At 43.9% G+C, this 144,179-nt stretch overlaps 1 long non-coding RNA gene and 1 pseudogene across 1 annotated transcript; both read right to left on the bottom strand.

Moving 5' to 3' along the window:
• Positions 1-55,586: 55,586 nt before the first annotated feature.
• On the bottom strand, positions 55,587-62,438 carry LOC134728534 (uncharacterized). Its single transcript, XR_010109033.1, has 2 exons — positions 57,006-62,438; positions 55,587-56,381 (listed from the first exon to the last, which is right to left on the bottom strand). It is a non-coding gene; the product is annotated as an uncharacterized LOC134728534 (long non-coding RNA).
• A 9,261-nt stretch (positions 62,439-71,699) lies between these two features.
• Positions 71,700-134,574, bottom strand: LOC117978835 (uncharacterized; annotated as a pseudogene).
• Between the last annotated feature and the right edge of the window lie 9,605 nt (positions 134,575-144,179).

Here is a 144,179-nt window from a genome sequence, read left to right as displayed (position 1 = left end):
AATACAGACACAATATTCTGTTTTATATATGTGTATATATCTTGCAAAATTATTGTGATGATGAAAAACGAAATGTAATACACACTGAATAATGCATAGTAGATGGGAAGCACTAAATAAATGGCTATGTAAGCAGTGATTCCTCTCTTTGTTATCTTCATTATTACAATTTCTACATAGGTTTTATTTCAGGGATTTTTATAATAATGACTTTGCTTATTTTATAAAAATACTTCATGCCAAAGAGTACAAAGAAAACAAAATAAATCACCCCAAATTTTCAGAAACAACCAATGTTAACTGTTGGTGGTATTCATTTGGGTGATTTTTTTTTTGTTTCTTCTTTGCACTTTTTGGTATTTTTCAAGTTTAAAAGGAATAAGCACATACAATTATTATAATAGCTGTAAAATAGTTATATGTGTTTCAAATTTCATACTCCAAAAAGTTTGGATATAGATGTAAGATACATAACTATATGTATAGTGAGAGAGAGAGCTAGCAGAATAGATAAAAAATAATTTTATGATAAAAGAATACTATATCAGCTTTTTTAATTGGAAGTATTAAATTTATCTATGTGACTGCATTATTTCCTAAAAGGTCACATTTTTTTAAAAAATTTAAAAAACATTAGAAGATTGCATCATTATAATTTATTTCTTAAATTTTAATTACATGTATATCTATGAATAATTTATGCATAAACACATATATGTAATGTCAAATCCTAAGAAAATATATACACATTAGGGAATTATCACAAAACAAACACCTCCACAACTACCACTCAGAATAACTTTTTTTTTGCAAAATAGATTACTACTCCTTGATTTGTCTTCAAAGATACCCACTATTTGGAGTTTACTTTTCTTAATGTTTTGATATGTATATACCCACTCTGTGGTAGGCCAATAATGCCTCTGAAAGGCATGTCCAAGTCTTAATCCATGGAGCCTGACTTTATTTGAAGTAGGGCATTTGTAGATGTATTTAAGATATTTGAGGCCGGGCACAGTGGCTCATGTCTGTAATCCCAGCACTTTGAAAGGCCGAGGCAGGTGGATTCACCTGAGGTCAGGAGTTCGAGACCAGCCTGGTCAACATGGTGAAAAGCCCGTATCTGCCAAAAATACAAAAGTTAGCTGGGTGTGGTGGTGGTGGCACCTGTAATCCCAGCTACTCAAGAGCCTGAGGCAGGGAGAATCACTTCAACACAGGAGGCAGAGGTTGCAGTAAGCCAAGATCGCACCATTGCGCTCCAGCCTGGGTGGCAGAGCAAGACTCTGTCTCAAAAAAAAAAAAAAAAAAAAAAAGAAGAAGAAGAAAGAAAAAAGAAATTTGAGAGGAGATCATCCTGGGTTATCTGAGTGAGCCCTAAATGCCATCACAAATGTCCTTGTAAAAAGGAGACAGAGGGAGCAGAAGGCAATGGGACAATAGAAACGGAGAAGTTTGAAGATGCTGTGATGCTGGCTTTGAAAATAGAGGAAGGCCCACAGGATGGAAGAGGCCATGAATGGATTATCTTTGGAGTCTCCATTGAGAATATAGCCCTTCTGCCATCTTGACTTTAGGTCAGTGAAACAAATGTTGTACTTCTGGTCTCTCTAACTGAGAGAGAATGAATTTATCTTGTTTAAAATCACTAAGTTTGTGATAAGTTGTTACAACAGCCCCAGGAAACAAATACACACTCATTTATTTTCTTTTACTGCTTAACGTTATGCATTGTGAGTTTGACCTATGTTGTTACATGTAGTTCTAATTTGTTCATTTTCATTGCTGAATAATATTCAATATGCAATTTTAAAAATTCATCTTTTTTAAACAAATAATGCTGCTATGTACATCCTTGCTTGTATCTTGTGGTATAAATATGTAAGCGGGTAGCTGCATTCATTTACCTTTTCTCCAACAGTCTATGAGAATTTCCCTTGTTCTGTATCTTCATTTGTAATCGTTATTGTTAGTCTTTTAATGTTAGACAAACTAGTATGTGTAGAATGGTATGTCATTACAGTTTTAATTTAAATTTCTCTAACAAATAATGAGCCATTTTCATCAGGATTGAGCCTTGGGTGAAGCAAGAGAGGCATCTAGGGTACACAATTTAAGGATGTGTTTATTCCCTTTCTTTTCTGTCCTTGTTTGTGATGAATTATTTCTACTTTATCAAACAAAATTATAATAGGTATACAATTGATTTTTGCTTTTTGTGCATTTGTTATAAATCCAGTCACCTTACCACACTGGCTTTTATTTCTAATTGTTTGTAGATAATTTTTGATATTTGTACATAGCCATGCCATCTCCAAAATAGCATTTACTTTCCTTTTCAATATTTACAAATTTAACTTCTTTTAATTGCCTTATCCCACTAGCTGGGGCCACTATAAACCTTTTATACTTGTTTTGATGTCTATAGAAACTGTAGTGATGTCCTCTCCTTTATTAATTTCTCACACTGGTAATTTCTGGTCTTTCTTTCTGTCTCACTGTTTATCTTTCTGTCACTCTCTTCCCCTCTTTCTCCGTGTGTATGTATGTGTGTGTATGTGTGTGTGTGTCTGTATAAAAGAATTTAAATATACGGAGAGTCCTTGACTTAATGATGGTTTGACTTACAATTTTTTGACTTTACAATACTTCAAAACAATCACAATTTCAAAATAATGTACCATATTCAATACACTACATGAGAGATTCAACACTTTCTGATAAAGTAGGCTTTCTGTTAGATAATTTTGCCCAACTGTAGGCTAATGTTAGTGCACTGAGCATGTTTAAGGTAGATTAGGCTGAGCGATGATGTTTGGCAGGTTGGGTATACTAAATGCATTTTCTACTTATGATATTTTCAATTATATTGGGCTTATCAGGATGTAACCCTATCATAAGTTGAGGAACACCTGTACTATAATTATGCAATTATAAAGAGGTTCATTATTTTTTTCCAGGCAAAACTTTTTTTTGTTGTTGATTTTTCTCTTATATGTCTGTTGTATTAGTCAGTTTTCAAATTACTATAAAGATACTACCTGAGACTGGGTAATTTATAAATAAAAATGATTTACTTGATTCACAGTTCTGCATGGCTGGGGAGGCCTCAGGAAACATACAATCATGACAAAAGGTAAAGGAGAAGCAATGCACATCTTACATGGCAGCAGGAGAGAGAGCAGGAAAAACTGCCACTTTTTTTTTTTAAGACAGAGTCTTGCTGTGTAGCCCATACTGGAGTGCAGTGGTGTGATCTCGGCTCACTGCAACCTCCACCTCCCAGGTTCAAGTGATTCCCCTGTCTCAACCTCCTGAGTAGCTGAGATTACAGATGTGTGCCACTATACCCAGCTAATTTTTTTGTATTTTTAGTAGTGATGGGGTTTTGCCATGTTGGCCAGTGGGTTCTGAACTCCTGATCTGAAGTGATCCACCCACCTCAGCCTCCCTAAGTGCTGGGATTACAGGTGTGATCCATTGCACTGGACAAATCTGCCACTTTAAAAACCATCAGATCTCATGACAACTCCCTCACTATCACGGGATAGCATGGAGGAAACCACCCCCATGATCCAATTACCTCCCACCAAGTCCCTCCTTCAACACGCGGAGATTACAACTAAAGATGAGATTTGGGCAGGGAAAGAGTGCCAAACCACATCATCCTCATTTTTTTCAATAATTTCTTCATCATATCTCGTCATGTATTTATTTACATGTATTTTTAAATTGAGTACTAGGCATTATGTATGAAAAACTGAGAGTAATTTGAGGCCCTGGAAATGTTAACATTCTCTAGAGAGGAATTACATTTGCTCTTTGCAGTAAGCTAGGACACTAGCAGGTTACTTTAATGCATCCATAAGTGTACAGATAATCAGACACTAGGTTTATGTCCCTGAGTGGGCTGGTCTTTATCGAGTGTAGTCCTTGCCTCCAACTCAAAGCCTGGAGGGTACTGTGCTCCAATTCTCCCCACCACATTCCCTTGCACTCTCACAGTTACATGCATTTCACTGCCAAAAGTATTCCTTAGTTTTGCAATCTATTCTTTAACTTCCTAGAATCAGTAAAAATCTTGAGCTGAAAAGTGATGCTCAATGCCAAGCTCATCTCTTGGATCTGGGCTTTGCAATTTTCCATGGCTTTGTTAACACTTAGTGTCTCAAAGAAAATTTTGTTGTTGTGTTCCATGGGAGAGTTGATATCAATTACAAATCTGCAGTTACTGGTAGAAGTTCCTGTGGTTTCTATTTTACCTTCAGATTTTACTTTTAGACTGCTCCAGTCTACATCTTTTTATAAGAGGTTATGTGAGGACAGTTTTTTTTAATTCTCTTCTGCAACCTCTGGAGTTTTGTAACTTGCATTATTCTTGTTTTACTAAAATTTATGCCTTTATTTCTATAGTCTGCAAGAAGTTTTCTTTAGTTGCTTAATCTATGTGCTGTATTTATAGGACTTATTGTTCATTTCATAAAATGTCTCTTTTTACTTTCTCCTTATTTTGGCTCATTCTTTGGCTAGATTTTTGGGGTGATGTTATCTGAGTTCTCTTATGTCTATTTGTTGCTTAAATGACCCTTCAGGTTTTACATAATTTTTTCAGCCATCCTTTTATTTTCTTAAGAATGTCCTGGTAACATGTTTCCTCTATAAATCTACATCCAAATCCTTCCTTAATTTAAGGAATCACTACATGATAGTGAATGTTTAATTCTCTTTTATTCCAATTTGAGTTATCAATGTCATTGCCAATTATTCTTTTTCAAGATATCATTGCCTGCACTCTTCACATGTTATCTTGTTTATAATGACTTGAATCATTTTCATTTATTAACATACATAGCTACACTCCCCCCAGAGGAATAGGAAACTCACATATGCAAAAAAAAATCCATGGGAACACCCACAACACAATTTATCCATCATCCAGTATTACTGAGTAAAGGCTCTTGGAATAAGAGTTTTCAACACAAATAGAATATGAAAAACTATAATATGCATACAAAATGTGAGAGGACTTGGACATTTAAAAAACGACTTCTAGTTAAAAACTAATGTGTAGACTAACTAGCAGAAAAGATATAGGTGGAATTGATGAACATAAAATTATTAAATAAAAACAAAAAATAGGAGTACATGATAAATATTTTCAATGTATGATATCTGAAAACGCTAATACAATACACTTTTGACAATTTCCAAGAAAAGTAGAAAGAAAGAAGAAAATTTTTAAAATAGATAAAGATACTACACCTACAGATATGAAGAAATTTTAAAACCTCAAGCTGTAGTCATTAAATATGATTATTATCTGAATTATAAATGCATGCACTCTTTGACTCACCCTTTGACTCTATTGTTACCATCTCTAGCAGATGCTCAGTGGTCTGATAGGATCAGTAACAACACAGCACCATTGCCAAGCCACATGGAAGCATGAAGCAAAAGAAAACCTCAGTAATATTTTGTCTTTATTTAAAATGTTAATATGTTGTTCATCATGTATTTCCTGCATTAATTTTGATTTAATAAAATATTACATTATCATTTACCTTGATTACTGAGTTTATTTGACATCCATTTAGGTTCCTCACCTGAGGCAGAAAGGGCTTCACGTTCTTCACTCTGAGTCAGGACCTGCACAAGACCTAAAAATTTTACATTTATGTCCACTTAGGCAGTTGAGGTCTTGCCTTCTAAATTTCTCTATAGCTCACCATGAAGAAATGGTGTTGATGTAGGGAGAGGGCTACACTCTCGTAGTGCTAGTTCCAGGAAGATGCCCATGTGCCCCTGATGGCACTACGGAGTTTAGCAATTTCTGCCTTCACTGCTTATTTTACTTTTTCTCTTCCTCAGTTTGTTTCTATTCCAGAGAGCCAGGTCATGGACACTAGAACTAGACAAATAAGGATTGAAAACCCACTTATGTAACCTTGAATGAGTTATTTTACTTGTCTGAGTCTCAATTTTCTTATATATTAAGTGAGGATAATTTTTAATTTATAAGATTCTTGTATAAATAAATATGTACAGAAAGTCCATCATACACCTAGTCCACAGCATGGACTTAATAAATCTCATTTATCTTTTCAACTCTATTTCTGCTTCCCATTCTTCAACTTACTACTACAAAGCTAATCCATAGCTAGTATATAGTAGAAACTGAAAAAAATTGAAATGCATTTCTTTTATTGCTATAATCACAAATATGTTACATAGACCTACCTCAATGCTAGAGTTCATCCATTGAGTTGGTTCAGTTATGTTTAACATTAGTTTAATATTTCAAACGTAACAAAAATAGTTTATTAGTTACTTATAATATGTGGAGGAAAGTAATCAATAGGCTTCTTAGAAACACTCTGATTCCTGATCTAAACCCCATTCTTCAGTGAAATTGTTTTGATAATGTATACAATTTCAGAAATTTATATTTTTGCTTCTAAAATCTCAACATATTTAGTTAAAAGAAATAAAAATAACTTTAACTGACTTTATAATATATAAAGTTTATTTTAAACCTTTGCCTTTAAATGAAAAAAAAATGTTATTAGAGGTTTTATACTTTTCTGTATGTAACATCAGGCTAATTTTCACTAGACTGTAAATATTCTAATATGGACAGGCAAATCAGTACTGAATATACAATATATTTTCTTTTCTATGGATTGTTCCTAAATTACATCAGTTTAGAACAAACACGCTTAATTAAAGCCAATAAATTCAGGTGTTCTATGATTGTTATACTTTTTTGTTTTCAATGAAAAATAGCCAGATCTGTTCACTGGGGCTTGTTGTAATTATGGATTTTAATGTGAATAAGCTATTATTTGATGTTCCACCAAGAAAATGTTTTTACATTTTAAAGAGCTTTAAGATTTGTTATTTGAGTTAGTGTCCTTTGAATAATGGCTGAGAGAGCAGTTTTTTTTTCAATTACACAAGTATTTCTTCATCTATTTAGAGGCTCTGAGGTCAGACTAGATTAAAAATGCACACACGCATTTGTCTGAAGTAATAGTGGAAAATTACCTCCTTGGTGACTGCAGTGTGCAAGTTTGTGTGTGGTTTGGTTTCTAATCTTTCATTTCTTTCCAACATGAAAAAATAACCTTCCTCAGGCAAGAAAAAAACATTGTATTTGGGGAGTTGCCTTTGATCAAAGAAAGGGGTCATAGCTCTTTCCTGAAAATGGTGACAAGAATGAAAAATGGAAAGAAAGATCTATTTAACTAGAAGTAATGATTTTGGGGGAGGAATAGGGAGAGTATATGTGAGGAAACGAGGAAGGAAACTGAGAGTAACAGTCACTGATGCCAGTTTGTGAAAGGGATGAGGCTGACCAACGTGCCTTGAGGCCATATCAGAAAATTTTAGTTTTCATATAAAATATTTATATTTCCATCTTTTTTTCCTATATTATGAGGGCAATCAAAAGAAGAATTTTGGCTTTGTACAGAATTTTCCTACATATTGATGAAGTAAAAATGCCAAGTATATTCACATTTTCAAGGTTTTACTGAGAATAAAGTTTATACCTAGAAATGATTTTAATACAAGCAATGGGCTATCCTAGGAAAACAAAACGGAGAGAGATGGTCTAACAGGAATGATGTAGCAGAATTAACATAAATGCTGCTATGCTTTGGTTCTGTGTCCCCACCCATTATCACGTGTTGAGGGAAGGAAGTGATAGGATTATGGGGGGGGGTGGTTTCTCCCATGCTGTTCTCGTGACAGCGAGTCTCACGAAATCTTTTGGTTTTAAAAGAGGCAGTTTTTTCCTGTGCTCCTACTTCCCTCTCTTCTGCCACCTTGTGAAGAAGGTGCCTGCTTCCTCTTCACCTTCCGCCATGATTGTCAGCTTCCTGAGGCCACCCCAGACATGCAGAACTGTGAGTCAATTAAACCTCTTTCCATTATAAACTACCCAGTCTCAGGCAGTTCTTGACAGCAGTGCAAAAACGGACTCATACAAATAGAAAAGATATTATCAATTTCATCCTCCCCAGAACTTTCATGTTTTCACTAGATTTATGAGATATATTTTTCAATCTCCTTGAAAATCAACACAAGCCCTTCGTTATCCAGTCTCATTATAAAATAAAGTATTTGTTTTATATTGGCACCATGACAATTTCAACTAAATTAATGGCTTCAGCAACATAAATTATTATCTCACACTTCTGCAGGTCTGAAGTCTCAGTGGGCTCAACCAGCTCCCCTGTTCAACATCCGGCAAGGTCCAAACGAAGGTGACAATCAACATGGATCTTATTGGGAAGCTCTGGTAAAAGTACATTTCCAGATTTATTAAGGTTGTTGTCAGAATTTAGTTCTTTGCAGTTGTATCACCATTCCCAGTATCTTATACAGTTGTACGTCATTGTTTTCTTGCATGTGTCAACTGGTGGTTGCTGGTGTCAGCTCCTAGTAACCTGTCTCCAGTCTTCCTATGTGAGCCTCTACATCGCAAAACCAGCAATGACGCCTCCGAAACTTCTCAGGCAGAATCTTTCTAATTTCTCCCTCTGCCAAGCCTCTCTTTCTCCAGCTGAAGTATGTTCTCTGCTTTTGAAGGTTTATATGATTAGATTGGGTTCACCTGGATACTTAAAGATGCTTGCCCTATCTTAAGGTTGGTAAACTTAGTTACAGCTGCAAAGTCCATTTTGCCATATTCACAGATTCCAGGAATGAGGATGTGGACATCTTTGGGAGGCTACTGTGCATACCGCAAATACTAATCTCACAATAATCTGTTTATATCCTATTTTTGGCCATTACTTCACTGAAATTCATACTCTGCATTTTGTTAAGTATTCACTCTCTGAGCTGAAGCACAGTAATACAGAAAAACCTAGATGATTCAAAATGAAAAACATTGATAGAGTAAAAAGAATATCAGAAATCATTGGTTTTTGAGACTAATGTGCGAAAATTTACTTTTCCATATTTTTTGATAGTATTTTTCCTTGTTTTTAATTTTGGTGAACTTTAGATAAGATGAAATGCACAATTTTTAAGTCATTATTCAATGACTTTTGATAAAAATACATGATTCAGCCACCCAAAGCCCATAGAACATTGACATTACCCCAGAAATTTCTCATGCCACTTAACAATAAATTCCCGTCACCCTCCAGCCATTATTCTTGTTTCTATCACTACAGATTGATCTTGCCCTTTCTGAAACTTTATATGGATGTGATCATACAATAAATACTTTTGGTGTCTTTTTTGGTAGTACTTTTGAGTAATTTTCAATTATTTGACTATATCACAGCTTTTACAACCCATTTTCCAATTTTGCGGGCCTTTGAGTTCTCTTCAGTTTGGGGTTATCAAGAATAATTATACTGTTATCTTTATTTCTGTTAGGCTTGACAATATTTCATAATCATGTATTCTTTGAATAATTTGCAATTTATTTAAGCAGTCTTATTGATTTTTAGGTAAATATATTTTTGTATTTAAATTTTAGGGTACATGTGCACAACGTGCAGGTTTGTTAAATATGTATACATGTGCCATGTTGGTGTGCTGCGCCCATTAACTCATCATTTGCATTAGGTATACCTCCTAATGCTATCCCTCCCCCCTCCCCCCACCCCACGACAAGCCCTGGTGTGTGATGTTCCCATTCCTGTGTCCAAGTGTTCTCATTGTTCAATTCCCACCTATGAGTGAGAACATATGGTGTTTGGGTTTTTGTCCTTGTGATAGTTGGCTGAGAATGATGGTTTACAGCTTCATCCATGTCCCTACAAAGGACATGAACTTATCATTTTTTATGGCTGCATAGTATTCCATGGTGTATATGTGCCACATTTTCTTAATCCAGTCTATCATTATTGGACATTAGGCTTGGTTCCAAGTCTTTGCTATTGTGAATAGTGCCACAATAAACATACGTGTGCGTGTGTCTTTATAGCAGCATGATTTATAATCCTTTGGGTATATACCCAGTAATGGGATGGCTGGGTCAAATGGTATTTCTAGTTCTAGATCCCTGAGGAATCGCCACACTGACTTCCACAATGGTTGAACTAGTTTACAGTTCCACCAAGAGTGTGAAAGTGTTCCTATTTCTCCATATCCTCTCCAGCACCTGTTGTTGCATGACTTCTTAATGATCACCACTCTAACTGGTGTGAGATGGTATCTCATTGTAGTTTTGATTTAAATTTCTCTGATGGCCAGTGATGATGAGCATTTTTTCATGTGTCTTTTGGCTGCATAAATGTCTTCTTTTGAGAAGTTCAGTTCATATCCTTTGTCCATTTGTTGATGGGGTTGTTAGTTTTTTTTCCTTGTAAATTTGTTTGAGTTCTTTGTAGATTCTGGATATAAGCCCTTTGTCAGATGAGTAGATTCCAAATTTTTTTTCCCATTCTGTAGGTTGCCTGTTCACTCTGATGGTGGTTTATTTTGCTGTGCAGAAGCTCTTTTGTTCAATTAGATCCCATTTGTCAATTTTGGATTTTGTTGCCATTGCTTTTGGTGTTTTAGACATGAAGTCCTTGCCCATGCCTATGTCCTGAATGGTATTGCCTAGGTTTTCTTCTAGGGTTTTTATGGTTTTAGTCTAACATTTAAGTCTTCAATCCATCTTGAATTAATTTTTGTATAAGGTGTAAGGAAGGGATCCAGTTTCAGCTTTCTACATATGGCTAGCCAGTTTTCCCAGCAGCATTTATTAAATAGGGAATCCTTTCCCCATTTCTTGTTTTTGTCAGATTTGTCAAATATCAGATAGTTGTAGATGTGTGTCATTATTTCTGAGGGCTCTGTTCTGTTCCATTGATCTATATCTCTGTTTTTGTACCAGTACCATGCTGTTTTGGTTACTGTAGCCTTGTAGTACAGTTTGAAGTCAGGTAGCGTGATGCCTCCAGCTTTGTTCTTTTGGCTTAGGATTGACTTGGCAATGTGGGCTCTTTTTTGGTTCCATATGAACTTTAAAATAGTTTTTTCCAATTCTGTGAAGAAAGTCCTTGGTAGCATGATGGGGATGGCATTGAATCTATGAATTACCTTGGGCAGTATGGCCATTTTCATGATATTGATTCTTCTTATCCATGAGCATGGAATGTTCTTCCATTTGTTTGTATCCTCTTTTATTTCATTGAGCAGTGGTTTATAGTTCTCCTTGAAGGGTCCTTCACATCCCTTGTAAGTTGGATTCATAGGTATTTTATTTTCTTTGAAGCAATTGTGAATGGGAGTTCACTCATGATTTTGCTCTCTGACTGTTATTGGTGTATAAGAATGCTTGTGATTTTTGCACATTGATTTTGTATCCTGAGACTTTGCTGAAGTTGCTTATCAGCTTAAGGAGATTTTGGGCTGAGATGATGGGGTTTTCTAGATATACAATCATGTTATCTGCAAACAGGGACAATTTGACTTTCTCTTTTCCTAATTGAATACACTTTATTTCCTTCGCCTGCCTGATTGCCCTGGCCAGAACTTCCAAGACTATGTTGAAAAGGAGTGGTGATAGAGGGCATCCCTGTCTTGTGCCAGTTTTCAAAGGGAATGCTTCCAGTGTTTGCCCATTCAATATGATATTGGGTGTGGGTTTGTCATAAATAGCTCTTATTATTTTGAGATATGTACCATTAATACCTAATTTATTAAGAGTTTTTAGCATGAAGGGCTGTTGATTTTTAGGTAAATATTTTTTAAGATTACCTGCCCACAAACATAAACTCCCTATTGATCCCTGCTTGTATTTTGATGGGCATATGCACATATACACTCAGAGTTGAATGTGGCTACTTTAAATGACTTCTGCCATTCTCATAAAATAATTAGCAGATTATCCAGTTTATAAACTTGATGACATTGCTATATAAGATACTGGAAAACAAATTCCATTATATAATATTTGCAGAGATAAGTTTTTGGAATTGATAAGCCACTTTTCCAGGATTTTTTATGCTAGATACAGTTGTTTGGGTAAGGACATTCTTATAGATACCTGGCTTCATAACTGATACAAGCAATTTATCATAACATACCCACAGTTAATTTTTTCTTCACTTTTGCCCTACAATGGGTGCTCTTAAATTCCTCTGTAATATCTTTAAAGGTACAGAAATAAGAAATGGAGAGAAAAATAAGCCTGAGAAGACTTTGGGCTCCAAAAATCTTTTCTCTTGGTAACCATAGCAGCTCGTGACTCAATAAAGTGATAAAAAGACTTCATGTTTTGGGGTTAAAAAACTTGTATATGTTAGTTTTTCTGACAAAGAAAATTAGATACGACAATTACTAAATCGGGATATTAAAACTATCATCTCAGGATAAGAACAATTACGTATTTTCCTGTTGAAACTTTAGATCCTTTGTTGCTGTCATTGTCCCTTAAGGAAAACCTATCTGTTCTTGTGCCCCAGTAGCACTCCACATCTTTGGTAGATGTGAGTTTATATTTTTTATCACTACTCTTGTGCTTGAAGAGCATGCTTTAACATTCCTTGTAGTGCTTTTCTGGTGGTAATAAACTCTTTCACCTATTATTTTAACCTTATTAAAGTGTTACTTTTGCCTTTTGAAGATTATTTTCACTGGATATATCATTCTGAAATGACTTATTATTTCTTCTCTATACTTTAAATAATTTTTAGATTTTCATTTAGCTTATATTTGTTCTGATGAGAAGTCAGAAGTATTTTTTATCATTATTCCCTTTTCTATTACATGCCTTTTCTCCCACCTACAATTATGAATTTTAATTGTATGACTGTGTTGATATTCTACATCTCTCCACTGCCTTTCTTATTTTCCTCTAAATCCTTGGACATATTTTAATACCAGCTTAAAAATGCTTGTTTTTATTCTTAACAACATCCTGGCTATCTAAGTTCTGTTTCTATTGCTTATTTTTCTCCTAATTTTCTCATAGGTTTCTGCTATTTTTGCATGTTTAATAATTGTTTTTGTTTCATATTTGACATTTTTCATACTATATTATTTAGATTCTAGACTTCTGTCTTTGGTAGAAGTGTGTTGAATTTTATTTTGAGCAGACAGTTAATTTACTGGCACATTAGTTTGATCCAGTTGGTGCTTATTTTTAAGTTTTTAAGGCTGATTTAAGAGTATTTCTTCTGCTAGGAGTAGATGAGCCCTACTTTGGAAGCTGACTTTCCTGAGTTATTATTTAAACACTGGGAGATGCTCAGTGAGTCTTTTCACTTTGCTTGAAACTCTAATGGCTTTCAACATTGATGAACCAGTGAAAGCCTCATTCCGCTCATGGCCCCTTAGAAACTGTTCTCTGTGTGGCCTTGTGAAATCTTACTCTGTACATGCATAATATGTTGTTCACTCAAAAAATTCAAGAAGACTCATTTGTAGATTTTTAGATCTCTTTCTCAGTTCGACTCTTTCTTCTCTGGAATGTTCTTCATAAATTCCAGCCACCTCAGCTGCATCCTATAATCAGTTTCTCCATTCAGAAAAATTGCTGTGATCTATTTGGGCTCCTCTTTCCTTTCCTGCAGTTTGGAAGTATCCCTATATAAAAGGCCAGCTTTAAATGTGGAGTTGACTTCAAGGATCATGACTCTATGCTGTGTGTTGTACAATGCTTTAAAATGGGCACATGGTACATTTTGTCAAGTTTTATAGTTGTTTACAGCAGAAGATTCAGTCTGAAATCCATTATTTTATTATGGCCAGAACCAGAAGTCAAGCACTCTGTTTTTTAAAAAGCACATATTGTGTACCTGCTACGTTCCATGTACCATACCAGGTGTGTTCAAATACATAGTCAAGTCAGCTTTTACTATTTGTTGTTCCCCATGAAGGGCTTACATTTTATTTATTTTTTTTTTCAGAGAAAGGGCTTAGGCAGATTTTTATTCAATATCTATGCATTTGCTCATGCTGACTATTTCTGGTATATTTTTACATACTTCCTAAATACTGTTTGTCTTGCAAGATTTATGGCACTTCTTTTTTGCATGTTTTTCTAATTCATCTCCAAAATCAACCTTTCTCAACTTCATTTGTTCATAAGATACTTTTAAATTCACCTCTGTTATAGCATTTACCCTGCTGAATTATAGCTATCTCTGTATGTGTCATAAAAACCCAGCAAAATTTTAGGCTGCAACTGCCACTTCCTCTCTTTGTGACTCAGCTTGTCACAGTTACAAGTGCACGTATTAGGCCATTTCTAAGAGTTCATTGTACTGAATACATGCTACCTAATTTAACTCACATAATAACCTTGTGAGGTATATAGTATAATTATCATTATGTTTAATAAATGAATTGAGTCTCATATAAGTTATTTATTCTAGTTTACTAATGTCAGTGATAGAACTGAATTCTGAGTTCAAGCTCCGTGTTTGCAACTCCAAATCTACTGATCATCACTATACCACATTTATCATGCATTGCCTTCACTCTTGTTAGCCTGACAAATAGGAAAATAATAAAATAATCCTTAAATATCAGTACTATCTCATACAATTTCATATAACTCACACAATTTTAATCACAATTGAAAAGGTCTATACAGCTTAATTAGTCTAACTCCCCATTCAATGGCCGTATTTTCTCTACGGTATTCCTGACCATAAGACTTTGTTTTGACCCTGCTGTTTGTGTCCCCCATCCCTTAAAGCAATCCATGTATGATAGTAATTATTAATTCCTTAGAGTAGTTTACATATGCCATCCTAAAACTTGTATTCACCATTTCTTTCTCCATCCTTAATGGCTGTATAAAATTTTTCCCCTTGGTCATTCATTGGCAAGCCCTCAGATATTTGAAAACAACTAATGTTGCCTTAAGTCCTCTTTTTTTCAAGGTAAGCATCTTTAGTTGCTTTTCTTTGCTCTTCTTCTTAGATTGGTTTCTACTGTTTACATCAAATATTTTCTGTTTGTGGACAAGATTTTAAGAAATGTAAAACTATGAAACATACTGTCCTGTATGATCATACTAATCTGTGGGTTATTATAATCTTAGGTGTTATTACAAAGCTTTTACTTTCCCTTTCCAAGATGAACAACACAGCAAGATGAATAAAGAAAATTTTCCCTCTAGTAAGTAGAAGAGTTAGATAACTATGATTTCCAGATGAAAACCTAGGGCCAGAGCCTTCTTGTAGGATATTAGACTTCCTTTTCAAGACGTGGCCCCCTATAAAATATTTTTAAATTATCTGCCCTCTTCCTTCAATTCTGTCACTCTGTTATGTCCTTTGAAAAGAGACAGTGAAGGAGTTATATTTGTAAATATGCCCCATATTTTTTCTGATCACTAGAATGCAGAGGTGAACATGAATTTTATGAGTCTGTAGAGTTAGGGAGTACATATTTTAAGTAATTAATTCTACAATATTAAAAATAGCTCTCACCATAAATCAACAGCTGAATGGTGGGAGCTGGACATAATGGAGAAAAAATGGACTAAAGAGATTATGAATAGGTATTTTAGAGAATCCATATTTTAATTGGGTGAATTAAGTAAACTCTTGGATGGATTAAAAGGTTAGATTCTGGTTGGATGTGGTTTTCCCTAATGTTCCAGAAATATGTCAACTCCCGATTTACAACAAAGGCCCAAATTCACAAAAGGAGAAAGACACCTCCTTCCCTACCTAGTAGAAGAAACTAATATTGCCATCAGACCATCCATATGCCATTATTATTTTATATTACTCAGATTATAATAGGCAGTGAACTTTCAATAATATATCACCTGATCTTTCGTTGTTTATATCAGAAACCGGTAATCTTTCTCTGATAAAGAGTATCAGCCCATGAGCCAATATACCTGACAAATGTGTAAAGGCATGAGCAGTGCCCAGGTGTCCCTGAGAAGTCTATCTCTGCCACTACTTTCTCAGGGCCGTGGAGGGTACATATCTCATGCAAGCACACACTTGCACTCACGTGTGTGCATGTTTACCCTCTGGATTAGCCCAATTCTCCATTCAACTTTAGTTTTGCCTCATATTTTGGGAGTTCAGATTAGAAAACTGATCTAATCCACCCACATTTCTGACATCTCTAAGCTTATATGGTATCAATGACTTCATGATCCTTTAGATTTATTTTTAATATCTGAGTATTTACTTTCAAGGGTTAATTAACCTTGGTGAAATCTTAAAATCTTCAGCTAAAGATATACTACATGACAGGCATACAACTTTGGAACTGCTTTGTTATGAACCTACACAAGGTAAATCGGCAGTGGTCACATATTAAAGTAGCTGCTTGAACAAACCTTAATGGCACAGCTTCCATCTCAGGACTTATTAAGATCCAGTGGTTGCTTAAAGATAAACTAGTTTGTTTGCTATAATTTGTTGAGGAAATCACCATACAATATGCCATTAGGGTGCACATATTTCTTATAAGATACCTGTGGTAAAGCTCTTCCTGTCAACCTAAACTGGAGAACGTACTGAAATTAGCTTCATCATGAAAGTTTAGATGCAGCTGAAAATTCAGAGACAATTGCTTTATCTTAAAAGCTATTTTCACTTTTCCATTGCCACATTTAAAAGTTAAGGTTTATAGAAAAATATTCTCAAGTGATTATGGAACAAGTGCAGGAAAATAGAAGCATAAAAATATGTATTTCAAGGCATCAGTTCTAATTCTGCTTCTAAAAATAGTCAGTGTGCAAAGCTGCAGTTGCTGGGGTATTGCTTCAATGAAGCTGCATAGTCACCATCAACTACATTTTCAGGATCCACAATCTTCATATATATACTTTATTTTTTAATATTATAGAAGAAGACAGTGTAATAATTTGGTGGGAGCTTCCTCCTATGTATGATATAGGAAGGTAGACATATTAGCATCTGCCCATGCTATGATGATCACAGGAACAATCTTGCAGCTGACAATGCCAAGAAATTACTGTCCTTGAATAACGTCAAGCTTTAAATTTTTGACCACTGAAATTTCAGTAACAAATATTGCAATCAAAATTGAATTTCATAAAACTTTGGATTCATTTTACAATAGTAATATTCAGTTTCAGGTGAATAATGACATTGATACTCAGCCTTTCAGTGTTCAGCCAAATATTTATTTGGTGCGTCTCTACTTTATATATATTTGCAGATTTTAAAATATTTTTTCTGCTGTGTATCATCATAACTGATACATATACACAAACATACAAAATCTTATGAAAGGCAAATGCAAACATATACACAAAGAACATATTATAGGAAAATGTGAAAAAAGAAAACATTCAAAGCAGAGATCATTACATAAGATGACAAAACTCAAACTAAACATATCTTCACTGTTATATGTAATGAAATAAAATTAATAATTAAAGCAAAAGACTTATATTGGACAAGAAAAAATGTGTTGATAATTCTGTTAGCTCCACCCAAATCCTTTATCTGACTTTCAGTTCTCTGTTCTGTGCTCCAGGAGGTGAACTCCCAAGACTTTATCATTCAGGTTCCTCTGCCAGCTAGCTCCTAGTTGAATTGGATTAAAGTAAGGCACTGGCAGTGGGTCAGATGGCAGAAAGAGAGAGAGAGAAATCCTGATATCTATACCCTGCTTTCTTCCTAATTCTGCATGAATGTAGTTTCTACAAGATAACTCTTCTCCACAGCACCAGATCTTTCTAGGCTTCAATAATGCAAATTATATACCTTGTCCCTTCAGGTCTAGGGATGGTAACAGCGTTTCACTGTTCCTGGTGTCTGAGTATTACAGCAACCTTTGCTGGGGTTTTAAATCCTGCTCTAACTGAGGTAAGTAGTCCATTCACCAAAGTCTCTATTGTGGACTATTGAAGCAGATTTCTTTTTCTTTTATTTCTTTCTTTTTTAATAATAGTGATGGGGTCTCCCTATGTTGCCCAGGATGGTCTTGAACTCCTAGGCTCACGTGATCTCCCACCTTGGCCTCCCAAAATGCTGGGATTAGAGGTGTGAGCCACCATACCAAGCCTGAAGCAGATTTCTGTTTTATACAAGGGTCCTAATTAATGTAGAAGCTATTACAAAATGGGGTATGTAAGAATATCTCTTTCTTAGGGAATAACCTTGTACTGCCTACCACACAGAAAGAGCAGAGTGACTGAGAGGCTTCTCTGGATTTTGGAACTAACATGACTACAGTTGTGTGTATTCAAACCTATTACAGGCTAACTCACAAGTCTACCCATTTAGAAAAAAGAGCTCTTTGCAGCAGGTTCAGTCTGTGATGTAGGCTCCTCTGCTGCGTGGGTATTTTGACTCAGTAGATCTAAGTAACTGGCTTAGAGTAATGCTGTTTGATGCTTCTAAGTAACCCCAAGAAGACAATCATAGTTCACCTAACTAATAATTTTGGAACAAAACTATGTCCCCTTCTGCCAAATATTTTTATCTATTTAAGAAGTCTGGCTTGTCACCATGTAACTATGTGATTTGAAGGGTTCACAATCAACTGGGTGCTATCCAAGTTATCAAATCTTAAAATTGTGCTTGAAAATTAACAGGTTATTATAAAATGGAATTGATATGGGTGACATTAAGGCTGAACAGGAAGGGGAGTCACAAGTATATTGAATGAGCAGGTGGTTCAGACCTTTATTAGCTATTCCTGCTTAGTTACCAAATTTTCCTCAACTCTCATTCATATTCACCAGGGGAATCCCCTAAAGAGAAGGTGCTCAACAATCAGGTAGATTAGGTGTCTGATCTTTCCTGTGGATGTCTATCAAGCTTTCTCCCAGTGATACTGGTGCTTACTTAGTGGAACCATGCAAAAAGTAATCATAGTTGCATGGATGGTTAATATGCATGAACTCAACACAATGGACTACCGTTTAGCAACCCTGATCTGTCTACTATCACTGAGTGTCCAACTTGTCAATACCAAGGGCCAATGTGTTCCTGATATGGCACCATTTCATAGGGACACCGACCAGGCACCTGGTGCCAGGGTGATTACATTGAATCCTTTATATTGTGGAGTAAGCAATCATTTGTCCACATAAAACCAAATACACATTCTAGAAATGGGTTTCTCTTCTCTGCCATCAATGCTTCTACCAGTGTCACCATATGTCACCTTATAGAATGCCTTATTCATTGCCATAACATCCCATACTACATTGCCTTTGACAAGGAAACTCATTTTATAGGAAAACAATTGTTACAAAAGATCCATGCCCATGAAATTCATGTTTCCCCACATGTCCCATCACCAGTAAGCAGCTGGCCTGATAGAATGATGGAACAGCTTCCTAAAGGCTCAGTTTCAATGCCAGGTGTGACACAATATTGTTTGAAATTGTGGTGCTGGCCTAACAGATTAAACTATTAGCCAATACATAAGCCATATTTCCAAAAGCCAGAATATGTAGAATCAGGAACTTAGAAGTAGAATTATTTTACCTAATATTCTATTTACAGAATTTTATTTCCCTTCCTGGAAACTTGTATTTAGTAGCCTTGGAGGTTCTCTTTTCCAAGGAAGGAACATTTCTTTCAAGAAATATAGCTATGTTTCCATTAAATTTGGACCTGAAATTGCACCCTTGCTATTTTTAGCTCCTAATGCCATTGACCTAACTGGCAATAAAGAGTTTAACTATAATGAATGGATTGATTAATTCTGATTAACAGAGGAAAATTAGGCAAATAGGCCTAGTTGGAATCCAGGAGATCTGCTGTGGAGCCTTTTAGCACTTATACGTCCCATAAAGAGCCATCAAATAAAGACAGTTTCACTAGGGACTTTGATCCTATGAAATGAAGATTTGGGTCATCTCATGAGACAATAATTCCTGTACTACAGAAGTAGTAAAGTTTGCTTGAAAATGGAATGGATAATAGAAAAAGGAAATTATGATGATAAAATTTAGGCTCATGACCAAAAGTGAAAACAGTAGTAGCTAATTTACATATTTATGTTAACTGAATATTTCTTTCCCCTCACTCTCCTTGCTATCTCATATAAAGAGTACCGATAGTAGGTGACATTAACATTTATAATCCTGTTGGGAATAAGACTGAATTGCTGACACCCTCCCACTGTGGTTTCCCTGTACTGGAGATCCAATTTTCTTAATCTAAGCAAGAGGCAAGAATGAATGCGAAGTCGGAGTAATGTTCTGGTAAGTTTTTATTGACTTCATGGATTTATTTTCTTCCCTTGTCTAACTTGCTCTGTGCTCATGGATGCAGAGCCATGCAGTCAACATCATTCAGATTCCTTTGTTGCCTGAATTTCAGCAGAAGGCACTCAGTGGGAGGCTCCTCTAGGGTTCAAGTTAGGTGGAGAGGAGAATGGGTTATTTCTTCCCCGATTCCCTCTGCTTTGGTTCTGTGCTTCTGCCAGGGGTTGAATCTCTCCATAACTAGAACTCCTGCTATGCGACCTTTCCTTGCAGCTCCAGAACTCACTTAGCTCTGGTAATGCTATCATTCCTCTTGTCCCTTTATGGCTTCCTGTGGTTGATGTGTTTGTTCCTCTGCATCTCTCTTTCTCTCTTATTTTTTTAACCCTAGCTACATCTCCGTAAACAGACTCTTTAGGTTCTTGACAGTGGAGAGGGATCATGATTGCTTCCAGGATTACATTCAGTAACAAAGCCAATGATTTATTGCATACAAGCAACAACTCTAATAAAAATTAACTCAAAAGCTTGAAAGTGAAGCTTTGGGCAAAAGAATTACAGGCAAATGGAAATTAAAAAAAAAACAAAGATCACAATATTTAGAACAAATAGGTTTTATTCATGTTGGTAAAAAATATGAAGGAGGACAAAGGCACTTTGTATCAATAAAACGTCACTATAAATAAGTAACTGTCATAAATATGTATTAAATATGTATGCAAAATTCAGAAAGCAAAAACTTCAGAAGCATTTTTTAAAATACAATTTATAATACTATTTTTTCAGCTGATGGAAGATCAAGTGAAAAAACATAAGTGAGATTTAGGAGGACATAAGCAATTAATGGAGGATAACTAATATGTGTATATTTATTCAAATACTCATGGAATAATAGTCAAAGTGGACAAAGTATTGGGCCTCGATGAAAACCTTAGCATATTCCAAAAAGTAAAAATAATGTATAATTTAGTCCATGATGACAATGTAATAAAATGGGAAATTATTTCTGGGAAGTGATATTGCCTGCAATTGTTAATTTCTACATTTTGAAAAATAATTATTCTGTTATTTTGTTCAGTAAACATTGTACTTTATTATAGGTAAAATATCAAAATACTCAAATATATACAAAAAGTTCATAATATATAATTTTAAAAATACCATACAAATATCAAACTTAGAAGAAGCAAAAACAATTGTAGCTGTGCTAATAGCCCTCAATGAGTTCAGAATTTTATAATTAGATATTAAAAGGAGGGTAAGAAGTACATGTATAGTAACTGGACAGTGCACAGCCACAAGTTGGGTATAGCCCTATAAATTGTCTATTTTAAAGTATACATATATAGTAATTTGCTATTCAGAAACGTTGAATCATTTAAACATAATTTTATTATTAAAGAAACAGTATATGTGCATCAGAGAATAGTTTTTAAATGCAGAGGAGCAAAATGTGTTGAAATAGTCCTATAAACAAGAAAGCACCATTGTTAGTATCTTTGCCTCTAGCCTTACATATTATTTTTCATCAAATATACACTTTGTAACCTCTTTTTCAGTCAATAATTTTCACATTTTTATTTTCATGCATTTTCATTATATATAATGTCCATGCTGTATTTAGATGTCTTTAATTAATTAAACATTTTTCTTTAGGGCTGATTTCTTTAAACCAGTCTCAGCGCAGTCCCGCTCATTATATCTAATTGTCCACCCCTTAATTTCTTTTTAAATCTAGAATTACCTCCCTTTTAAAATGGTACTGACTTGTTGAAGGAAAGAGGCCAGTTGACCTACAAAATGGCATACCTTGAGGCTTTGCTTGATTGTTTTCTGTGTCTAAATTTACATCTAATGCCTTAATGGCTGCCAGTTAAACACGCTTGACTAGAATAAATCACAGGTGAAATTTTGTACCTCATGTTGTACTACATCAGAAAATTTGTAATGTCAGGTTGACCCACAGTTGAGACAGTAAAAGTGATCATTGGTTTGTGTGATATCTGATATCTGATACTGATGTCGTCCTTCAGTTAGATTGCCCCTTTTGCAAGTATGGGATGCTATGAAGGTCTACTTCCCTATAAGCTTTCACTTAATGAATTTTAGCAGCAATGTTTCTCTTTCATAAGCTTCCACTGAAATATAATATAATTGAATTGTGCAAATCATAATTGTATAGCTCAAGGAATTAGTTCAGAGTGAACACACCCATGAAACTATCAACCTGGGTCAAGAAACACTCAAAGGACACATAGGAGGCTCCTCATGCCCCAAACACATTATTTCCCTCTCCCTTCTCCCAAAATGTAACCACTCTCCTGATGTCAAATGGCAAAGAATAATTTACCCCCTATAAATAGACTAATACAGAATGTTTTTGTATTTGTTCCTCTTGTTCAAATTCATGATCAAGATTCGCAGATGTTATTGTGTGTATCTTTATCATATTCATTTTGATAGATGTAAAGTAGTACAATCTATTCATACAGCACTATTTATTCTTTCCTGTCTTGCTAGTCATTGCTTTCCTTCTGTGGCTAAATAATCAATTTGTGAACATAGTTATAAGTTTCTATTACTGCATATGTGCATACAATTCTGTTGAATGCATACCCACAAATGAAATTCTTGGATCATACAGGACGCATGTGTTCAAATGTTGTAGATAATATGAAATTTGTTTCCAAAATGGTTGTTCGAAATTCATCCTGATAGCATAAGAGATTTCCAGTTGCTTCAAAACCACATCAACACTTTAAATTATTTTCTATCTTTTAACTTTTCCGGTGAATGTATAGTATTTCTCCCGATGGACTTAATTATTATTTAAGGACATGTGAGGTTGGATGTCTTTTAAAACGTTTATTAGATATTTGTATAATCTCTTTTGTAAACTGCTTTTTCAAAATATCGCCCATATTCCTATTGGGTGGCCTCTCTTCTTATTGTTCAAATTTTTATGTATTCTGCATATAAGCCATTTGTCAATTATGTAAACCACAAATAATCTAGTTTCACTTGCTTTTGCTCTCTTATTGGTGCCTTTTTAGAGAAGAAAACACTTTTTAATTTTAATACAGTTGAAATCATTAATGTTTTTCATATCCTGCTTAAGAAACTTTTGCCTTTCCAGGCCCTGAAGATATTATTTTTTATCTTATAAAATTATTGCTTTTCCATTCCTGTTTAGATCTATGTGAATGAAATGGTTTTGTGAATGAAGTGAGGTAAAAATCTAGATTCCTTTTTCCATACCGATACAAGATTCTATACTGTTATATTGGTCTATCTATGCTTGTGATATTTACCTTTCTTCATTACTATGGTTTATATTATAGCCTTGATATCTGGGACTGTAAGTACTTTGTTCTTTTTTGAGATGTTAGCTGTTCTTGGCTTTTTGCATTGTCATCTAAATTCTAGAAGTCACATGTCAATTTTTGAAGATAAAGAAGCCTCTTGGAACTATGATTGATATTGTAATCAACAGATGAATTTAGGAAAATGGACATCTTTATAAATTTAAGTTTTCAATTTATGAACACATTCTATCTCTTGATTTATTTAGGTTTCATTCAATGTTACCCAATAAAGTTATATAGTTCTGTAGAGATTTTGCATATATTTAATTAAATTTATCTCAAGTATTTGATGTTTTGATGCTGTTCAAAGGGGTATCTTTTTTTATATTTTAATCTTCTATTTATTGTGTAAAGAAATACACATTTTAAAATATTGATCTTATATCAGAAACCACACAAAACTGTGATATTAATTCTAATAATTAAGTAGAAAATTATCTTGGACATTTCATAAACTCAAATGTATAGTGTGAAAATGTGAGTGGCATTTTACCTTTCTGGTCTTTATTCTTTACTCCTTGCCATCTTGCACTGGCTATGAATGGATTAGAATAAAGTGGGATGGAGTAATGATAATAAGTAAAATAGCCTCATATTTTATCTTGCAGACAAAATGTTTAACATTTCACATTATGAAGGATTTTGCTGCAGATTTTTTTCTTTTTTGAAGATTATGTTTATCAATTAAAATGCTACAGTTTGCTGAGGTTTTCAATTCTAAAAAATACTATTATCAGAGATTTTAGACAATCATCTGATTTTTCTTTTTATTCAGTAGTAGATTGCACTAATAGACTTTTAAATGTTTTTGGCAAATTTGAGAAGAAGGAGGATAACATTTCAAACATGAAATTTGCAAGAAAAGTATAAGAAACCACAAAGTATTTTACTGAGATTTTCAGATTCACCAGTTGTTTATGTTTTGCGCCATTTATTTATGATTTTCCTCCTCTCTCATTCTTCTCTTTTTTTAATTATTTAAGACTAATATGTCAAATTTGCCCTTCTACCCTGTTAGGGTTTCGCTGTGTCCCCACCCAAATCTCATCTTGAATTCCCACATGTGTGGGAGGGACCCAGTAAGAGGTAATTGAATCATGGGGGCACATCTTTCCCATGCGATTCTCATGATAGCAAAGAAGTCTCAAAAGATCTGATGATTTTATACAGGGGAATTTCCCTGCACAAGCTCTCTTCTCTTGTCTGCCACCATGCTAGACACGGCTTTCACCTTCTGCTGTGATTGTGAGGCTTCCCTAGCCACATGAAACTGTGAGTCTATTAAACCTCTTTTCTTTTGTAAATTGCCCAGTCTTGGGTTTATCTTTATCAGCAGCATGAAAATGGACTAATACATACCCCCAAATGAATCAATTTGACTTTCTAAAAAAGGACATCTCCCTATAACCAAAGTATAATTATCAAAATCAAAAAAGTTTACTCAATGATTTTTTAACGTTAAAACATCCTTACATTTCTGGAATTAAAGGAAGTTTGTTAGTCTACATTAAACTTTTAAAATATGCTACTGAATTTGTTTAAAAAATATTTACATAATATTTTTACTTCAATTTGTATATGAAGCCTGGATTGTGTTTTTCTTTCATGTACTGCCCTGTAAGATTTCTTATCAAGATAATGTGGCCATCATAAAATGTGTTGAAAGGGTTTCTGCAATTACAGAAACTAAGTGTTACAGAACTCTAAGTGTTATAAAAGAATTACTATTCCATTATTAAGTCTTTAGAAGAATTTTCAGGCAAATCCTGGCATGGACTATTCCAAAATTGAATATGTTAAATATTTAATTTCATTAATGTAAATCAGATTACTCATATTTTGTTTTTTTCCAGTGTCTGCTTTAGTAAGTAGTATTTTTCTTAGAATTTGTCCATTTTTTTCTAAATTTTCAAATCGTTGCCAACATTTGTTCATAATATCCTTAAATAAATTTTTAAAAATCACATGTATTGATGTATAATTTACATTCATTAGAATTTACTCTTCTTAGACATCCAGTTTGATGATTATTGATAAATTACATTCATTAGAATTTACCCTTCTTAGATATACAGTTTGATCATTATTGATTAATGTATATAATCATATAACTACCACTGCAATCAATATACAGAATACTCCCATCACCCCCATAAATTCCCTCAATTTCCTTTGTATTAAGTCTCCAACCCCTACTTATATACCCTGGCAACCACTGATCTGATTTGTCTCTATACTTTTGCCTTTACCAGAATATCACATAAATGGAGTGAAACAGTGTATTGCCTTTCATGTCTTTTGCAAAATTATGTTCTTTCATGGATTTTAAGTTTCTTCTTTTTAAATTGCTAATATTAACCTACTATCTCTATATAGAAAACTTTGTTTATCACTAGCTGATTGATGTACATTTGAGTTGTTTCTAGGTTTAAGGTATTGTGAATAATTTACATAGAGGGATTTACATGAACTTCCCTTGCTCCCTTTTTTGGGGGTAAATTCTTAAGAGAGGACTTTCTGGGTTGTATGTAAGAGAATGTTTAAAATGATAAGAAACTTCCAAACTGTTTTCCAAAGTTGCTGTATCATTTTGCATCCCCTCTAGCAAATTGAGAGTTTTGTGGTCCACATCCTCACTATCACTTGATACTTTCAGTTGTCTATAATTTTTAAATTTTAGCCAATTTAGTCATATGTGTAGGGGCATCTCATTGTGGATTTAATTTACATTTTTCTAGTGAATAGTAATGTTGGTCATTTCATATGCTTACTGCCCATTTGCATATCTTCTTTGGTGAAGTGTTTGCTCAAATGTTTCCCTACTTTAAAATTTTAAAAATTTAAAATTATTTTATATTCTGCTAATATTTTACAACTGAAGTTCACAAAACACTGAAAGGGTTAATTCAGACACACTGGCAGAAACTGCAGTCTCTGATAATCTATATATATTACTTACCAATAATTGGTACAGAGCTGTGATTAATGATTAAAAAGCCTGAGAAAGAACTAGGACAAAGCACTTCTGAGCCTTTAGGTAACTTATTTTCTTGGACTGGATTTGCCAAAACAAAATTGATCTTTGGCTATATGTTTTTGGTCATATTTCAAAGAATAATATCTTTAGGAGATAATTCCAAATATCCAGAAAAATGCTTATCTCGAAGTCTACTTCTGAAACTTTAAACTTGACCCAACCTCCCATATATCTTTTCCAGGCAATTACTTTGACTTTCTCTAATTCATTCTCTAGTCAGAATCTTAACCTTTATTTTTTTTTCTTTTCCCCAGCTTTCTTGAACTAATAGTATCTATGAAACATATTCTTGGAAAGCAAAGCAAACAAAGAAACACACAGTTAACCAAAAGTTAACAATTTGATGAACAATATCATGGCAAAAGTTAGAATACCATCCCAGTAGTATGCCTCTGTTGTTTGTTTGCAGATCTAATGAAATCATAACATACGACTCTCAGAAAACAACAAGGTAAAGATGGCTTCTTAAAGATGTCCTAGACTTAACAGCAATAAGGTTCTAGGTAGGAGACTGGGTCCAATTGCTTTTTAACTTTTAATCCCATAAGATTTTATCTTTATTAGAAGGAATCATATTTTTTAAATGGTAGTTAAAAACAGGTAAGAAATGAGCGATTATTACACAACAGTGCACTCTATTGTATGTGATAAACGACTCTCTCTCTTTTGAACTTAACAGTCTGAATTAAAATACGACTATTTCATTAATCAATATGATATTTAAATCACCAAATTAAAAATGATCACTGTGTGTTAAAATTGTCTCTGATGACACTTCACTATGCAGAACATGGTAATTACTTTGAGAAATCAGCTATTCCAAGGTAATTGGGCAGTTACAATATTTTATCAGGTAAATTACCTGTCACCATCAACATTCATCACAGACTCTTTTGTATTTTATTACAGATTGACATTTACTTATTTGCCCAACTTTTAAAATTACAACTGTTGCACGATTGCCCCAGGGTGCAACTGTAGAAAATTAGCACACTAATTACATTAATCATCATAAATAAAAGGTTATCAAAGAGTAGCATGTAATAACATAGCATTTTTTAAAAGCAACTTAGGGCATCCCGATAATACCTTAAATTTAGATATTACATTGAAATTTTCAAGACTGCTTTACCTCTATAGTTTTAATCTTTAACACCTCAGCTACAGGAATGTTATTGTTAATGCCATTTCAGAAATGAAGCCGCAGCCAAAACAGCTCTGTGATCGCCCTAAGATCATACACAGCTGCAAGAGTTAAAGGTCAAGTCAAAAACCACATTTCCTAAACTTCCAACTTTCCATTTTTTGCCCCTATATTTTTCTGCCTTTTAGGGATGAAAAGTAAAATATTTATCTTTTATGCTCCAATGTGTCAACACTGTAAGTGAACTAAAGATCCAAAAGTGAGTCTGATCTGCTTGCTTTTTCCCACCTCTATTGCTACTGACCTAGTCAAGCAAACATCATCTTTCCTCTCAAGTACCTGTAACAACTCCCTTCCTCCTTGCCCCATAAAAATCCATATTATACAGAGATACCCAACTGATTTTAAAATATAAATAAGATCATGCCTTTTTTTTTTGCCTAAAATGATCTGCAGAATCTCAACATACTGGAATAAAATCTAAATCACCAAGTCCTATAAAATTCATGTAATCTGAACCCCTCTCCCATTTCATCTCCTATCACTCTGTATCCCCTCATTATTCTGCTATTTTTGTCTCATTGTTGAGCCTATTGCCAAGATTGAGCCTGCCTCTGAGTCTTTGTTCTTCAATTTTACTCTGTTTGGAATGTTCTACCCCCAGGTTTCTGCAAAACTGGTTTGAAGTTCCTACTCTTTAAAGAGATTTTCTTAAATAACTGAACCTAAACTGACCTTTCCTCTTTCTCCTTCTTTCCTACAGCCTATCCTCTAGTCATTCCTTATCACATTCTGTTTTATTTTTATGCCATTTTTCTTTGCTTTCAGAAGTTATCAACTCCTACACCTTAGAAGTCCACAGAAGAGTTTGTGTATCTTGATTACTACCTGTAACAGAAGCTATGCATTCTTCACTCCTATCTCTAAAGGCTGCTCTGGAAATCACCTGCAACTTCAGTTGATGGTTCTCATATATTCTAAAGAGCTTTCTATCTCAAAATCTTTCAGCCTGAGGCCATTCTCTGAGTATTGTTCCTAGCAGACAAGAAATGCCAGGAAGTTAATGGCTCAAGGTGTTAGGATGGTGCAAAATTAACTGTGGGTTTTGCTATTAATACAACCTTTAGTCCATAGATAAAATCAGGAAATTACTATGTACATGGCTCCTTCATTCCTCAGGTGGCCAATTATAAAGCTGTGTTCAACATCTTTCACAGTCTCCAGCATGACTGAACCCTAGCTGCCCACAGTAGAAACCAGCTTATTCCTGTGCACTTCATTGCCTTTCATTTCTCTATCTATTTTGTTGTTAAATAAAACAAAATCACACCCACTTCCCTGTCCCCAGTGCCTGATTGAACTCATCATACATACTATTGTCCTCTTCCCTGCTCTTTGTTTTCAACATTTTCCTTCCCCACTGTCTTGTCTTGTCTCCACTAATAATCTTCTTTCTATAACTTCCTTCTCTAAGCCATATGCTTTTATCTCTCACCAATGTCCTGGATCACTGTCTTGAAGGTGGTTATCTCCACATGGCATTTTTGTCTCCAAGTTTCTATAACTAATACTGCCCTTCATCCCTTCAGGCCTAGAGAAGGTAACAGTTGCAGGTAACATACAGAATTATCCCTTTTGGTTTATCTATACACTATCTACAGCTTTTAAATTGCTCTTTTATTATATTGTATTCAAATTAAACAACTTAAGTGTATTGTGCATTTTCCCTAGTACACTCATAGGTACCATTTGTACATTCAGGTTTTAGTGTATATTCAAAGAGTGATTTTCCTTTCTTTCTTCCTATGAGATTTTTCACTTCTTTCTTGAAATTTGCTTAAAGAATACAGCATATCCAGGTTTTAGGGGAAAAGAGACTCAGCACTGAAAACAATAATACTTTGCTATGCACTAAATTCACAAGAACAATTTTTCTTTGTCTATTTCTGCTTCTTTTTTAATTCGTAGAGAAACCACTTTTTGTCTGATGTCTCTTCTTTCTTCAGAAACCTTATTTTTGTTATAGCTCAAAGCAAACCTCTCGGGCTTCTCTTTTGGAGGCAAACCTTCTCTTTAGAGTAGGATAAAGAAATTGTACTCTTATTTACTTCTCTTCAGTTTTATTTTATTTTATTTTATGAGGAATTAAATGTATAGAGTGAAATATACACATATTAAAGGTATAAACCCATGTGACACACATCTTAATCTGAACACGAAACATTTTTTTCACCTCATAAACTTCTCTCATGCCCCTTTCCAGTCAGTATTGCTGCAACATAAGGCAACTGGTGATTTGGTTTCTGTCACCATAAGTTAGTTCTGCCAGTTCTTGAACTTCATATAAATGAAACCATAGCACATGTAATCTTTGGGTCTATCTTCTTTCACTCAGTGTAAAATTTTTGAAATTTGTCTGTTGCTGTGTGTCTTGATAGTTTGTTCTCTTTTGTTACTGAACAGTGTTGAGTAAAAGAGTCAAACTCTGTAAAATATTTGGAGGGATTTATTCTGAGCAAAATATGAGTGACCATGGCCTGTGAGACAGCCCTCCTCAGGAGACCCTGAGAACATGTTCCCAAGGTGGTTGGAGTTCAGGTTGATTTTATACATTTTAGAGTGCTAAAACACACTAAATATGGCCTGAGAAGGGCTCCATACTTCTATATTTGAATCTTTGCGGACAAATTGCAACCTAACTTAATAGGTAGACAAGATTGAAAAACCTAAGAGTATGCACCTATAACAATAGCTGAGTTTTGGCCAATCCCAGCAGCCATACTTCAACCACTCTTACACTACTGAGTGTTCAAACTGTGTTCAACTAAGGCAAATGCTAAGCTGTAACCAATTCAGTTGTTTCTGTACCTCACCTCCAATTTCTGTACCTCATTTCCCTTTTTATGTCTATAACTCTTTCACCACATGGCTGTGCTGAAATCTCTCTGAATCTGCTGTGATTTCAGGGACTGCTCTATTCATGAATTTTTGATTGCTGAATTGAACTTCTTTAAATTTAATTCAGCTGAAGTTTTTCTTTTAACAGATGGCGTCAGAAGTGGGATCTGAAGTAGAGCCTTAACAATCCCCAGGACTGCTGAGTGAACAAGCAAGGTACCTGCAAGGACCTACTTTTGTCCCTTGATCTCTCAAAGTGGCTGGGGATCATGGGTAAGTTCTCTCAGATTTCAGAACTCCATGGATTTGTGTTTGGAATTCTCTGAGTTTCTCTGAACAAATTTGTGATCCAAACAGTTTGAAAGTCAGGACAGAAACTGAACTAGGTACAGGTTCAGAGTAAATCTGGTAATTAACTGACTTGGATGCAGCTGGAGGACTCTCTCTCTCTTTATTTATTTATTTATTTTTTTGAGATGGAGTCTTGCTGTGTCACACAGGCTGAAGTAGAGGGGCGTGATCTAGGCTCACTGCAACCTCTGCCTCCTGGGTTCAAGAAATTCTCCTGCCTCAGCCTCCCAAGGAGCTGTGATTACAGGTGTCCACCACCATACCCAGCTAATTTTTGTATTTTTAGTTGAGACGTGGTTTCACCATGTTGGCCAGGCTCGTCTTGAACTCCTGACCTCAAGTGATCTACACACCTGGGCCTCCCGAATTGCTGGGATTACAGACGTGAGCCACCATGCCTGTCCCAGTTAGAGGCCTCTTACCTTTGGCTGAGACAGAAAGAAAATGTTAGTAAATGGTAATTAATATTGCAGTGGTTGTAAAATTTGGCTTTTAGAAATGCACAGGGATTCTTGAGTTCTACCCCTTCATTTCATTTTTCTTGTGTACATAGGTAGAAAAAAATTATTGGCTAAGTCAATCAAGGGAACCTAAGAGTAAAGCCAATATCTTAGGTAAAAATGGGATCCTTACTTTTTGAAAGTCTGAGTTTCTTCCATCTTTTTATTTTTTATTTTATTTATTTATTCATTATAATTATTATTATTTTGAGACGGAGTCTCTCTCTGTCACCCAGGCTGGAGTGCAGTTGCGCAATCTCAGCTCACTGCAAGCTCTGCCTCCCGGGCTCAAGCGATTCTCCTGCCTCAGCCTCCCAAGTAGCTGGGATTACAGACGCGTGCCACCACGACCAGCTAATGTTTTGGATTTTTAGTAGAGACGGGTTTTCACTGTGTTAGCCACGATGGTCTCAATCTCCTGACCTTGTGATCCGCCCACCTCAGTCTCCCAAAATGCTGGGATTATAGGTGTGAGCCACTGCGTCTGGCCTAAAGAAACAGAATTTTATTACTTTATCAGCTGAGTTAGCATTACAGTGGCTTACGAAGCATTTGCCATTGTTTGAGGTTGCAGTGAGGACAACATGAAACACCTGATGAAAAACCTTCACAAAACCTGGTCTCTTTCCAACAGCTTAGCTATGTGAGAATAGCTTTTATAACATGACAACCCTAAAAATAAAACCATTTTAAACTTCAAGTTGTCCTTCCAGTTGCTGTTTCAAACTTTATCCCAAGAACTGAGGTGTCATTCAGTAAAAGGCAACTACAGGCTTCTCAGCAGTAAGGCTAAGTACTTGTTTTATGTTTTCTGGTGATGAATTTATTTCTTGTCTTTAAGTTTACATTGACAGCTATAAAAGTGATTGTCAATAGTATTAGTATAATTTAATTACTAATAGAATGTGTTTTCCATGTATGTTTTAGTCAGAGCTATGATTTTCTTAATAATACCAGAACTTATTTTTGCGCTCTATGATGATGATATTAGTGATCTGTATTCTCAGCGGTATTTTACAGTGCTTCAGACTATTAATACACTAATCTGTGTTTTTGGCTGGGTGTTGTGGCTCATGCTTGTAATCCCAGCACTTTCGGAGGCTGAGACGGGTGGATCACTCAAGCTCAGAAGTTCGAGACAAGTCTGAGCAACATTGTGAAACCCCCTCTTTACTAAAAATACAAAAATTAGTTGGGCATGGTGGTGGGCACCTGTAATCCCATCTAGTTGGGAGGCTGAGACAGGAGAATCGTTTGAACCCAGGAGGCGGAGGTTGCAGTGAGCTGAGATCGCACCATTGCACTGCAGCCTGGGCAAAAGGACGGAAACTCCATCTCAAAGGAAAAAAAAAAGAGTAAATAGTAAGATCGGGTATGATGGCTCATGCCTGTAATCCTAGCACTTTGGGAGGCTGAGGCGGGTGGATCACCTGAGGTCGGGAGTTCGAGACCAGCCTGACCAACATGGAAAAACCCCGTCTCTACTAAAAGTACAAAATTAGCCAGGCTAGGTGGTGCATGCCTGTAATCCCAGCTACTGGGGAGGATGAGGTAGGAGAATCACTTGAACCCGGGAGGTGGAGGTTGCGGTGAGCCATGATCACACCATTGCACTCCAGCCTGGGCATCAAGAGCAAAACTACATCTCAAAATAAAATAAATAAAATAAAGAGTGAATAGTATTCCTTTATGTGTGTGTGTGTCTGTGTGTGTATGTGTATATATATCACATTTTCTTTATCCATTCATCTAATGCTGGCCTCCTAGGTTGCTTTCATATCTTAGCTATTATGGATACTGCTGCAGTGAATATGGTAGTGCAGTTATCTCTTCAGTATGCTGATTTCAATTCCTTTAGCTATATACCCACAAGTGGGATTGCTGGAACATACAGTAATTCTATTTTTAATTTCTGATGAATCTCCATGTTATTTTCCTTAATGGCTCTATTCATTTATGTTGGGAAATATAATTACTTTTTTTTTTTGAGACGGAGTCTTGCTCTGTTGCCCAGGCTGGAGTGCAGTGGTGTGATCTAGGCTCACTGCAAGCTCCACCTCCTGGGTTCACACCATTCGCCTGCCTCAGCGTCCCGAGTAGCTGGGACTACAGGTGCCCACCACCTGCCTGGCTAATGTTTTTTGCATTTTCAGTAAAAAGATGTTGGGAATGGACTGGTTTATTCAATAAATCGTGTTAAGTACATTGACTAATAGTGTGTAGGATTGAAGTTATATTTACTGAATTCTTTAAGGTATAGTCAAAACAGACTGAATAATCAAATGTAAAAATGATCTGGAGAAAACCTTCTTGTTTTGTTTTTTGAGATGGAGTCTCACTCTCTCATCCAGGCTGGAATGTAGTGGGGCGATTTTGACTGACTGCAACCTCAGTTTCCCAGGTTCAAGTGATACTCCTGCCTCAGCCTCCCAAGTAGCTGGGATTACAGACATGTGCCACCATACTAGAATAATTGTATATGTTTTAAAATAGGAATAGATTTTCTAAGCTAAACTGAAGATAAATGCTAAGGAAATAGTGAGATTTCACTTGATAATTATGTGTCTGAATGAATCAGCCAATTAATAAAATGAAAACAGTTCAGGGGCAGTGGTGCATGCCTGTAATATGAGCATTTTGGGAGGCTGAGGCAGGTGGATCACTTGACGTCAGGAGTTCAAGACCAACCTGACAAACATGGTGAAACCCCATCTCTACTAAATACAAAAAAGTAGCTTGTTGTGGTGGCACATACCTCTAATCCCAGCTACTTGGGAGGCTGAGGCAGGAGAATCACTTGAACCTGGGAGGTGGAGGTTGCAATGAGCCAAGATTGCGCCATTGCACTCCAGCCTGGGCAACAGGAGCAAAACTCTGTCTCAAAAAAAAAAAAAAATCACTGCCTCACCAACTTTTTCACATAGAATGATTAAGGATTCCAGAGCCCATGCCACCTCTAGGGGCTCCTACCCCTCCCACACCACACATCTATCTTCACACGGCTAGTTACAGAGAAGAAAAGGCCCAGTAAATTAATATCACAATCATTGCCATATACCCACCAAAAGACTCATATTAAAATTTTGACAAAATTAAGTACCAACAAGAATGCAAAGATTTGGGAATTATCAGACATTGTAAGACTGTCAGTTGGTGTGTTAACATTGGGATGAAACCAATAATAGCTAGTAAAATGGAAGATATGTTTACCCTGTAACCTATGGTTTCACCTCTTGTTTTATACTGTTCACTATACACACTATACACACTAATGGTAACCAAATAGAAATACACAAATGTTCACAACAGCATCATTTGTAACTGACAAAAATGAACACAACCCACATGTCCACCAACAATGAAGGGATACACACTGGTGTACTGTATTTTTATTTTTATTTTTATTTTTATTTTTGAGATGGGGTCTTACTCAGTTCCCCAGGTTGGAGTGCAGGGCGCGATCTCGGCTCACTGCAATCTCTGCCTCTCAGGTTCAAGCAATTCTCCTGTCTTAGCCTCCCGAGTAGCTGGTCTTACTGATGGGTGCTGCCACTCCCAGCAAATTTTTGTATTATTGGTAGAGACAGGGTTTCACCTTGTTGGTAAAGCTGGTCTCAAACTCCTCACCTGAGGTAATCCACCTGTGTCAGCCTCCCAAAGTGCTGGGATTACAGGTGGGAGCCACCATGCCTGGCCTTTTTTTTTTTTTTTTTTTTTTGAGACTGAGTCTCACTCTGTTGTCCAGGTTGGAGTACAGGGTGCAGTCTTGGCTCACTGCAACCTCCACCACCTCCCAAGTTCAGCTGATTCTCCTGCCTCAGCCTCCCGAGTAGCTGGGACTACAGGCACATGCCACCACACCCAGCTAATTTTTTGTATTTTTAGTAGAGATTTGGTTTCACCGTGTTCACCAGGATGGTCTCGATCTCCTGACCTCCTGATCCACCTGCCTCAGCCTCTCAAAGTGCTGAGATGATAGGCATTAGCCACCGCATGGCCTAATTTTTGTAGTTTTAGTAGAGATGGGGTTACACCATGTTGGCTAGGGTTGTCTGGAACTCCTGAACTCAAGTGATCTGCCTGCCTCGGCCTCCCAAAGTGCTGGGATTATAGACGTGAGCCATCGTGACTGGCTGGTGTACTGTTTTAATAGAACGCAGAAACAATGCTAAGTGTCAATATTAAATACTTGATATTGAGTAAAAGGAGCCAGATGCAGCAGGATACAGACTTTTACTCCAATTATGTAAGAGAAAAACCAGGCAAAACCAGACTTTACTTTAGGCTTTTAAAAAATGCATAATAAGGCCAGGCACTGAGGTCAGGAGTTCGAGACCAGCCTGACCAACATGTAAAACCCCATCTATACTAAAAATACAAAAATTAGCCAGGCGTGGTGACATATAGCCCGTGCCAGTAATCCCAGGTATTTGGGAGGTTGAGGCATGAGAATCACTTGAATCTGGGAGTTGGAGTTTGCAATGAGTCAAAATCATGCCACTATTCTCCAGCCTGGGTGACAGAGCAAGGCTCCATCTCTAAAAAAAAAAAAAAAAGAAAAGAAAGAATAAATACATAATAAAATTATAAAGAGAACCAAGGAGAGAAACGCAGATATCCACAGGTAATGTGGGTATCTGTTATATCTGTTACTAACAAGGGAAGGAAGACTTTAGGATGAGTTAGGGGCATACAGAGGACTTCTTGTTGGTGATAGTGCTCTATTTCTTCACCTGGATAGGTATCACACAGATGTTTATTTAATAACTGATATATCCATATGTTTGTTTTCATATTTCACAGTAAGAATGAAATGGAGGAAAGGACGGTGAATGGAAAGAGATTTCTCCATTCATAAAAATTTTAAAGTCATGTTTTTCCTCAGGTTCTTCTCCAAGTTAAGTCTGAAATGGTGAAAGCAGCCAAGTGTGGTGGCTCACGCCTATAATCTCAGCACTTTTGGGAGGTAACAGAGTGAGACTCTGCCTAAAAAAAAAAAGAGAACAACAGAGTGGTTATCAGGTAGAGAGGAAGGGAGGAAATAAGGACATGTGGGTCAGAGATACACAGTAGCAGATATGTAGGATGAACAATCCTATACATCTATATACAACATGAGGACTATAGGTAATAAAATTATACTGTATATGGGATTCCTGCTAAATAAGATTTTACCTTCCCTTGCCACACCAAAACATGTGGGTATCTGTAATAGATATGGTAATTTGCTTCACTATAGTAACCTTTTTACTATGTATATGTATTCTATAACATCATATGTGTACCTTAAATATACACAATAAAATTTATTTTAAAGAGAAAAAACTGGCCAGGTGTGATAGTTCACGATGGTAATCCCAAAACTTTGGGAGGCCGAGGCGGGCGGATCACAAGGTCAGGAGTTTGAGACCAGCGTGGCCAACATGGTGAAACCCCGTCTCCACTAAAAACACACAAAAATATTAGCCGGGTGTGGTGGTACACACCTGTAATCTTAGCTACTCAGGCAGTTGAATTGCTTGAACATAGGAGGCAGATGTTGCAGTGAGATGAGATCTCACCATTGCACTCCAGCCTGGGTGACAGGCTGAGACTCCACCTCAAAAAAAAAAAAAAAAAAAAATATATATATATATATATATAGAGAGAGAGAGAGAGAGAAATTATGAAAGTATGCACAACAAAATTAAAATGTCAACTCTAAAGTGAGCTACTGAGTGACTGGGGTGCATGAGAGAAAAGGTTACTTAACATTTTTATACCTATTAAATTGTATCCTTTGTATGCATTATAAATTTAAATGTGCAATATTGCAGATAACTGAAATGTGGGTATGCTTTGATTAGGACTTTGCATTTCCCATTTGCTCAAATTCCTTTTGATTCTAGATGCATACGAATAGAAATACAAAATGTAAGGAGACACGAGAGTTCTGATAGCCCTTTCTTCTTTCCACATTTTGTGTCTCTGGCTGTAGTTTGCCATATGAGTCCATATGGCTAATAAGCAAAATATTTTTCAGATGGATATATGTGACCAAGCATTGCAAGTTAAAGATATTTCTGAATCTTGGACCTCTTATTTACAGTGAAGCCCCCTCATGCATAGAAAGCAGAGAGGAATGTAAAAGGTTGCTGCCTCAATAATCAATTATTGGTGAGCAATAATTAAAGATAATGTAAAATGAGACAATTATTGCTTTTCATCTTATCTTGAAAGAACTCTTACAGTCCATAATTTTGAAAGAAAATCTAAGTTCACTCTTTTCTTTTCTATAACAAAAAGACATTATCCAGTAGAAGTTCAAGAGTAAAATCTGAAGGCAACTTATCTGACCTGGCCACATGGTCTTGCCACTTGTTAAATATAACTTTCTACACACTAACTTCTCCAGACCTCAGATCTTCAACTCTCTAAAATGGAAACCTAGTAGTATTTGCCTCTAGAACTGCAGCTGAACTGAGCATTTTAGGGAAGGAACAAACATACACACAATATATATATAGTCAGATTATGAACCCAGTGTAGCCCAGAACGCAAAAATTTCTCAGTAACAGAGATCCCCAAGAGAAAAATGTGATTTAGCCTATCTCAGTGGCCTTTCATGTGGCAAATGCAAGGTTAAAGTCCATAATGAGAAATATATGGGCAGCCAGTGACACCATCCATTCAATGTAGACTCTCAACATCTCCAACAGTCATTCCCTGTTGTACCCCAACCTGCTTATATATTGGGGTGATATCACCTTTTGATCATAACGTACATAAACCTCAAGCCTCAGTGAGAAATATTTATGGATAATCAGATATTCTGTGTTTCCAGTCAAAACTCAGGTAGATCACATTTTATGTGACAGGAGAAGGCACAGTTGATGCCCAGTTAACCCTGAGATCATCTCTGTCTGCATCTTCCTATCATCATAGCAAGCTCTTTCCCTGCAGTCCACTGTCTGTATCTGCCCTTTGCTTTATAGATAGCAAAAATAAGCATCTGAAAAGATGCTCAACACCATATGTCACTAGGGAATTCAAATTAAAACAATGATGAGATACCACTACACATCTATTAGACTGGCTCAAATCCAAACGCTGACACCAACAAATGCTGATGAGGATATGGAGCTACAGGAACTCTCATTGATTGCTGCCGGGAATGCAAAATGGTAAAGCCACTGTGGAAGGCAGTTTTGCAAATTCCTGCAAAACTAAACATATGCTTACCATATGATCTGGCAATTGCATTCTTTGGTATATGCTCAAATGACTTGAAAACTTATACCCACTCAAATTCTGCACATGAATGTTTATAGCAGCTTATACATAACCAACAAAGATTGGAAGTAACCAAGATATCCTACAATAGGGAAATGGATAAACTAACTGTGAAGCATTCATACAATGGAATATTCTTGAGGAATAAAAAGAAATGAACTACCAAGGCATGACAAGACATGGAGGAATCTTAAACACGTATTTCTAAGTGAAAGAAGCCAATGAAAAAAGGCCACATAGTGTAGAGTTCCAATTATATGGAATACTAGAAAAGGCAAAACTAGGCAGATGGTATTACAAAAAGTTCAGTAGTTGCCAGGGGCTTGAGCAGAGGGAAGGATGAATAGGTGGAACACAGAAGATTTTTAGGGCAGTGAAACTTTTCTGTGTGACCCTATAATGGTGGATATATGTGCTTAAGCATTTGTCGAAGCCCATAAATGGTAGAACACAAAGAGTGAATCTTAATATAAGCCATGAACTTAATAATATCAATATTGGCTCATCAAGCATAACAAATGTACCACAGTAACAAGATGATAATAGAGGAAGTGTGTGTACTGTGGTGTGAGACAGATATTAGAGCTCAATATGCCTTCTGCTCTATTTTTCTGTACACCTACAACTGTTCTAAAAATTAAGTCAATTATTCATTTGTTAATTATTATTTTCTAATATATTTTTCGAGATGGAGTCTCACTCTGTTGCCCAGGCTGGAGTGCAACAGCATGATCTTGGCTTACTGCAACCTCTGACTCCCAGCTTCAAGCGATTCTGCCGCCTTAGTCTCCCTAGTAGCTGGAATTACAGGCACCCGCTGCCATGCCCAGCTAACTTTTTGTATTTTTAGTAGAGATGGGGTTTCACCATGTTAGCCAGGATGGTCTTAATCTGCTGACCTCGTGATCCACCCACCTTGCCCTCCCAAAGTGCTCGGATTACTGGTATGAGCCATCGCACCAGGTCTTATTTATCTTTTTGAGACAGGTTTTAGCTCTGTCACTCAGGCTGGAGTGCAGTGGTGCAATTATGGCTCAATGCAGCCCCAACCTCCAGGGCTCAAGTAGCCCTCCCACCTCAGCTTCCTGAGTAGCTGGGACCACAAGTGTGTGCCACCATACCTGGCACATTTCTTAGACCTCTGAAAAGATGCTCAACACCATATGTCACTAGGAATACTTAGTATTCAACTAGAGGCTTCAATGGGCTCTGAAATATCCCCTCCTGAACTCTATAAAAAGCGTGTTTCCAACCGGCTGAATGAAAACAAAGGTTTACATCTGTAAGATGAATTCACACATCAGAAAGCATTTTCACTAAGAACTTTTCTAGTTTTATAGCAGGATGTTCATTTTTTCAATATTGGTCTCAATGGGCTCCAAAATGTCCCTTTGTACAGTCTACAAAAATTTTTGCCAATGTACTGAATCAAAACAAATGTTTAACACTGTGAGATGAATTTTCACATCACCAAACATTTTTACAGATAATTTGTATCTAGTTTTTAATCACAAAACTTTGAATTTTTCACTATAAGCCTCAAAGGGCTCTAAATTGTCCCCTCTTAGCTTCTACTAAAAGAGAGTTTTGAACCTACTGTGTAGAAACAAAAGTTTAACTCTGTGAAATAAATCCCCACATTGCAAAGCTATTTCACAGATAGCTTGCTTCTGGTTTTTATCACGAAGTATTCAGCTTTTCACTATAGGCCTCAATGGGCTCCGAAATGTCCCTTCATACATTCTACAAAAAGAGTGTTTCCAACTTAGCTGAATCAAAAGAAACTTTAAACTGTATGAGATGAAACTGCAAATTGCAAAGCATTTTCACATATAGCTTCTATAGTTTCTATCATATAATATTCAGTTTTTCACTATAGGCCTCCATGGGCTATGAAATGTCCCCTCATAGGTTCTATAAAAAGGTGTTTCCAACATGCTGAATGAAAACAAAGATTTAACTTTGTGAGATGAACCCACACATCACAAACCATTTTTATAGATAGATTTTCTCTAGTTTTTATTGCAGAATATTCAATTTCATGCTATAGGCCTCAATTTGCTCCAAAATTTCCCCTTGTAGATTCTACAAAAAGAATATTTCCAACCTGCTGAATCAAAACAAATGTTCAATTCTGTGAGATGATATGCAAAGCTTTTTCACAGATAGCCTGTTTCTAGTTTTTATCCTGGGGTATTTGGTTTTTCACTGTAAGCATCAATGGGCTCTGAAATGTCCCTTTGTAGATTCTACAAAAAGAGTGTTTCCAACATGTTGAATCAAAATAAAAAGTTTTAACTTTGTGAGATGAACCCACACATCACAAAGCATTTTCACCCATAGCTTGTTTCTAATTTTTACCATGGGTTATTGGTTTTTCACTAAATGCCTCAATGGACTATGAATTGTTGCCTTGTAGGTTGAACAACCAAAGAGTTTCCAACCTGCTGAAGCAAAATACAGGTTTAACTTTGTAAGATGAATCTACCCATTGCAAAGAATTTTTACAGATAGGTTGCTTTGAGTTTTTATCAAGAGATATTTGATTTTTCACTGTATGCTTCAATGGGTTATGAAATCTCCCCTTGTAGATTCTACAAAAAAAGTTTCCAAACTGATGAATCAAAAGAAAAGTTCAACTTTTGAGATGAAATCGCACATCACAAAGTATTTTCAGAAATAGCTTCTTTATAGTATTTATCGCAGGATATTAGATTTTCCAATATTAGCCTCAACGAGCTCTGAAATGTCGCTTTGTAGGTTGCACAAAATGAGTGTTTCCAACCTATGGAATAAAAAGGAAGGTTTAACTCTGTGAGATAAATCCAGGCATCACAAAGCATATTCACAGATGGCTTGTTTCTAATTTTTATTGTGGGATATTCGGTTTTTCACTAAAGGCCTCAAGCACTCCAAAATGTCCCTTTGTAGATTATATAACAAGAGTGTTTTATGGCTGCATACTATTCCATGGTGTATATGTGCCACATTTTCTTAATCCAGTCTATCACTGTTGGATATTTGGGTTGGTTCCATGTCTTTGCTATTGTGAATAGTGCCACAATAAACATACGTGTGCATGTGTCTTTATAGCAGCATGATTTATAGTCCTTTGGGTATATACCCAGTTCATGTCCTTTGTAGGGACATGGATGAAATTGGAAATCATCATTCTCAGTAAACTATCGCAAGAACAAAAAACCAAACACCGCATATTCTCACTCATATGTGGGAATTGAACAATGAGAACACATGGACACAGGAAGGGGAACATCACACTCTGGGGAGTGTTGTGGGGTGGGGGGAGGAGGGAGAGATAGCATTGGGAGATATACCTAATGCTAGATGACGAGTTAGTGGGTGCAGCGCACCAGCATGTCACATGTATACATATGTAACTAACCTGCACATTGTGCACATGTACCCTAAAACTTAAAGTATAATAATAATAAAAAAATAGTGTTTTAAAAGTGCTGAATCAAAGCAAATGTGTAACTCTTTGAGAGGAATCCACACATCACAAAGCATATTTTCAGATCACTTGTTTCTAGTTTTTAAAGCATGATATTCATTTTTTCACTATATGCCTCATCGGGCTCAGAAATGTCTCATAGTAGATTTTACAAAAATAGTGTTTCCTACCTGCTGAATCAAAACAACAGTTTAAATCTGTGAGGTGTCTCCAAACTTCGCAAAGCATTTTCACAGACAGTTTTTTCCTAGTTTTTATCGCAGGATATTCGGTTTTTCAGTATAGGCCTCAGTGAACTCTGAAATGTCCATTCATAGGTTCTTTAAAAGTGTGTTCCCAACTCCCTGTATAAAAGCAAAGGTTTAACTCTGTGAAATGAATCTACACATTGGAAAGCACACAAATAGCTTGTTTCTAGCTTTTTTGATGAGACATTTGATTTTTTACTATTGGCCTCAATGGGCTCAGAAATGTCTCTTTGCAGATTCTACGAAAAAAGTTTTTCATTTTTCTGAACAAAAATAAAGGTTTAACTCTTTGATATGAAATCACATATCACAAAGAATTTTCACAAATAGCTTGTTTCTAGGGTTCATCACTGGATATTGGGTTTTTCACTATAGGCTTCAATGGAGTCTTAATTGTAACTTCTCAATTCTACAAAAAGAGTGTCCCCCAACCTGCTGTATGTAAATAAAGTTTTATCTCTGTGAGACAAATCTTCACATTGCAAAGCATTTTCCCCGATAGTTTGTTTCTAGTTTTTATCTCAGGATATTGATTTTTCACTATAGGCTTCAATGGGCTTTGAAAGATTCCTCTGTAGATTCCACAAAAAGAGTGTTGTAACCTGCTGAATCAAAACAATGTTTAACTTTTTGAGATAAATCCACACATCACAGAGTATTTTCACAGATAGTTTTTTTTTTTTTTTTTTTTTTTTACATGGAGTCTCACTCAGTCGCCCAGGCTGGAGTGTAGTGGTGTGATCTCGGCTTCCCGGGTTCACGCCATTCTCCTGCCTCAGCCGCCCAAGTAGTTGGGACTACAGGTGCCCGCCACCACGCCTAGCTAAGTTTTTGTGTTTTTAGTAGAGACCGGGTTTCACCGTGTTAGCCAGGATGGTCTCGATCTCCTGACCTTGTGATCCACCTGCCTCAGCCTCCCAAAGTCCTGAGATTACAGGCGTGAGCCACCCTGCCTAGCCAATAGCTTTTTTTACTTTTATTGTGGGATATTGGTTTTTCACTACAGGCTGATATTGGCTTCCAATTGTACCCTCATAGATTCTACAAACTGAGTTTTCAAGCATCTGAAGCAAAATAAAGGTTTAACTTTGTAAGATGAATCCTGCGCATTATTGCTGGATATTTGGTTTTTCACTGTAGGCATCAATTTGCTCTGAAATATCCTATTGAAGATTTTACCAAAAGAATATTTCCATCCTGCTGAATCAAAAGAATGGTTTAATTCTGTGAGATGAAATCACCCATTGTAAATCATTTTCAGAGACAGCTTCATATAGTTTTTATCTCAGAATATTCAGTTTTTTACTATAAGCCTCAATGGGCTTTGAAATACCTCCTCATAGATTGTACCAAAAAAAAGGAGTTTCCAAACTGTTGAATCAAAACAAATATTTAATGTTGTGAGATAAATTCAAATATCGCAAAGCATTTTCACAGTTTTTTTTCTCTAGTTTTTATCGTGGAATATTCGGTTTTTCACTATAGTCTTCACTGGGCTCAGAAATGCTCTTTGTAGAGTCTACAAAAAGAATGTTTCTAACCTGCTGAACCAAAACAAAACTTTAACTCTTTGAGGTGAATCCACACATTGCAAGCATTTTCACAGATAGCTTGTTTCTAGTTTTGATCACGGAATATTGGATATTTTACAATAGGCCTCAATGGGCTCAGAATTGTCCCCTCTTAGATTCTACTAAAAGAGTGTTTCCAAAATGCCGTATAAAAATAAAGGCTTAACACTGTGAGATGAATCGACACATCACAAAGCATTTTCACAAGTAGCTTGTTTTTACTTTTTGTCGTGAGATATTCAGTTTTTCAATATATTCCTCCATGGGCTCTGAAATGTCCCTTCCTAGATTCTATGAAAAGACTGTATCCAACTGACTGAATCAAGACAAAGGTATAACTCTGTGCGAGAAATCCACACATCACAAAGCATTTTCACTGATAGCTTGTTTCTAGTTTTTATCGTGGGATAACTGGTTTTTGACTATAGGCCTCAATGGGCTTCAAAGTGTCCCTTTGTAGATTCTTCAATCCCGCTCAATCAAAGCAAAGGTTTAATTCTCTGAAATGAATCTACACATCACACATCATTTTCCAGTATAGCTTGTTTCTATTTTTTATTGTGGGATATTTGATGTTTTACTTTAGACTTCAATGGGCTCTGAAATGTGCCTTCTTAGATTCTACAAAGAGTGTTTCTCACCTGTTAAGTCAAAACAATGGTTTAGCTTTGTGAGATAAGTCCACATATTGCAAAGCATTTTTACTAATAGCTTATTTCTAATTTTTATCATGGGATATTCAGTTTTTTCAGTGTAGGCCTCAATGGTCTCTGAAATGTCCCCTCGTAGATTCTACAAATAGAGTGTTGCAACCTGATAAATCAAACCTTTAATTCTGTGAGATAAATCTATAAATCTACACATCTCAAAGCATTTTCACAGATAGCTTGTTTCTGGTTTTTATCACAGGATATTTGATTTTTCACTATAGACCTCAATAGGCTCTGAAATGTCCCCTTATAGAGTCTACAAAAAGAGTGTTTTCAAACTGCTGAATAAAAGCAAAGGTTTAACTCTGTGACATAAAATAACAAATCATGAAACATTTTCAAAGTTGCCTTGTTTCTAGTTTTTATCACGCGATACTCAGTTTTTCATGACAGGGCACAATGGGCTCCAAAATGTCCCTTTGTACTTTCTACAAAAGAGTGATTTTGGCCTGCTGAATAAAAACAAAGGTTTTATACTGTGAGAGGAATCCACACATAGGAAGGAATTTTCACAGATAGCTTGTGTCTAGTTTTCATTGCAGGATGTTCAGTTTTTTCATATACTTCTTGAAGGGCTCTGAAATGTCTCTTCATAGACTCTACAAAGAGAGCATTTACAACCTGCTGAATAAAAACAAAGGTTTAACCCTGTGAGTTGAATCCACACATCACAAAGCATTCTCATATATAGGTTGTTTCTAGTTTTTATCTTGAGATATTACATTTTTAACTTTAGGCCTTAATGTTCTCTAAAATGTGCCATTTTCGTTTCTACAAAAACAGTGTTTCAACCTGCTGAATTAAAACAAGGTTTAACTCTGTGATATGAATTGACGCATCACAAAGTATTTTCACAGATAGCTTTTTACTAGTTTTTGTCATGGGATTTTCAGTTTTTCACTAATGGCTTTCATGTACTCTGAAATGTCCCTATGTAGATTTTACAAAAAGAGTGTTTCCGACCTACTGAATCAAAACGAGTGTTTAAATCTGTGAGATATATCCATACATTGCAAAGCACTATCGCAGATTGCTAGTTTCTAGCTTTTATCATGAGATACTTCGTTTTTCACTATAGACCTCAATAGGCTCCCAAATGACTCTCATAGATTGTACAAAAAGAGGGTTTTCAAAGTGCTGAATCAAAATAAAGATTTAACTCAGTGAGGTGAATCCACACATTGCAAAATATTTTCACAGATATCTTGGTTTTGTTTGTTTGTTTGTTTGTTTTGTTTTTATTGTGGGATATTTCGTTTTTCACTATAGGCCTCAATGGGCACCAAAATGTCTTCTCCTAGATTCTACAAACTGACTGTTTCCAACTTGCTTAATCAAAACAAAGGTTTAACTCTGTGATATGAATACACACATCCCAAAGGATTTTCACAGATAGCTTGTTTCTAGTCTATATCTCCTCGTATTTTGTTTTTCACTGTAGGTTTCAATGAGTTTTGAAATGTTTCTTCGTAGATTGTGCAAAAAGAGATTTTAAAGCTGCCAAATTAAAACAGATGTTTAACTCTTTGAGGTGAATCCACACACTGCAAAGCATTTTCACAGATAGCTTGTTTCCAGTTTTTATCATGGGATATTCGGTCTTTCACTGTAGTAGTCCTCAATGGACTCTGAAATGGCCCTTAGTAGATTCTACAAAAAGAGTGTTTCCAACCTGCTGAATCAAAACAAATGTTTAACTCTGTGAAAGGAATCCACACAATGAAAAGCATTTTCACAGATAACTTGTTTGTAGTTTTTATTGCAGGATATTCAGTGTTTTAATGTACTTGTCCCTGGGTTCCGAAATGTCCCTTCATATATTCTACAAAAATAGTGTTTTCTACATGCTGAAAAAATAATATATGTTTAACTCTGAGAGATGGTTCCCCAAATCACAAGACTTTTCACAGATAGCTTGTTTCTAGTTTTCCTTGTGGGATATTTAACTTTTCACTATAGGTCTCAATGAGCTTTGTAATGTCCTTTTGTACAATCTGCAAAAAGAGGGTTTCCAGCCTGCTGAATCAAAACAAAGGTTTAACTCTGTGAGATAGATCCACACATTGCAAAACATTTTCACATTTCTACTTTTCATTGTAGGATACTCGCTTTTTCCAAATACTTCTCCAGGGGCTCCATATTGTCCCTTCGTTGATTCCACAAAAAGAGTGTTTCCAACCAGCTAAATCAAAACAAAGGTTTAACTCTGTGAGTTAAATCTACGCATTGCAAAGCATTTTCACAGATAGCCTGTTTCTCATTTTTATCACAGGATATTCAGTTTTTCACCATAGGCCTCAATGGGCACTAAAATGTATTCTCATAGATTCTAAAAACAGACTGCTTTCAACCTGCTTAATCAAAAGAAAGCTTTAACTCCATGATATGAATCCACACATTGGAAAGCATTTTCACAGATAGCTTGTTTGTAGTTTTTTTCTCCACATATTTTGTTTTTTACTATAGGCTTCAATGGGCTTTGAAATATTTCTTTGTAGATTCTGCAAAAGGAGTGTTTCCAACCTGCATTTTTAAAACACTGGTTTAACTCTGTGGCATGAATCCACAATGGCAAGGCATTTTCACAGATAGCTTTTCTCTTGCTTTTTTTTTTTTTTTTTTTTTTTTTGGGTTGGGGGAGATATTTGGTCTTTCACTGCAGGTCTCAATGGGCTCTGAAATGGCTCTTCATAGATTCTACATAAAGAGTGTTTCCAACCTGCTGAATCAAAACAAATATTTAACTCTGGAAGATGAATCCACACATCACAAAGCATTTTCAGTTATAGACTTTTATTGTTTTTATTGTGAAATATTCTGTTTTTTACTATAGGCATCAATGGGTGTGAAATATCCCTTCATGTATTCTATAAAATAGAGTTTTCAACCTGCTGAATAAATGCAAAGGTTTAAATCTGTGAGATGCACCCACACATTGCAAAGCATTTTCAAAGACAGCTTGTTTCTACTTTTATCATGAGATATTTTGTATTTCACTATGGGCCTCAATGGGCTTCAAACTGTCCCTCTGTAGATTCTACACAAAGAGTGTTTCCAATCTGCTTAATCAAAAAATGATTAACTCTGTGAGATGAATCCACACATCACAAATAATTTTTACTGATAACTTGTTTCTGGATGTTATCGTGGGATAATCGTTTTTTCATCAACCTGCTGAATCACAAGAAAGATTTAACTCTGTGAGATGAAATCGCACATCGCATATAACTTTCAGACACAGCTTTTTTGTAGTTTTTATCACAGGACATTAAGTTTTTCACTACAGGTTTCAGTGGGCTTTGAAATGTCCTTGTGTAGATTGTACAAGGAGAGTGTATCCAACCTGCTGAATGAAAACAAGGTTTAATTCTTTGAGATGAATCCACACATCCCAAAGCATTTTTACAGATAGGTTGTTTCCATTTTTTATCATGAGATATTAGGGTTTTCACTATAGGTTTCAATGGGCTCTGAAATGTTTCTTCGTACATTCTAGAAAAGGAGTGTTTCAATTTTGATTGAACTGAGTGTTCTGATTCTGCCAAATCAGAAGAAAGTTTTAACTCTGTGAGTTGGATCCACACATTGCAAAGCTTTTTCACAGATAGCTTGCTTCTAGTATCTTTCATGGGATATTTGGTCTTTCACTATCGGCCTCAATGGGCTCTGAAATGTTTTTATGTAGAATCTACAAAAAGAGTTTTTCCAAACTGCTAAATTAAAACAAAGTTTTAAATATGTGACATTATTTCACATATCACAAAGCATTTTCCCGGATAACTTGTTTGTAGTTTTTATCACGGGATATTCTGTTTCTCACTATAGGCCTCAGGGGTTCAAAATGTCTTCCCTTAGATTTATGAAAAACATGTTTCTAGCCTGCTGAATGATAACAAGTGTTTAACTCTGTGAGATGAATCCAGACACTGCCAGTCGTTTTCACAGATAGCTGTTTTCTGGTTTTGTGTGTGAGGGATATTCGCTTTTTTACAATATGCCTCAAAGGTCTCAGAAATTCCCATTCATAGATTCAACAAAAAGAGTGTTTCCAAATTGCTGAATTAAAACAGTGGTTTAACTCTGTGAGATGAATCCAAACATTGCAAAGCATTTGGACAGATATCTTCTTTCTAGTTTTTATCGCAGGATAATCGATTTTTCATTATTGGCCTCAAAGGTCTTTGAAAATGCTCTTCATAGATTCTACAATAAAAGTGTTCTCAACCTGTTGAATCAAAGATTTAACTCTAGGAGATGAATCAACACATCACAAACCATTTTCACTGATACCTTATTTCTAGGTTCTATCACGGGATATTCAGTTTTTCACTATATGCCTCAAAGGGCTCCGAAATGTCCCTCCAAAGATTCTACAAAAAGAGTGTTTCCAAAATGCTAAATAAAAAAAAGTTTAACTCTGTGAGAAGAATCCACACATCACAAAACATTTTCACTGATAGCTTGTTTTTAGTTTTCATCGTGTAATATTTGTTTTTTGTGTTTGTTTATTTGTTTTACTATAGGCCCCAATGAGCTCTGACATTTTTTTCTTTTTAGATTCAACAAAAAGAGTGTTTCCAACCTATGGAATCAAAAGAAAGGTTTAAATTTGTAAGATGAATCCACACATCACAAAGCATGTTCACAGATAGCAAGCTTCTAGTTTTTTTCGCAGGATATTCTGTTTTTCACTGTAGGCCTCAAAGGGCTTTGAAAAGTTTATTGGTAGATACTATAAAAAGACTGTTTTCAACCTGTTGAATCAAAAGAAAGGTATAACTCTTTGAGATGAGCCCACACATCCTAAAGCATTTTCGCACATAGCTTACTCCTAGTTTTTATCGTGAGATATTCTGTTTTTCACTATAGACCTCCATGGGCTCCGAAATGTCCCTTTGTAGATTCTACAGAAAGAGTGTTTCCAAATTGCTGAATTAAAACAAAGGTTTAACTGTGTGACATTATTTCACAGATCACAAAGCATTTTCACAGATAGCTTGTTTCTAGTTTTTATCGCAGGATATTTTGTTTTAAACTCCAGACTTCAATGTGCTTCAAAATGTCTCATCTTAGATTTCACAAAAAAACATGTTTCCAACGTGCTGAATCAAAACAAAAAGTTGGCTCTGTGAGATAATTCCATGCCTCGCAAAGCCTTTTGATAGATAGCTTGCATTAAGTTTTCATCACGGGATATTCCGTTTTTCTCTATAGGCATCGGTGGGCTCCAAAATGTCCCTTTGCAGATCCTACGGTGAAAGTGTTTCTAAACTGCTGAATTAAAACAAAGATTTAGCTTTGTGAGATAAATCCAGACATCGCAAAGCATTTCACTGATAGTTTGTTTCTAGTTTTTATCACAGGATAGTCAGTTTCTTACTATAGGCCTCAATTTGCTCTGTAATATCCCCTCTTAGATTCCAGAAAAGGAGAGTTTCCAGCCTACTGAATCACAAGAAATGTTTAACTCTGTGAGATAAAATCACACATTGGAAAGCATTTTCAGAAATAGCTTCTTTGTAGATTTTAATCGTGGGATATTTGGTGTTTCACTATAGGCCTCAATGGATTTTGAAATTTTCCCTCATAGGGACACAAAAAAAGTGTCTTTATCCTTCTGAATCAAAACAAAGTTTTAACTGTGAAAAGAAAATCCACACATAGCAAAGCATTTTTACCATATCTGCCAACAAGGAAACTCTTGTTCTCCCACTCTTATCAGAGGGCTGCATGATTCCTATAGGATGAGAAGCAGGCAGCGGTGTCAGGATTTGCCTGGTCATCTAGACTCTGTTACAGTCATCTGCATATTCTTTTTCACTGTGGAGGGGATCTTTTATTGATCTGTTGCTACGGGGGACGGCCTCTCTCTACAGATCTTTTGGCTGCCAGGGATTTCAGGGAGCAAAAAGTACTTCGGGTAGGCTGGCTGCACTCCAGGTTGTGAGTAGTGGTCTCACTGTGGGGGATTGGGGTGTTTGTAGGAGGCTTTGGGGTCCTCTGGCAGGAATCCTTGAACATGGCTTGGACACTAGCACAGGCCCTCTCATTCTCCAAGGCAAGAATTGATTTTCCATTGCTTTCAGGAGGAGTCCATACTACTCTTCATCAGCGCTCCTAAACACACTTTTTTTGGCTTGCAATTGCCTCAGACGGCGACTGAGACACTCTCTGAACTGCATCTGCACTTGTGAGGTCTGTTCAAAGTGTAAGACTTCTGCTTCACCTTCAACTTGCCTTTGTCATAGTTCCTGCCTTTCCCAGAGAACCATGTTGAGTAGCAGGAGCCCCTGTGAGGCCCAGGATGAAGGGAGGCAGTGAGCTCAAGGGCCCTGCCATTTTCTGCTGACATCTGCCTCTGGGGTCTTCAGTATGATTTCATCACCTGGACACCCCTTAACATCTCAGCAGACTGTATTCCCTTCCCCCATGGGACCCAATTCTTGCACACAGCCTCTTTGGGGAATGGAATCAGAGGAACAGTTTCCAGCGCCCCACATCACAGTCTCCAAGTATCTACTCCTCCAGCGGGACCTGACCATGAAGATGGCCTGAACGGGCCTGCCTAGAGGGTGTGGGGGTGAGTCTTTTTGAAATGTGCCCCCCTCCGTGATGTCTAGGTACAGCCCGCCTGTGTTCCCCAGGCTGCTCTCTCCAGAGCAGCTTCCTGCAGAAACACACAGCCTCTGAAGCTGCTGGGATGTGTGTTTCTGTGGGAGTGTTTCAAGTCATGGATATCTGTGTGTGGCTGCGGTCATGTGAGTGTGTGTGTGTGTCTGTGTGTGGAGGTAAGTGGAGTCTGCTGAAAGAAATGTGGCTAACACACTGCAGCAATGTTTTTGTCACCCCATCTTCTGGTGGCCTGTCTCTGTGGCTGTGCTTGGGCTGAAGGTCTCCATGTTCTTCATTTTTCCATGGCTCCTGAATCCACAGTGAATTGGAAGAATGGCTGACAACTGCCAGGTTCAAAATCACCTCCCCTTGCCAAAAAGCCACATTTCTACAAAGAAGAGAAGCACACCACACCCCAAAACAGACAACTCCCCGTGCTTTATTGTTCTGTGGCCAACCCAGGGCCAGACCCCAGCAGTCCAGTCGCAGGGCTTCTTGAATTTAACTCGATTTTGGTTTGTAGCTGAGCAGGTGCTTCAGGTCATCAGGGAGGCACTCCTCCATTGTCTCAGAATTTTATTCTGGGACACAGAGTGTGAGCAACAATAAGGTCAGATAGGGGTGAGGATACAGTCTGTTGAGGTGTGGATGGGATCTCACACCTTCACCTGCAAAAAAGGTGCAGACAGATGACACAGAAGTTGCTTCCAACTGCATCCCCTCATTCCCTTCATTGCACAGTCAACAGCATGGCCTGGTGCCCGGGTGGGATGACTCAATCGTGCAAGGAAAAGTTGGATTGCAAACTGGGGCCCTTCTGGCCAGCCCCAGAATTGAGCTTCCATTCCCGGAGCCACATTGGAGCGAGATGGACTGATGCTGGGTTGGATGTGGCCTCCACACTGGCCTCCTCTTTTCCTGACTTCCATGTTCCTTGTGGGCCTAGAGTTTCCTAGGTCTGGCTCAGTCTGACTTCCATGTTCCTCATGAACCTGGGGTTTTTCTGGGTCTGGCTCAAAGTCTTCCACACTAAAAGTTTCCCAGTTCGTGGAGGAGGATTCTCATGGGAATCCATTGCATGAGTGTTTTCTTATAAACACTGTCACATTTTAATTACTGGGCAGTTGTGATACTTTTGGAATCATAAATTTCGATTATATACACCATCAAGATAACTTGTTCTCCCACTTCTGAAAGACAGCTGCATGACTCCTGTAGGATGAGAAACAGGCAGCTGTGTCTGGCTTTTACTTGGCAATCCAGGCTCTGTTTCATGTCATCTGCACTTCCTTTCTCATTGTGGATGGGGTATTTCATTGGGCTGTTGGTGGGTGGGACTGACTTTCATTGTGGATATTTTGGTTTCCAGGTATATCAGAAAGCAAAAGGTATTTTGGGTAGGCTGGCCGCACACCAGGTTGTGGGTAGTGGTATCATAATGGTGGCTGGCATTGTTTACACTTTGCAGGAGGCTTTTAAGTCCTCTGGCAGGAATCCTTGAACATGGCTTGGACTCCTGCACAAGTTTGCTCATTCTCCCAGGAGAACCTTGACTTTTCTTTGCTTTCATGGGGAGTCCACAGTGCCCATCAACAGCACACCTGGATGTTATTTTCAGGTTTCAAATTGCCCCAGACATCCTCTGAGACACTCTCTTAAACTCATGTGCACCTGTGAGAGGCCTGTTTTAGGTGTGAGAACAGTGCTCCACCTTGGACTTTCCTTTGTCATGGTTCCTGCCTTTACCAGAGAGCCATGCTGAGAAGCAGGAGCCCCTGTGAGACCCGGGATGAAGAAAGGCAGGGGGTTCAAGGGCCTGGCCATCTTCCACTGACACCTGCCTCTTGGATCTCAGATATTATTCCATCCCCCAGAGACCTCTTAACAACTCACCAGACTTTATTCCCATCCCCAGGAGACCGAATTCATGCACACAGCCTCTTTTGGGAATGGACTCAGAAGAGCAGTCTCCAGATCCCACCTCACAGTCTTCAAACTCCTCCTTCTCCTGTGGGACCCTACCACGGAGATGGCTCATGAAGGCCCTATGTTCGAGACTATTAGCATGCTGCAGTCGGTTGCTGCAGGCAGCCTTTTTCTGGAGACTAGGCCAGCTCTGGCTGTACCATTTTCCTGAGCTTTGCCAGGCTTACAGCCCTGACAGCCAGGTGCCTGAGCCCGCTTTGTGGATGCGCATGTGACAGTCAGGCCACCAGGCACCAGTGGTGAGCAGCGGCTCACATCACAGTGAATGCCACCATTGGCTGGTGACAAGTCCCTTCATCTTGGTGGAGAAGGAGTCCTCTGTGGCTGTGTGTCGGCATTGAACTATCACCTGTCTACTCTGAGGGCTCTATGGGATATTCCCACAATCCTAGGAGTGGGCAGTGGTGAGCCAGCCTGAAGACACATCAAGTGGAGCCCCAGGAATAAACCACAAAATCCCTAAGGATCCAAAAGGATACCCACGATGAGTCAGGCCTGCCTAGACAATGTGGGAGTGAATCTTTTTGAAATTCCCTCCCTGTGATTTCTAGGTACAGCCCGCCTCTGTTTTCCAGGGCTGCTCTCTCTCAGAAGGGGCTTTTTGCAGAACCGTGCAGCCTCAGGAGCTGCCAGTCTGTGTGTTTCTGTGGGAGTGTTGTGAGTGTTTGAATGTCTGTGTGTGTGTGTGTGGCTGTATGTGTGTTTGTGTGTGTCTGTGTGTGTGTGTGTGTGTGAGGGGCATCTGTTAAAAGGAATGTGTTTAATGCACTGCAGCGCTTTTTTTTTTTTTTTTTTTGAGTCCCTTCACCTTCTGGTGCACCTGTCTGTGTGGCTCTGCTTGGCCTATGTGGCTGCATGTTCTTTGTTTTTCCGTGCTTCCTGAGTCCATGGTGAGTTGGGGGGATGGTTGAGACTCACAGGTGTACAAATCACCTCCCCATACAAAGGAGCCACTCTTCTAGAAAGAAGAGGAGTACACCACTCTCAGGAGAAGACACCTGTCAGGGCCTCATTGTCCTGTGGCCAACCCAGGGCGGGACCCTAGCAGTCCTGTCCACAGGCCGCTTGAATCCAATTCGAATTCGGTTTGCAGCCGAGCAGGTGCTTCACGTCATGAAAGGAGCACTCCTCCAACATCTTGGGATTTCATTCCAGAACTAGGAGTGTGAGCAGCAGTAAGGTCAGATACGGGTGAGCATACAGTCTGCTGAGGTGTGGATGGGGTCCTGCACCTTAATCTGCAAAAAAAGGTGCAGACAGATGACACAGGAAGTGTTTCCAACTCCATCCTTGCATTCCCGTCATTGCACAAGCTGTCTACAACATGGCCCCTTGGTCAGGTGGGAGGACTCCAACTTGCGAGGAATTAAAAAAAGGTTTAACTGATACAAAAAGGTTTATCTCTGTAAGATGAATCCACACATCACAAATCATTTGCAAAGATAGCTTCTTTCTAGTTTTTATGCTGGGATATTAGGTTTTTCAGTATAGTCCATAATAGGCTCTGAAATGTCCCTTCATAGATTCTACAAAAAAGGTGTTTTCATCCTGTTGAATCAAAACAAAGGTTTAACTCTGTGAGATAAATCCACACTTCACAAAGCATTTTCACAGATAGACAGTTTTTAGTTTTTACTGTGAAATATTTGGTGTTTTACTTTAGTCCTCAATGTTCACAAAAATATCTTTTTTTTGTATATGCTACATAAAAAGTGTTCTCAACCTACCGAATGATAATAAAGGTTAAACTTTGTGAGATGAATCCACACATCACAAAGCATTTTCACTAATAGATTGTTGCTAGTATGTATCATGGCATATTCAGTTTTTCAATATACTTGTCAATGAGCTCCAAAATGTCCTTTTGTAGATTCTTTAAAAAGAGTGTTTCCAATGTGCTGAATCAATATAAAGGTTTACCTCTGTGAGATGAATCCACACACCACCAAGCATTTTCAAATATTGCTTGTTTCTAGTTTTTATCTTGAAATATTCATTTTTTCACTATAGGCCTCAGTGAGCTCCAAAATGTCCCTTCATAGGTTGTACAAAAAGAGTGTTGCCAACCTGCTGAATCACAACAAAGGTTTAAGTTTGTGAGACAAATCCACATATCAGAAAGCATTTTCACAGATAGCTTGCTGCTAGTTTTAATCACTGGTATTAGGTTTTTCAGTATAGCCTTCAATGTACTTTGAAACGTCCCTTTGTAGATTCTATTAAAAGAATGTTTTCAACCTGCTGAATCAAAACAAAGGTTTAACTCTGTAAGATGAACCCACACATGGCAAAGCATTTACACAGATAGCTTGTTTCTAGTTTTTATTGCAGAATATTCAATTTTCCACAGTAGGCCTCAATGGGCTCTGAAATATCCCTTTATAGATTCTACAAAGAGTTTTTCCAACCTGGTGAATCAAAAAAAGTTTTATCTCTGATAGATGAATTCACACATCACAAAACATTTTCACAGATATTTTGTTTCTAGATTTTATCACAGGATATTAGGTTTTTCTCTATAGGCCTCAATGGGCTCAGAAATGTTCCTTCCTAGATTCTATAAAAAGAGTGTTTCCAACCTGCTGAATCAAAATAAAGATTTATCTCTGTCAGATGAAGGAACACATCACAAAGCATTTTCACAGATAACTTCTTTCAAGTTTTTATGATAAGATATTTGGTTTTCCACTGCAGGCCTCAATTGGCTTCAAAATATTCCTTTGAATGTTCTTCAAAAAGATTGTTTTCGACTTGCTGTAACAAAACAAAAGTTTAACTTTGTGAGATAAATCCACACATTGGAAAGTATTTTCACAGATAGCTTGTTTCCTGTTTTTATAGTAGAATATTCGGTTTTACAACTATACGCCTCTATGGGCTGTGAAATGTCGCTTCATAGATTCTAAAAAAGAGTTTTTCCAACCTGCTGAATCAAAACAATTTTAAGTCTCAGTTGAATCCACACAACACAAAGGATTTTCACTGATAGATTTTTCTAGTTTTTATCAAGCAATATTTGTTTTTTTATTGTAGTTCTCAATGGGCCTTGAAATGTCTTTTAACACGTTCCAGAATTAGACTGTCTGCAACCTGCAGAATAAAAACAAAGGTTTAACTTTGGGAGATGCATCCGTACATCACAAAGCATTTTCACAGATAGCTTATATCTAGTTTTCATTGTGGGACATTCGATTTTTTAAAAGAGTCCTCAATGGGCTCTAAAATGTCCCTTCATAGATTCTCCATAAATAGTGCTTCAAATCTGCTAAATCAAAACAAAGCTTTAACCTTGTGGTATGAATCCACTCATTGCAAAGCATTTTCACATAAAACTTTTTCTAGTTTTCATCATGGGACATTTGTATTTTTACTACAGGCCTCAATGGGCTCCAAAGTGTCTCTTCATAGGTTCTACTAAAAAAAAGTGTTTCCAACCCGCCTTCCATAGATTTTCCAGAAACAGTGTTTTCAACCTCCTGAATTAAAACAAAGATTTAACTCTGTGTGATGAATCCAGACATCAGAAAGCTTTTTCACAGATAGCCTTTTTCTAGTTTCTATCACGGGATATTGGTTTTTCACTACCTGCCAAAATGGGCTCCAAATTGACCTCTCATATATTCTACAAGCAGAGAGTTTCCAACCTGCTGATGCAATACAAAGGTTTAACTTTGTATGATAAAACTACACATCACAAAGCATTTTTAGAGATACCTTGTTTCTAGCTTTTATCAGAGTATATTCTGTTTTTCACTACAGGCCTCAATTTGCTCTGAAATATCCTTTCGTATATTCTACAATAAGAATGTTTCCAACCTGCTGAATAAAAAGAAAGATTTAACTCTATAAGATGAAATTACACATCTCAAAGCATTTTCAGAGATAGCTTATTTATAGTGTTTATTAGGATTTTAGGTTTTTCACTATAAGCCTAAATCAATGGGCTTTGAAATATCTCATCAATTGTACAAAAAGAGAGTTTCCAACCTGCTGAATCAAAACAAAGGTTTAACATTGTGAGACAAATCCACAAATTGCAAAGCATTTTTACAGATAACTTGTTTCTAGTTTTTATCACGGGATATTTGATTTTTCACTAAAGGCCTCAGGGGGCTAAGAAAAGTCCCCTCTTTGATTCTACAAAATGAGTGTTTCCAAACTGCTAAGTTTCCAACCTGCTGAATCAAAACTAACATTCAACTCCATTAGATGAAGCCACACATCTCAAAGCATTTTCACAGATAGCTAGTTTCTAGTTTTCATCGTGGGATATTCAGTTTTTTACTACAGGCCTCATTGGGTTTGAAATGTCCCCTTGCAGATTCTAGAAAAATAGTGTTTCCAAACTGCTAAGTCAAAATAAAGATTAAACTCTGTGAGATGAAACCACACATTGCAAAAGATTTTTACAGATAGCTTGTTCTAGTTTTTATCATGGCATATGTGGTTTTTCACTATAGGCCTCAATGAGCTCCAAAATGTCCCTTCCTTTATTCTACAAAAAGAATGTTTCCACCCTGCCCAATCAAAACAAGGTTTAACTCTGTGAGATGATTCTACACATTGCAAAACATTTTCACACATAGCTTGTTTCTAGTTTTTATCCTGGGATATTTGGTTTTTAGTATAGGCCTCTATGGGCTCCAAAATATCCCTTCATAGATATTACAAAAAGAGTGTTTTCAACCTTCTGAACCAAAACAAGGGTTTAACTTTGCGAGATGAATCCACACATCTCAAAGCATTTTCACAGATAATGTGTTGCCAGTTTTTATCAGGGATATTCTTTTTTTATAATAGGCCTCAAGGACTCAGAAATTTCTTATTTTAGATTCTACTAAAAGAGTGTTTCCAACCTGCTGTATATAAACATAGGTATAACTCTATGAGATAAATCCACACATCACAAACATTTTCACAGATAGCTCGTTTCTAGCTTTTATCACAAGATATTCAGTTTTCACTATAGGCCTCAGTGGGCTCTGAAATGTTCCTTTGTAGATTCCACAAAAGAGTGTTTGAAACCTGCAGAATAAAAACAAAAGTCTAACTCTGTGAGATGAATCCACACACCACAGAACATTTTCACTAATAATTTCTTGCTAGTTTCTATGGTGGGATATTTAGTTTCTCAATATACTCATCCATGGGCTTCAAAATATCCCTTCATTGATTCTTAAAAAAGAGTGTTTCCAAACTGCTAAGTCAAAACAAATGTTTAACTCTGAGGGATAACCCATGCATCACAAAGCATTTTCACAGATAGTCACTGGAACGCTGGCCTTTCTGGAAAAGCCACCTTTTTGGTACCCCTCCCCTCATGGCCGTGGCAGTGGCACAGTGCTGTATCCTGCCTGGGCTTTGGCCTCTGCTTTGTCCTTCCTGTTGCTCTGTCTCCCCTGTTTCTGAAGGGCCTAGATGCCTCTCGCACTCGCTGAATGTCTTCAACAATGATCACAACCCAGTCCGTCAGGGAGACACTTCCTGGAGATCCCTGTCGTGATGGTTTCTCTCTTTCAACCTGTTCCTGCTTGATAGGGCAGGATTGACGACCCTGGAGCTCTTGGCTTCCATACTTGTCTCAGACAGGGAAGCTTCCTTCCTCTCCGTGTTTCACCTCATGGGTGGGTGGATTGCCTGGAATGAGCGCTAGTCGACAGTGACAGGCCTTGTCTTCTAGGACAGGTGCTGTTGCATTTCCTCTGCACTTCATGTCTCATTCGTGAGACACATCCTCTCCTCTGCTCCTGGGTGGACTGACTCCCTGGATCTTTTGACCATAACGAATGTCAGGGAAAGGAACCAAAGGGACAGGGTTGGGGCTGGGGCTGGGGCTGGGGCTGGGGCTGGTTGCAGGGGAGGTTGGGTCAGGGCTACCTGGGCCTTGGAGGGTTGGGGGTGGGGTGAATTTTGCCGAAACCTCTTTAATCCTCTGGCAGGCATTTCAAAATGTGGCTTGGACTAAGGCACAGGCACCCTCCTCGTTCCCAGGTGTTCTTCGATTTTCCTTGGCATTGATGGAAAGGTCACTCGTTCCCCGCTTCGACCGGGCACATTCCTGGACACCATTGTTGGTTTTGCCGTCACAATGTATGCCTCTGGTGACACATTCACACCATCTGCTGTGGGATACGCCAGTGCCACGCGTGGTCACATGGTCTCCATCTCGGATTCACCCCTGTTCCTCTTTCCACGAGTCCTGTAAAGCGTGGTCGGCTTTCCGGAGCCCGAGGGCTTTTAGAAGCGGAGCAGGCCACTGCTCTTTCAAAGGAGGAAGGAAGCAGAGGGCTGATGGATCAGTAAATATGCAGCTGACACTAGGCCTTGAGACTTATGGGATTATTCTGTGCTGCAGCGAGGCCCTACGGCCTCACCAGATGTAGTGAGCCCATCCTATCTGATTCAGTGGGCCAAAATGAATCTGAAGGGGAGTCCTGAGAACACAGCAAGCATCCAGAAGCTCCAGCTCCCTCGGTGGAAGTCGGCTCAAGGAGGTCCTGAGGACAGGACTCCTGGGGCTTTGGCCCTGGGACAAGACACACGGGACCCCTCTCCCACACTGCCCCAAACTGGACCCCGGATCCAGCCGCCGCCGCGGCTGCAGCAGGAGCCTCGCCGCCGCCCCGAAGCGCTGCCATTATTTAAAGGGGACGCAGCCTGACTGCCAGGAGCGAAGCGCGAGTCGGCCTAGCCAATGCGCCTGCGCGAGGTGCGAGTGGCTTTTCCCATCACAGTGGTTCCACGGTTGTCTTAGAAACCAGTCCCCAAGGCTTAGAAAAGCAGGAGCCCTCCGTGGCAGTCTTTGGGTGTCAGGGCTCTGAGGCTCCGGCCTGACCTCTCCACGGGGTCGACGGGGAAGTCTCCAGATGCCAGAAGTCGCAAAGCGCCGAACAGAAAGAGGAAACCCCAGGCGGAGTCTGGGAAAAGCAGCATAGCATCCCAGCCTCAGGCCTGCCTGGACGGTGTTGGTTGGGGTGACTCTCCCCAAAAGTCGTGCCGCCGTCCGTGATCTCTAAGACAGGTCGGCCTGCGTGCCCCTGGGCTGCTCTCTCATCCGGGGGTCGTTCTTGTCGAGAGTAGAACCCCGCAGTCTCAGGGGTGTCCTGGGGGTGTGTATTTCAATACCTCTGCTGGATGACTCTGTGTGTGAGTCTGTGTGTATGTGTGTGAGTAAGCCTGTGTGTGTCTTTGTGTGTCTGTGTATGTGTCTCCCATTCTCTCTTCTCACTCTGTATCTCAGTCTCTGTGGGTTTCTATCCCACACTCTGTGGGTTTGTGTGTGTGTGCCGCTGTGGGTGTGTGTGTTTGGCTGAATGTGCCCTGTGCGCCACAAAGCGGTTTCTCGCATGGTGGCGTGTCTTTGTTGAGAGTCTTTCTGCCTCGCTGCCTGGGTCATGAGGCCTGTTGACAATCGTTTTTGCCACCGCGGATCCGTTTGGGGTGTGTGAAAGCCTGGCCCACGTGAGGAGATGCTTCGGTCCCGGAGCAATTGAAGTCTCATCCCCATCCTGAGTGGCCTCTTTTCTAGGATCAAGATGAACACAATGCAGACGAGGACAAGAGCCCCACAGGAGCTCTTTTTCCCACAGGAGAGCAGCGGACCCATGTCAGAGAAGATGCTGGAGTCTTTTCACGGCTCTTCTCTGAGAAATGAAGCCACACCACGATACAGTCTGCAAGAGGAAGCTGGGAATGAGAGATGGTAAAACTCCCTGTCCCTGGAACGCTGGCCTCCCTGGACAAACCACCCTTTTGGAACCCCACCCCTTATGCCGTGGCGATGGCACGGTGCTGTATCCTGCCTGGGCTCCGGCCTCCGCTCTGTCCTCCCTCTGGCTCTGCCTACCCTGTTTCTCAGGGGCCTGGATGCCTCTCATTCTGGCCAAATGCCTTCAACAAAGATGACTTCCCACTCCGTCAGGGAGACTCGTCCTGGAGACCCGTGTCTAGATTGTTTCTCTGTCCAAACGTCTTTCTGCTTGATTGGGCAGTTCTCATGACCCAGGAGCTCTTGGCTTCCGTAGGTGTCTCAGACAGAGAAGCTTCCTTCTACTCCACGTTTCCCCTCATGGGTGGGTGGATTGCCTAGAATGAGCGCTAGGCGACCGTGACTGGCCTTGTCTTCCAGGACAGGTGGTGTCCCATTTCCTCTACAATACCTGTCTCATTCTTGAGGGATATCCTCTCCTCTGCTCCTGGGTGGACTGACTGCCATGATCTTCTGGGCGAAACGAATGTCAGGGAACCAAAGGGACTGGGCTAGGTCTGGGGGCTGGGGCTGGGGTTGGGTGCAGCCGAAGCTGCGTCAGGGCTACCAGGTCGGTGGAGGATTGGGGGTGTTGCGAATTTTGCAGAAACCTCTTTGCTCCTCTGGTAGGCATTCGAAAACGTGGCTTGGGTCAGGTACAGGCGGCCCCCCCATCCCCCCGGGTCCCAGGTGTTCTTTGATTTTCCTTGGTATTGATGGAAAGGTCACCTGTTTCCCCCTTCCACCGGCACATGCCCAGACCCCACCCTTTGTTTCGCCGTCCCCCGTATGCCTCCGGTGAAACACATTAACACCAACTGCTGTGGGATTGGCCAGTGCCACGCGTGGTCACATGGTGTCCCCCTCGGATTCACCTCTGTTCCTCTTTGCAGGTGTCCTGTAAAGCGCGGTCAGTTTTCCGGAACCACAGGACTTTTAGAAGCGGGGCAGGCCACTGCTCTATCAAAGGAGGAGGGAGGCAGAGGGCTGATGGATGAGTGAATTTGCAGCTGACACTAGGCCTTGAGACCTATGGGATCATTCTGCGCTGCAGCGAGGCCCTGCCAGCCTCTAAAGATGTGGTGAGCCCATCCTATCTCACTCGGAGGGGGCCAAAATCGGATCTCAACGGGAGTCCGGAGAACACAGCAGGCGTCCAGAAGCTCCCCCTCCCTCGGTGGAAGTCAGGTCAAGCAGGTCCTGAGGACAGGATCCCTGGGGGTTTGGGCCTGGGACAGGACGAGACACCCGCGGCTCCCTCTCCCACGCTGCCCCAAACAGGACCCAGGATCCAGCCGCCGCCGCGAGGGCAGCAGGAGCATCGCGGCCGCCGCGCCATGGTGGCTATATTTAAAGGGGACGCAGCCTATCTGTCAGGAGTGGAGCGCCAGTCGGCTCAGCCAATGCGCATGCGCGACGCGCGAACGGTTCCTCCCCTCACAGTGGTTCCAACGGTTGTCTTAGAAACCAATCCCTGAGGCTTGGCAGAGCAGGAGCCCTCCGTGGCAGTGCTTGGGTGTTGAGGCTCTGAACCTCCGGCCTCACCTCTCCACGGGGTTGAACGGAATGTCTCCGGATGCCAGGAGACGCAAAGGGCCGACCATCATGATGAAACCCGAGGCGGAGACGGGGGAAGCAGCACGGGATCCCAGCCTCAGGCCTGCACAGACAGTGTTGGTTGAGGTGAGTCTCCCCAAAAGTCGTGCTGCCGTCCGTGATCTCGAGGACGGGTCGGCCTGTGTGCCCCTGGGCTGCTCTCTCACCCGAGGGTCCTTCTCCTCCACAGCAGAACCCCGCAGCCTCAGGGGTTGCCTGGGGGTGTGTGTTTCAATGCCTCTGCTGTATGTGTGTGTGTGTGTGTGTGTGTCTGTGTGTGTCTGTGTGTGTCTGTGTGTGTGTCTCCCATTCTCTCTTCTGTCTCTGCCTCTCAGTCTCTGTGTGTTTCTTTCCCACTCTCTGTGGGTTTGTGCCAGCCAAAGTTGTGTCAGGGCTACCAGGTCGGTGGAGGATTGGGGGTGTTACCAATTTTGCAGAAACCTGTTTGCTCCTCTGGTAGGCATTCGAAAACGTGGCTTGGGTCAGGCACAGGCGGCCCCCCCAACCCCCGGGTTCCAGGTCTTCTTTGATTTTCCTTGGCATGGATGGAAAGGTCACCCGTTTCCCCTTCCACCGGCACAAGCCTGGACCCCACCCTTTGTTTCGCCGTCGCGCCGTATGCCTCCGGTGACACACATTAAAATGAACTGCTGTGGGATTGGCCAGTGCCACGCGTGGTCACATGGTCTCCCCCTCGGATTCACCTCTGTTCCTCTTTGCAGGTGTCCTGTAAACCGCGGTCCGCTTTCCGGAACCTCAGGACTTTTACAAGCGGTGCTGGCCACTGCTCTTTCAAAGGAGGAGGGAGGCAGAGGGCTGATGGATGAGTGAATTTGCAGCTGACACTAGGCCTTGAGACCTATGGGATCATTCTGTGCTGCAGCGAGGCCCTGCCAGCCCCTCCAGATGTGGTGAGCCCATCCTATGTCACTCGGAGGGGGCCAAAATCCTATCTCAACGGGAGTCCGGAGAACACAGCAGGCCTCCTGAGGCTCCCCCTCCCTCGGTGGAAGTCCACTCAAGCAGCTCCTGAGGACAGGACCCCTGTGGGTTTGGGCCTGGGACAGGACGGGACACCCGCGGCCCCCTCTCCCACGCCGCCCCACACAGGACCCAGGATCCAGCCGCCACCGTGGCGGCAGCAGGAGCATCACGGCCGCCGCGTGGCGGTGGCGATATTTAAAGGGGACGCAGCCAATCTCTCAGAAGTGGAGCGCGAGTCGTCTCAGCCAATGCGTATGCGCGAGGCGCGAGCGGTTTCTCCCGTCACAGTGGTTCCCACGGTTGTCTTAGAAACCAGTCCCCGAGGCTTGGCAGAGCAGGAGCCGTCCGTGGCAGTGCTTGGGTGTCGAGGCTCTGAGGCTAAGGCCTCAGCTCTCCATGAGTCGAAGGGAAAGTCTCCGGATGCCAGGAGTCGCAAAGAGCCGACCATGATGAGGAAACCCCAGGCGGAAACGGGGGAAGCAGCACGGGATCCCAGCCTCAGGCCTGCATGGACGGTGTTGGTTGGGGTGAGTCTCCCCAAAGTCGTGCCACCGTCCGTGATCTCGAGGACGGGTCGGCCTGCGTGCCCCTGGGCTGCTCTCTCACCCGAGGGTCTTTCTCCTCCAGAGTAGAACCCCGCAGCCTGAGGGGTTGCCTGGAGGTGTATGTTTCAATGACTCTGCTGTATGACTCTGTGTGTGTGTGTGTTTGTGTGTGTGTGTGTCTGTGTGTGTGTCTCCCATTCTCTTTTCTCTCCCTGTCTCTCAGTCTCTGTGTGTTTCTTTCCCACTCTCTGTGGGATTGTGTGTGTGTGCCCGTGTGCGTGTTTGTCTTTGGCTGAATGTGCCCTGTGCGCCACAAAGCGGTTTCTCACATGACGGCCTGTCTTTGCTCAGCCTCTTTCTGCGTCTCTGCCTGTTTCATGAGGCTGGTTGTCAATGCTTTTCGCCGCCTCGGATCCGCTTTGGGTGTGTGAAAGCCTGGCCCATGTGAGGAGATGCTTCGGTCCCAGAGCAATTGAAGTCTCATCCCCATCCTGAGCGGCCTCTTTTCTAGGATCAAGAGGAACACACTGCAGACGAGGACAAGAGTCCCACAGGAGCTCTTTGTTCCACAGGAGACCAGCGGACCCACGTCAGAGAAGATGCTGGAGTCTTTTCATGGCTCTTCTCTGAGAAATGAAGCCACACCACGATACAGTCTGCAAGAGGAAGCCGGGAATGAGAGATGGTAAAACTCCCTGTCCCTGGAACGCTGGCCTCCCTGCGCAAGCCACCCTTTTGGAACACCACCCCTTAAGCCCGTGGCCGTGGCACGGTTTTGTATCCTACCTGGGCTCCGGCCTCTGATCTGTCCTCACTCTTGCTCTGCCTCCCTTGTTTCTCAGGGGCCTGGATGCCACTGGCTCTGGCCAAATGCCTTCAACAAAGATGACTTACCACTCCATCAGGGAGACACGTCCTGGAGACCCGTGTCTAGATTGTTTCTCTGTCCAAACGTCTTTCTGGTTGATTGGGCAGGTCTCATGACCCGGGAGCTCTTGGCTTCCTTAGTTGTCTCAGGCAGAGAAGCTTCCTTCTCCACGTTTCCTGTCATGGGTGGGTGGATTGCCTAGAATGAGGGCTAGGCGACCATGACTGGCCTTGTCTTCCAGGACAGGTGGTGTCGCATTTCCTCTGCATTTCCTGTCTCATTTTTGAGGGACATCCTCTCCTGTGCTCCTGGGTGGACTGACTCCCTTGAACTTATGGCCGAAATGAATGACAGCGAACCAAAGGGACTGGGCTAGGGCTGGGGGCTGGGGCTGGGGCTGGGCCTGGGGCTGGGTGCAGCCGAAGTTGCCTCAGGGCTACCAGGTTAGTGGAGGTTTGGGGGTGTTGTGAGTTTTGCAGAAACCTCTTTGCTCCTCTGGTAGGCATTTGAAAACGTGGCATGGGTCAGGCACAGGCGGCCCCCCCAACCCCCAGGTTCCAGGTGTTCTTTGATTTTCCTTGGCATTGATGGAAAGGTCACCCATCTCCCCCTTCCACCAGCACATGCCTGGACCCCACCCTTTGTTTCACCGTCGCCTCGTATGCCTCCGGTGACACACATTAACACCAACTGCTGTGGGATTGGCCAGTGCCACTCGTGGTCACATGGTCTCCCCCTCGGATTCGCCTTTGTTCCTCTTTGCAGGTGTCCTGTAAAGCGCGGTCCGCTTTTCGGAACCCCAGGGCTTTTAGAAGCGGGACAGGCCACTGCTCTTTCAGAGGAGGAGGGCATTGAAAAACACACCCCCAGGCAATCCCTGAAGCTGTGATGTTCTGCTCTCTACGCGACCCTCGGGTGAGAGAGCAGCCCAGGGGCACGCAGGCCGACCTGTCCTAGAGATCACTGACGGAGGCACGACTTTTGGGGAGACTCACCCCAACCAACACCGTCCGGGCAGGCCTGAGGCTGGGATCCCGTGCTGCTTCCCCCGTCTCCGCTGGGCTTTCCTCATGGTAGTTGGCCCTTTGGGACTCCTGGAATCTGGGGACATTCCCGTCGACCCGGTGAAGAGGTTAGGCCCGAGCCTCAGAGCCCGGAAACCCAAGCACAGCCCTGGAGGGCTCCTTCTTCGCCCAGCCTCCGGGACTGGTTTCTAAGACAACCGTGGGAACTACTGTGACTGGAGAAGCCACTCGCGCCTTGCGCATGCGCATTGGGTGAGCCGACTCGCGCTCCGCTCCTGGCAGTCAGGCTGGGTCCCCTTTAAATACTGCCACCTCTGAGCGCGGCAGCAGCGAGGCTCCTGCTACCCCCGCAGCGGCGGCTAGACCCGGGGTCCAGTTTGGGGCGGCGTGGGAGAGGGGGTCGCGGGTGTTTTCTCCTGTCCCAAGGGCCAAACCCCGAGGAGTCCTCACCTCAGGTCCTGCTTGAGCCGACTTCCACCGAGGGAGGGGGAGCTTCAGGACGCCTGCTGTGTTCTCCGGACTCCCGTTCAGATCCGATTTTGGCCCCCTTCGTGTGAGATAGCATGGGCTCACCATATCTGGTGAGGCAGGCAGGGCCTCGCTGCAGCACAGAATGATCCCATAGGTCTCAAGGTCTAGTGTCAGCTGCAAATTCACTCATCCATCAGCCCTCTGCCTCCCTCCTCCTTTGAAAGAGCAGTGGCCTGCCCCGCTTCTAAAAGCCCTGGGGTTCCGGAAAGCCGACCGCGCTTTACAGCACACCTGCATAGAGGAACAGGGGCGAATCCGAGGTGGAGACCATGTGACCACGCGTGGCACTGGCCTATCCCACAGCAGTTGGTGTTAATGTGTGTCACCGGAGGCATACGGGGCAACGGCGAAACAAAGGGTGGTGTCCAGGCATGTGCCGGTTGAATGGGGAAACGGGTGAACTTTCCATCAATGCCAAGGAAAATCGAAGAACACCTAGGACCCGGGGGGTGAGGGGCCTGTGCCTGAACCAAGCCACGTTTTCACATGCCTACCAGAGGAGCAAAGAGGTTTCTGCAAAATTCGCCCCACCCCCAATCCTCCACCGCCCTGGTAGCGCTGACACAACTTCGGCTTCGCCCAGCCACAGCCCCAGCCCCAGCCCCAGCCCAGTCTCTTTGGTTCCCTGGCATTTGTTTCGGCCAGAAGATCAAGGGAGTCAGTCCACCCAGGAGCAGAGGAGAGGATGTCCCTCAGGAATGAGACAGGAAGTGCAGAGGAAACGCGACACTACCTTTCCTGGAAGACAGGGCCTGTCACGGTCGCCTAGCGCTCATTCTAGGCAATCCACCCACCCATGAGGGGAAACATGGAGAAGAAGGAAGCTTCCCTGCCTGAGACAGGAATGGAAGCTAGGAGCTCCCAGGTCATGAGACCTGCCCAATCAAGCAGAAACACGTTTGGAGAGAGAAACAATCACGACACGGATCTCGAAGAAATGTCTCCCTGATGGACTGGTAAGTCATCTTTGTTGAAGATATTGGGCGTCAGCGAGAGGCATCGAGGCGCTTGAGAAACAGGTGAGGCACAGCAGGAGGGAGGACAGGGCAGATGCCGGCGGCCAGGCAGGATATATCACCGTTCCACTGCCAGGGTCATAAGGGGTGGGGTTCCAAAACGGTGGCTTGTCCAGAGAAGCCAGCATTCCATTGACAGGGATTGTTTCCATCTCCCATTCCCAGCTTCCTCTTCCAGACCGTATTGTGGTGTGGCTTCATTTCTCAGAGAAGAGCCATGAAAAGATACAAGCATCTTCTCTGACGTGGGTCCGCTGGTCTCCTGCGGGAGAAAGAGCTCCTGTGGGGCTCGTGTCCTCGTCTGCAGTGTGTTCATCTTGATCCTAGAAAAGAGGCCGCTCAGGATGGGGATGATATTTCAATTGCTCTGGGACCGAAGCATCTCCTCACGTGGGCCAGGCCTTCACACACCCAAAGTGGAACCGCGTCGGCGAAAAGGATTGACAACCGGCCTCATGAACCTGGCAGAGAGGCAGAAACAGGCTCACCAAAGACAGGCCGCCATGCGAGAAACAGCTTTGTGGCGCACAGGGCACATTCGGCCAAGGACACACACGCACAAGGGGAACACACACACAAACCGACAGAGAGAGGGAAAGAAACACACAGAGACTGAGAGACAGAGAGAGAAGAGAGAATAGGAGACACACACACAGACACACACACACACACATATACACACAGACACACACACAGAGTCTTACAGCAAAGGCTTTGAAACACACACACCCAGGCAACCCCTGAGGCTGTGGGGTTCTGCTTTCGACAAGAACGACCCTTCGGTGAGAGAGCATCCCAGCGGCACACAGGCCGTCCTGTCCTCGAGATCACCGCGTCACGACTTTTGGGAAGATTCACCCCAACCAACACCGTCCAGGCAGGCCTGAGGGAGGGATTCCGTGCTGCCTTTTCCGGACTCTGCGTCGGGTTTCCTCACCCTGTTCAGCCCTTTGTGACTCTTGGCATCCGGAGACTTTCCCCTCAACCCGGTGGAGAGGTCAGGCCGGAGCCTCAGAGCCTTGACACCCAAGCACTGCCACGGAAGTCTCCCCATTTGCCAAGCCTCGGGGACTGGTTTCTAAGACAACTGTGGGAACCACTGTGAAGGGGAAGCTGCTGGTGCCTCGCGCATGCGCATTGGCTGGGCCGACTCGTTCTCCCCTCCTGGCAGTCAGGCTGCGTCCCTTTTAAACTAAGCCACCGCTGAGAACTGACCCTCAGATCTCCCTTCCTGAATTTCTTTAGGGAAAGCAACAACCATCCCTCTAAGCCATGGGTTTTCATGGGGAGGGAGGAGAGGACTAGTTGTCTGAGAGGGAAACTGCTTAAGGCTGCAGACTAGGAAATGGGATTCCAGGTTTAAGATAGCTCCTTTCTGGACCTCAGTCCTTCACCTAGTCACCTAGTCACAGGGTGGATTGCCTCTAAGGATACTTAGGGGAAAAGGAACCAAATTCGGGATGGTTCTCCTTGCTTTAAGCCTTGATGGGAGACGGGAGGCCAACCCTTCTCTGCAGACCGTGATCCTCACTAGACAGAGGAGCTCCAAACCTGCCCATCTTATCCCATGCACCGATGGTGCCTGGCCTGGCTCCAAACTCCCGAAAGGAACTATTTTACAGGTGCCAAAAAGGAGACACTGTTGATAATAATAATAAAATGAAACAATCTGATTGGGGCATTGCTGGATCAGAAAATTTGTCACCTTTTTAAAGTTAAATTGTTAAAAAATTCTAACTATTAAACATTTTAAATATTAAGCCTGATCTGTTTGGTAGCCCTGGAGCAGGGCTGAGGCATAGTGAGAAACCTTTCCTTCAGCCAGGTTGTCTGTGTCACACTGATTTATTTTTGTTTTATTTGTGGATTTCTTAATGGACCCAATGGTGGTTCCTCTTTGCACCCCTCGGGTTGACAGGCAATTCCTTCCTAGCCCAGGTCTCAGCTCTGGTTTAGTTTTCATAACTTTTGGGGGTCCAGGGAGCCAGGAGACTGGAGATAGAAAGCAGAAGTGCACTGGGGCGGTGGGTCTGCCTTCGCTTACCCCCAGATTTCCGGATTCCAGGTGCCTTGCTCCAGTCCCCGCCCCATCCTAGGCTCAGGATGCTCTCCCACCCTACTAACCACTGGTCCGGTCAAAGCCCAAGCTGCTGCCAGCCGCCATGTTATCTCCCAGCCTGGCTAGGGTGCCTGCTAGCCAGCAGTGGCTATGGTGGTGCGCAGAGTGAGGGTGAGTTTTTGTATTGACTGCCATTCCGTTTACCTCAACAAGTATGTTTGGGCAACCATTCTGTGCCAGGCAGCAGACAGAGTCCCTGCACTGCAGGAATTCCTAGTCCTGTGGGCAGGGGTGTGTGGAGGATGGCACATGGTGGTTAGCCAGGTCCAAGGGTCTCCACTCCCTTCCTAGCATCCTAGAGATCCTGGAGGCTAGGTTGGCCACAGAGACTGAGTTCAGGACAATTCCTTCACGCAGTTAACGAAGTTATCTGTAACTCCCTGGTTAAAAAAAAAAAAACACACACACACACAAAAACACAAAAACTGGCAGTCGTGGGAGGTATTTCCCCACTGGGCTGGTTGGTAGCATGGGAAGAACTGTGGACCCCTGGCCGAGTGGCACCTGGAAGGAGGCTGACGTAAGAGTGGTGTAGCTGTGAGTGGGAGAAGTGAGATCTAGTGGGGTAAGTCCATGTTGCCTGTTCCTAAAGTCAAATTCTCCCTGAAAAGACCCAGGGCAGCACTGTTAGGGAGCTGAAGGAGTCCCTCTGTGCCCAGAGGGAATTAGGCCACTCAGGCCTCAGAGAAGGAGGGCGGGTGGTGAGGACAACCTCCCCAAGCCCCCATCAGAGCAGGCCCAATACTTGGAAATTCACTCCTCAGTCCACCAGATTCTGGTCCCATCCTACATCCCCACCAGGGCACAGGAGGCCCACATAAAAACAAGCTTTATTTGGCCAAATTAACTCACTTTCCTGGATTACCTCACTTATTGGAAAGCGAAAGTACACCCCACGCTCCTCGCCCTGCCCCTGCCTAAATCTCTTTATCTCTGAAGCCCGCTCTTTGAGACCTAAAAATTAGGGTTCAACAGAAACACTGTAGGACTACAGGAGTGACACGACAGTCCCTATCCTACAGTGCACTAAAAGCCAAACTAAAGGCTGCTTCCTCAGTGGAGAGTCTCAGGGTGAGGTGGCAGGACTGTTAGCCGCTTCTCATTTTACAAGCTCCTTGTCCACAGTCGTCTGCACCAGCCCCTCACAAAACTGGTTCCCGCCTTCTGGTGGGTGCTGGTGTTTACCCCTTTCCTCCCACTATCTGTTAAAACCCAGCCCACCCACCCTCCATTCACCCCCCCTCCTTAAGGCTCCCTGAGCTCTATTTACCCTTTTGTAACTCCATCCCTCCATAAGTACACAACTCTCCTAGCTGGTTTCCTAGAGGGCAGATACAGTGTTCCCAGTTGGTCCTCTGCAGATATCTGTGAATAAGTCCCTCCCAGCCCCTACATATAAATATGTCTGTTCTAGACAGACGGGCCTAAGTCTCAACGTAAACACATCACAAAATAATTACACCTTATATACATACAGATCTCTCTATAGAGTTATATTTGATAGTGTCTATAACTCTAGAGAGAGATTGAAGCATGCACATATAGGACTATAATTATGTCTATTTTTATAACTATGCAGTTATAAATAGATATGCCTATATATAGTGATAATAATATAGAAATATCTCCATAGCCATATATGGCTCTAAGTGAATGCTCTAACTACTCTATTTCACAATCAATAAGTATATATCTCCTGATACATAATTCTAACGATATACGTTTTTATCTATATAGCTGTTCAGAGATATAAATCTGTCAGGATATCAAATGTACATAAAGCCGGATGGCTGTAAGAGAGTCGTATATTTTCCCATATATAAATCTGCTCCTATAACTACTGTATATGCACAAATACAATGGAAATAATTATATTTCCCTCAAACGTAAATCAGTAAATACAACCACAGCACATTTAGGTACGGTTAGACATAGAGCAATATTTCCTAGACATCAGTCTGTCAGTAGAGCCACCAGTGCCTCCAAACAGAGAGTTATAGAGAGAGTTATAAATAAACTCTCCAGATGTGAATGGATCAGTAGAACTAGATGTAAACATGACTCCAAGCCGTTCCTCCTCCTTCTTCTTCTTCTTCTTTGTAAGATATTCCTGAAGCAAGCCCAGTCATATAACAGGATGCAGAGGTGTCTGGGTACTGGTATTTCTTCCCCCAAGGAGGGTCGGAGGTCGCTGGACTTTGGGAAACTGTGCAGGAGTGGGTAGGGGACAGTGCCCGCTCCCAACACAGCCCAGAAGCCCCTTCCGTCTGTCTCCTGGTGGCTGAGAGCTCGAGCAAGTGGAGAGGCCTAAGGGAGAAAAATGAAAAAGTAGAGTCTGGCTTGAGTCGTTTGGCCCTTCGGCCTAAAACCCTCTCAACAGGGAAGCCCCGAACAGGCGTCGGAGCGGAAAGAGCCCACGAGGCCCAGAGGCTGGGGGAAAGGGGCTGCAGGCCGGGCTGCGGAGGCCGAGCAGAGTCGCCAGCCGGTGCCTGACCGCCCGGCCCCCCATCGCCCGGGGCCGCTGCCTCGCCGGCTGCCTGGAACACAAAACCCGGGCCCTAGCCCTGCGCCCTGTGCTCAGCACTTCCACTGGTCTTATTTTATTGCTGTTTTGTCCAATTAGGTATCGCAGCGTCCTCCACCCGGTGTTGTTTTCAAATGCGAGTGCACCCAGGGCTTTCTGATTGCGTGTGTTTGTGTGTGTGTGTGTGTGTGTGTGTGTGTGTGTGTGTTTGTGTTGGCTTTAAATAAGTGACTCAGTGGATAGTGTATTTCTCTTTTCAGACCAAATGGGTCACCAGCTACTGAAAAAGAATCCAGACCTCTGAAAGGGTTCGTGACAAATTTTTTAGAAGTTCTCACGCTCATTTCTTACGATGATTTTCTTTTCTTTTTTCTCTTTTGAAAAAGTTGGCTAATTTGTGTTTCTATATTCCTCTTTAATTTTATTTTTATTGGGGGTACAAATGTTTTTAAAGGAGGGATTTCGTTAGACCCGAAACTGTGGGGTGGCTTCCTCTCTAGCAAACTTACTATCTCTATGCCTGTGATTCCCATCTCCCTCAAGAAAACAAACTAATTAAATGACCAGAAAACTGTACCTGGAGAAAATGAGGTATATGTTGCAGGATCCGGGACCGTAGTCTTTGCTTGCTTCATGAAAAATCGGCTGGTCTCCAAACTCGCAAAGGAAAATTCAAGGCGCCTCAACTCCTCCTTTTAAATTTTTTAATAAAGAGCCTAGAAAGGGAACTTTCCCTGGGCCTGCCGGAGCCCCAGCCTGGCTCTCCCAACTTCCCAGAGGCCATAAGTGTTTTTCTGCTTCCATTCGGGCACCCCGTCTTCCCGGGCATCTCTGAGCTCCTGCCGGATCAAGGCTGTGGTCATCACCTCATTCATCTCTGCCACTTGGCCTGAGCCTGCACATTTGGCCTCCTTCTTAAAACAGGGGCTCCTAGAGAGTCCCAAAATCCATTAACCATTCCCATATGTGGGATCCCTTCCCTGATCACACAAAGCAGAAGCCTGAGAAAAAAAAGCAATAAAGAGTGGCCTCCTGGCTCTCCTTCCCCTCTTCCTTCCCTTGTCTGGGAAAGGGTTTACCAACCCCAGCCACGCCAAGAGCATAATAAGAAGCTTTCTTCCTCCCTTCCTTTCCTATCTCCTCCTCAGATGCTGTGATCCTGACTCCTTCTGTCTCCACCTCAAAATATCTCCTCTTGCATTTTATTGTTATTCTGTTATGGAGGGACTGTTAACTACTGTTTTATTATTATTATTCATTATTTATTGTTATTATGATTGTCGTTACAGATTTGTTCACCACCGTTCAAGGGACAGCAGCCTGGCCCAGGGGGAAGCCTGCCTCTCCCTCTCTGTCTCTCTCTGTCTCTCACACACACACACATACACATACACACACCCTAACAGAGTGCACACTCACGCATATATGCTCACAAATGCCTGCTGTGTTCAGGCCCCTGCACAGGAATCCGAAGAGGCAGGCATCCTACCCCAGCACGCAAACAACACACTGCCCACGCACACCAGCATTCAGGCAGAACACCAACCCCAGACCAACGCCAAAACCCACACACACCGAGCTTGCAAGGAAAGGAAAATACATAAAGAATCCCTTCTCTCCAAAACCTGGAGGGGCTAGTCAGGCCTCTGTCTCTTCCCCCCAGTCGCTTTCGCTTTCTCTTTTTTTGTTCTCCTTGTTTACAGCTTCAGAGAGCTCAAGGCCCATAAATCTTGAGGGGTCTACAGAGCGCAGAGCACATTTGTATGCATCGTTAGGACTCGCTAATACCTAAGCCCATTAAGGAGCATGTATGCGCGTGGTTTCCGGTGTGTATTAACTTATAGTTAAATTCTGGAGGAAAGGGCATTGTGAATTAACATATACCAAATCCATCATGGGCTTTTGTCATATCAGATTAGTCAGTCATGGGTTTGGGGGAGCAACTTGCCTGGGTCGGGGTGTACCCACCCTTCAAACTTTGTGGAGCAGGCCCCGGGGTCTTGGGAAACACGAAGGCATTCCTATCCAGCCCCAGTCATTCGGATCCCCAGGCCTAGCGGCTGCACACCTGTGAGATGGCGGAGGGACTGCACACCCGGGTGCGGGAGGCCAGCGCCGGTGAAGAGAGGCGGGGGAGGGAGGCCCCTCCAGCGTCCTGCTGGGGTTGAGTTGGGGCGACTCGTCCTGTGGCCGCTGGATCGTCTGGTTTCCGCTTTCCGAAAGAAATGAGAGGAGAGGCAAGTGGAGTCGCTGAACTTTGATTAAACCGTAGAGAAGACAGTGGGAGGAGGGGAAAAAAAAGATCGGAGAAGGAGGAGGAGGTGGCCGAGAGATCGCGGAAAGGAAGTCCTAGCGGCTCAGGGGAATTTGGAAATCTCTCCAAGGGGCTGAAAGCTGGAAGTTGTATGAAGGTGTTCCTTTCCCACACCCCAGCTACTCCGCCCCAGTCGAAGAGGCTAATTCCGGGCCTCTCATAAAAATAAGAAAGAAAAGGTAAAGAAAAAGAAAATCTAATTATGTGGCATGTTTCCGCCAGGTGTTCCTGGTTCCAATGACTCAGACCCTATTGGAGCCCCGAGGATCTGGATAATTGGGCCTGCATAGACAGAGATGAAGGATGCCATTTCTAAAAGGAGGAAGGGGAGAGGAAAGTCCATCCCTTGGGGTTTTGTAGAAAATGCCAAAGACCAACCAAGCTAAATTATCGTGTCCGTGTAGATCTATTTCCCTATTTACAGGCTGTGGGGGTGGGGGGTGAGGGAAGGCCGGGAATAAACGACCAGGATGGAGCTGGCTGGCAGGAGAGAAAATGCGCCCCCGGCCCTTTGCGGGAACAGCCATGGGGCCTCCTCAGCTCGCAGCTCAGGTGGCCTCGCGGCTGACCGGTCTGGGGCCATGGGCCGGGGCCAGGCTGGGGGAGGGGAGGCGGAGGCGGGAGGGGAGGTGGAGGCGGGCCCTCCCCTGGCGCTGTGAACTTTAGCTGGGCCGCCGCCTGTCAGCCCCAGAAAGCGTTAAAGGTGCAGCAGCCCGCGCCAGCCTCCGCAGCCGCCTTTGTACGCGTGATTTATGACTTCAATCTTGGTTCACCAAGAGTTCACACGGCTTTCGCTGCTGTTGAAGGTTAAAAGATGGTCTTCGCTTGACAAGTTGGACTATTGAAAATTCCTTCTTCTTCTTCTTTTTTTTTTAATTTTAGAAGCGAAGAGCAGAGGCTCAGGAGAGAAAAAAACTGGGGGGGGGGGTGGCGGGGGACAGGGGTTGCAGGTGGGCCAAAATGGTAGGTCAGGAAGGTTTGTCTTCCTATATTTAGGATTTTTTGTTGTTAGGATTTGCGTGCGTGTTGGGGAGAGGGTAGAGAATAAGAGGGAGCTAGGCAAGAGATGTAAAGATCTCTCATATTTAGAGGCCAAAGGAGTGAAAAAAAAATCGTGCTTCCACAGTTAATTATCTGGGTAACTTGGGTCACACCCCCTAACTAATCCTCCTCTAGAGACCGGAAATGGGACAGGTAAGGGAGAGAGTTTGGGTAAAGGGTAAGGTTTGTGTGCTTCTCACTGGGTGTACTTGATCATCCACCTTACCTGGGTAACTACTTTTTTTTTTTTTTTTTTTTGGAAATGGGGTCCAGCTCTGTTTCCCAGGCTGGAGTGTTGTGGCACCATCATAGTTCACTGAAGCCTCAAACTCCTGGGCTCAAGTAGTCCTTCCACCTTAGCCTCTTAAGCATGTGAGACTGCAGGCATGTGCCACACCGCCAGGCTGGGTACCTGCTTTTCAATGTGCTTCTGCACCCACAGATTTGGAAAAGGGCATTTTTAGGCAGCAGTCTTTCAACTCTCTTCATCCTGTAGGTTTAGCCTGCCATTTACATTTGATGCACATGAAGATGCTAATGGGAAGCAAATCTATAGAACTGGAAATGGAAGTCCTTTCAAATCCCAAATTCCCTTGGTCTAAGAGCCAGTCTCTCTTCTTTCTAGCATTTTGACAATGGTCGTGCCACAGCAGAGTTGGTGGTCAAAGATCTCCCAAAGACCAGGATCTAAGGCCCCTTTGTGATCTAAGGCTCTGAGTACTTGGAGAGACAAAACTCACTCCTTCTTTGTAGATTCAGAGAGACAGAGAGAGAGAGAGAGAGAATGAGGAGATACCTTGAAGCTGAGGGTCTGCTTGGCTTTTCGAGGTTTTTTTTTTAAGATATGTTTTTTAAAAATTTTCTGGAGTGGGAATTGGGATTGTGTGCACTGGGAAGGGGAACAGCAGAGAGCTGGGTCTGGAGTTGGGTGTGCCTCCCTAGCCCTATTAAGGCCCCATCTCCATTACCAATGCTAGGTAAATGTCTTCTTAAGAGATAGAGCCAGCCCCTCAAATCCAGACCTGGGAACCAAAGGCATCCACGCTAGAAGGGGCACTCCCTGCTTTTCTTTCTACATAGCATTAGATAGGTATTTTCCCACCATGTAAGGACTTAGATAAGAGAAGGAGAAGAGCCAGAAAGATGTCCACATCTCACCGGGACACCTAGCACCAGGCCCTCCTACAGGGGACCTCATATGTAAATAGCAGAATGGGGAGCAGAGAACAGACAGACCCCAGAAATCCAGAGTCCAGGCTCTGAGGTCACTTTGGCAGGAATGGTCCTCTGGCCTTATGAAGAACAGAGGGGCAATATGGCACTGTTTAGAAGCTCAGGGGGTGGTAGCTGTTAGGAGGAATCAGCCAAGGAAGCTAATGAATCTCTTCCAGGTTCTGGTTGGGAAGCAGAGGGATGAACTTAATGGCCTCTGGAAGTAATGTCTGTACTGAAGCCCCCTTCTCACACTTTCTGACTGTGTTCCTCCCTGGGAAATAATTCCAGTGGGCTTGTGCTTATCTGCAAGTCTGGGGTAATTATGAATTATTAATTCATCTTTAAGACTTGATTGTGACCATTGCTCTCCAGTGGACCCGTTTATCTCCTTCTTTGTGAGGCAAAGGGCAGCCTCTGTTAGCCCTTGGCTTCTGTAACAGGCAAACTGAGGCCAGCCCCTATTGAAGGCAGTCCTTGAACTCTGCCCTAGGTGGGATGGTTGCCTCATTACCAGTCAAGTCATGTTGCACCTTAGAGTATTTGTGCGATAGAGCCACCTCCCACAAACTTCGGATTTCAAAGTGCTTTGTAGGCTCCTGGAGAGATAGAGTAGGGGATTGGGAGTGAGACTCCAACAGGGGAAGAAACTTGGCCAAGCTGTGTGTGGAGACAGGAATTAAGGCAAGGTGGGAGGACTCCCAGGCACAGTATCCAAGCAATCTGGGATCAGGAATGGGCATTTTGCCTTCCTTACCCTAAGGAGATGCTAGTCTCCCTCAACTCTCTGGGGACCCCTGAACACACACACATCTGGCCCCTTTTCCTGACCTCTCTTCCCCCACCAGCCTCTCAATCGAGAAGCACAGGTTTCAAGACACATCATCCCCTCCGATGGTTAGGGGTGGGAAAGTCAGATCTGCCAGTTGTTTCACATCTGTGAGAGGCCTGGAGAGGGAGAAAACTGCTCCTATCCCATGAGGTAATTCCCATCTAAATCCCTGCTATAAGCTCACCTCCCCCAGCACTGAAACAATTCTCTTCATCCTTTTTTTCCCCCTCTTCTTCCCTCTGGAACCACAGACAGGGAGATTGAGGGTGGGAGAGGCAGCTCCCAACAGCTGTACCTAGAGGAAGAGACAGAAGTAGGAAATGAGGGGAGAGTGGCTTAAACCTGTTATTTCCCACAAGGTTTATCTCCATTCTTCAAACCCAGGTCAACACCCTGAAACTAGAGCCATGGGAAGCTCTCTCTCCTTGTTCCCCCAACTCTCTCTCTCTCACAGAAAAGGAGCCCTGTGTCCCTCCCTGAGGCCAAGGGGCTGCTCTAAAAACTGCTCTAAGAACACTACCACTTTCTACAGGACACCTGAGGTCCCAACAGCCATGTATCTCTCAGTGCCTGTCTGGTCCAGAGGGAGCCAGTGGCTCTTGCCAGCACATCACCATTTTGTGCCCCATGAGGGGGGTGGTCCATGGAGTCCTCTCAACTTTCAGCCCAGACCTCACTCACCCTTTCTCCAAGCCATGCCAACATTCCTTGGTCTCTTCCAAGCCAGGAGGCATGTAGGAAGCCCATTCAGAGGGTCCCCTGGAACTGGCCAATATAGTTTAATTTACTGTTTGGTGGTAAATAAAGAGAACTTGGGAAAAAAGGGAAGGAGCAACTGTGCCTAGCGTCCTTCTCAGCCACCCCTCCCCTGGACATTGTCTTTCTCCATGAAACAGTGCACTGTTGTTCTTGGACAACCATGCCCCACCATCTTCGTTGCAAGGGCTTGAGTTTCACCCTCCATTCACCCCCATTAATCACCCCAGCAGCTAAACATCACCCAGCCCCCTCTGGCCCTTTCTCTTCTTGCCCTTAGTATTCATGGCGGAGCATTCCTCACTGCTTCATGCTCACAAAGACCCCTCCTCTGACACGAGGTCCCTCCCACTCCCCAACCACCCAGTCCACGATGGGCACTGCTCACTGTTCTGGATGTTCCAACTGCCGGCGCCCACTCCTGGACCCCGTTCCCCCACTCCCCAGCTATCTCCATAGCCACTGCCCCCTTCCCATGCACGTGTTGGCTTACCACACCCTCCTTCAGGTACCTCCTCTTAGCCCTACAAACCCTCTTCAGTCTTTCCCAGCCACCATTCTGTCCTCCATGCCCTATGCATGTGTAGCCCTTGACTGCTTCCCTATACTTCTCCTTGCTTCTCTCTTCTTTCCTTCCCCAAGACATTCCGTAGGCACTTCATATGGTGGAACTGAAGTCCTTCCCTTCTGGCCTTGAGAAAGTGAGAGGCAGTGTACCAGAGGGGTTAAAAGCATGGGTTTGTGATTCAAGTCCCTGATCTGACACTCGCTAGTTGTACAAACTTGGGCAAATTACTTAACCTCTCTGAGTCATCCATAAAATAGACATACCCACTGACCTTATAGAGTTGTTCTGTAGATCAGATTGAATTTTATTTGCATAGATCCAAGCATTCAGCAGGGGCTTGATAAGTGGTAGTTATTGTGTTACAAGCTTCTTGTGAAGAAAGAGAGATGATCTTCAGATTCTAAAAAGTGAAGGAATTGCCTCCTCCAGCACCGGAGAGGAAGGGATAAAAATTACACAGTCTTGCAGATAAGCAGGGCCCATTTACCAGTAAGTGATACTCTTCTATTAGCTCTAGAGGGTCTCAACTTTCACTGCACATTGGAACCCCCAGCGAGTTTTTTTGTTTGTTCATTTTTGTTTTTGAGATGGTGTCTTGCTCTTGTCGGCCAGGCTAGAGTGCAGTGGCACATCTCGGCTCACTACAACCACTGCCTCCTGGGTTCAAGCAATTATCCCTGCCTCAGCCTCCCGAGTAGCTGGGATTACAGGTGCTTGCCACCATGCCCAGCTAATTTTTGTATTTTTAATAGAGACGGGGTTTCACCATGTTTGCCAGGCTGGTCTCAAACTCCTCACCTCAGGTAATCCACCCACCTCGGCCTCCCAATGTGCTGGGATTACAGGTGTGAGCCACCATGCCCAGCCACAAGTTTTTTTAAAATACTGATGCCTGGGTCCCACCTCCAGGGATTCCAATTTAGTTGGCCTGTAGTAGGGCCTGGGCATCTGGATTTTTAAGACTCCCCAGGTTGCTAATGTGTAGCCAGAGATTGAGATGCAGGCCCTAGGAAATAATACAAGAGATAAGGGGAGGGCTGACCCTTCTGCCAGAGCAAGGGAGGGGAGGGATGCTCAGCTGAGAGCTGCTTCTCAACCTTGGACATCCCCTCACCAGTGGCACTGCTTCAGTTGGGGAGGTTTTCACTTAGAATTAGCTTCTCTTGAGATCCCAGAATTTCAGAGACTCTCACCCTTTTCATTTCCTATAGCTATTAGAATTTACAAAGGGGCCACCCAAAGAGGAGACAGAGGAATCGACAAATTGACCTCTAAGAGGCTCATCTCTTATCAGAAAAGCATATTTTCCCCAGACCACCAGTGATAGAAGCAGAGGCAGATACCTCCAGTAGTGGGAAAATTTGTAGTTACATAGTAAATGGAGTTTCTACCTGGTTGCTACAATAATAGGCCAAGCAATTAGGATACAAGTTTCCAGGATCTTTTCCTATATTTCCAAAAAGATAAATCACCTCTAGGAACAGAATCTGCATATTGTAATTAACTGATAAATATTTCATGTCTGGTTCAAACTTTCTCCTCTTCTATTTAATGGCCACAAACTTGAGCACAGAGGAAACAGGAGTTAGGAAAGTGGGGGTTGGCTGTAGGGGGGAGGTTCTACGTTGGCTTCAGGGAGGGAGAAACTGTCTTAGTTAATTATTTACTGTCCTCCTGTTCTTTTAAGAAAACATTGCTCACCTGGAGAAAATCAGGTCCCTGGTGGTAAAGGGTGTGACTTAGGCTTGTTGGCCTCAGCCCTGACCTGCCCCAGGAGAGGCCAGGTTTTGGTGACCCTGGGGGTGCTGGGAACTGCAGGCTTTGGAGTCAAGGGCCCAGTGTTTTAACAAGAGCTCTGTTCTGTCACTTATTAACTGGATGGCTTTAGGTAATTTACCTAATTTATGTGAAACTCAGTCTCTTCATCTGTAAAACAGACATAATTTTTACTTTGTAGGGTGACCTATGCTCAGCTGGCTCTCAATGCATGATAACGATTATTATTAACAGTAACAATGAATAATAGCCCATTGGATTGTACCCTTTCCCTTCCTCAACCCTGCTGCAGTGTGTAGGGCACCTAAACTACTGAATGCTTACTGTGAGTATGGTGAATGCCTTAGCTCAATTAATCAACATAATTATTTGAAGGGAATATCTTATCATCCTTACTTATCTGTGTTTTGCAAATGAGGGAACAGGGTGTGTAGAAGTTAAATACCCTGCCAGGTGTCACCACTAAGTGGTTAAGAGCACAGCCTCCGCAGTCTGACTGTGCAGTTTCAAATTTGGGCTCTGCCACTTAATAATAGACTCTCCTTGACTTACGATGAGGCTGTGTCCCGATAAAGCTGTAGTAAGCTGAAAATATTGTAAGGTGGATATGCATTTCATACACCTAACCCACCAAACATCATAGTTCAGCCTCGCTTACCTTAAAGTGCTCAGGACACGTTCATCAGCCTACAGTTCGGCAAGATCATCTAGCACAAAGCCTATTTTATAATAAAGTGTTGAATATCTCATGTATTCAACATGAGATATTTATTCATCTCATGTATTCAACATGAGATTCAACATGTTATAATATACTGTACTGAAAGTGAAAAACAGAGTGGTTGTTGTATAAGTATTAGAAGTACAGTATCTAATGAATGCATATCACTTTGGCATCATCATAAAGCTGAGAAATTGTAAGTCAAACATCATAAGTGGAGGACCCTCTGTAATCACTGCAGGATGGAACATAAACTGCTTAACCTTGCTAAGCCTCAGTTTCTTCATCTGTAAATTCGGGATATGAATGGTACCTACCTGAAAGGTAGTTGTGAGAATTAAGTGAGAAATGCATGTATAGTGCCTGTCTCAGTACTGGCATGTGGTAAGTGCCTAGTAAATGTGAGTTGTCAGTACCATCATCATACTACCCAGCAACTCAGTGCCATGGCGTCTCCTGCTCTTTGGTGGTGTTTGGGAGGTGAGTGAGTGTCAGGGTCCTCCAAAGGTCACAGAGCTGCTCTTTAAGCTCCCCCTGACAGACACACACACTTCAGTATCTAGGACTCGGGAGAAAGGACACTAAGCAGATTATGACTCCATTTCGGGAATTAAATCAAAACTCAAGACTATCTCAATTTGGCTTCTGACGAGAGGGAAAGGTTAAAAGGGAGTGAGGAGGTGGCTGAGTGTGCGTTCAGAATTGCAATTGGTTCTGGATCCCACCTCCCAGCCCCTCCACAGGGCCAGGCCCAAGGAGTATCCCTCGGGGGTGGAGGAGTGAAGGAGCCTTAGAACCTGTGTTATCTGAATGTGGGTGAGGTGGGGAGAACATGGTCAAGGAGTTGGGAAATTATCCAGAAACATTTTCCAAAGGGAGATCTTCCCGCATACCACCTCAGCCTGGCTCTGGATTGCAGGGGAACCCCAGAATGGATGGGGTCTGGGGGCTTAAGACAGGTAGGTGGCCTCTGTAGAGGGGAGAAAAAGTCCTGCTGGAGACAGCCGCCTCCCTGGAGAAGGACCTGGGCTAGTGTTCTCTTTAAAGACGTCTAAGCAGTCCTGGCATGCTAAAAACATTATGTGTATGTGTATAAACATATATTCTGTGTGTGAGTAGCCACTCAGCTCTTACTTGGCTTCGCACATTTGGCCCAGATTATTCTGAGCATTGTAAACTAAAAGTGAAATTCGGTTTCTACTTAAGAGAGAGCGTGATTTTCCTCAGTATTATCTCCCGTGCCCCCAACACTCCACCAGGCTTTAAAGGCCATTATACAGAAGGGAGAACTGAGACTCCAGGAGATGGGTGGCTTGTTCAGAATCACAGAAGCAGCGTGGATCCAAGAAGGGATCTGTTCCCAAACAGAAACCAGTGTCTTGGGAGAGAGAGAGCAGAGGAAGCCCGCACCTCTGCCCTAACCTGAGGCTTTGAGCCTCCCGCAAAGCCGAGTGAGTTGAGAGCGCCCCCGGAAGGCAGACGCTGCGGAGGGAGGGACTCCCGGGCTCGCCAAACAGCGGGGCCTCGGGCAAGAGCCTCACAGGCGCGTCCTCATTCTGCGATTACCGTCAGGGGACCATCCATCAGCTCCGCCGGGACGCTGGGCCAGACTGCCCGCCGCACTCCCCGCCCGGGTCTCTCCAGATCGCATTAGCGTGGGGCGAGGGCTCAGTGCGGCACCGGCTGCTGAGGGAGAGGCATGGTGGGGAGGGGGGCGGGGCGGGGGGACGAGGACATCGCGGTGGGGCCACTGCAGGGGCAGGGGAGAGGCTGCTTTAGGACCCTCCTCCTTTTCTTCCAATTTCCCGCCTCTGGGATCTAAGGTGGATGAAAGGGGCACTAGAATGGGCGGCTTTTGGGGGGCAGGGGGCGCAGAACATTGAAGGCATCAGGGAAGGGTAGTGATGGGGGCAGTTACCTGAAGCAGAGAGGAAGAAATACCTGTAAAGGGGAAAGCCAGAGAAATTGTCTGGGGAGGGGAGAGACTGAAAATGGGGGTGCAGAGATTGGGGGTTAGTGGAAGAAAAAGACTTAAAGAGAAAGGAAAAGAGAAGCTGTAGAGGGAAGGAGAATTGGCAAGGAATTGACGAGAGAGCAGGGAAACAGGAAACCACAGATACTCAGGGGCCGACAAAACCTTAGAGACAATCTACTGCAGTCCCTCATTCTACAAATGAAGAAATGGAGGCCCAGAGAGGGGAATCCCTTCTCCAAAGACCCACTCCACCTGCTGGCTGGACAGGCTCTTGACCCCAGGCACATTCATTCAACCCATGTGTTTTGAGCATCTGCTGTGTGCTGGGCACTGGTCTGCCGAGATGATGCAGGATCAGCTCCTGCCCTCCAGAAGCTACAGTCTTTCCTCAGGGGCTTGGAGGGGCTGAGCATCCAGGAAGCTCCCTCACCCCCAGCCAGGAGGGACTCCCTGAGCCCCACCTCTCCTGGCCACTGAACCTTCCTTGATCTCTGCTGTTCTGCTTATCTCCTCATGGAGGGTGGCTGTTCCCTGGAAGATCTTCCCTCTCCACTTTCTTGGGGACTCCCCAGGTGTAGAGACAGGTACTTGACAGTTTGGCCAACTTTATCTATCTCCCACAGCCAACAGGGTAGGCAAAGTCCATATTCCTTGCTGGGTTTATCCTCTGGGCATGGACAAATCCCACAGGTTGCACTGAGATCCAATCGAGCTGTGGTAAGGAGGATTGAGGCTGGACATGAAGAAGTACTTCCAGGTCCCACAGTCTGTGACCATTTTCTTGCTGGGGCTTTAAAGTAGCTGTCCTTCTGTGAGCAGTGTTGGCACCATCTTCCAGGGAAGGGCTTGTCTTCCTCAGTCTCCAGTTAGCCTTGTGCGAGGCATTATGCTGGGAATGTTGGGGTTCCAGATACCTGGTCTCTGACCATGGGATTTCTGCTCTAGACATGGGTGAACTGACATCTGCCTGGCATCCTCCCAGTCACTGCCAGCTCTGCAACATCATGGAAACCCTGAGTCCTTCACAACTCCCAGATCATCTCATCCTTCCTCCTTGCTCTGGGAAGACCATGTCTGTGTAGTTCCAACCAACCTCTCACCTTAAACCCAGTCCCTGACAACCAGAAGTACCTCCTTAGTCTGGACTTGACCTTCCTTGCTGCCATGGTCCATCAGCAATGACCAGGGCTGAAGCAGCACGTTTTTTCTACAAACACCCCTCCCTCCCAGTGACGCTCACCCAATCCTCGGTGATCAGACAGGGAGTGGGGACAGCTTCCTGCCAAGAGCTCTGGAAGGCAGCTTTGCCTCCTCTGCCTGAAGCAAGCTCCTGAATACTCTGAGATGGTGGTGTTCATTTTAAAGAAGGGACCATCTTTCCTCCACAGCCCAGCTTACATTTGGAGGGAGACAAATGTGAGTTTCCAATCCCAGAATCTTAGCCACTGTACAAATCTCCATGGATGCATGGGATTCAGGAAAGGAGAGGAATGAGCAGAGCAAGGACATGAATAGAATCCATTTCCTACCCCTTGTTCCAGCCCAACTCCCAGGGAAAGGGCCACAGAGGGCAAGAGAGGTGGACACTGAAAATTCCAGACTAAAGACCAACAGACAGATTTCAGCATTATTCCTTCTTGTAGGCAAAGTGGTGCCTAAGAATCTAACCAAATGAAAAAGCCTGGGAAATAGGCTGTTTCTACACCCCCTGACCCTTCATGCAGAGCAGGATATCGGCTTCAGCCCAGGAGCAATGCTAGAAGTTGAGAGGTTTGGAGTAGACTGTGAAGCAGTTCCTCCAAGGGCATGCCAGATGAGGGGGTTGGAGCACCCAGCGCAGAACAGCATCCAAGGAAGGAGGCCTTGACGGTAACTCTCTGTGTCTCTGTGTTAACTTCACATACATTGTCTTGTGTGATCCTCAGTGCCAGGTTCAGCACCAGGCACAGAATACATGCTTGCTGTACAAATGCATAAGTGAAGAGCCATGGGAGGAAGGTCAGGAGCCTCAATTTTAGATGAAGAAACAGACAAACAGAAAGGTTAAATGACTTGCTCAAGGTCACATATCTCATCAGAGACAGGGCCAAGTTTCAGTGGAGAGCCACTTTAGTGGTAGAGGGTGGTAGGGAGGAGGGAGGCAGGAAGGGAGATAATGAACCATCAGACACCACACCAGGGGGAGAGGAGAGCTGTCATCTCTTTCTCTTTGTGAAAAGAGATTACTTCCTGGAAAAGATGGCATTTAAGACCACACAGTTTTAAAAATAACCCATTGAAGGTTGATTTGTAGCATATGCAAAGTTCTGCCAAAAACATGGAGAGGTCAATGAGTAGACGGGGTCATTGAGGATCAGAAAAGAAAGACAACACTGAGAGTCTGGACAGCTAAGCCCCAGAATTTTGCTAGTCTTAAATGCTGGGTGACATCAGGCCAGCCACACCCCTCTCTGAGCCTCTAGAGAATGGAGATGCCAGATGTGGAGGAGGGTACACATGGGCAAGAGGAGGCAGGTCATTGCCTTCAGGGTAGCAATTGGAGGCATCAAGTTCCCACTTCCCTAGACCTATTCTTTGTTGTTATTATTGTTGTTGCTTTCCTCTGATTTTAATTGTTTTATGTTTTTTGAATAGGAAATACATGTACATGGTTCAAAACTCAAAAGGCACCAAAAGTTATACAGTGACAAGTAAGTCTCCCCGGAACCTCAGAAATCCCAGGCCGCCCATGTCCTCACTCCATTTTAACTGCAGTAACCACTGAATTGTATAACCTCCGAAGGTATTTTCTGTTTCTCCTGGCTTGTACCCTGAGGCCATCAGAAAACTGAGTTGAGCACTGATATTCTGAGGAGAGGTAGTACACATGTTTTGGCCCCTGGACTGGTGGGGCCTTGGAATACTAAATACTCTCAGTTTCCACTCTGAAAAGATGCAGAAACTTGAGGTCAGGAGAGAGGACATTTCTGCATGCTTAGAAGCTCAGAAGCCTCACAGGTGAGAGGATGGAGTTGGGAGTCAGGCAGAGGCAGTAACCCTCTCCAGGGCTCTAGTACCACACTCCCACCCCAGAACCTCACAGTGCCCTCTGGGTTAGCCTGGCTCAGGTATGCACACAGTTAGGTCCTGCTCAAGTTTTCCAGAGAACAAGGCCCAGTGCTTCCCCTCCACCAACTGTCACATTATTGGGAGGCCTTTCTTGATGTCTCACTCTAGTTCCTTCAACTTTAGGTGCAGCCCATGGCTTTTGATTCTGCCCTCAGTGGAGATGGAACATGCTCTTGGAGATGATAGCTTCCAGTGACCCAGGCTCTTCCTCCCACTTGCATACACAATTTTCCTTCAGGCCCTCTAATTCCACCTCAATCTTTTTTCCAGACTTAGAAGACACATGCCTGTTCTTTCAGCTACCCTCCCCCACCTGAATTCCCAGTCTGCCTCCATTCCCAACCACCTCATTCTTGCCCTGCACATCCCTTTGACATTATTATCCCCAAGTATGCTTTGGTCATGAAGATGGTAAAATCCCAACAAAAAGCCAAGTCCTCCACCAGATTCCGGAGGTAAATCCAGCCTAGTCTCTTTGTTAACTGAATCTCTCCATTTTGGGTGATGCCCTAGCCCGACTCTTGAACTTGTGCCCAACACTCTGACTCTCAGATCCTCACACATGGCCTGTTGTGAGATAAGGCACAAGTTCACCCCAAGCCTGGGATGGCCTCCCCTCTGTTCTCTTCTCCAACTCCCCCCCCCCCCCGGTGAACCTCATCCTTTGCATTTACACACTAGCAATTATTATTGAGCACTATTCCAAGTTCTTAGAATACATTGGTAATCAAAACAGAGAAAGAACCCCCGCCTGTGTGGAGTTCACATTCTAGCAGAGAGAGAAAGATAATGAACAATATTCTTACTAAATAAGTAAATTATATCATATATTAGAAAATGATAATTGTTACAGAAAAGGAATAGATCACATACAGAAAGATCAGCATGGAGGGGAAATCTGAGGTTTTTAATATGGTTGTCAAGGAAATCTCACTGAGAATATGGTATTTGAACAAAGACTTAGAGGTGAGAGAGGAAGTAAGCCCCATAGACATCTTGGCAAGAGTATTCCAAGTAGAGGGAGTGGCTGGTGCTAAGGCCCTGAGGCAGGAACATGCCTGGCAAGTCTGTGGGAGTGAGCAAGAGTGGGAGGAGATGGCATCAGAGAGGTAAGGAGGAAACAGATGATGTTCGGCCTCGTAAGTCAACTTAAGGACTTTGCTTTTTACTCAGAGTGAAGTAGAGAGGAAAGACATGATTGGACTTCAGGGTCTTGTTTTGTTTTGAGAGACAGTCTCACCCTGTCAACCAAGCTAGAGTGCAGTGGCACAATCTTGACTCACTACAACTTCTGCCACCCAGGTTCAAGTGATTCTTATGCCTCAGCCTCCCAAGTAGCTGGGATTACAGGCACCTGCCACCATGCCCAGCTAATTTTTGTAGTTTTAGTGGAGACAGGAGTTTCACCATCTTGGCCAGGCTGGTCTTGAACTCCTCACCCCATGATCCACCCACTTTGGCCTCCCAAAGTGCTGGGATTACAGTTGTGAGCCACTGCACCTGGCCTGGACTTCAGTTTTTAAATAGTCTTTTTGTCTTTTGTGTTGAGAATAGATCACAGGGGGCCAAGGGAAGATGCAGGGAGACTTGTTGAAAGGTCATTGCACTAATCCAAGTGAGAAATGTGTGGCTTGGACCAGGATGGCAGCAGTGCCTGTGGTGAGAAAGGCCCAAATTCTGGATTTGGTGGCAGTTTCCTCTTCCTTGGCTTCCATCCTTTTGCTCTCTTTGCTTCCTCTCTTCTTTTCTAGGTTGTATGTTTTCTCTCTTCTTGAAGACTGAGAGCTCTCTGTGGGTGGGGCTCAATCTCTGTTCCTGGGATCTGGGGCAGGACCCCAGGCAAAGGACAGACAGGCCCCGTGCTGCCTGGCAACAGGCTGACAAGCCATGCAGCTTCACAGCCCTCCCCAGTTACAGGGTCCCTGAGCCAAGGGGAAGAGGCTGCTGTTTCTAAAGAGGATGTGATGGACAGTTATTGAAGGCACTTAGCTGGGGGGTCCACTCTAGTCTTAATCTGAGTCACCCTTAAGGAAATCATAACCAGCTCTTAAAAACATGTTGAGACCAAAGCTGGTGCATGTGTTTGAGTGGAGCTTCAGACAGCTACTTAACACTGGGGGCCTCTGGGCTTTTGATTCCTCCACATCTAGCCTGCCATCTCCCCCCAGCTGGCTGGTGCTTATCAGCCAAGACGTTGTTTAAATCACACTCATTTCCTATAAACATTTCACTTGAAATGCCATCCTCTGCTCCAGAAATTCATCTATCGCCAGCCTAGGGGTGTAGTTGAGGAGCCTTGGGGTGATCGCTCCCCATCTCTACCCCTGCCCCCAGTCACCCCTCCTCCCATGACCCATATTCTCAGGTTTCACTCTATAAGAACTACTTCCACTCGGTGTGACAGGGCACTTAGTGCCAGAATTATTTATAACATTGAGATGGCAACAGGGCAATGGGGAGCAGCCCAACCCATGGACACTTTCTCTTTGAAAGCTCGATCAATGGACCTAGATCACTGTTTACTACTTGGTGTCTCGGCCTCTGCCGTGTTTCCTGCTGGCTTTGGGGGATGGGGAAACAGGGATCTGGACCAGGTCAAGGCTGTCCTCAGAGTTTAAGATGCTTATAAACCAGGTCTCCAATAAAGTTATGCCTTCACTGTACCTCTATTCCTTGGACAAGCACTTCCCTGCCTCAGGTGAGCTCTCTTCTTGGAAATGAACCATTCTTTGGGCTTTTTCTCAAGCAGGAGCCCTCTGCCTCCCCCAGGAAAGCTGGCATTATGTCCCTACCACAGTGGCAGAGCTAGGACTTGAGCTGAGGAAGTCATCTGATATGGATCAGAATGGGGATGTAGAAGATTCCGGGAGTTCTTCTGAGGAAGGGCTTGAATTGGCCCCACCCAGTCTGGAGTGGAAGTAGAGGGGTGGATGAATTCACTTCTTAAGGACTGAAAACCTTTTTACCATCCTCTTCCTCCCCAGTCATAGCCAATTACTCGTTGTCCTAATTTGAAGTCTCTGTTGTCTGGACTGGAGAATTTTTACCCATTTTCCAGCCCCTCTCCCGGTCTCATTTATTTGGGCAGTGTCACATTAAAGGCATTGCCAGACTTCCTAGTCCTTCCCAAAGGCCTGACCCAACTCCTTCCCAAATGGTGAAGCACCTCTGCCTCCTTCCCTTTACACCTGTGGACCTACCACACTGGGGAACTCCTAGGTGAGTCCCAGAGAAAGCCCAGGTGAAAGACTATGAGCCAGTCAGAAGGGATCAGGGTAGAACCCAAGTTGCGACAGGCAGGGGAGGCAGTCCCAGTCTTTAGGGGGGTCAAGTAATTCCCCTTTACAAGCCAAATGAAGAAAAAGAGTTCTAAGGGGAACATATGACTCCATAAAATAAAGGACATAATTGGGAGTGATATCTAATTTATCTATTGAATGCCTCCTACATACTCTTTTATCACTTAGATGGACAGAATATAATTGGTGTGCTGTGCGCCATCAATCTCAGGGCCTGGGCTTCCTGTGCTGACTATAACTATTACTGTCAGATTATGACACTGTAATACCAAGATCAATGACATTTTAAATGTGCTCCAGTTATGGGCAATTGCTGACAATAAAAACAGTGACAAATTGATGAAACTTGGGCAGCGATGATCTGGTGTCAAAAATAAACCATAAAGAATCTGATTTCCAAACTGAGAGAGGTGCCTGGGACACCAGCTTAGGGGGGAAAGGCCCAGTGAGAAGAGAACCTATCCTGCCCACATGATCTTGGCCACTCAGGAAGCCACCTGCTCTGGAAAACTCCCTCTAGGCTGACCTGCAAGGCCCCAGCAGGAAGATGGAGAGGTGGTCTTTGGTTAAGGCTTGGGTTCCCTTTAGAGAGAATCGTCATCACTGAGACTCTGGGAAGTGTCTGTGTGTGGCTGCCAAGGTGGGGGCCACACAAACTCACTGAGATACTGGTGGGTTGTCTTTCATGTCCTGCCCACACTGAGGAATTAGGGCAGACTGGTTGAGTCATAGAATCACACTTAGCCAATGTTAAAGCTAAAAGAGACCTTGAGAGTCTCTCTTCATGGAGGGTCAGGCTCTGTCCTCCAAACTGTCCCTCAGCAGAGGGACTTGGATCTTCCCTAACTCTGCTTCAACTTGCCCCAGGCATTATTTCCCCAGGCTAATCCCCTTCCCCACCCGTTGCAGGGAACTCCAGGCCTTCAACCAGCAGAACTATTTTGGTGTACATTAAGGTGGGCCTCCTCCATCTTTTTTTTTTTTTTTTTTTTTTTAGATGGAGCCTCACTCTGTCACCCAGGCTGGAGTGCAGTGACAAAATCTCCACTCACTGCAAGCTCCGCCTCCCTGGTTCATGCCATTCTCCTGCCTCGGCCTCCTAAGTAGCTGGGACTACAGGCGCCCACCACCACACCTGGCTAATTTTGTGTGTTTTTAGTAGAGATGGGGTTTCTCCATGTTGGTCAGGCTGGCCACGAACTCCTGACCTCAGGTGATCCACCCACCTTGCCCTCCCAAAGTGCTGGGATTACAGGTGTGGGCCACCATGCCTAGCCTCCAGTTCCTTATTTTTAATGGATTACCTTGATTTGTAGTATTCCTTTCATACATTTTTCTCACTTTAATAATCATAATTTTAAAATATGAACACTTCAGTAGTATTGCTAATACTACTTTATATAATAATACTTTAGTAGTATCGCTAATACCACTATTACAAGGATAACTACTATTGGGAAGCATTTATTGCACAACTACTATAGGTAAACTCTGTTTCTGGTGTTTCATGTGTATTATTTTTCATCCCCACAGCAGCCCTGTGAGGTGGGTATTGTTCTTCACATTTTAGACGTGAGGAAACAGACTTAAAGTCGTAGTGATGTGCCTAAGATGACACAGCTGATAAGCAGTGGAGCAAGAAAGGAGCCTGAGATGTGGCTCAACATTCCTCTTTTTTCCATTGCCCCTTTCACAGACCTTTATAGTCCCATTTATAGACAGGGCTGAGGGCCTCCCTGAAGAACATATAGCTAGTCAAAGGCAGAGCTAGACCTAAGCCTAGCTTTTCTGACCCTTCTCATATTAGACCTGCATTGTATGTATTTTTTTTTTAAAGACTGGTCAAGTGCAGTAGTGAGAAGGGGGAAGGAGCAGAACAAGGAGTTTGATCTGTAACTGACTGTGAACAATCAATTGAGATAAGGCACTACCTTCGAAACACCCCCCACACTCTTTCCAGTTGCACCACAACAGTCCTTTCCCCAGGTCACCACCACTCACTCAGCCAGGGGCTTCAGCCTTGGCCTCTAAGAGTCAGCAGGGGGTCACAGTTGGCTTTGAAACCAAGCAGACAGGTGTTTGAATCCCCACTCTGCCACCTTACAGTTGTGTGGTCTTAGGCAGGTGGTTGTGAGAATTTAAATGGCATAAGCATATAAAAGTATTTGGCGTAGAGTCTGGCACATAGTAGTGCTCACTAAATGGTAGTTATTAAAGATACAACCTGGGACAGTGGCAGCTAGTTTAACAAACCAACACACTCTGTAGCATCTCTCACCTGGGTGCAAGTGCCCCAGGCTACACTGTAGTAGCTGCATGCTGAGGGTGTCCCCGGATATATAAGAAGCCTCTCTGAGGGCCACAGAGGTTTTTTGATGGCAGATGGTTTAAAACATCATTTTTATATTAAGTTGTATAAAATATATGTTATAAAATACAAAGTTTGCATCATTTTAGAGCTAAAACTTAAGGCCACAAAAAGAATCTGCTATTTTGCTATTAATAAAAAATCCTATTTTTATATAATGCAAATAATGAAGATGAAGTAACCTATTATTTAATTAAACATGTCTTTTTTTTTTAAAAAAAAAAAAAAAGAAATAATTGGTCCTTGCTAATGGCCCTTCATGGCAAGCCCCCAGAGTGCTGGGGTCCAAGTTTACCCTCCTGCCTCTAATATCAAAGGGACTTTGGCAGAAAAGTTTGAGAAACCCTGTGAGGAACAGAGCCTACACAAGGACCAGGAAATCTGACTTCTTCATTCTTTAAAAGAACAAAACAAATAGCAACATTGCTTTTTCTACCTTCCTAGTGTTTTACCTTCAAGTTTAGCATTAAGAACATGAAATGTTGTGTTTAAATTCATGATTCTTATTTCTGGTTCCTTTCTATTTAATAATTACTAGCTGAATCATTAATCATCAACCAAGTGAATGGTCACACTTTATAGAAGGCTACAAGGTGGAACACAAGATTAGTTGGATTCTTAAGAAAGAAACTAAAAGCTGCTTGCGACTTAGATGCTCTTAAGTTTTATGACTGTGGTGGGAATTTGAGCATCCAGGCCTTGCTTCTGATGGTCCTCTCGTTCCAGTGCCCCAGTTCTAATCCTCTGTGGGTGCCCTCGGTAGTCACAGCCTTGGGGCTGCCCAGGGCTCAAGGCATCCATGTTTTTAAAGTGCCCAACAATGGCTTTTGATTCATCAGAAACTCCACAGGACACCCACCTAACTGGGGTTCTGATACCTAATTCAGCAGCACCCACCACCAAGTCTTTCTAAGTTTTATTTTTTTTAATATTACATGCAATATATGTTAATTATAAATAAATGTAATAATTCAGGTAGGTGAAAAGGAGAAGGAAAAAAGCCCCAAGTAGTTTCCCCACTGAGGAAGAACCTTGGTTAGCGAGGCAAGTCACGTGACTTTGGGAATCTTGTTGAATCTACACCCATTTAAGGTGGAAGTCTATATAGCCTGATTCTTTGATGGTTTAGAGCTCTGCTCAGTTTAGAGTTCAGGGAGGTGGTATCTACAGGGTGTATTGCTCTGATAAAAATTAGCAGCCTGCCCAAGTTCAAGGTATGAGGGGACTGATCACAGATTTATTTGAGAATCATTACATTGGCCCTTTGGTGACTCTAGGGATTAGATCCAGAGTACAAGGGGCCCACACTTCCAAGGGATTCCACCACACCTTCAAATAGCAGGCTCATGGAAAGGGGATTCCAAGATTCTCCCCCTCCAGCTACGGCATTGCTTTACAGTATTTAACATTCCTTGACTAAAGAGCAAGTCTAAATTGCAAGTACTCCTAGGACAGGGACTGGCTTAGATCCATGACAGCTCCCTCTCTGAGAGAAGGGCGTGCCTTACTCCACCAGACCAAACAAAACTAAAGTGACTTCTCTGCTACCCCCAGAGAGGGGCACTGGGGATGGTAAAAGCATTTCTGTCCCTGAACCCAGGGATGAAGTAGAGAAATGCCACTTAAACATAGCCAGGACCCAAAGAATTGTGAGACCAAGCTACCAAAGGCTCAACTGAGGGGCTGCAAAGAATGACAAAAACAGAGAAGGACAGAACTGTGAGCCACCGCACTTCATTTAGGAAGTCAGTGCTAGGGTAACAGGAAGGATCGGGCGGACTGTCAGGGGAGTGGAACATGTTAGAGAAAGAACAAATCTGAGTGGAGACGCAAGGCAGGAGACCGTTTATAGGTGAATTAGCAGCAGAGGGTGGGTGGTGGCTGTGCCTGGGGCAGGGGTGGTGGGCTGAGGAGGTGGGGGTGGCAGTGACTTTGAGGGAGCTCTTGCAGAGGGCAGCCTTCTGAGGTGAAGAGCCAGAGCTCTGGGTCTTAAGAGTTGGAAAGCAGGTTATATTTCACATCCTTCCCTGAATAGAGAAATTGAATTTGGTCAAGAATAAGTCCTAAGAAGCAGCTGTGAGCACCCCACTTTTCCATCTTGTTGATGAATATGGAGTGGGAGCAAAGTTGAGTGTGGGCATCTGACAAGGTCTTTATGATCCTAGATGCATTTACTATACCTTCCTCCTCCTCCTCTGCCTTGGCTAATGGGCTGTGGGTACCCACCGCACAGAGGGCTATAAGACACTCACTGTGGCTGATGGAGAAGCTGGGCCCTGCCCTCCTGGCCTTTGGAGGAAAGTGATTATTGTTTTTGGCTTGTTTTTCAACTATCCCTTTGCCCCCAGCAGGACTGAACTTTCCACTCTTACCATCTCTATGTCCCTTCAGATCTTTTATAGCCTTGAACTACCTGCTACAAGATTTTTTTCTGTCCTAAGAATGGAAGTCCGGTCTGCTTCCTACCATTAATCCCTTCCACACGGCACAGCCTCGTTTCCTCCAGATCAGAGTGATGGCTTCTGGATTCATCTTTCCCTGCAATCCAGCTTCTCCTCCTGGGGCCCTCATACTGCAGACTGGGATCATCATCCAGGCTTTTGCACTGGGCCAGGAATTTGGGAGTCATCCTGGATCCGTCTGCCCCTGTCAACCTTTCTCTGTCAACAGATATTTATTGGGAATCTTCAACAGCCAGGCCCTGTTCAAGGTGCTGAAGAACAGCATGTATAAAACAACCCTGCCCTCACAGGGCGATCACCAGTGACCTGTGGTGTGGAGCCTCCTTTTACCTCTGTCTCCTCCTTCCCACTGTCACCATCCTTGGTCCTCCTCTGTCACCTGGAATACTCCACTTGGTAACCAGCATGATCTTCTAACGCTAGTTTTACCCTTGTCAGCACTTTGCCAAAAACCTCAAATAAAGACTTTTTTTAAAATGTGCGATGGAAAACTAAAGTTATAAATTATATCATAACCATTGGACCTCTTTTTAAAATGCACTGAAGCCTTATAATGTTATTCATGGATATATGTCTATGGTAAAAATAGAAAAAATATATGATGGTGGTGCTTCTGAAAGGGAGGGGAATGGTACTGGGAAAGGGACAAAGGGAACTTCAACTTTATCTGTAATGACCTGTTTATTTTGAAAACTCAAGAGCAAAATTGACAAAATTTTAACAGTAACTTAAGAAAACCTCAAGTCTGGATAGTGGTTTCAAGAGTGTTACTTTACACGGACAGGCAGTGACTCATGCCTATAATCCCAGCACTTTGAGAAGCCAAGACAGGAGGATCTCTTGAGCTCAGCCATCCTCCCGCCTTGGTTTCTTGAAATTTGAGACTAGCCTGGGCAGCATAGTGAGACCCTGTCTCTACAAAAAAAAAATTAACAGCAACTCAGGAGGCTGAGGCAGAAGGATTGCTTGAGTACGGGAGGTCAAGGCTGCAGTGAGCTATGACTGAGCCACTTCACTCCAACCTGGATGATAAAGCAAGACTCTGTCTCAAAAAAAAAAAAGTTAAAAAAAGAAAGTGTTCCTTGTAATCCCAGCACTTTGGGAGGTTGAGGCAGGTGGATCACTTGAGCTCAGGAGTTCGAGACCGGCCTGGCCAACATGGCGAAACCCTGTCTCTAACAAAAATACAAAAAATTAGCCAGATGTGGTGGGATCAGTCTGTAGTCCCAGCTACTCAGGAGGCTAAGCAGGAGAATCACTTGAACCCAGGAAGCGCAGGTTGCAGTGAGCCAAGATCTCACCACTGCACTCTAGCCTGGGTGACAGAGTGAGACTCCATCTCAAAAAAAAAAAAAAAAGGAGTGTTATATTGGTTGTCTATATTGTAGATACACTTGTCAGAATTTAAGCCATGAAACCCTCAGTGTCCCTCACTGTTCCCACCCCCTTAGCCTGGCATACTGGGTCTTTCACAAGCTTGTGTCAACCTCCTCTACAGACTCATCTCTACACTGAGGGACTTGCAGTTTCCTTGGGGCCTTTGCCCATGCTGTTCTCTTCTGAATGCCCTTTCCTGCTTTACTACTTTGTTCTTGCCCTTCTGGATTCAGCTCCTGGGAGGCCCTGTGGATTGAAGTCAGATGGCTCAAGTAGGCAGCTGGTTAGGACCCAGGAGACAGAAACGTGTCTGGGGAGGACAACACTTTCTTGTCCTGGTTTCTATTCAGCTGCAACTAGAGAAACAGATCACCTGTTTCTTGTTCAAAACTAGGATCAGTGAGAGGAGGGTGAAAAGAGTAAGATCTTCCACAGTGCCCTCCCACCTCCCAGCCTCCCCCCACATAGCCTAGCCCCAAGGCAGAAACTTCCCAGCAGAAAAAGGAAAAGTGATAACCTCATTCCTTGGTCTGGCTCTGTTAGGATTATCAACTGGTTTCCCCTGCTGGTGTTGGAAGAGCCGTGTTGGTGCAGGCCAGTGCTATCCTGTGACTAGAGGGAAGAAGCTCTGCCTGGGCCTGATTTGGTCACAAGCTCCTAGTAAGATGCTGAAAAGGAACACAAACTCTAGGCCAGGACACCCTCCCCATGCCATCCCACACCTGACTTCTGCGCACCTTGTGAGCAGATCAGATTTGGTGTTGCTTCTTCCACATCATCCTCGCATCCCCTTTCACAGACTCAGATAGTTCCCCTCATGGGAACCTATGGATCTATGGCATATCTATGGATATGCCACCCCATGGCAACTGTCTTTTCCCCTTCATAGCATACATCACCCTGAATTATAGCTGCCTGTTTATGTATGTGTCTTCTGCACCAGGTGGTACTCTCTGATGGGGCAGGGATTGGGTCTGTCTTGTTCACAGTTGCATCTCCAGCACCTGCAACTCTGCCTGGCTCAGAGTAAGTGCTCAATACTTTTTGTTTTTGATTGAATGATAGAATGATGAGTGAACTCTATTTCCCACTAGACTGTGAGCACCATGTTGACAGGGACCATGCCCTGATTATCTCTGGATCCTTAGGGCCTATATAGTGCTTGCCACATAGGAGGCGCTCAGTAGACACACCGATTTGAGTGAATGGACTTCAGTTTCTCCACTTACAATCTGAGTAAGAGGAAGACATTCTTTGCCCTCTCTCCCTCCTTCTCCAGCCACATTGGGGGTTGTGGTTGATGCTGTGAGGTCATTCCTGCCTTATTCAACTTCATGTCCAAATCTTCTAATGGCAAAACACAACATGGTGACCAAGTCTCAGAGTCCAGGCATCCCTCCCATAGCCCATAGCCAAGTATGGGAGAAGGGCGCTTCAGGGTCTCTCTCCATTCACTTTAGTCTCCAGCATTAGCCAAGATCCCACTGTCTACCCTGAATTCTTCCCGCTATTGAACAAGGCTTCTTTCATCTTACTGTATTGTCAGGGAAAATATAGCCAAGATTATCTGCTCCTCAACCTGAAGTAAAATATAGATTCTGCCTAATTTTAGAACCGGTGTTAGCCAGGTGTGGTGGCTCACGTCTATAATCCCAGCATTTTAGGAGGCCAAGGCAGCAGGGGAATCGCCTGAGTCCAGGAGTTCAAGATCAGCTGGAGCAATATGGCAAAACCCCATCTCTACAAAAAAAGCAAAAAAATTAGCTGGGTGTGGTGGCACACGCCTGTAGTCCCAGCTACTCAGGAGGCTGAGGCAGAGGATCATTTGAACCCGGGAAGTGGAGGTTGCAGTGAGCCAAGATCGTGCCACTGCACTCCAACCTGGGTGACAGAGTACGATCCTGTCTCAAAATAAAAATAAAGAATAAAACCAGTGTTTCCACATCTGGAACTTTCTTTTCAAGTTTATATCACCTCTCCTTCCAAATCAGGTCTCCCCTCCTCCAGGAAGTACTCCTTGATTAAGCCAAAAATGTTTTAATTTTCACCACTTGTCCTATTACTCTGCATCCCCACAGCACTTGTAGTTTGTACTTATTCCCTATCCTGTTTAAGTGTGTGTTCATCATCCTAACCATACTGCATAAGCAGGCACTATTTTAAGTAGGCTTGATAGATTATCAGAAATTGACAAGAAAAAATACACACCAAGAAGAAAGTAGAAGAGGATTTTTTTCTTTTCTTTTCTTTTTGCTTTATCATAGAATTTCTTGTCTTGGTGCTTGCAAGCTGTGTAGCACAATGAGAGGAGAATGTGATTTCTGCAAAACATTTCAGGAAGCACAAAGTATCTGTAAATACCCAGGAATAATGACCATGTCTTTTATTTGTATTATTTTTCTAATTCCTCCACTCTATAGGGTTTGCCCAAAGTCCTTGATTTAAGCCCTTGAGTGTTGGTTGGCTAACTTAGCTTTGGATTGTGGTCCACTGAGATCGCTGGATCTTTTTAAGCTTTAGAGTTATGCCCTGCCATGTGGATGCAGGTGGAGGAAGGACTTCTCAGTGTGACCCATGAGAAGAGTGGCTTTTCTGGGCCCCAGGCCCCAGGCTGCATGAGTATGGGAGGGAGGAGGAGAAGCAAGGAAAGGAGGAGAGACAGAAGTATATACTGAGCTGGTAGTTGGGGGAAGGGTTGGCGGGTGGGGAGAAGGGAAGAGAGGAGTCTGGGCCAAGGCCAGAGGTGTCTCCCTGGGGAGACCTCAGAGTGGGCAGCCGGAGGTCGCTCTATCCTTCCCGCCTGACGGATGGGTCCGCTGCGCAGGCACAAGCTGTCGGGCCAGGCCCTGCCAAGGCAGAACAGTGGCGCTTCTGTGCGCGCTGCTCTGCTTCGCTCCACAGGATGGGGCCCGCCCGGGAAGCCAGGGAGTGATGGAGAAAGCAGATGTCCCAGAACAGGAGCCGCGGGGTCACAGAAGCACGCCTGCCTCCCGAAACAAGGAGCCACAGGATGAGGTGGGAGGGGACCGGGAATCAACGTGGGGGAGCGTTTGGGGGAAGTGCTGGTCGAAAGAAGAGAGGCAGAAGGACGCGCGCTGAAGGAGCCTGGGGATGAAGAGCTCGATGATTTGGCCACAAGCCCCCTCACCTTTAAGAACAAAGCTTCCTGCATTCAGTTGCAGAGTTTTGTTTCCCGGTCAGATGCTCAGAGACCTTCCAACCTGTCCCCCACCCCTCAGCCTTACCCATCTCCAAGGGCATCTTCCGCGCCCTCGCCCGGGACTCGGAGCCCACCACCCTCCGCCTCCGCCTGGCCTGGCCCGGCCCGCGAGATCCCTGACGCTCCAGTTCGGAATCTGGGATCCGCAGGCTCCCAGATCCGCCGCTGGCCCGGCTCCCACCCGCCTGTCAGCCGCCTCCCCCTCAGCGTTAATTAAAACTTGCGAGATGGAGAGGCTGGCGCGGGTGCCTCCGCTTAATTTGCAGCATCTTTCATGCTGCTGACGATCGTAAAGGGCTTTAATATTGAAATACGGGCCATTTTCCCAGCTCCAGCCCTCGCCGCGCGCTCCCCGCACCCCCACACCCAGCCACCCCGCGCTTGATGAAAGAGCCCCTGCAAATCCATTAAGGAGAGATAACTGAAAACCCCGGGGTAATATTTAAGACCGCGTGCCGACGCGGGGTGGAGGGCCTGACTGCGCCCGCTTTGCCCCTCAGTGCTGGTGCGTGCCAGTCCCTAGCGCTCTAGGCCCAAGGCCCCGCGGACGCCCAGCCAAGGCCCGCCGTCTTAGCGGTGCCTCCTCACTCCCTGCACTCAAAGGGCTGGCTCTGCCCTAACCTGGCCCTGCCGAAGACTTGCCTGGAGACCCGAGTTCCAAAAGGAGCCAAAGGGCACGCTGTGTGACAGATGCATTAGGGCCAGCATGCACGGGGGCCAAAGCATCTTGTCCCACTCCTTCAGCTTCGGTTTGGTGCACCAGCATCAGGCACTGCTCAAGCTTCTGAGCACAGCATCCCCTCTGCCTGCAAACTTTTCCCTCCAGCACTTTCTACTTGGGGAATTGTTGTTCCTCTTTCAAAACCAATCCAGTTCCACCCCAAGTAATGGTGCAGTGGGGTATGGAACGTGGGTGGGAATATAGACACGCCAAGATCCTGGTGTGACCATTGTTGCAGCTGCATGATGAGGACACTATACTGCTCTGTTTTCATATGTTTTTAATGTTCCACGACAAACATGTTTAGAAAGCAGCTGAAGCATCTTCTTTTACGCCTCCCTCTCCCATAAATACAGACTACCTGTTATCTTGTACATTGATGTTCCTTAGCACATCCTGTTGCCATTATCTGTTTAAAGTCTTTCTGCCTACTCAGCTGTGACATCTTCAGGACAGAGATCAGGTCTAATTTCACTCCTTAGCCCTTGCTCCAGGCCCAGTGCAAGGCACATAACATGCGCTCAGTAAACATCACTGGATAGGCTGCTCTCTGGGTACCTAGAAGTCTCTAGGGCTTAAGGTTAGGATACAAGCACACGGAAGGAGGGTAGGGCAAAGCATGGAAGAGGGTCTGTGAGGCTGGGTTGGGGGTCATGTCTCTCTCCCACAATGACTGGCTTCAGGATGTTCCCAGAATGGGAAAAGGGTAGAGGACCCTGTTCTGCACTGTGATTTAGGAATCCTTAGGTCTCCACTTGGGACTTTTGGGGATGTTTCTCCACTTCACTCCATTTGGCTTACTCTCCCAATCAGGTTAGATACACACACACACACACACACACCACCACCACAACCACCACACACCTTAGACAGGGAAAGAGTGGGAAAGAGGGAAGCACAAGAGATTATTTGAAGACCTACTTGTGCAAAAGGCATGAGTAGTTCAGGCATTTCCATGGATACCCAGCTCACCCCCTACCACAGGGCCTTTCCTACTTACACATATTCCACAGTCTTCCCCAACACTGTCCAACACCCCTACAGGGGTTATACTCACAGGATGGCACTATCAAGGAAGAGGGGGCTGTTCTGACTCAGCCCCCCTAACTGCACATTGGCCCTGAAGCCACAGTTGCAATGATGCCCTCTCTATGGCCATAATGAGATCCAAACCATTCCAAAGTTCCATTTCCAAACAAGGACTCCTTAGAACCACAAAATACCAGAGCTGGAGGCAACCAAAAGAGCACTGTGTCCCCTCTTAGTATCTATGAGGCAACTAAGACTTAGAAAGGGTCTGTGATGTGCCCCAGGTCACAAAGCCATTGGTAACTGGGCAGGCAGGGTGGCTCATGCTTGAAATCCTAGCACTTTGAGAGGCCAAGGCGGGTGGACCATTTGAGGTCAGGAGTTCGAGACCAGCCTGGCCAACATGGCAAAACCCTGTCTCTACTAAAAATACAAAAATTAGTGGGCAGTAGTGGAGCACACCTGTAATCCCAGCCTCTATGGGAATTGCTTGAGCCTGGGAGGCAGAGGTTGCAGTGAGCTGAGATCTTACCACTGCACTCCAGTCTGGGCAACAGAGTGCGACCCTGTCTCAGGAAAAAAAAAAAGCCATTGGTAACAAAACCAGTGCTAGTGCTAGAATCCCAGCAAGTTAGTGGTGGAGCTGGAATTAGAATCCCAATCTCTTGACCCACTTAAATATATACAATTGGTATTCGAAGTGCTTTTCACAAACATTATCTCATTTAATTCTCTCTCTCTCAATAGGATCTCACTCTGTCACCCAGGCTGGAGTGCAGTGACATGATCATGGCCCACTGCAGTCTCAAGCTCCTGGGCTCAAGCAATGCTCCCACATCAGCCTCAGGCACATGCCACCACACCTGGCTAATTTCTGTATTTTTGTAGAGACAGGGTTTCAGCATGTCGCCCAGGCTGGTCTTGAACTCCTGGGCTCAAGAAATCCTCCTACCTTGGCCTCCCAGAGTGCTGAGATTACAGGCATGAGCCACCGTACCTGGCCTCATTTAATTCTCACAAACCTATGAGATAGGGTCACAATTCCCATCTACAGATGAGAAAAATGAGGCTCAGGGAGAGCCATGATTTGTCCAGTGTCATACACGGGTGGAAAACAGATCCAGGATTTGAACCCCAGTTTGACTGGCTCCAATTCCAGTGCCCTTTCCACTCACTTCTCCAGTATCTCCCCCTACACCCCACCCCGCCAAGTCAGGCCAGTTTCCCAGACACTCACCCTTCATCCCTGGACATCTCCAGCCAGAGGTCTTTTTTCTCCTTAGCCCAGCTTCCCCCACCCAGGGCAATGTTCTTTGCCCCAGATTTGGAGGTGGGGGTGTGGTAGTCCCCGCCGTGGTTCTGGGAACAGGCCTCCATGAACTGAAGCCATGCACAGCCTGGCCTCCTGTGTGCAGCCCTACTCCTGTTCGTGGCCACGGAGGCCTCAGCCATAAATCCCCAGGTCTCGGCTCATAACCATTAGCAAGCGATTGGGCTCATCAGGATGCCTTTATGAGACTGGAGTCAAATAAATGGATTGCCGGAGGTCAGGAACAAGGGATCTCCTTGCCTTGCCTTGCTTCCGAGATGCTCCCAGCACCCAGAGGTTGGCAGATTCTGTTTGACTCACAGCTGTAGGTGGAAGTGGGGGCATTGTCACAGGGGGATAAAGATGTACAGTATCCCCTGGTACTCCACACCCATGGAAGGAAAAGCGCTTGGAGTTGCACATCCTCAGATAGCCCACAGTCATTAGGCTGGAGGAACACACACACAGAGGCATATATACACACTCAGACCCCCATCTCTGATTCAAATCCACTCTTCAGCAACCAACCCCCTAACCCCACCCACCTCACATTATCTGATGTCCTCACACTCCATCCCTCCTGTGAGGTATTTCCTGAAACACTGCTTCTCAAACACCACTGTGCACACAAATGACCTGGGACCTGGTTAAAATACAGATTCGGACTCAGTAGATCTGGTGTGGCACCTGAGCTCTGTTTTCTAACCAGCTTCCAGGTAAGGCCAGGGCTGCTTCTCCAAAGATTTTAAGCAATGGTCCTCCCACATTGGAAGGGCAGGGGCTTTCAAAATGTAAAAGAGATAGGAGTGTGCAGTTTGGGAAAGCTCCTCTCCCACTCCCATCCCCCAAATGCTGCTGTGCACACCCATGTGACTGAACTGTTTCTAGAATGCTGTTACCTCACTCTTTACATGGCTCCCTCTCATTCTTCAAACCTCAGCCCAAGTGTCACTTCCTCAGAGAAACTTTCTCTGACCACCCAATTTATTTTATTTTATTTTTTTGAGATGGAGTTTTGCTCTTATTGCCCAGGCTGGAGTGCAATGGCACGATCTCGGCTCATGGCAATCTCCGCCTCCCGGGTTCAAGCGATTCTCCTGCCTCAGCCTCCCAAGTAGCTGGGATTATAGGCATGCGCCACCACGTCTGACTAATTTTTGTATTTTTAGTAGAGACAGGGTTTCTCCATGTTGGTAAGGCTGGTCTCGAACTCCTGACTTCAGGTGATCCGCCCACCCCAGCCTTCCAAAGTGCTGGGATTACAGGCGTGAGCCACCATGCCTAGCTGACCACCCAATTTAAAGGGTGCCTGCTCCACCCTGACTGTGATTACCCACTTCACAACAGGTCTCAAAATTGCATGTATCTATTTGCTAACTTGCTTACTTATTTTTTTGTCTGTTTCACTCTCTGAAATGTACGGTCCTTGAGTTCAGGGAATATGCCTGTTCCATTTATTCATGAATTCTTGGCAACCGGTGCCTAGTGCATTGTAGATACTCAGTAAATATTGCTGGATAGGCCAGTCACAGTGGCTCATGCATGTAATCACAGCACTTTGGGAGGCTGAGGCGGGCAGATCATTTGAGGTCAGGAGTTCGAGACCAGCCTGGCCAACGTGGTGAAACCTCATCTCTACTAAAAATACAAAAATTAGCTGGGCATGGTGGCACAAGCCTGTAATCCCAGCTACTCTGGAGGCTGAGGCAGGAGAATCACTTGAACCTGGGAGACACAGGTGGCAGTGATCCAAGACTGCCACTGCACTCCCACCTGGGTGACAGAGGGAGCCACTGTCTCGAGAAAAAAAAAATAAAAATAAAAATAAAAAATAAAATATTATCTGAAAGAGTATCTGAATCCAGGACTGAGGCCACAGGTAATCTGAGAAAGTATCCTGGAGGAAGGAAAATGGGAGGAAAAGAACATTGTGTGAAGGACTTAAGAAAGGTGACTCAAGGAAAGTGGGGAGGCAAGGGTATCCAGATAAGATTGGCCCCATTGGTCCTGGGTTGATATGACAGGGGTGAGGAAGGGTCCTGGAGGGAGAGATCCTGGGGGTAGCAGCAGATGCCGCAGGGTCTCAGAAACCACGGCAGGCACTAAGAAGACACGCGGGCTTCCCTCCACCTCATGGACAAGGACCTTCATTTATTCATTCTGTCCTACACTTGACAAATTCTTACTGAGATCTTATTAGGCGCCAGGCACTCTGTTTGGTGCTGAATATTCAGGAATGAGCACAATGGGTCTGGTTCCTACCCTCCTAGAGATTACAGTCCAGTGGGAAAGACTGACAGTGAACATATTAATATGTTACAGTTAGGCCAAGTCTACAAAGGATAGGGCATAACAACAGGTATGATGGGTGGTTCCCTAGGGAGAAGTTTCCCTAGGGAGTGACAGTCACCCAGAATACTGATGGGTGGAGGTCTTCCTTGCCAGCTCCCTGCCAAGCTTTCGTCCTGGACATTCCTGCATTCCTCTGCACTGTCCCTTTAAGAGGAGCATCTCTTCCCTGAGCAAAGGCGGTTCAGGCACACAGCCTGAGCCTGCCAAGGTTGTGAGCCATAAATCAACGCTGGCACTCCCTTGGCAGTGTGCTTTCCTCTGAGCTGCCCAGATGGCAGGCAAGCCTGCGGCTCCAGGGGCAGCCAGGCACTCAGGAGGGGGGAGGCGGACAAGGTGGGGACACAGCTGGGCCCCAGGCTCCTGATGGCAGTTGCCCACTTCTGTCTAAGGGCCCTAGGCCAGGGAAAATGCCAAAGTCCTTCTATTCTTGTCCCAGGGAACTTCTGACTCCCAAGTCTGTCTAGCATGGGGCTGTTGGGATTATTGTTCCCACCCCAGCCAGGGACCAGGGCCTCATAGTCATCCTCTGAGACCAAGGGTCTTGGATGACCTCTTGGGATCACAGTCTGCTCTAACATTCAACCTGAAAGTTCTGCCTGTGGTTTGACCTTCTTTCTTCTTGCTGTAGCCGAGGTGTCTTCTTTTACCCTGCATGACAGATGAAAGACAGTAGCTCCCCATTTAGTGGGGGCTTTGGGACTGTGTGATATCTCCCTCCGCCTTCACTTTAAGCCTCCCAGAAAAGCAGGATAAAAAGATGCTTCAAGGTCAGTTGGAGAGATGGAACTCTGCCCTCTTGGGGGTTGCCATCCCTCTGCCACCCTCACAGGTGCTGTGACAGAGGGAACATGTGTTGCTCCTACCCCAGAGGACAGAGACAACATCTTAGCCGCCACAGCACCACAGAGCTGGGCTCAGCAGGCCTTGACAGAACTGGAAAGGCAGCCTCTCTCCTGGGCCTGGGACTGGCCTGAGCCTGGGTTGTGGGCGGAAGGGTGGAAGCAAAGCCTGTAGACCCTTCCCAGAAAGGAATCAACAGGCTTGACTGCTCTCCGCATGCTCACCCCAAACAGTAGAACAGTGGAAAATTCATGGGTTCCAGAATAATAGAGATTTCCTGGGATGTCCTTGTCCTCAGATTCTCTGTGAGAAGTCAGAGTTTACAAGTCCTTAGAGATTCTTTCTCACACACTCATCATACAGATGAGGAAACTGAGATGCAGAGTTCACCCAGGTCTTTTTCAGGTTATTTTACCACACCACATTTGCCACATGAACAGAAACTCCCAGAGCTACCACTAAGCAGGATGTATTAGACTCTAAAGGTAGTAGCATAGATGGAGGTTAGATAACAAGTAGAACTTTCTCAGAATAGTAGGTCACAGAAGAAGATGAGAAGCAAAGTAAAGAAAGTGCATTCTCTAAAACAGTGGGGTGGGGGTGGGAGGGATGGAGCCAAAGAATCAGGTTAGAATTTTGCAAAAAGATAGAAATATAGAGAACACAGGAGAGGGAGATGGCATAGAGCCCAGAGCAAGGACAACTGGGGTGTGGAGCTTCTGGGGTTCTTCATTCAGGACCCCTAGATTTCATCTGTCCCAGGCTTCTGGGTATCACCAGTAGTTTAAAGTCAGGCCTTATCTGGGCTGATTCTCTTGGCTTTCTCCTTGCTCTCCCAGGATGGCTTATCTGGCTGCCAGAGTCATGTGCCATCTCTAATTTGTGTTTAAATTAAAGTTCCCACAAACAGAGGTTTAATGTGCTGTTACCAAGAACTCCCAGGCCCCCTGCAGCTCTGGGAAGTTGAAGGGGCTGGGGAGAAGAGGTCAGTCTGTGTGCAACCCATCGAAGCTGATCCCACTGGCATTGGACCTGGAGTGGATAGCCCAACTAAGTGTCTCCGTCCTTGCTGCTCCATCCAGAATGGTGATGACAGGGGACAGGGCAGGGAAAAGCATGCTCACAAAGGGCCTAGGACCAACATGCCTGTTCAGGGGCTCCTGGGTGGCTGTTCACCTTTTTCAGGATGGTGAGGAGAAGGCAGGGGAGGTGGGCAATGAGAAGAGGGCAGGGGGTGGAAAATAAGGAGAGAGCAGGAGGCTCCATTCTGTAACACTTGTGTATGGCGCTCACTGTGTGCCAGCACTGTTCCTGGGCACTTCACAACTACAAATTCAACCTTCTACACAACCTGTAAGGCAGGTGTTATTATCATTAGCCCCATTTTTATAGATGGGGAAACAGAGGCATGCCCAGTACCACACAGCCAGTAAGAGGCAGATCCAAGGAGTCAAGCCAGTGCCATCTAGCTCGATTCCCAGTGCTATGCTGACACTTAAGCCAAAATTTATCTGTCACCCTCCCAATCCCTTGATCACAAGGTGAGGCTTCTCTTTCCCAGAGCAACTGAGACAAAGTGAAGTTCCCATCCTGCTCCCCAGATCTTTACCTCTCTGGGCCACAGTCTTCTCATCTGTAAAATGAGGATAAGATACTAGGAGGGGTTGAGGGTCCGGGAAGGTTTAATGAGACAGCTTGTCAGTGACCAGCAGACGGTAGGTCCCCAGCAGTGGCTGCTTCCTTCTCTGTAGTCTAACCATGAGCCTTCCTGCTGTGCCTTCCTGCACTGCCTCTTAATTCTGCTTTCAAAGGAGCTAGCGGCAGTGATCCTCGCCCCTTAAAGAAACTCTCAGGAGAGCGTTGTTTCTCATTCATTTGTCCAAATTCTCTCTCTTCCTCTGGGAAACCCTGAAAAAGAGGGATAATAAAGCTGAACTGGAGCCCCAACCTGCTCTGTCCCCACCTCCCCTGCACCCAGGTGAGCCAGTCAGGGCGGCAACAGAAAATAAATGACACATTTGAAAGGGTTTCACTGAAGGGTTTAGTGATGTGACAGTTTCTAAAGGCATAGACCAGATGAAGAAAACTAATAAGGGCTAGTGTGGCACCAGGATAGAAATATATCTACCAAAGCCCGATGCCAACTCTGCTCACGGGACACAGGAGAGAGGCCACTCAGCAAAGCTGTGACCATGGAGGAACCACAACCACCACCAGAGCTTCAGGCAGGCAAAAAAGGGGGCTGACAGGGAATGGGGGAAACAAATACCCTGACTCCTCTCTCCCCCTTCTCAGCCGGGACCTCTATTGGCCGAGAGATCAGGGGGCCCATGTGACAGTCTGCAGAGGTCAGCCTCCCTGGGCAGAGCAGCACAGAGAACACAGTGGGGCAAACAGAAAACCATCCCCATCCCATCCCACCCGTGAGTCCCTAGTCTGATACCAAAGCCTTCTCTCTGCTGCTTTATTGCCACCACTGTCACTGCCTGTAGCCAAACAGTGACTGACAGGGAAGGAGAGTCAAGACTCCTTCAAGGCAAATACTCCAGCTCACAAGGAAGGTGGGATCCAGGCAGAGGGCAGCTTGAGGGAAGAGGGCTGTGTCTGAAGGGCAGCAGGGCAGGGACTGCCCACTCCCAGCATGGAGAGACAAAGAGAAGGACTGCACTGGGGGTGAGGATGTCAAACGGTGATAGTAAATGACTCTCTTTCCTCAGCATATGATGCAAATCACTGTGGATCTTCCTTCCTCCTCCCCTCTCTAGACCGGGAGCCCCTGTGGGGAAGGGATTTTGTCTTGTTCATCCTTGACATCTAGCACAGTGCCTCTTAGGGGCATAATCAGAATTTATTGAATAAATAAGCAAATAGATATATAAACGAATGAACAAACCCATTTGCAGCTCATATGCACGGCCCTGGGCCCTGGTCAGGGAGCACTGTTGAATGAATGACATGCAGCATTCCTACAGAAGTTTTATTTCAATCAGTTCCATCATCTACTACCTCAAGTTTCCTTTCAGCCACTCAGTCAGGGGCCACACAGCCCACGTTTGTCTCCACGCTGGCCAGAGGCTGTCCTTTGATAGCACCCACTCAAATGTGCAGTGACCTCATCTAGCTCCTCCTGATGGAGGAATAAGGGGAGTAGCAAGTGACTTCCTTTCTCACAGCAGCCTTTCTGTGAGCTCTTTCTCGAGAGAAATCTTGATCCATGGCAAACCGTCTGTGGTATTCTCGGCTGTAGCCCTTGGCGCGAGATGGGAGGAGGGAATGACAGTGCCAAGGAGGCAGCTGAAGGATCGTCACCCTGGGAGCCACAGTTCTGGCTTGCTTTCTCCAATGGGCCATAAAGACTGAGGGAGGCAGGCGGAAGCAGGGGCACCAGACTAACAAACTAGAGTTTCAAGTGTAGTCCCCATGCGAAGCCCACCAGGCAAAGTGGTTAGACACAGATGCTGGGGCTGGGCTCAAGATCCCTGTTCTACCACCTGCTGGCTGTACAACCTTGGGCAAGATACTTGATTACCATGCCTCAGTTTCCGCATCTTAAAAAATGTGAATAACAGTAATGCCTACTTCACATGGTGGTGAAAAAGTAGGTGAGTTAATAGTTATGAGATACAGCCAGGCCTGGTGGCATGGGCCCATAGTCCTAGCTACTCAGAAGGCTGAGGTTGAAGGATTGCTTGAACCCAGGAGTTCAAGACCAGCCTGGGTAACATAGCAAGACCGCTCCCCCTCTTTTTTTTTTGAGAAGGAGTTTCACTCTTGTTGCCCAGGCTGGAGTGCAATAGCATGATCTCGGCTCACTGCAACCTCCACCTCATGGGTTCAAGTAATTCTCTTGCCTCAGTCTCTGGATTCCAGGGATGAATCACCACACCCAGCTAATTTTTGTTTTGCATTTTTAGTAGAGATGGGGTTTCACCATGTTGATCAGGCTGGTCTCGAACTCCTGACCTCAGGTGATCTGTCCACCTCGGCCTCCCAAAGTGCTGGGATTACAGGTGTGAGCCACTGCGCCTGGCTGCAAGACACCCATCTCTCTAGAAATGAAAGTTTTGAACTATTTAGGAGAGTACATGATCCATGGTAAGCTCTATATAAATTTTGTTACATAAAATTAAGGTTCTAGTCCCATAAACTTTTTTCTGTAATAAGCTGCTCAGCCTTAGATACCTCTCATATTTGCTGTGAGAAGTGAACAAATGCATGTGAAAACTGTAATGTGTTTATAATTTTTATTATTTGTCATCAAGATCATGTAAGAGACCTGATTTAGCAGAGGGTGAAGGGATGCGAAAGGGGCTGTCAGTCATCAACTTTTGATTACCTGCCTTGTTAAGGTCCCCTTCTTGTCAACATCATCAGCTCTTTGGCTTGTTCAAGTCTTTTGTTGACAATATCCAGGCCTCTCATGGTCCCTCCCACACACAACGGGCCGCACAGCAAGGGCTGGAAGGAAAAAGCCTTTGAAAGCAAAACGGGTCCTTTCCTTCCTTAGCCTTGAAGTGGGAATAACCACTAGACAGAAGGCTGTGAGGGAGGACTCTGACACTCCCACTGTGGCTGCTTTGCCTTTGGGCAGGAGGGGAAACTGATCAGCTCCCTCTGTGGTAGGGCCGCAGGAAGAGATGCTGGCATTTGTTATGAAGTGCTAGGAATAAAAACACATACATGGCTGGGTACAGTGGCTCACGCCTGTAATCCCAGCACTTTGACAGTTCGGGGCGGGTGGATCACAAGGTCAAGAATTTGGGACCAGCCTGGCCAACATGGCAAAACCCCGTCTCTACTAAAAATACAAAAATTAGCCAGGCGTGGTGGTGGGCACCTGTAATCCCAGCTACTCAGGAGGCTGAGGCAGTAGAATCACTTGGACTCAGGAGGTGGAGGTTGCATTGAGCTGAAATCATGCCATTGCACTCCAGCCTCAGCAACAAGAGCAAAACTCCATCCCAAAAACAAACAACAACAAAAAAAAAACAGAAAACAAAACAAACAAAAAAAAACAAACAAAAAACCCATACACACATACTTATCCCAGTGTCCAGAACAAATGTTCTGCCACTTACTGGTATGGGTGTGATTTCAGATAGCTACTTAAACCCTGAGTTTTGGTTTTTCTCATCTTCAAAATGGAAATATTGATGCCTAATTCAAAGGGTGAAAATTAATGAACTATAGAAACCCCTTGGTGTATGTCTGGTCCAATAAATGGTAGCTCTTTTTAGCTAACATTTTGTAATATCTGCCCACTATCTCCTCCAAGGGATGGAGAAGTAAGGCTGACTTCCAGACTAGGAAAGATAGTGGTAGCAGAAAGTGATTTACAACTCTTTTTTCTCATTTTCTTTCCAGAGCACATAGTAAGTTCTTGTTGGTTCATTCATTCATTGAACAGTGTTTAGAAGTTTGAACAAGCTTGAACAACTTGCCATCATTTTGTTCACTTGTATTCATCTTACTCTCACCACTAGAACTGCAAGGTCCATGAGGGCAGAGGCAGTGTCTGTTGCTGGGTGAGTGACTGGATGGACCTCAAAGCATGTCTGAAGACTGAAATGGGCCAGGCAAGGAGATGGACACTGGAGGCCTGGATTCTGGGCTCAGTCATACCTCCAGGAACATAACTTTCTCTCAACTCTGGAGTCTTCACAGACCTTCCTTCTGCTGTGAGGCACTGGAGAATCACTTGAGACCAGACTCAGGGAACTCTTCCCTGATGGGAAGACATTCATTCATCCACTCCATGTCTCTGAAGCCCCAAGAGAAAGATCTGAATCCCCTAGTCTGAAGAGTCAGCAAGTTTCCAACATAGCAATCGTGATAAAAAGGGAGAATTGATAAAGGAGGGAGCAGCCCCACCTCAGTAACAGAGGGAGGAAAATTCCAGCTAGTACATGTACTTAATATGAAAGCAGACATGTGCCAAGACCCTTCTTTCATGGATATTAGGTGTTCCCAAACATAAGAAACATCCATTCTTGCCCACAGGCCTCACCGGATACTATCCAAGATGTCTAGAGAATAAGAGGAAAGAGAGAATCATAATATCTAAAAGGTGGAAACAACCCAAATGTTCCCCAATGGATGAACGGATAAACAAAGTGTGACATATCCATACAATGGAATACTAGTCAGCCTTGAAAAGGAATGAAGTACTGATAAATGCTACAACATGGATGAACCTTGAAAACACTATGCTCAATGAAAGAAGCTAGTCACAGTAGGTCTCTTATTATATGATGCCATTCATATGAAAGTCTGGAATAGGGAAATCTACAGAGACTGAAAGTACATTAGGGATGTTAAGGGCAAGAAGGAATATGGGGGGATAGGGAAGTGATAGCTAAAGGTTACAAGATTTCTTTTTGAGGTGATGAAAATGTTCTAAAATTAACTATGGTGATGGTTTGACATACCTGTGAATATACTAAAACCACTGAATTGTATATTTCAAATGGTGAATTTTATGACACATGAATTATACCTCAAGAAAGTTGTTTTTTAAAAAGACAGCGTAAGGGGTAGGGGGAAGTTGAGATGAAGCAGGAAAACTGTGATCAGAAACAAAGCTCAGGGGCTGTCTGGCCTGGCTGCCCCAGGTCAAAGCCTGCATTTCATACAGGCAATGTTAGGGTAGCCCCCAAGCCACGACTCGGAAAGATAAATTGACCACAGAAGATATAGGGCTGGGTCCCTTCTCCCCTGAGAGCTCCCTTTCTGTGTTTCTTCTGGCACAAGAAACTCTGTCATCTTGTATAAATAGGAGAAATTTATGGCAGTTTTCCCTCTTCTTCTCCCTGGTGGGCTACTAGGAAAGGTCCAGGGGGAGGAGGGAGCCTGAAATTCCAAAAATATAAATGTGGAAAGACTGGAGGGGGTTGAGGAGTGTCTTTGCCTGCCTTGGCTCCGGCCCCAGCTCTCCTTTCCCTTTGCATGTTTGACCATCTGGGTGATGAGGAGGGTAGAGAACTGGTACAGCCCGTTCTCTCTGCAAGCCCAAAAGAGATGGGTCCCAAAGCAGATATCCGACAGGAGGGGCACAAGGGAAATCAAGGAAATAGGCTTGGCTGTCCCATGAAATTATTGGAGGAGACACAGACCACAGCCCTCCTTCCTGGATTTGGCTATTTTTGTACTTCCCTGTTTGTTGAGGCAGCCTGATACAGTGGGAAGAGAACTCGTCCTAGATTTACAAAGATTGATAGAGAAAGTAAGTGTATGACCTTAAGCAAGTCATGTCTTCTCTCTGGGCCTCACCTGTAAAAAGAGAGAGGGGACTGAATTTATCAGGGGTTTTCAAATGAGTTTAACTCTAGGGTCCTTCCTTCAAATAAAACTGTATGTGGTGACCCAACATGAACACGAGACTGCTGAGCTTCTTGAAGGTAGGAATGGGAGTCTCAGGGCCCTGTGATGAATGGCGAGAGGCTTGTCCAAGCACCAGATGATCTCCATGGCTTTTCCAGACCTGTCCTCAGGAGGGATTTGCCCCCATGGTGAACAGACTCAGTTCTGCACACCCAGTGGGCTTGAAATCCAGCTCCACCCCCTCCTGTGTGTCCCTCTGCACATAACTTACCTTCCTTAAACCTGTTTCCTCGTGTTTAAATTGGAATAATAGTAACACATATCTCAGAGGATTGTCACATAGATTACACTAAATAATGTGCATACAGTCCTTCGCATACTATCTGGCCCAATAAATATTATTATAGTTATTCCATGATCTGATGTAATCGGTTTTTTGAGACAGAATCTCATTTTGTAGCCCAGACTGGTGCACAGTGGCATGATCTCAGTTCACTGCAACCTCCACCTCTGGGGTTCAAGCAATTCTCCTGTCTCAGCCTCCCAAGTAGCTGGGATTACAGGAGTGTGCCACTGTGTCCAGCTAATTTTTGTAGTTTTTAGTAGAGATGGGATTTTACCATGTTGGCCAGACTGGTCTCAAACTCCTGGCCTCAAGTGATCTGCCTGCCTCAGCCCCGCACAGTGCTGGGATTACAGGCGCGAGCCATCGCACCTGGCCTGATATAATCTTTTTAATTTGAAATAACTGGTGTGAGAAGGTGAATTAAAAAGGATGACAGCAAAACTGCTATAACACAAAGGCCCCAAAACAAAATAGCATATAGAAAACAGAAGTTTATTTCTCACTTAGTCTGGGAGGAAGCGGTTCCAGACAGCAGGCAGCTCTGTTCCTTCTAGTCAGTCAGGGATGTGTGTTCCTTTCATACCTTTGCTTTGTCTTCTCTTAGGGATATCTTTTCAGTTGCCTTGTCAAACCTGTCTCAGGCACATCTGCCCAGCTCATGAAAGAGAGAACACAAAGGAGAATTTACTCAATGCCGTCAGGCTTTGAGGACATGCTCACCTCACATTCCCCTGTGTCTACACCCGGCAACAAGAGCAGCTGGGAAATGGAGTGTCCACCTGGGTGTCCCTCCACCCTCGTGCAGCAAGGAAAGAAGAGATTTTAGTGGACAATGGGCAGTCTTAATCCAGGGCTCAAACCCACACCTGAGCTGTCCTCTTCCTCTTCTCTTCCTAAAGGAAGGGAAATAAAGTCTACAGCCCAGAAAACAATGTGACTACCCATCCCCTACCCAATCAGGTCCCTGCCATTCATCCCAAGATCAGCTGTCTTGGGAAAGTGGCTTGGAAGCCTCCCTCCAGAAAGACCACCCTTCTGTCCATCTTCTTCACACGGGTGGATGTGAGAAAAGTTTCTGTCCCCACTGCCTGTCTGCCACTCCCTGTCTCAGTTTCAGCTCACGCTCTAGCCCTTTGTTCCCAGTCACCAAGAGTGACTACAAATGCGGGGGAACAGGAGGACCTGAAACAGTCATGGAAATTGAGACTGGGACACAGAAGCCATGCTCAGAGGCAGCCTAGGTGAGGGTTCTGATGCCAGGAAATCCAGCTACTACTCTACTGTGTAACCTAAAGCAGGGATTAAGCTCTCAGAACTTCAATGAACTCTTTTGGAAATCGGGATAAGAAACCCACTTGTCAGGGCTGTTGTGAACATCAAATGTGATCATGTATGTACCTAGTACATAGTATGCCTTCAATAAATGGTAAGGCAAACCCAAGGCAAATTGAATTCATGTCCGTTACTCTGACCCAGCCTTTGCATAAATTCTTTTTTCTTCTCCTTCCTTGTCAATGCATGGCTCCCTCCCTCTTCTTTACTTCCTATCCTCATTCCCCTACCATCTGAACCCTGATCTGGAATCTCTTTTCTCAGGAAATCTTCCATGATTGAAAAATTCCTGCTTGGCCCCTTCTCACTCCAATACTCTATCTTCGCCAATCTTCCATCTACCCCATGGTCCTGGCCCAAGTTTACACGTGTCCCATCTCTCCCTTCAAAAAGCATGCAGCAATGGAAGGGCTTTAAGTTTGTCATCAAGCAGATCAGAGTTCAGATGCCAAATCTGCCAAGTTCTAGCTTTAGGACTTTGTCAGATCACTTCCCCTCTTTGAATCTCTGTCTTCCCAACCCTCTGGTGAGGTCAAGTGTGTGTGGGCTGGTACATAAAGGATATTTAATCTCCTCTGCTCTACCCAACCTCCCCCAACTCACACTCCCAGGACTAACTCTCTACTAAAGGGAGTTATTAGACCAAGAAAGTAATTCTCCCATTACCAGCCCCACCCCAACCCTGCCCAGGGAAAAAGAAGTGACTTCGAGTCTATGGGTCTTGGAGGGACCACCAACCCAAGAGCTAGAGCAGAGGAAGGACTTGGATATCCCAGCTTCCAGGGTCATAGGATCTCTCCCCAAGCCGTCATATGCAGCCCCAGTTGCAGGACTAGCTTCAGGGATAGTAGTGAAAGAGTTGATCTGATTCCAATCTTAGCCTGTAAGTAGTAGCTCACCTGTGCCTCTATTTTCAACCTTCCTAGATCAGAAGAGCAACAATATCAGTGACAACTAATGCTTACATAGTGTTTCCTATGGGATGGGCATTGTTCCAGGCTCTTCGTACATATAACTCGTTTAATCCTGACAGCAGCCTTTGAGCTAGGTACTATTAACCCCGTTTTACAGACAAGAAAACTAAAGCACAAGGGGTTAAGTAACTTGCCTAGGTCATACAACTCACATAAGGCATGACCGAGATTCAAAACCAGGCCGTCTAGCTCCAGAATCCATCCTGTTAACCACTCTGCCATAAAAAGAGCTAACATTTACTGGCAGTTTCTATGTGCCAAGCACTGCGGAAAACACATGGCATGTATTTCTTCTAATTCCAAATAACCCCCTGACAAAAGTTCTATTATTAGTATCCCTGTTTTACAGGTCAAGAAACTAAGGCAGAGAGAAAAGTTAAGCAACTTGCCCTGAGTCACACAGTTAGATATTAATAGTTTCAGAACTCCTAGCTGTTTTGCCTCAAATCCCACCTCCCCACCCCTGCTCAAAGCCCCTCCCCTTCTAGGTGGGTTGTTTAGTCCCTATCACCAGTTCTTCACAAATCGGCTTTACCCCCCACAGCCTACAACCCTTGTTCTCCAAAACTCCTGTTGACCTCTGTCCCTTTCCCTTCCCACTTTCTCCCTAGTCCCTCTGCTCCCCCACAAGGTCCCCCAAACCATTCTGTCTCTCTCCCTCTGCTCCCCACCCACCCTCCCCCACAACTCCTGCTGAAACAGATGAATTTCACCAAAAAAGACCATCAGACTTTCCCCAAGCAGGCCTCCACTGTGCCTGATCGCACACCCCCAGGGGAGGCACCACAGTGGCTAAGCTGGAGAGCCAGAAATAAAATCCTCATTCTACTTCCCTGCCCCCTCTTCCCATCACTCATCTGGGAATCCAGGGTGAAGAAGGGAGCTAAAGTGCAGAGCATTCATTTAATATTAACAAATTGAAATTAATTCTTTTAATGCCAGTTAACTTGGAGTGGCCCCTTATTAATAGTAATTTAGATTCATACTTGGGAGACGCAGGGACGGGGGCTGGGCCAAATGTGCCCAGAATGTCAATGTGACTGGGGAACTGAAAGGGGAGGGGCGGCAGTTTTACTCCTGCCCAGTTGGGTTCTGTTTCCCTGAGAGAAATAGACAGTCACTGGAGGCAGATCTTTGGGAAACACAAATTACTCTTGTAAGTTTATTTTTGTTACTTCAAGGAATCTGAATAGTTTGAAGCCATGTCACACCATTTTAAGAGTTTATTTTCACAGTAATGCTAAAAAGAAGAATTTCCTCAGAGCTGGGATTTACTTCAAACCCTCTCCTAAGCCAAACCTTACTGACCAAAGGGACAAGTCCCTGGGCCAGCTCTCTACCCTTCTTTGTTCAGAGCTAGAGCCAGAGATCAATATGGGCTTCCCCAATCCCTGCCCCTTCTACCTTACCCAAAACTAAAGGGAAGAATCAACACTGTGTGTCTCTCTGAGAAGTCTCCCCCAGGAGGTAAAGGACCCAAAGGGCTGACCCCTAAGCTAACAGCTTACATTTAAGGAAGAAAAACAATCTGCCTGCACTTTTCTTAGAATTTAGGGAAAAAATAAGTACTTAAAATTCAATTTCATGTATCAGAGTTCTCCAGAATGCAGCCAAGTGGAAAGAACTTAGTCCCAAATGAAAAAGTTGAACAGAAATTCTGCTCTCACTCGTTTTGCCGGCTTGGGGGTCAGACTGGAGGTGTCCTGAACTAGAACCAGAGCATAGGTTCTGACCCAAGAAGGACACTGTCTACTTCCCAGGCATCCCTCCTTGGCTGGGAGGAGAGGGGAGGATGAGTCCACTGGAAGCTGAAAATTGTGGAAGCTGGGGATGGGAGTTTTGAGATGGAGGAGGCAGGAGCGTGAAGGAGGTCAGGGAAAGGCAAGTAAATCTACTAACCATTGCAGTTTATAAAATAAAAACCTTAAAAATGGCTTCACGTGCAAAAGGTTAAATTTTAAAAAGAGGTCAGGTTTCAAAGAAGGTAAAATACCTCAAATTTAAACATAATAAAAATGAGGAAAATACACAAAACATTTCAAGCAAATTGTTCTTCAGAAGAGGAGAGGTTGGAATAATCAAAAGACCTTTTTTACACATCCCCCCCCGCCACGAGTTTCCCAAACAATAAATTCATTTACAAAACAAAAAGAGGAATCAACACAAAACCTCATCCACATATAGAGAAAAATAAATTGTGGTGATTCTGTAACAGCTGAAAAACTAGTGAGGGAGGAGAAAAATGAATAAACTCTAAATCCATTAGGTGATATTTATAAATAGCAAAATTGGAGGATGGAATGGAGAAAGGAGTTGAACTTATCATTAAAGAAGTAACACATGTGAAAACATAAGGTGTAACTCATCCCCAAAGAAAAGTAAACTCTCCATAAAGTAGCAAGTATAGAAATTTATTGAAAAGGAGGAAAGTACCACTCACCACCCCCCCATATAAGTGTATTAATTTGAATTAAAATTTTCTCCAAATCCGAGATAGGTTACACAAAAGAATACAAAAAGATTTTTTTTCTTTCAACTAAGAGGAAAAACAAAATCCGATTTAAATTCACTAATGGGACAGGAAGGGGGGCTGTGGTTTGCAGGTGCTAGTAAACGGGGTGAGGGTTGTGAAGAGTTTGAGGGGTAGAGGACCAGCTTACCTCGCTTTGGAGCCACGGCGGCCAACAGGAGTGGGCAAAGGACCCTGCCAGTGCCTGAGTGATAGGGGAAATAAGGAATAGGGGACTCGGGTGCCCCTAGACGAATGAGGAGGATGGAAAGACTGGGAGTGCCCATCTCCCCTCCTCTGCCCGCCTCCCTCCTTCTGGTACCCAGGCCTAGAGAGCTACTGAAAGTTACAGATTGCTTCCATTATTAGCTCATCCCGGGCGGCCTGGTCATTGGCCAGCCCCTGGCCACGTGATCCCTCATACCAATCGATTGAATCTCTAGTCACAATTCTCGGTCTGTCCCTCAGCTCTGGGGAGAAAGTGGGGGCTGTGGCGTGGGGGCTGAGGTCCAGTTTGGGGCGGGGTGGGAGAGGAGTCCTTGAGTATCCTGCCCCAGGGCCAAACCCTCAGAAGTCCAGTCTTCAGGACCTCCTTGAGCCAACTTCCACCGATGGAGGGGGATCTTCAGGGCGCCTGCTGGGTTCTCAGGACTCCTCTTCAGATCCTAGTTTGGACTCCTCCAGGTTAGAAAGGATGGGTTCAGCACATCTGGTGAGGCAGGCAGGTCCTCGCTGCAGCACAGAATGATCCCATGGCCCTCAAGGCATGGTGTCAGCTGAAAGTTCACTGATCCGTGAGCCCTCTGCCTCCCTCCTCCATTGAAAGAGCAGTGGCGTGCCCCGCTTCTAAAAGCCCTGGGGCTCCTGCAAGTGGACACCGCTTTCCAGGACAGGTGCAAACAGGGACGGTGTGAAGCCGAGGTGGAGACAATGCGATCACGCGTGGCACTGGGGTATCCCACAGCAGATGGTGTGAATGTGCATCACCGGAGGCAAATGGGGTGATGGCGAAACCAACAATGGCGTCCAGGCATGTGCCCAGTGGAAAGGGGGAACAAGTGGCCTTTCCCTGAGTGCCAAGGGAACTCAAAGACGACCTGGGAACCTGGACGGGGCCTGTGCCTCAGTCCAAGCCACATTTTGAAATGCCTGCCAGAGGAGCACACAGGTTTCTGCAACATTCACCCCACCCCGAAGCCTCCACCGCCCAGGTAGCCCTGATGCAACCTTCCCTGCACCCAGCCCCAACCCCATCCCCAGGCCCAGCCCAGTTCCTTTGGTTTCCTGACATTCATTACAGCCAAAAGATTCAAGGAATCAGTCCACCTATGAGCAGAGGAGAGGATATCCCTCATTTGTGAGACAGGACCTGCAGAGGAAATGGGACACCACCTGTCCTAGAAGACAAGGCCAGTCATGATCACCTAGCGCTCATTCTAGGCAATCCACCCACCGATGAGGTGAAACAAGGAGACCAAAGAAGCTTCCCTGTCTGAGACACACATGGAAGCCAAGTGTTCCAGGCTTATCAGACCTGCCCAATCCAGCAGAAACAGGTTTGGAGAGAGAAAGAGTCATGTCGCGGATCTCCAGAAAGTGTCTCCCTAATGGACTGGGAAGCGATCTTGGTAGAAGTTATTCAGCCAGACCAAGAGGCAACTAGGCCCCTCAGAAACAGGGGAGACAGAGCAAGAGGGAGGACAGAGCACAGGCCAGAGCCCAGGCAGGTTACAGAACCTTGCCACCACCACGGGCATAAGGGGAGGGGTGCGAAACGCGTGACTTGTCCAGAGAGGCCAGCATTCCAGGGACAGGGATTGTTGCCATCTCCCATTCCCGGCCTCCTCTTCAGAACTATATCGTGGTGTGGCTTCATTGCTCAGAGAAGAGCCGTGCAGGGGTACAACCATCTTCTTGGAGGTGGGTCTGCTCCTCTCCTGCCGGACAATGAGCTGCTGTGGGGTTTTATCCTGGGCTGGAGTATGGTCCTCTTGATCCTAGAAAAGAGGCCGCTCAGGATGGGGATGAGACTTCGATTGCTCCGGGACCGACGCACCTCCTCATGTGATCGAGGACTTCACAAACCCAAAGTGGAACTGCCCTGAAAAGGATGGACAACCGGCCACAGGACCCAGGCAGAGATGCAGAAAGAGGCTCACCAAAGACTGGCCGACATGCAAAAAATCCCATTTTGGCGAACAGAGCACATTCGTCCAAAGACACACACGCACACGGGCATACACACACAAACACACACACACACAGACTGACAGAGAGAGGGAAAGAAACACACAGAGGGTGAGAGACAGAGAGAGAAGAGAGAATGGGAGACACACACACACAGTCCTACAGCAGTGGCACAGAAACACACACTCCCAGGCAACCCCTGAGGCTAATAGTGGAAAATATGTACCTAAGAATACACTTGGAACAGAAATGTGAAAAACCGAAAGTAAGAGATATTATGAAGGATCAAATATAAAATGACCCAGTGCTAAAGAGGCAACAAAGAAAAGTGTAGAAGAAAATGATAAGAGGCATTGTGCCTTAATGAGTTTGTGCTACTATATAAGAAAATACACTAGGCTGGGTAATTTCTGAAGAACAGAAATGTATTTCTCACAGTTCCATAGGCTAGAAGTCCAGTATCAAGGTGCCAGCAGGATTGGTGTCTGGTGAGGGCCTGGTCTCTGCATCCAAGATAGTACCTTGTGCACTGTGTCTTCAGGAGGAGATGCACTGTGTCCTCGCATGGCAGAAGGCGGAAGGGCAAAACAGGGGAAGCCCACTCCCTCCAGTCCTTGTGTAAGGATCCTACACCCATTTGTGAAGACTCTCCCTTCATGACTGAATCACTATCTAAAAGCCCTACTTCCTAATCCTATGACATTGGTGATTAATTTTAGCGGGACACATTCAGAGCATAGCACCCTATATTCAATTTCTTAAAAATTATTTTGTTGTTTCGCTTTTCTGTTTTTCAAATGGCTAAAAGTGCACAAAATTGGATTAATCATAATCTTTGGCTCATAGCACACCTTGGCTCCTATTTCACCCTTGTCTGTGCCTGGGCCTCTGTGTAAATGTATTTGAACAATATGGTAATCACTTGTGAACTTACAACACAACCAAAGAACTAGGGTTCTGACCCTAACATCTGCTCCTCCTCTGTCCTTTTTCCTGATTTTCACTCTTCAGCCCGAGGGTAACTACTACCCTGAATTTATGTTTAGGATTGTCTTCCTTTAAAAAAAACACATTATTTTATTGTATACATATGATTACCCTAAATGACATGTTATTTAGTTTTTAAGGGTATAATTTATTTACCCATTCTCCTATTAATTTACCCATTCTCCTATTAATGAACATTTGGCTTATTTCCAGATTTTTGCTATTATGAATGGCATTACATGAGCATTTTTTTTTAACTACTTCTGGTACATATGGGCAAGAGTTTCTCCAGGGCCTATGGTAGAGGAATTACTTTGCCATAACATATGAGAATGCTCAAATTTATAAGATAATCCAAATTGCTTTCCAAAGTGGTTGTTCTAATTTAAACACTCACCTCCTGTATTAGTTCGAGATGATCTTGTTGATCCACAGTCTCTCCATATATGGTGATATGGTTTGGCTGTGTCCACACCCAAATCGCAGCTTGAATTCTATCTCCCAGAATTCCCACATGTTATGGGAGGTACCCAGGGTGAGGTAATTGAATCACGGAGGCCAGTCTTTCCTCTGCTATTCTCATGATAGTGAATAAGTCTCATGAGATCTGATGGGTTTATCAGGAGTTTCTGCTTTGGCTTCCTCCTCATTTTCTCTTGCTGCTGCCATGTAAGAAGTGCCTTTTACCTCCTGCCATGACTCTGAGGCCTCCCCCACCATGTGGGACTGTAAATCCAATTACAGTTCTCTTTCTTTACACCTCTTTTTCTTCTCAGACTTGGGTATGTCTTTATCAGCAGTGTGAAAACAGACTAATACAGTAAACTGATACCAGTGGAGAGGGGTGCTCCTGAAAAGACACCCAAAAATGTGCAAGCGACTTTGAAACTTGGTAACAGGCAGAGGTTGGAACAGTTTGGAGGGCTCAGAAGAACACTGGAAAATGTGGGAAAATTTGGAACCTCCTAGAGACTTGCTGAATGACTTTGACAAAAATGCCGATAGTGTTTTGAACAATAAGGTCCAGGCCGAGGTGGTCTCAGATGGAGATGAGGAACTTGTTGTGAATTGGAGCAAAGGTAACTCTCGTTATGTTTTAGCAAAGAGAATGGCAGCATTTTGCCCCTGTCCTAGAGATTTGTAGAACTTTGAACTTGAGAGTGATTATTTAGGGTATCTGCTGGAAGAAATTTCTAAGCAGTAAAGCATTCAAGAGGTGACTTGGGTGATGTTAAAGGCCTTCGGTTTTATAAAGGAAGCAGAGCATACAGTTTTGGAAAATTTGCAGCCTGACAATGTGATAGGGAAGAAAATCCCATTTTCTGAGGATAAATTCAAGCTGTCTGCAGAAATTTGCATAAGTAACAAGAAGCTGAATGTTAATCCCAAAAACAATGGGGAATATGTCTACAGGACATGTCATAGGTCATCACAGCAGCCCCTCCCATCACAAGCCAGGGTCCTAGGAGGATAAAATGGATTTCTGTGCTGGGCCAGTTTCACTGTGCTGTGTGTAGCCTAGGGCCTTGCTTCTCTGCGTTTCAGCTCCTCCAGCCATGGCTGAAAGGGGACAACATAGAACTCAGGCCATGGCTCTGAGAGTGCAAGCACCAAGCCTTGGCAGCTTCCATGTTGTGTTCAGCGTGCACATGCATAGAAGTCAAGAATTGAGGTTTGGAAACCTCCACCTAGATTTCAGAGGGTGTTTGAAAACACCTGGATGTCCAAGCAGAAGTTTGCTGCAGGGGTGGTGCTCTGATGGAGAAACTCTGCTAGGGCTGTGCAGAAGAGAAATGTGGGGTCAGAGCCCCTATACAGAGTCCCTACTGGGGCACTTCTTATTGGAGCTGTGAGAGGGCCACTCTCCTCCAGCCCCCAGAATGGTAGATTCACTGACAGCTTGCACCATGAGCCTGGAAAAGCTGCGGACACTCAACATCAGCCCATGAAAACAGCCAGGAGGTGGGCTATACCCTGCAAAGCCACAGGGGCAGCACTACTCAAGGCTGTGGGAGCCCACCTCTTGCATCAGCATGACCTTGATGTGAAACATGGAGTCAAAGGAGATCATTTTGGAGCTTTAAAATTTGACTACCTTGCTGGATTTTGGACTTGCACGGGGCCTGTAACCCCTTTGTTTTGGCAAATTTCTCCCATTTGGAACAGCTGTATTTACTTAATTACCTGTACCGCCATTGTACCTAGGAGGTAACTAGCTTGATTTGGATTTTACAGGGTCATAGGCAGAAGAGACTTACCTTGTCTCAGATGAGACTTTGGACAGTGGACATTTGGGTTAATACTGAAATGAGTTAAGACTTTGGGGGACTGTTGGGAAGGCATGATCGGTTTTGAAGTGTGAGGACATGAGATTTGGAGGGGCCAGGAGCAGAATAATATGGTTTGACTATGTCCCTACCCACATCTCAACTTGAATTGTATTGCTCAGGATTCCCATGTGTTCAGGGAGGGAACCAGGGGGAGGTAGTTGAATTTTTATGGCTGGTCTTTCCCATGCTATTCTTGTGATAGTGAATAAGTCTCACAAGATCTGGTGGGTTTATCAGTGGTTTCATCTTTTGCTTCTTTTGCCTCCTTCTCATATTCTCTTGCCACTGCCATGTAAGAAGAGCTGTTCATCCACCGCCATAACTCTGAGGCCTCCTCAGCCCTGTGGAGCCCTTAATGCAATTAAGCCTCTTTTTCTTCCTTGTCTCGGGTATGTCTTTATCAGCAGTGTGAATATGGACTAATACATTTCGTATTGTCAAACTTCTTAATATTTGTGGAGAGAATAGATGTGTAGTATCTTGTGCATTTCCCTGATTACTAATGAGGTTGAGAAAAATTTTATGTTTTGCAGGCTTTCTCTTTTGTGAAATCCCTATTAAGGCCTTTTCCCAATTTTCTGTTGGGTTGCTATTTTTAAAATTAGAAATAACTGTCATCAATCCAAAAGCTTACACATGGCGGATCCCTTCACACCAGTTCACAGTACAAAGTAACTCCTTGCTTGTAGAAAACATTATTATTATTATTTTTGAGATGGAATTTGACTCTTGTAGCCCAGGCTGGAGTGCGATGGTGTGATCTCGGCTCACTGCAACCTCTGCCTCCCAGGTTCAAAGGATTCTCCTGCCTCAGCCTCCAAAGCAGCTGAGATTACCGGCGCGCACCATGATGGCCTGCTAATTTTTTGTATTTTTGTAGAGACGGGGATTCATCATGTTGGCCAGGCTGGTCTCGAACTCCTGACCTCAGGTGATCCACTTGCCTCAACCTTCCAAAGCGTTGGGACTACAGGCAGGAGCCACCACACCCAGACTAGAAAACATTATTCAATAGCAAACAGTAGCAATATGCTTGGGGGTTTTAGGATTGATTATTTTCGAATCTCTAGAAAAGCTCAATGCATTACCTTAGGCTATAATCTCAGGGCAGAGTCTCATCTGTTAATGGGGGTTCGGTCTAAGGGTCCTTCCAGCTCTCAGATTAATGGTTTCCCATGTTGAACTGCTCCATGTCACCCACCCATCCTCGGTTTTGTTTGTTTGTTTTTACAGAGACGAGGTCTCACTATATTGCCCAGGCTGGACTTGAACTCCTGGCCTAAAGCGATCCTCCTGCCTTGGCTTCCCAAAGTGCTGGAGTTACAGATGTGAGCCTCTGTGCTCAGCCCATCCTTGGCTGTTCAAGTGTAGAGGTAAGTAGTAGATGCCAAGTTTACCTCCAGGTCAGAAGGGGCAGATGTCCCAGGGCAGAATCATAACCATAATCAGGCCTCCCACTGCATGAAGACATTATGTTCTGAAGCTTAAACCCAGACAAAGGTCTGACCAGTAGCACTGTGTTCATGAATGTCAGGTCAAAAATTTAAAACTGGGACTATCCAGAAGAACCTGGTAGATGCAGGTGCAGTCCACAGTCCAATGGTCAGCCTTGATAACAGGCCACCTGTTCTTTCTCTTTATCATGGAGTCCTTGATGTAAAAATCGATGACACTTTCTTGCTTCTGGTGTGCTTCCGTTTCTTCTTCATTTTCCATAAGTAGTTTCCTCCATCCCACCTCCCAACAGGCCACAGTCAATTCGGGACATTTTAACCATGAAAATGAGTCTCCATAACACGAATTTAGAGGCCAGACAGGGTGGATCACACCTGTAATCCCAGCACTCTGTGAGGCTGAAGTGGGGGAATGGCTTAAGCTTAGGAGCTTCAGACCAGCCTGGGCAACATGGTGAAACCCTGTCTCTAACAAAAAATAAATAAATAAATAAAAATAAGCCATGTATGGTGGTGCATGCTACTAGTCCCAGCTACTCAGGAGGCTGAGGTGGGAGGATTGTGGGGCCAAGGAGGTCAAGTATGGAGTGGGCCAAGATCATGCCACTGCAATCCAGCCTGGGTAATGGAGTGAGACCTTATATCAAGAAAAAGAAAAATATTTAAAGGACAGGCTGACTTTCTTGTTACAAGACAATGCTCATTTGCTATTCCATAAATCCTAGGGCACCTCTTAAGAATTATACTAAATCTACACTACCCGTGCTCTATAAATGGAACAACAACACTTGGATGATATCAGAGCTGTTTACCACATGGGTTACTGAGTATTTTAATCCCACTGTTGAAACCTACAGCTCTGAAAAAAAGATTCATTTCAAATACTTCAGCTTTTTGACAATGTACCTGGTGACTAAAGAGCTCTAATGGAGATATACAGGGAAACGCATGCTGGTTTCATGCCTGCCAACACAACATCTATTCTGTAGTCCATGGATTGAGGCATCATTTTGACTTTCAAGTCTTATTATTTGAGAAATATATTTCATAAGGCTGTTACTGCCATAGGTCATGATTCCTTTGATGGATCTGGGCAAAGACAATTCGAAACCTTCTGGAAAGGATTCACTATGATAGATGCCACTAAGAACATTCATGATTCACCAAAGGAGGTAAAAATAGCAGCATTAATAGGAGTTTGGAAGAAGTTGATTCCGACCCTCATAAATGACTTTGAGGGGTTCAAGACCTTAGCAGAGGAAGTAACCACAGTTGTGGTGAAGATAGCAAGAAAACTAGAATTACAAGTGGAACCTGAAGATGTGAGTGAATTGCTGCAATCTTTTTTTTTTCCGTTTTCCTCTTAGTTTTATTTTTATAGCACTATACTTACATATATTTTTGTAAACAAAATATATCTCCTCAAACTTTTAAAGAAATTGTTCTGTTACTTTCCTTAAGGGTTAGAATGTTCTATGACAAATATTATGTACATGAAATTAGGAATGGAGTGATACAAAAGTTTAACAGTGGTTTTAAAAAATTATATTGGCCGGGCACACTGGCTCATGCCTGTCATCCCAACACTTTGGGAGGCAGAGGTGGGCGGATCACAAGGTCAGGAGTTCGAGACCAGCCTGGCCAACATGGTGAAACCCCATCTCTACTAAAAATACAAAAATTAGCCAGATGTGGTGGAGGGTACCTGTAATCCCAGCTACTCAGGAGGCTGAGGCAGGAGAATCGCTTGAAACTGGAAGGTGGAGATTGCAGTGAACCAACATCACGCCACTGCACTCTAGCTTGGGCAACAAGAGCGAAACGCCATCAAAAAAAAAAAAAATTATATTACATCCTTATAACATGGAACGAAAACAAATCTGAGCATATGCTGGTATAATCAGATCTGTGATCTTTATTAAAATGTAAATTACCAGATAATCTCTAACAAAACAACCCACAGTATTTTAAATTGCAAAGAAATGTTTCCTACCTTGCCTGCTTCTCTTTCTAAGTCGACATACTCTCGGCTAGGTATTTGTCGCTGTTCTCCCTGCCAGCTGGCCGGAAAAAACTGGAGAGACAGATTGGTTCCTGTGGCCACAAAAGCCTTTTAGAAAAATCAATACAAACAGGATCAGGAGCAGGACATTACATAAATTATGCAAGCAGTCATTTATTTTTACATCAGTTTATGTCTTAAGCCAGGCAGCACAGAGAATACTTAAAAGTAAAAAAAAATGCACTCATCATTTTTCTTAAGTATTAAGTTACAAACATCTGATTCCATTTTGAGAACATTTGCCATTGGCTGCTTAAATATAAAATCAGACATGGAATCAATACTTTCAGGTCATTTTTTGCTGACGTTAGGATCTCACACTGCTAATGTCTAACCCGAAGCCACCATCCATCTTTGCATTTAAAAACTTCTATTTTTAAATGTAAAAATCACTGAAAATCTAAAGATTTAGAATTTTAAAGAACACCACAATTTAAAATTGTATAAATGAGACACTTTAATTTTCCTTGATTTCCCTTGCTGAAACACTGCATAGCAGGCAGTACATAAAAAATGCACTTGGAATTGTCTCTCCTCTGATAAGCCATACATTGGCATGGGATGTGACAGTACTCTCTAAAACCCTAGATGATTTTTAAAAATATGTCTTTTCTCACATTTGACTTTAGGAGAACTTGGTCTGACTACAACAAAGAGAAAAGTATTCATCTAATATTTATAAAAGATTTGGATGTTAGAACTCAACAGATGCAACAATCTAAAACCACTTCAATAAAGTGTCATTTTATGTAGGTCTTGAGAAAGTTACCTCTATATTTCCCTCATGCAAAAAACAAACATATTACCCCTTTCCCAAAGGAAATTAAGAAAAAAAGAAGTAAAAGCATTTTTGAAAAAATACATTTTTCATCATCTAAATGTAAACTCTTCTTTGCTGAAACCAGAAAAAGTTTTTTGTTTGGTTTATTCTACTAATTAAGTTCTGAAGCATAATTGGTTTCCACGCATAGAGTCTTCATCTCAAATCAAGAGGTTCACATTTGGGGCAATTTGTTTAAAGCCATCAACCAAGTTAGCTATCCAATAGTTCCCCTGATGGTTAACAGCTTAAATTCTTTAGAGGTAAAAATTATACTTCCTATTTCTATTACTCGCACTGTCGGTACACTTGTCAACCTAAATGCTAAATCTCTAAACCTCTTTGATGGCATTTCCCTAATCAACTGGGGTACCATTTTCATGTGGTAAATGTTTTATATCCATAGAAACTGAACTAACATCAATATTACAACATCATTTTTAAAAATCTTTCAGGCCAGGAGCAGTGGTTCACACTCGTAATCCCAGCCCTTTGGGAGGCGAGGCAGGTGGACCATCTGAGGTCAGGAGTACAAGACCAGCCTGGCCAACATGGTGAAACCCTGTCTCTACTAAAAGTACAAAAAATTAGCTGGGCATGGTGGCAGACGCCTGTAATCCCAGCTACTTGGGAGGATGAGGCAGGAGAATCACCTGAACCTGGGAGGCAGAGGTTGCATGCAGTCAGCCGAGATTGCACCACTGTGCTCCAGCCTGGACAACAAGGCGAGACTCCATCACAAAAACAAAAAACAAAAAAAACTTCCCATGTACTACGAGCATAAATCTTAACAAAAAACCCCCCAACACTAGTTAAAAAAAAAAAAAGTTTCTGGGAGGGAAACTGCCCAGGCTGTACGACCTGAAGCATAACTCAGTTTCCTCACAAATTAATTATTTGTAAAGTGCTTAAAGCAGTACCAAGTAAATGCTATGAAACTGTTTGCTGAATAATATGATAAATAACTTTAAGCTCAACAAGAAAGCCAACTTTTTCAGCTTCAGATAATGAAATTCTCAGAGCAGAGTGGTGGCAGAAAAGACACAGCCCATGAACGACCGCCCCGTGTCAAAATCCCTGTGGCTTGTTTCTTCAGTATTCACCTAGTAGCAAATCCTTCCACCTCCAGTGTACCCCAAATCAGTTCTGTGCTAAGACACTCTGCAGATCGTATTACCTCATCTCCTGTCTTGATGCCAACCTCAAGAGATTTCCTGCTTCATCACTATATGTCCATTATCTCATAAAGATCCCTCTCTGAGACAGAAGTGGTAAACACAGATCATTCTAGAATAACATTTTCCAAACTTATGTGACCATGGAATTCTTTTAATGAAATACCTACATATAGGTAAGAGTTGGAAAAAGTCTCTTCCAAAATATTAATATGGTGTCAACATTGTCATAGGAAAATAAAGATAAAAATAAACAAAATGAAAACATTAAAATGCTACACTAGTATGACGCCTATATTTAAGATTTCCAGGTTGTCTTATGCTTTATAGGTTTCACAAATTATAAAATAGCACACCTTGTGCCAATCCAACATACTTTTTACCATTCAATCTTTAGAATTAGAAATATGTATTAGTTTTTACTCTTCTCACCACAGAGTAACCATACTTCTTATAAATTTTTTTCTTTATTTGATTATTAGTGTTGAAGACGTCTCCAACATTCTTAACTACATAAGAATTGGTAAGAATAGGCCGAGTGCGGTGGCTCAAGCCTGTAATCCCAGCACTTTGGGGGGCCAACACGGGCAGATCACAAGGTCAGAAGTTTAACACCAGTCTGGCCAATATAGTGAAACCCCATCTCTACTAAAAATACAAAAAATTAGCTGGGTGTGGTGGTGTGCGCCTGTAATCCTAGCTACTCGGGAGGCTGAGGCAGGAGAATCGTGTGAACCCAGGAGGCAGAGGTTGCAGTGAGCCAAGAGCCAAGATTGTGCCATTGCACTCCAGCCTAGCCGACAGTGCAAGACGCCGTCTCAAAAAAAAAAAACAAAAACAAAAAAAACGGTGAAACTCTGTCTCTACTAAAAATACAAAAACAAAATTAGCCGGGCGTGGTGGCAGGCAACTGTAGTCCCAGTTACTCGGGAGGCTGAGACGGGAGAATGGCGTGAACCCAGGAGGCGGAGCTTGCAGTGAGCCGAGATCGTGCCACTGCACTCCAGCCTGAGCGACAGAGCAAGACTCCGTCTCAAAAAAAAAAAAAAAAAAATTGATAAGAATAAATCAAGGCCGGGTGCAGTGGCTCACTGAGGCGGGCACATCACTTGAGGCCAGGAGTTGGAGACCAGCCTGGCCAACATGGTGAAACCCAACTCTACTAAAAATACAAAAACCAGCCAGGCGTGGTGGCAGGCGCCTGTAATCCCAGCAAGTCAGGAGGCTGAAGCAGGAGGTGGAGGTTGCAGTGAACCGAGATGGCACCACTGCACTCCAGCCAGAGTGACAGAGTAAGATCCAGTCTCAAAAAAGAATAAATCAGATTCTACTACAGATTCTTCGACCTGTGTTCACTTTTATTTAATGCTGATTGGGTTTTACAGTTAAAAACTCAATTGGCATAAAATAAGGAGGCTGATTGAGTTTTATAGTTAAAGAGAGATGATCAACACAGCCCTTAAATTATTTCACATCTAAATGCAAAATGAGGCTGGGAGTGGTGGCTCACACCTGTAATCCCAGCACTTTGGGAGGCCGAGGTCGGTGGATCACCTGAGGTCAGGAGTTTGAGACCAGCCTGGCAAACATGGTGAAACTCCGTCTCCACTAAAAATACAAAAATTAGCTGGGCGTGGTGGTATACGCCTGTAATCCCAGCTACTCAGGAGGCTGGGTCAAGACAATCACTTGAACCTGGGGGGCAGAGGTTGCACTGAGCCAAGATCATGCCACTGCACTCCAGCCTGGGCAACAGCAAAATGAATTCTTCATTAACCTCACTGATACATCAAGGAGATGTTCCAAATAAGAAGAGGACAACTGGGGCAGGAGAAAGGTTGGGAATAGTTTTGAGAACTATGGATATCCTTGCCATTTATGGCTGCTGTCAAAACAGGCAAAATAATGCCTTTTTCCACAGCCAAACAGGAAGAAACCCAGCCTGTTTATAAGTCATAAGATAAATTTCAGGCATTAAATTAAGCAGCCTCTAAATTCAAATAATCAAGTACCTCTGACATAAAAGGTATTGTGAAAAATAGCTGTATCCAGAGGGGTTTATACAAAATTAATGAGGTCTCTACCCTCTAGGAGCTAAGGATCCTGTAATTAAATGTGGGTTAACACTGAATTAAAGGAGGGAAACTAGAAAGAGAGAAAACTAGGAAATGTGAAATTCCTCTCCAAATACCAATAGTTACATTATTTAACAAAATAAGACATGAGCCGTCTTAAGTGCAAACCTCACACAGCATTCAATCTACCTTCTTTAACCTTTAATACTTCTCAGAAATTTAAAACTTGTAAAATGTGTCAGATCAGATACTTGTTTTATTTTTGGAGACAGGGTCTCACTCTGTCACCCAGGCTGGAGTGCAGTGGTACGATCACGGCTAACTGCAGCCTCGACCTCCGGGGCTCAGGTGAGGATCAGATTATTTGGAAGCGGGGAAGGTCTAGAATGTCTAATTTATCCTGGAAATAAATTCATGACAAACACTAACCACCTATAATACTACTATAATATTACAGCATTTCAGATATCCTACGGGTTGAATTCATAATTCCATTCAGCAAAGTCTGAGATGACAGAAAACACACTACTAGCTATGATTCACCAAATTTCCAAAAAAATTCAGCTTTCAAAGATAGTGATGATAATACAACACATGGGGCTGCGTATGGTGACGCCGAGCCTGTAGTCCCAGCTATTGGGAGGCTGAGGCAAGAGGATCGCTTGAGCCCAGAAGTTTGAGGCTGTAGTGCCTCATGATTGTGCCTGTGAACAGCCACTGCACCCCAGCCTAGGCCACACAGCAAGACCTCTCTCTTAAAAAAAAAAAAAAAAAAAAAAGAAACGACCAGACGCGGTGGCTCACACCTGTAATCCCAGCACTTTGGAAGGCCGAGGTGGGAGGATTACTTAAGGTCAGGAGTTCAAAACCAGCCTGGCCAACATGGTGAAACCCCGTCTCTACTAAAAATACAAAAAAATTAGCCGGGCGTGGTGGTATGTGCCTGTAATCCCAGCTACTCAGGAGGCTGAGGCAGGAGAATCACTTTAACCCGGGAGGCGAAGGTTGCAGCGAGCCAAGATCATGCTGCTGTGCTTCCAGCCTGGGTAACAGAGCGAGACTCCGTCTCAAAACAAAAAAGCAAACAGTGAGAGTACAAGTACTTTGTAACTTATCTTTTATACTTGCATCCTTTACCTCCAGGAAATTCTATCGTCAGGTGTACCACCTTCCCTTTGCAAAAGGTAACCCAGGCAAAGGATGACACGATCATCGCACCAGCTAATGAATTCTTTTCTTATACCACTCAGTGCCAAAACCTAAAAGTATGTCTTATGCACTTCAGTCATATAAATACTAAAATTACTCAAGAAATTTGCAAGTGGGCTAAAAGCTTGAGACTCTCTTTCATAACATGCACTAATGACCAAATATTCAGGAGCTCCTGATAAATTTAACCAGTATCTTCTCACTATTACAACTCTAAAAAGCCTTCACTTAAAATATCAAAATATTCTTTAAAAATAAATTTGAGTTCAGTGATGCAAAGGGAGAATTTTATGGCATATGAATTATATCTGAATAAAAATAAACTGGTTTTATAAAGGGGGTGGGAGAAGTAAATTTCCCATGTCTTCCTACTGTTAACCCAAATTCAAATCGCACCTAGCTTCAAGCCTCTAACAATGCAGTGAGTCCAAGTCACCGAGCAGAGAGTAACAGCATTCCATTAGACAGTGCTTCAACTTTTTAAAAAATAATCAGGCCGGACACAGTGGCTCACGCCTGTAATCCCAGCACTCTGGGAGGTCGAGGAGGGCGGATCACTTGAGGTCAGGAGGCCAGCTTGGCCAACAAGGTGAAACCCCCTCTCTACTAAAAATGCAAAAATTAGCCGGGCGTGGTGGCAGGCACCTGTAATCCTAGCTACTCAGGAGGCTGAGGCAGGAAAATCGCTTGAACCCAGGAGGCAAAGGTTGCAGTGAGCCGAGATCGAGCCACTGTACTCCAGCCTGGGCAACAGAGCAGGACTCTACCTCAAAAAAATAGTAATAATCAACCTCTTTTCTTGGTTTCTTCCTACCACTCCCTCCTCATCAGCACCTCCAACAAGGCAAACCAAAAAGATGAGAGGAACTAGGACCCTTGGATTTTTTTTTTCAACCCAAGGTCTGGTGAAGACTCACTAAATCTGCCTCCTAAAACAAGGACCTCGAGATCAACCGTGGGTTTTGCCCATCTGTGCAGTTTTTAGGAACGACAGCCCTACTCAGGACATGGGGATAATGGTTTCTTTCTGATTCTCCTGAAGCTTAACGTTCTAAGAAAATGACATTTTTAGGGCCTTTTTCCCCCCTCCCCTCTCTATTAGAATAAATCACTGGAGGAAAGATTTCTACTCGGCGATCTGGTAGTGAGACCTTTTGACACAGAGAATTACCGACAGATCTACCTTCTAAGAAACAAACTATCGCCAACCTTGAATGAAGCTCCACTTCTTTTTCCGAATGGGGGTTTGCTTGCTACCAATACCCTGAACCCTTCTTCGGTGTCGCCGCCTAAACAATGCCCTTCGCTTCTTTAGTCTGGCTCGGGTTCGAGCTCCACTCGCGGTGCTCCGTTGGCCGACACGCGCCACCGCAGCGAACCCCAGGAAAAGCGTCTCCCCGCGAGCACCGGCCCGCGGCATCTGGTTTCGCATTTTGAATCCCCAGTAGGAAGTGAGAAGGCACCCACTCACTTCCGGGAGCCGCAGCAGCCGCGCCGCCGTCCGGAACCGGCTGGGCCGCCGCGGCCCCGCGCAACAAGTGACCCGCGCGCGCCCTGGGCCAGCCGACTTACGATTTCCGAGCGGCCGTCGCGGCAGGCGTTCTGGAAGCGCGCCTGGCATTCCTCGTGGGGCCGGTCCCTGAAGCCCGTGTACTTAATCTGCAAGGCAAGACGGCCCGAAATTAGGAGCCAAATCCGCGGCGCCGCCCGCGCGCCCGCCCTCCCAGCGCGGCGCCGATAAGGGCAAGCAGAGGCTGCGGGCGATGGCCGCCCCGGCGAGATTGCCCCTCCGCGGGCGCACCGACCGGGACTCCCGGGGACCGCGCCGCCCAAACTTTTCTCCGCCCGGGCCCACTCGGGGCGCGCTGCGGCCTCCTAGCCGCCCGCCCGCCTCACCTCACACTCGCGGCTCAGCTTCCTAAAAAAACTCCTCGTTCTCGAACTTGCTTCTCTGGTCGGGCACGACGCGCGGCATCTTCCCGCCCTGAGGCCGCGCCGGCCGGCCGCGCTCGGGGCTTGCGCGGGCACCCGCTGGCTGGCTCCGCGCTGACCGACTGACCGCCCACCCGCGGCGCCCGGACGCCCGCTTCCCTTTGTTTCAGGCGCCCGCCCTCGTGGGCTCCCGTTCCGGGCAATCTGAGGCGCCGCCGCCCGCCCGAGCGCAACCTATGCCGCCGCCGCCGCCTCAACCGTTGCCTGCCGCCCGCGCAGCCCCAGGGCTCGACGCCCCCAGCCGCCGCCGCCGCCGCCACTTCCTCTCACCGCCCACCCCGCCCCCGCCGGCCCCACCCCTCCTCCTCGCGCGCCCGCCCGCCTCCAACTCCGGCAAACAAGACGCACCATTCACAACTCCGCGGCCCACGCCGCTCATGCGCCACCCGCCCGCTGGCGGAGCGGCCGGGCTGTGGCGCCCCGGGGCTCCTTCCGCACCAGGGCCCTTTTCCCCCTGCTCGCCCGCGGCCACTCGGCGTGGAGCTGTCGTTGGGGGATCCGCCTGGCCTTTAGCAGATGGGAGTAGCCAGCGCAGGCCTTTTCTTCCGCCCTTCCTCGGCCATCTGGAACTTCTGGGTTCCCCAGGTGCGCGGAGTAATACCAGATTGTCACTTGAACGCGAGGAAACCTAAATCCTTGGGGACTTTTCGTCCCTAAACCGACCGGCAGGGGTGTAGGCTGTGCACGTTGAAGACTGAGGTGGAAATGGACCAAAGAATCCAACCGAGTCATGGTGGAAAGGTCGTGGCTTTTGGAGTCAGATGGGTCTTAGATGGGATCCCACTCAGCTACACTACCTGCTGGCTGGGGCCTTAGATAAGAATTGGACCACTAAACCTCAGTTTCCTTATTTCCAAAATGCAGACACTCCTAGGTTTGCAGTGTTAGCGTGAGAACCTTTATGTGGGTCTAGCACACAGTGAGAGCTCAATAAATTTAAGTTTCTAAAGAAGAACAAGCTGAGTTAAGAATGTAACCGATTGCCAGTCCATATACTTACTCAATGTGCAATCAGCGGCAAAAAATAAGATCCATAAATTCTAGGGAAGTTGTTTAGCCCAAACTGGAGAAAGTCTGACATGGGATTTATGGCAGAGTTTGATTCAAAGTTAGTCCTGTGGCGGGGCACTGTAGCTCGTACCCGTAATCCCAGCCCTTTTTTTTTTTTCTTTTTTTAAACAGAGCTTCGCTCTGTCGCCCAGGCTGGAGTGCAATGGCGCGATCTTGGCTCACTGCAACCTCCACCTCCTGGGTTCAAGTGATTCTTCTGCCTCTGTCTCCCGAGTATTTGGAATTACAGGCGCCCACCACCACGCCCAGCTAATTTTTTTGTATTTTTAGTAGAGACGGGGTTTCGCCATGTTGGTCAGGCTGGTCTTGAACTCCTGACCTCAGGTGATCTGCCCACCTCGGCCTCCCAAAGTACTGGGATTACAGGCATGAGCCACCGCGCCTGGCCTAATCCCAGCACTTTGGGAGGCCGAGGCGGGCTTATCACCTGAGATCAGGAGCTCGAGGCCAGCCTGGTCAACATGGCAAAACCCCATCTCTACTAAAGTACAAAAATTAGCGGGGTGTGGTGGCACACGCCTGTAGTCTCAGCTACTCGGGAGGCTGAGGCAGGAGAATCGCTTGAACCCAGGAGGTGGAGGTTGTAGTGAGCCGAGATGGTGCCACTGCACTGCAGCCTGGGCCACAGAGCAAGACTCCATCTCAAACAGCTACTCGGAAGCTGAGGCAGGAGAATTGGTTGAACCTGGGAGGCAGAGGTTGCGGTGAGCCAAGATCGTGCCATTGCACCCCAGCCTGGGGAACAAGAGCATAACTCCGTCTCGGGGGGAAAAAATCCATGAGGAAGCACTCTTGCTCCACAATGGGTCCAAGGAGGGCTCACAGACCTCCAAGTTGATCTTGGCCGAAGACTCTAGCAATAATTGTTTCTGCCATGGGAAATGTGGAATAAATAAAAATTGAAAGATCTCTAGAATGGCCTTGATGGCCATGAGCTTAGGCAAGGAAAAGGTCAGGGTCAAGGGAGCTAGACCTGGAGGGGTGGGAGTGCAGAGCAGGGTAGGGTGCTCTCATTGTCAGCCACAAGGAGGGGAGGAATGATGTCCTAAGGGAAAGGGACAGCAAAGCCTGCCAAGCAGACCCAGAACAGCAGCCCCACAGACAGCCTTGGGCAACTCCAGGCCACAGGGTAACCCACACTCGGCGTAGTCTGGCATCCAACAGCCAGGATGACCGGGAAATAAGCCACAGGCTGAAGGAGGCCATCTCCTCGGCTGACCTCTATATGCCTTTTTGGTTGTTAATTTTTTTTCACTTATTTAAAAAAACTGAATTAAAGGAAATTTATAAAGGAAATTTTCACCCATGTAAGGTACACTTAAGTCTGTGCTCCTAACAGCTTTGGCAGCTGTTGAGTTGGGTATGGGTTGGCCCAGACACCATGCTATGGGTGTTTGCTAAGGGGGTTTGCTAAGATCCAGCTCTACTAAGGCCCACTCATGGAAGCTTAGAGGTGTCTTTTCTGTGCCAAGAAACATCTGCCCCCACCGTCCCAAAACCTGACTGAATTATCTGAAGTCCGGTCATCTGGAATCTTCCTTTTGTAAGGATTCAAGCCAACCAAGGGCCTCCTCTGAGTATCTCCCTAACTTCCTAGGTGGGTGGCTGCTCCTGCAGGCTCCTAAAGCTGATCTTGGGTGGGTAAGTAGATAATACACAATGAAGCTGAGGAGAGCGCAGGAACCCTCACTTGCCTAGTGCAACTGTGAAGCTCTGTTCAGGGTGCCTTCATGCACCTTATCACAGTTAATTCACACAATCACTTTCTTTTTTTTTTTTTTTTTTGAGACGGAGTCTCACTCTGTTGCCCAGGCTGGAGTGCAATGGTGCAATCTCGGCTCACTGCAACCTCCGCCTCCCGGGTTTAACCGATTCTCCTGCCTCAGCTTCCTGAGTAGCTGGGATTACAGGCGCCTGCCACCACGCCCAGCTAATTTTTGTATTTTTAGTAGAGAAAGGCAGGCTAGTCTCGAACTCCCAACCTCAGGCAATCTGCCCGCCTTGGCCTCCCAAAGTGCTGGGATTACAGGCGTGAGCCACCGCGCCCGGCCCACACAACCATCTTCTAAGTCAGGTCTTCTGTCCCCTGAGAGATGAGGAAACAGACTTTGAAAAAGTAAATAAGGCCAGGAGCGGTGGTTCACGTCTGTAATCCTAGCACTTTGGGAGGCTGAGGTGGGTGGATTGCCTGAGCTCAGGAGCTTGAGACCAGCCTGGGCAACACAGTGAAACCCCGTCTCCACTAAAATACAAAAAATTAGCTGTGCATGGCAGCGTGCGCCTGTAATCCCAGCCACTCTGGAGGCTGAGACAGGAGAATCACTTGAACCCGGGAGGCAGAGGTTTCAGTGAGCCGAGATCGCACCACTGCACTCCAGCCTGGGTGACAGAGCAAGATTCTGCCTCAAAAAAAAAAAAAGTAAAAGTAAAAAAGGACAGTGACGAGACCCTGATCCATTTGAAATAACAAAATGGGGGCTGGGCATGGTGGTGCACACCTGTAATCTCAGCAGTTTGGGAAGTGGAAGTGGGAGGATCACTTGAGGCCAGGAGTTTGAGGCCATCCTAGGCATCAGAGTGAGACCCCTCCCCCCACTCTAAAGAAACTAGCTAAGCATTGGGATACATCATCTTCATTCCTTTCTCACCACAACCCTGTAAGTTTAGTATTATTGATCCTATTCTACAGATGGGCCAACAGAGATTCACAGGGGCTAAGTGACCCCAGGGTGGTGATTTTAATCATTCTACTCTGAGACCTAGTGGAGATACCAAAAGTCCTGCCTGCTGCCCTCACTGAACTGCAGACTCATAGAAGGCTATGTCTGGGGTTATTCCTCTGGGAGCACCCCACCATGTTCTAGAAGGGTCCCCACAGGTTGAAGAAAGGGGTTCTATTGTGGGCCTTGTGGCAGGATGTGGGTCTGCCCTTGAGGACTGTGCATTCCTATCTCTGAGCCTATTTGTCCCTTCTTGGCTTGGAAGGTCAAAGTCTAGATGTCCTGCCTCTGCAGGCCCAGCAGAAAAGATGGTTTTATCCAGGTCTGGTGTCAGCAGCCACCCACCTTTGCCTCTCCTCACAGAGGAAGTCTCTGAGCTTCTGATGCATTTTTTCTAAGGAAATAGTTTCCCTTCAGTTACTGAGAAAATATTGTACCATCTTGAAGCTGAAATAGGATCTGGAGCCACAAATGAGACTTGAGAGGAGTGGGAGACAAGGAAAATTAGTGGCTGGCACATTGCCTAAAACCCTGGCTCCACTCAGCTTCTAGTTTTTAGAAGGCAATGGGCCTTAATTCAGGATGAGGGTGTCATCTGCCCAAGTGTGGCAGTTTCCTGGGCCCTAAAGAATTTTTTTCTTTTTGAGATATAATTTATATACCGTAAAATCCACCCTTGGGCCCAGAGAATCTCCCCTCCCTCCCAGGGGCATCTCCCCCTTCTGAGCCCTCCAGCCACCCTCCCCCAGCTCAGCCATCCCATAGGGAAAGGAAAGCAGAGAGGAGCAAGTTTCCCCAGAATAGCATTTCTTTAGTGTTGTGATCAATAAACCCGTTTGCTTAAAAGGAACCAGATGATTTCATCCTTGTAATTATAAGTTTGACGTTTGCAAATCTTGCCCGGGCTCCAAATGAGCCTCTTTGTCATGGGGGTTGGGGGTGGAGGAGTTTGTCTGGGTGCCTGGGGATGGCAGGACTGAGCCTACTGTGGTGGGAAGAGGGCCAAGCTGGGGTCAGGAAGCCTGGCTGATGATCTTAGAGGGCTGCCTTGGACTGCTCCCCTTCCCCTCCCCTGCTCTCCTAGTTTCTGACAAGTGATGGGAAACAGACTAGACTAAGGGGCTAGGGAATAAAAATAATGGTAATAACAATAATAATGGTAGTAATAATAATAACATAATGTGATGAGAGCTGGGGTGAGCTCTAACCACACCACCCTTTTGCTTAAGACCCCTCCCCCAAGATTGAAGAAACTTGGGGCAGAAAGACAAAGGCCCTCAGCCTAGCATTTATGACCCCCTGACAATCCCTACTTTCCAACACTATCTCCCATCGTTTCTCCCCATGGCACCCTGCAATCCAGCCATACTGGCCTGTTTCCATTCCCCACGTGCCCATACCATGACTTCCTCCTGTTTCTCTATTGGGAAAACTCATCTTTCTTCTTTCTTTCTCTTTTGGGGCAGGGTCTTCCTGTTTCACCCAGGCTGGAATGCAGTGGTACAATCATGGCTTACTGCAGCCTTGACCTCCTGGGGTCAAGCAATCCTCCCACCTCAGCCTCGTGAGTAGCGAGTAGCAAGTAGCTGGGACTACAGGTGCCACCATGCTTGGGTAATTAATTTAAAAAAAATTTTTTTTTAGAGATGGGGTCTCACTATGTTGTCCAGGCTATACTTCTTCTTTAAATATGTTCATGGGCCTCTGATTGTCCTCCATGGAATGACTGCTCCACAGCATCCATTTATTCATTTGGCTCCATGCTATGTGCCAAGGAGATGGTCAGCCCACCTGGGATATAGCAGTCCCCTGGATTCTGGGAGGATTTAGTTCTACACTAATTTGTTTACTTTACTGTGAAGCCTTCATATGAGGGTCTCTCCCTCATGCTTAAGACTTTTTAAAGTTATTTAAAACTTGTACTTTTTTGTAGAAAATTTAGGACATCCAGGCAGGGTGCAGTGGCTCACACCTGTAATCCCAGCACTTTGGGAGCCCGAGGTGGGCAGATCATGAGGTCAGGAGATGGAGACCATCCTGGCTAACACAGTGAAACCCTGCCTCTACTAAAAATGCAAAAAATTAGCTGGGCATAGTGGCAGGCGCCTGTAGTCCCAGCTACTCTCAGGAGGCTGAGGCAGGAGAATGGCGTGAACCCGGGAGGCGGAGCTTGCAGTGAGCCGAGATCGCGCCACTGCACTCCAGCCTGGGCAAGCAACAGAGTGAGACTCTACCTCAAAAAAAAAAAAAAAAGTTCTGGATAGTATTTTTAGGATCAATTTCCAAAAGTGGAACCACTAGGTCAAAAGATATGGACATCTTAAGGTTCCTGATGTATGTTTTCAAATTTCTCTTTGACATCACCTCTTCTCTTTTCTTGAGTCTTAAGAATCTGTTCCTCCTCCTCCTTCCATTTCTCTTATCAGTGTCTGAGACACAGGAAATGCCAACCAAGAATAAACCAAGAGCTGCAGATAGAGATCAATGGATCAATACAGGAGGTTGAATAATTCAACACTCGCTTCTGGCTCATTATTGACTCTGGAATCCAAATGCCTCTTTTACCTTCTCTCCTTTTGTGTCCCAGTTGATAACGCCTTGATAACCTGCCATGTTCTTGGATTCTTTCCCAAACTTTCTAAGCTTGGAACCATCAAAACAGGCAGGGTTTCTCATCATGCTGTAATATTACCTTGTAAATAAGCAGAAATAATTACTAGCCCACGGACACCTCACCAGCCTGCCTCCCCTCCAGGAACACAAAAAGGGCAATTTAGAAAGCAGACAATCATTCTTTTCCTTGAGATGACACTACTGAGTAAATAGGCAAGGAATTCAGCTTTGGTCTGCTCCAGCCCTGGCTAACTTCCCTCTGTCTACCTTGTCTTTCTCCCCTTTCTTGGCCAGACCAATTCACACTCTTCATTAAGTGTAGTTTAGAGAGGCCAGGCTCAGTGGCTCATGCCTGTAAGCCCAGCACTTTGGGAGGCCAAGACAGGTGAATGGCTTGAGCCCAGGAGCTCAAGGCCAGTTTAGGCAGCATGATGAAACCCCATCTCTACAAAAAGATACAAAAAATTAGTTGGGTATGGTGGTGCAAGCCTGTAGTCCCAGCTACCCAGGAGGCTGAGGTGGAAGGATCATCTGAGGTGGGGAGGTCGAGGCTGCAGTGAGCTGAGATTGTGCCACTGCAGCTCTTCAGCCTAGGCAACAGAGTCAGACCCTGTCTAAATAATAATAATAATAATTCCACACGCGGTGGCACATGCCTGTAATCCTAGCACTTTGGGAGGCTGAGGCAGGCAGATTACCTGAGGTCGGGAGTTCGAGACCAGCCTGACCAACATGGAGACACCCTGTCTCTACTAAAAGCACAAAATTAGCCGGGTGTGGTGGCGCATGCCTCTAATCCCAGCTACTCGGGAGGCTGAGGCAGGAGAATCGCTTGAACCCAGGAGGCAGAGGTTGCAGTGAGCTGAGATCACGCCATTGCACTCCAGCCTTGGCGACAAGAGTGAAGCACCTTTAAAAATAAAAAAAAAGAGTAGTTCGAGCCAGGGCAGTGGCTCACACCTGTAATCTCAGTACTTTGGGGGGACGAGGCGGGCAGATCACCCGAGGTCGGGAGTTTGAGACCAGCCTGGCCAACATGGTGAAACCCTGTCTCTACTAAAAATACAAAAATTAGCTGGGGGTGGTGGCACATGCCTGTAATCCCAGCTACTTGGGAGGCTAAGGCAGGAGAATCACTTGAACTTGGGAGGTGGAGGTTGCAGTGAGCTGAGATCGCACCACTGCATTCCAGCCTGGGCAATGGAGTGAGACACTGTCTCAGAAAAAAAAAAAAAAAAAGTGTAATTCAGAGGCCTCTGACAAGGCTTTCTAAACTATGCTGGGCAGAATGACTGCCCCTCAGCGTGCCCTCACCAATGCCTATGAGACAAGACTGGACTCAGCTACCTCAAAGGCATCCCACAGGCTTGATAGCTTCCCTAGTCCCAGCTTATGCTAACTTCATCTTGCTCCCTCCTGCCCACTGGGAGCTCCCAGCATGCTTTGCAGTTTAGGTAGTGTTGGTGACGGAGATGGACACAAAGATGAACAACCCAGGTTTCCCTTCAGTGAATTAATTTCTTTCTTTCTTTCTTTCTTCTTTCTTTCTTTCTTTCTCTCTCTTTCTTTTTCTTTCTTTCTTTCTTCCTCTTTCTCTCTCTTCTTTCTTTCTTTTCTTCTTCTTCTTTTTTTTTTTTTTTTTGACAGGGTCTTCCCGAGTCAAGTGCAGTGGCATGAACCTAGCTGATTGCAGTTTCCAACTCCTGGGCTCAGGCGATCCTCATCTCAGCCTCCTGAGTAGTTGGGACTACAAGTGCACACCACCACGCCTGGCTAATTGTTACTTTTTTTTTTTTTTAATATAGAGTCACATTCTGTTAGCCAGGCTGGGGTGCAGTGGTGGCATCATTGCTCGCTGCAGCCTCAAACTCCTGGGCTCAAGTGATCCTCCTGCCTCAGTCTCACAATAGCTGAGACCACAGGCACACACCACTCCACCTGGCTAATCCATGCTTGCTTGCTTGCTTCCTTCATTCCTTCCTTCCTTCCTTTCTTCCAGAGACGGGGTCTTGTTATGTTGCTCAGGCTGGTCTCGAACTTCTGGGCACAAGTAATCTTACCACCTTGGCCTCCGAAAGTGCTGGGGTTACAGGCACAAGCCACTGCATAAAGCAATTTTCCAAACACTCTCTCGCTGGCCTCTCCTTAATTTCTTCAAGATAAAGAGGGAAGGCCGGGCATGGTGGCTCACACCTGTAATCCCAACACTTTGGGAGGCCGAGGTGGGTGGATCACGAGGTCGGGAGATTGAGACCATCCTGGCTAACACGTGAAACCCTGTCTCTACTAAAAATACAAAAAAATAGCTGGGCGTGGCACATGCCTGTAGTCCCAGCTACTCTGGAGGCTGAGGCTGTAGAATCGCTTGACCCCAGGAGGCAGAGGTTGCAGTGAGCCAAGATCGTGCCACTGCACTCCAGCCTGGGTGACACAGCGAGACACCATCTCAAAAAAAAAAAAAAAAATGCCGGGCGCGGTGGCTCACGCCTGTAATCCCAGCACTTTGGGAGGCCGAGGCGGGTGGATCACGAGGTCAGGAGATCGAGACCATCCTGGCTAACACAGTGAAACCCCGTCTCCACTAACAACACAAAAATTAGCCAGGCATAGTGGCGGGCGCCTGTAGTCCCAGCTACTCGGGAGGCCGAGGCAGGAGAATGGCGTGAACCTGGGAGGCGGAGCTTGCAGTGAGCCGAGATTGCGCCACTGCACTCCAGCCTGGGCGACAGAGCAAGACTCCGTCTCAAAAAATAAAAAATTAAAAATTAAATAAATAAATAAATAAAGGATAAAGAGGGAAATAATTACTGTCTTATTTTGTAGCTCTTGAAATTGAGACTCAGAACAGGTGACTGACTCATTCAAGGGCATATAGCCAGGTAGACTCAGAGAGAGAGAGATCCCAGAGAAGTCCTGCAGTTGAAGAAATGCAGTCACTTAACTCTTTAATTTTTTTTTTTCTTTAGAGGTGGAGGTGTCTTGCTATATTGCTGCTCAGGTTGGTCTTGAACTCCTGGCCTCAAGTGATCCGCCTTCCTCGGCCTCCCAAAGTGCTGGGATTACAGGTGTGAGCCACAGCGCCCAGCCTATTTTATTTTATTCATTCAAGGCTGTTTCTCAGTGTGAACTATTTCATTTCACTATTCCTTTTTTTTTTTTTTTTTTTTGGAGATGAGGTCTTGCTATATTGCCCAGGCTGGAGTGCAACAGCTACTCGCAGGCACGATCCCACTACTGATTAGCACAGGAGTTTTGACCTGCTCCATTTTCGACCTGGGCTGGTTCACCCCTCCTTAGGCTACCTGGTGGTCCCTCGTTCCTAGGAGATCACCATATCGATGCCACACTTAGTGCAGACACCTAATCAACATAGTGAATTACAGCCCAGAACTCCTGGGCTCAAGCAATCCTCCCGTCTCAGCCTCCCGAGTAGCTGGGACTGCAGGCACATGCCACTGTACCTGGCAAGTTTTCCAT

The sequence above is a fragment of the Pan paniscus genome, chromosome 11, assembly GCF_029289425.2.
Source record: "Pan paniscus chromosome 11, NHGRI_mPanPan1-v2.0_pri, whole genome shotgun sequence".
Classification (NCBI taxonomy): domain Eukaryota; kingdom Metazoa; phylum Chordata; class Mammalia; order Primates; family Hominidae; genus Pan; species Pan paniscus.
This window is presented reverse-complemented; position numbering and strand designations above follow the sequence as displayed.